The 144,179-nt window shown below is 40.4% G+C and overlaps 1 protein-coding gene across 1 annotated transcript; it reads right to left on the minus strand.

The window, feature by feature from the left end:
• Positions 1-6,750: 6,750 nt before the first annotated feature.
• ZEB1 (zinc finger E-box binding homeobox 1) lies at positions 6,751-116,509 on the minus strand. The gene is made up of 9 exons (XM_088533991.1): positions 116,412-116,509; positions 32,077-32,277; positions 26,468-26,530; positions 24,660-24,821; positions 20,931-21,133; positions 16,597-16,702; positions 13,267-15,074; positions 11,609-11,789; positions 6,751-9,201 (listed from the first exon to the last, which is right to left on the minus strand). Exons 1-9 carry the CDS (start codon positions 116,467-116,469, stop codon positions 8,663-8,665), a joined length of 3,321 nt encoding a protein of 1,106 aa, XP_088390117.1. The 5' UTR covers positions 116,470-116,509; the 3' UTR covers positions 6,751-8,662.
• Positions 116,510-144,179: the final 27,670 nt, after the last annotated feature.

A 144,179-nucleotide genomic window follows, 5' to 3' on the forward strand; every position in this document is an offset into this window, starting at 1 on the left:
CTCACGCTTGCATTTGCTTGGGAAACCAAGGCAGCGAGGGCAGGCAGCGAGGGCCGGGCGGGCAGCGAGGGCCGCGGCGCCCAACGCAGCAAGGCCTGGGCAGAACCGGGGCACTGTGCAGCTCAGAAGCCACACGAGACAGCTAATTCAGTAGAATTCCAAGAAAAATTAGCATGCAGAATATGAAGGTATTAAGTATAAGAAATCCTGTATAAGGTTAAAAGTTGTATTTAGAAGAATTCTCTGAATAGGCTACGGTGAGTTAGATGTGATGGTTTGGCTGACTGCATAGGACAGTTCTGCTGTGATGATTAAGTTGGGGTATTTGCTATTTTGAGGTTTTAAAGTGCTTTCTTTTCAAGCAGCAGCAGTATTTATTAGTGCACAGGAGAACCACATATAGACTTTTATTTTTGTGCAGCAGTGCACACTGTTTGGGTACACTGTGCCTACACCCAAAACTGAGAGGCAGCTGGAGAGAAATCAGGCAGGAGCAGAGCATGGGCTTAAAACGGTGGTTTTAAACACACAGGTCAAAAATCAGAAACATAAATGGTATTTGACCTATGCATGTTCTAGTCATGAAATATTTGCATTTTTTTGGCATCGGATTCTCCAGCTATTTTCAATTATTTCTAGGCACAGCGAGCTGAACAGGTTCCGATTTAAATGAAGCCAAAATATCTCCATTACTACAGAGCAAGTAGTACAGTCTTAAATAGAGCCAGTGGGCCCACAGTAAGGAACTAGATGAAATGCTCCCAGTAAAACAGTAATTATTTGTTTCCCCTAATGTAAAAAGCATCAGACTGCTATAACTGCAAAGGAGAACAGACAGATCCTACAAGGATTTTACTTACATAAGTAACCAATTACTTACACGACTTGAGCTATTTCTGTAAAGGAGGATTATTCATATGTGGAACAAATTGCTGCACTGAGATTTTCCTTCATTCCTCTCCCCTCAGAGTCACTAGGACCCAGAAGATGTCTCTGTGCCTTGTGACTTATATGAAAATAACTGTGAGGAACAAGATGATGATTCGGGCAGTTGGTTCATGCAGAGAATCAGTACAGACTCTCTTCTTTCACCTCTGCAAAAGGTGGAACCCGACGCACCTTCAGCCTGGCAGGACATTTGCTCCCACACCTGTGGCAGCAATCCCTGCATCAGCCCATGCAGGGAGCGCCAAGGACAAGGACTTGGCTCCTGCGGATAGTTCTGGAAGCGAATGGCCAGCAGCACTCGTGATCTGGCCAGACGTCCCACTGTCTCTCCCTGGGCATCTGAGAGACCTGAATGAAGCACTTACTTGTTTACAAAGTCAGAGGCGCCGCTGCCTGAGCTGAAGAGCCGACCTCTTGACTTCAGTGTAACAGGACCAGCTTGTCGAGGGCATCGCTGCTGCGGTGCCAGCGAGAAGTGCAGGAAGGCTCCGTTTGCCGTAGGCCTTCAGAACAAACCGCATGCTGGAGAAGAAGGCAGCTCACCTGGGCACGTTAGAGACCTGGCTCTGTTCCCAACTCAGCCTGCAACAACCTTGTGTGAGGTATACTTGTCATTCCTCAGTTGAATTATTACCCATTTTCCCCTAAACCACAAAAATTGGCCTCATATTCAGGGTTGCAAAAGGTACAGAAATTTAGCAGTCATTGCAAGTGCTAGAATTCCTTGTTGCTTGGTTTGCAGAGTGCTGCTCACTAAGCTTCAGGACATACCACGAGCACTGTACACAATGTATCACTCAGCTTGGAGATCAAAACGACAGTATGAAAGTCGCTGGTTTAAAAGAAAAGGACAAAAGCAACAAGAAAAGACAAGGCTCTGTTCTGAGGAACTTGAGTCACTGTTTCAGGAGGTTGCAGCTGACAAGACTGGGATTTCCAGACCAAGGGGCTGCTGTTCTCCTGCACCAGGTGGTACAAGACGGGCACTCCCACAGAATGTGCTTGCGGGCTCCTGCCGAAGGAATTTCTGGAGCTAAGTGAGGGAATGAGCTGCCTGCAGGTCAGCTCAGCCGGCCTGTCTTGATTGAAACCCCTGTTACCTCTGCAACCTCAGCTGAGCTCGCTTGACCTGGCGGGGCTGTCACCACGGCCACCTCAAACAACCCACAGCCACCAGCAGCTGGAGCCCCAGCTGAGAGCTTCGAACAACCTCCCAGGTTCAACCGTCCTCCCCCTCACTCCGGCGCTCACAGGGACCCACAATGAAACGAGAGGCGCTGGATGGCAGCTCTGCTCCTGCTCGGGGAGAGCTGAGGGCTGGAGCTGTGTGAAAAGAGCCGGGCAGCTGTCCTTGGGCTAATTTGATTGAGGGGGGAAAAAAGAAAACCAAACAATCCCAAGTACCCTTTTTGTGTGGGTGTGCATAGAGACATGACCTTTCAGAGCTGTTTAACTGGTAGCCATTGTTATTTTCAGAATTTTGCACGATTTTCCAGTGAACTATTTCTTGAATGATTTGGTCCAGCTTGAGTAATCTGGTCCAACACACGGATTTTATTCTTAAACACTGAAAGAGCAACCGGTTTCCTGCATCCCTCTGCCACTACTTACGTGCCCCTGAACACGAGGGAAGTGCTTCACCAGCCACGTGCAAAAAGTTTCAATGAATTCAAGAGTTTCACGGATATTCCTCAAAAGGGACACAGGATTTGGCCTAAAGAGGGAGCTCCCAAAGAATACGAGACTGAAACAGCACCCCTGTCATTCCAGCTGCTGCCAGATGTGCTTGGCAGCGGCTCGCGCACACGCGGGTCCTGTCTTTGGGCCCAGGGCTGCTGAAAGAGAAGAGGCTCCTGGGGACAAGAGGCCCGGACACTCGGGAGGAATCAAGCAAAGTTCATGTATGTGTATTTCTTTTTCTTTTTTCTTTTAAGGTTTAACTCATTTACCTTGTTTGTTCCTGAATTAATACATTAATTAATTATTAATTCTAATAATCAATTAATACAAAGCTCATGATTATTACACACATTCTATGTTTACACACAGCTGAACAAAAAAGCAAGGACAGTCCCCATTTTGGAAAGGTTTAAATCCAAAAGCAGAATCAGAGGCGTTGAGGCTCACCGAGAACAACACAGAGAGGACATGCATGGCATTCTCATGTGTTTCCTTATTTAAAGGTTGCTTCCTGTTGTTGTCATCACTTGCAGTCGTCTTTTGAGGGACTTGCAGTGCAGAAATGGTGTCTTGCACAATTTTACATAGCTGCAGGTTAACACTACAGGATGTTCAGATTCAGCACAGCACCAGACCGAACCTGGCCATGAAAAGGCCTCCCGACATCAGCATATCCATGCCCAACTGCAACAATTCCTGTTTTCTTGTTACAGATAAAAGGAAAAATAGATTTTTTTGAAATAACGGAATATATCGTACGATTTTCTGTAGAGATAAAATAGATACAACATGCGTAAGCAGCACAGCAGCACAGTTCAGAAGATTGTGTGATGAATTAGTGACCACAGATTGATAAAAGGCAGAGGTATAAAAGATTTGTAAATATTTGTTCAAATTTGAGACTTCATTCAGTCGCCCATCCTTTTGTATTCATTTTTGTGACAAGCAAACTGTGAGAATAGCATTAGAACAAATGCCCAAGAAAAACATGAAGGATAAATGATCAAATACTCAAAGGTTCTGATTTTGAATTTCCACATGAAATTTGCAGATTATTATAGTGACAATGAAACAAGCTGTTCTTCCAAACAAAGAGGAAAAAGAGCAATTTGTATATTTAAATATCAGAATGTGAACTGCAAAACATACTCATAAAAAAAATCCTTCTGAACAAAGAATTGTACGCAGACACATAAATTGCAAATAAATTAAGAACAACGTATTTTCAAGAGTGCTCAGGTCAGCATGTATTAAATTCTTTCACCTTCCCTACTCTGTGCTCAAAAATCAATTTCCTTCTTCGCTACTGTCTCCATAAGCAAAATGGACTTTCTTCATCTTCAAACTATTATTTTAAACTCAAATGGTCTTCTGGACCCAGGAAGTATTTTCATTACGCATTTCTGCACTACAGACTTCCATGCAGGTTTGGAGCTTGAGGCGCTGATCTTCACTGCTTTGATGGCTAATGGAGCGCTTTGCAGCGGAGAAGCCCGTGCTTTGGGTGGCATCGTGTTCTGCTCCCAAGCTGCAGGCCGGTGTCGTGGCCCCGTCGCAGCGCCCGCGGGCAGCTCCGGTGCCGGCCTCGCTGCCCGGGAACTGGAGCAACTCCTACCCGCTCGCGGGAGATCCCTGCTCTTGGGACAACGTGCTGCCTTCCGGGCAGGGACACCATGGTGTATCCTTCTTGTGCTGAAATCTAAACCAGCTCTTTAAACACACTGCAACTCTGAAATTGGCCAAACTAACAGAACTTCTTGATTCGCTTTTTTGGCATCCCTAATTCATGTGATTACTTGTAATCCAATCCCATTTTCAAAATGTTTTCATGCTCATGGATGCACGATCCATGCAGGAGATACTGCTGAGCATCTCTGTCACCAGTTTCACACAGGGAGTGCTCCAGGTGACTGGCAATCAGGCAGAGACATCACTCTGGAGAATTAGGGATAAAGCCACCACAACCACCCCAGGGTGACAAACACACACGACCAACAGAGGACAAAGTAGCTGCCTCTCTCCAGAGCATTTTCCACTCTTCTCTATCTCTAAGCTTCTTTTCCTACTCCTGTTTTCTCAGGATCTCAGAAGTGTGTTCCCTATCTAGGCCATGAAATTTAGTGTTTTGCTTTTCTGTAACATTTTTTCCTACCATTATCCTATAATATTTTTCCTATTCTCGAACTATGTGATAAAAAGGGACAAATAACGACATCACAATTTTGCAACCGTCATTCTGAAACACAGAAATTAATCACAAACTGGAGCCATAACATGGGGCTGCAGCCGAGCCCAGAGCAGAGCACGAGTCTCAGGTCACTGCTCTAATCCGTATCATATCCAAAGGCCACCTCTCTTTTGTCAGTGTGGACTGGAGACTGTCCCCTGCCTGATGTTTGCAGAAGAGGTCACAGGAGAAGGGAGCTTTATTAAAATCTTTTTCACTTCTTTTTTCCAACTTTTATTTATTTATTTATTTATTTTAGGACAGAATACAATGGACTCACACTTTTACTTCCACACTTTCTCATGTGTGACCCCTTTTCCCCTTGGCAATGCTCTGTCATTAATCTATAGGGAAGGCCCGTGTTGCTGCCCTTAGGCTGCTTCCCATTGCGCAGTGGATGCGGCCTTGGCTGCCTCACACCACGTGGCCTCCTGCACTGATGGAGCTGGGAACAACATCCGGGTCTCCTAAGCACATCTTTGCTGCAATGAATTTACTCACCTAAATAAAGATGCATCAGAGCTTCTGTGCATTTCAAATGGATAATACATGATGTTATGAGGTCACAAACATCAGAGGCATCTGAGTTCAACAGCTGCAAATTGAACACACCAATGCATTTTGAAGACACAAATGTTCATAATGGTTTCAGAGTCTATTCAAGGAATATAAATTTTCTCCACAAAAAAATGACCCTGCCTGAATCAGAACTACTTGGATTTTATTTCCTATCAAAGCATAGTTTTCTGTTGCTTCATTCGAAGTTCTGGCAATGGAAGGTACTGACCTTTCACAGGCAGGTTGCATTTACACGTGCTCAAATCCTTTGCTCTCTTTCTACACACAGCACAGATATTCTTTCCATTCCATTTTCAACAAATGTCTCACTAGGCTTATTACTATAGACAAGTAAGATGCTCCTTAGTCACAAAAAATATCTCCATCTGAAAATAGACTTAAAAGGGGCATTTAATTACACAGAACTGAGACCATTCTACCTGCAACAAATCGTCAACCATCTCGCCAATTTTTGTTAGAAAAATCGTGCAAACCTGTTGATATAATCTAAACAGTTACTTTTTCAAAACATCTGTCTTATTTTACCTGAATGGTACACTACAGAGTTAGAAGCTTACTCCAATTAAAAAGGCAAAATCTGGCGCTGTACTGCAAAATACAGACAAAGTGAAATATTTAATATATAGGGTAAATCTTTTATATGTATTAATGCTGAAAAGAGAATAACATTGAGCAGTATCCAAAACTAACATATTTGAATATAAAAGAACATGTACAGCATTCATGAAAAACAAAACGGCTGTTAACCCCTTTTAGGGATCACTAAAACAGCAGAACTTTGTTTAAAGAACATTTTCTAAACTTGTTTAATCTGCAAAACATTAACAAATCCATTTCTAATACAACCTTAATAACTTTGTATTTACAGAAGTGAAATTATATATATATATATATAGGTAATATCGATGCCATATCTTTAGATATTTCAACAGCAATATATACATCAACTTTTTCAATGGCTTATTGCTAAATAATAGTAACAAAAAACCAAACACTTATAGAGCTACTTCCTTTAAAAGCTGTCTGAAATAGATCACTATAATACATAATAGACAGATGCAAGGGGAAAAAAAAAGCAAGCACAAAACCATGGAGTTTGTTTTGAAAGTTTGGCTGTTCTGCTAATGCTGGTAGAGCTGATAACCCGGAGGGGCAACCCCTTCACCCGCAGCTGGCAAACCTGCATCTCACTCGCTTGCTCCTCACACGTAACTGACAGGGAGGTATCTGCACTGAAGCAAGAACCATGCCCCAATGGCTTCTCACAGAAATGATTTAAAAAATATATTTAAAATCACTAGAATAATGACAGTAAGTCAGACTTGTTGACGCATTTTATTGTGAGATGGGGAGTCTGGTAAAAAACTAGAAAATGACCATGATGTAACAAGGAACTTAAAAATGAAGTTTCGATTTGTAACATACATACATGAATACAGGAACAAATTGGCACAAAAATGTTAAACATTGTTCCCAACACTGTTTATAAGATTATTCTAATTTGGCTTACTAAGGAAATGAGTTTTATGGTTAGGCTAATCTCTTAATAAAACTGCAGAGCATCATGCTATTAGTCACACAGTGAATTTCAAAATTTAAGAGCTTTATATTAAAAACTGGGTAAAGGTAAAATGAATTGATTGCAATTGTAAAATTAATACATTCCCATTTTAATTCTTCTGTTCTACAGTCCAAGGCAAGTATAAATGTTAACATAACACTGTTAAATCAAATCTCAATGCAAGAGAACCAATTGCATCTCTACTTTAAATCTTATCAACTTTCCAAATTTTCATACTAAAATATATTATTGTATTAATACAAACTACAGTATTATACACTACACTGTGTAATAAATAAAGAAATATAAAAATAAGACACATAAATATAAAAGTTTTCTAAAACTAAAAAGGTACATATGTCAGTAAGAAGGGTATTAATACTGCCAGGTTTGAAGACATACAGTACAAAATGTTGCACAGATCTATAAACTAAAAGAAATAAAATAATACTGATAGGTAAAAATCAGCTAACATTGTTAATAAATGGGGTCCATAATAACTAACATTTGAAAATACTTATGAGCCAGATAACATTTCATGTATGTGTCTGAAATTAAAGTAAACCAATAAAGCAATAAAGCAGATTAGAAAATTTCCCTTGTAATTATTGTAGAGAAATTCTGCAAGTCAGGTATTAACCAAAATACCACCAAATAATTAAATAATGAAAAATACCAGTGTTCTTACTTCTCTGATGGCTGAGTGTTTTTTCCCCATGATTAGTTTAGAAGATTGATACAAATCAACAAATGCTAGTTATTGTAGGCCACACATTGGATAAAGGCTGGTCAGAGCCTTTATAATACTGATAAATGGCACTTACAGCACACAGGTCTTGCATAAGGCCAAAGGAGATACAAAGCTTCATATCATATCCTTCATATTGTTACTACATACTCAAAACACAATTACAAACACTGATTTTGACGACTTTGCTGTCCTTTCCAGTATTAACACTGTTAGTCCCTGCAATCAGAACTCAACGACAATCTTTTCAACTACATTTTTAACCACATGAGTAAGAAACTTCAGTTCTTCTATCATCTCTGCTTTCTTAAGGCTAACAATACACTTTAAATGATAATATGCTCTACTACAACATCTAATGTTAGAAACCGCTACCTTCTAGGTTGAATTTACAAAGGTAGCCAAGCACTGTTTGCAACTGCATTCTGGGTTTCTGCGAAAGGGAATTCTGTAGTGCAGAAGTTCTCACATTTTAAAGACATAATAAAATACTGAAGCGGATTTAGGAAATGTTTTACCATTAAAAAAAAATCATATAAATCTCTCCCAATTGTACAGCTTAAAAATTAATCAACTTAAGAATGAAAATTAATACTGATAAAACAAACAATGCCAGATGCTTGTCTCGTAAATCAGGCTTCCTACAACCTGGTAAATCTTTGCTTCCCGAGTCACTGTATTTTTCTAATCTGCTTCATGTTACAAACTTGTTCCTAACTTTGAAAGCTGTGTGAAAAATTACTAAGTTTGAGGTTCAGGCACACCTGGATTTCTTTTTTTTTTCTTTTTTATATATATATTTTTTTACACAGTAGTGAACAGAAATCACAGTATGCAGGCTACTGCGTTTCCATGAATAGCATGTATAATATAGAACGAACTTCATTACCATTTTTTTCCTTATAGAAAAAATTATCATTTAAGCTTTATCTGTTTTTTCTTCTGATACCTGCCCATTATTCTGTATAACTTCCGGTTCTGCATTGCTTCCTTGATTTACAGCTTCATCATTCTTGTTACCTTCAGTTTTCCCTTCTTCTTCCTCGTCCTCTACTTCTTGTAGTTTTCTACATTCTTTTTCTTCCTGAAGTCCTTCCAACTCCTTTTCTTCCTCCTCCTCCTCCTCTTTTTCACTGTCTTCCTCTTCTTCCCTGGTTAGGCTCTCCCTCTCATCCGAGTCGATCTGTGACGGAGAGGCCCTGGCGCCAACGTGCTCGGTGCTGAGGGCCTCCTGCCCCGTCTCCTCCTGCTCGGTGCTGTCGCGCTCCTCTGCCTCTCGCTTGCAATAGGAGTAGCGATGATTCATGTGCTGGGAGTACGACCCCGAGTGCGAGAAACGCTTTCCACATTTGTCACATTGGTAGGGCTTTTCCCCCGAATGCAGTCGCATGTGTTCGATCAAATGGTGTTTGTGTTTAAATGCCTTTTTACAGATTCCGCACTCATGAGGTCTCTTACCTAAAAAATAAACCACAGGCATTTGGAGCTTTTGTATCTTAAGAATTAAAAAGTATCCCTATTTTCCCCACAAAAATTTTACAGGTAAATGTATTGCCAATAACTCATAGTTTTATTTAACAAGATGCTCTACCATTATCAGGCCGAGATTCTCACATGAGACCACAGGACAGCAAGGGTTACTTGTGAGCTTTTTAGGAAAGTTGTGCATCAAAGGATAAACAGATTTTTTGATGCAACCTGTAGCACAAAAAAATAGCTGAATATGTATGAATTAGAAAAGGAGAATTTTTTTCTTGGAATGGGAGTCATTCAAATTCAAAATCATTTTAACTTTTTTTTTTTCTAAATTGATCAAATTTAAATCAAGTAAACTTTTTTTGTCTACAAAGACTTTGTACCATGTTAGAGGTAAAAGGAAAATCATCCCATGATCTAGGTTAATGCAGCTGAGTGCCTCATATGTAAAACTTACTGAGTACACACATATTAAACAGAAAAATCTCTTTGAATTTGCTCAATTCTTTTTCTGCTCTGTTTCTCAGCTTTCTTTTTGCCTTTTTTGTTGCTGTTTTTAGAGTCTCTTGTAAACACAGCAGGAACCCTGCTATGTTATTTTGTTTCCAACACTCAAAGTTGTTAGGCAAAACAATTTTGCACAGCCCAGACATAAAAGATACAGACAATGAGACAGCAGCTTTCTGGTTGCTCTGTAGAGACAGCAATATTTCCACGTCTAACTTTATCAGACAAGCACCACATCTGAACATGATACTTTATCTAAAATAGAATGGAAAAAAGCAACTGTGCTATGAAAATAAGTAATTAAAAGAGTTTCAGAACATGAAAGATACGAAAACACATACTCTTAACAAATACTTGAGAAATATGATCAAAGGTAAAGGGGATCCTGCATCTTTTGACTTCTGTGTTTAAATAAGATGAAACAAAACAACATTAATATGCAGAAATAGTATGTAGACAATGAACCAAGTAAAAGAGAAAATTCCTTGAAGAGATCTCAGAAAAGATTGTTTTTAAAATACATACGGCAGTAATGGCTATTCAAGACAGACTGAAGATGCCAGATTGGAGCCAAAAGGAAAATTTGGGGGAAATTAAAAATAAATATCAAAGCTTAAAGGATGTTCTTCTGGGTTTAGATTCTATGTCTAAAGAATGTGTATTAACTTCAGGTAATTACCAATTTGGCTCAATTTGAAAATCCTTCATGCCAGATACACTGCCTTTCATGGAAAATATCATAGGGATAGATCTTCCTTTTCCCTTAAGTACTGTTTATAGTTCAGCAAAGCAAGTTACTGAATCACAGAGCGGTTGAGGGTTGGAAGGGACCTCTGGAGATCTAGTCCTCCTCTCCAGGATTGTGTCCAGACAGCTTTCAAATACCTCTTAGGATGGAGACTCACAACCTCTATGGGCAACCTGCTGCAGTGCTTGGTAGCCCACACAGTCAAGAAGATTTTCTTCATGTTCAGATAGAACTTCCTGTGTTTCAGTTTGTGCCCATTGCCTCTCAACCTATTGCTGGACACCAATGAAGAGAGTCTGGCCCCATCCTCTCTACCCCTGCTCCTTCAGATGCATATACCCATTGAGAAGATTCCCCCTCACTCTTCTCCAAGCTGAGAAGTCCCATCAGCTCTCAGGCAGACGGTCCAATCCCTTAACCATGTCAGCAGCCCCTCACTGGACTCGCTCCAGTAGCTCCATGTCCCTCTTGTAGTGGGGAGCCGGGGCTGTGCACAACACTCCAGAGGTGGCCTCCCCAGAGCTGAGCAGAGGGGGAGGATGCACCCCAGGCTGCCACAGGCCACCCCGACCACACGGACACACTGTGGTCTCATGGTGAATTCTCTGTCCACTGGGACCCCCAGCGCCTTCTCCGCAGAGCTGCTCTCCAGGCTGCCTGCTGCATGGGGCCATTCCCCAGGGGCAGGACCCTGCACCTGCCGTTGTTGAACCTCAGGAGGTTCCTCTCTGCCCACCTCTCCAGCCCGCGCAGGGCCCTCGGAAGGGCAGCACAGCCCTCTGGGGTATCAGCCACTCCTCCCTCTACTTGGGAAAGTACATCAGAAATAAGAAATCCCTGTTTACAGATACGGTGTGCAGCTCGTTGCCCATGAGCCGGATGGATGAAAACCACCGTTTTTCCATTCAGGATTTAGTTCTTAAAAAAGGAAGAAACAAGAAACAATTTGTTTGTCAAGTAAATAAACAAAACACACTCTTATGAAGAACTTTGAGCCCATGTGATAATAACGAATATTATATTTCCTTCTGCTCTCTCAACACATTCTGAGAATGGGATTCCAGTGAAGATTATTATTCCAGTTACCCACTACCAATACACTAATAATTTGAAACTCCACTTCCTACTACCTACCTGTGTGTTCATACTTATGTCTCAATAGCGAACTGCTCTTCTGGAATATTTTGTCACATAAGTCACATGCATACATCCCATTTTCTGTCTTTCTCATCTTTTTCTTTGGGGGTGTTGAATCAGAATCATTTTGATCTTCTACGTTCGATACTCCTTCTGAGCTAGTGTCTTGCCTTTCATCCTTAAAAAACACAGAAATGGTTGAGCATACTGTTACAGTAGAAAAGGTTTTAAGATGTAACCTGGAGGTGCATTGCTATTTTCATTCAATTCAGTAAATGGACAAACAAGTTTTAGACTTACATAACCAAGAAAAGTCTTTTCTTTATGTCTGTTTTTGTCCCTGCTACCATATGCGCACGAACTCCCAGTGGGACTGATTTTAACCATACTCAAATTTGACTGTTGGCTAGATCTAAACTATAGCGATACATCATGTTTTAAGGCACGGAAAATAAACGTAATGTTCAGGAGGGAAGGAAGACTATAAAGCACCTCAAGTAGTGTTAGGAACTTCAAAGATCAAATAAAATATTTAGATATATTTTTAAAGTAATGTTTGTCACCCACATCTTGCTATTTCACAGATTTTATGAAGGCTTCTTTTGAGAAAGTTTATGAAGGCTTCTTTCGAGAAAGTTTTCACATGAAATTATTTAAATAATCATTCAAATCTGCAAAATTAACCACCTTATTGCTGATAAATCTACCACCAATCTGGAAAAACATCCATAATTGAAAACTGAAAATAGTTTTTAAAAAATCATAACTCTGTAATCTGTTTCTAAGAATTTCAAGGACTGAAATTCACCTGAATAAGAAATATAATAGTATTTTCTATTGATATCAGCAGTATCAAAACAAACCAAATTAATTCTATCACATATAAAATCTTAATACGGGCTTCTCAGTCTCTAGCTATAAAGAAGCCTGTGTAGCATGTTGAACAGGCCATTTCCAAGTTTCAGCTAAAAATGCTGCATCTTTGCATGAATCACTTTCATTTTCTGCTCTGTCAATATGCTCAGTGCACACAGGCAATTCTCAGCAGAACGAACTCCGATCAGACCGCATCTGAAAGCACCCAGGATCAGAACAAGACACAGCAATGGCACGTGTGGAGAATAAATATCTGTCCTATTTCTAACTGAAAATGCATCTGGTTTTTGTTTACAGCGTCATTATTGTACGGCATGCATTCAGTTATACTTCAAACTGAGAAAGCAATATGGGAAAGCATCACAGTAGAGGGCAAACAGAAGAGCAAGAAGTTCCAAATTTTCTGGATGTGTGGAAAAGGAAGAAATACGGAGCCAGCAAGAAGTGCAAACAATGGCTTTACTTTACTTTTTGGATTAGTTTGAATTCACTTTAAAATACTTAGCATTAATGATTCAGGAGACACTTTGGAATGACTGAACATAGTAAAGAAGTGACCTCTGTAGGCACAAAGCTCTAGTCTGTGACAGTCTGAACTCAAGCTGACTAGCTTTGTAGAGGAATTAGCAGGAACATCCACTACTCATGAACTCATGAAGCCAAACAAACATTTCAGTTTATTGTACTTAATTAATCTTGAAAATTTTCCATTACCTTAGCAAGGACACTGAAAGAATATGCCAAATACAACATTCAGGAATACACAGAAACTTAAGTACCTGATTTCCATTGGCTTGGGTCTGTTTTGGTGGTGTTTCTTGAACTGCAGGAGTAACTGTAGTAGAATATGTATAAGCCACCTGTGGAATCAAAATGGTTTGCTTATTGGCAGCAAGGGCTCTTAAGCATGGAACACTGTTCTGGTCAGCAATGGCAACAATTGTAGGTAACTGGGCAGTGACTGTAGGTATAGCAATATTTATGGGATTGGCACTTGGTGGGATTACATTTACAATAGGATCAGAGTCTGTAACACTGTTGTCCTTTTGTGGTTCTTTTTTTGCACAAGTTAAGTTCAAAGGTTCTTCTTGGACAGAATAAACACTGTTCTGGTAAACACTAGTTATGGTAGATCTTTCCAATGATTCTCCATGTTGCTTTGGTAGCGAAAGGTCAAGAGGTTCTATTTGTGGCTCTTCTTGTACACCCTCTGCTGTGTACGTATAACCCTGTGAATTTCTTGAAGAAGAAAGGTTTAGTGGCGATGGGGATGGCGTGCTACCGCGTGAACCATTTTGAGTTGATCCCTCTGATAAAGTCTGAGATTTCGTACTGACAGGATTTTGTGAATTACTTGTGCTGTCCTGGGGTTCGCTCACATTTGTAGGTCCTACTTGATCATCATTATCTGCAGGACTGCTTAATTTAGCTTGTTCAGGAGAAGATGGTCCAGACGACTGCACAGAAATTTGACCAGCTTGCATTTTTTCAAACCACTTTTTTACCACATCTAGCGGTAGGTTTACTGAATCGGCTATTTTTGAAAGCTCTTCTGTGCTTGGTTGTGCATTTAATGCGTAATATGCTTTTAGGAGCGATAAAAGGTTCTTCAAAGGCGGCTGGCCAGGAGATAAGTTGTTCTCCCCAGTGTCTGATGGGACTGGGGATTCGGACTTCTCAGCTTCTGTTCCACTGGACTGAGGAAGCTGAGGAGGGTTTTTTGTTTCATAGTGCTTTAATTCTTGAAGTGCATTGAGATCTCCTGGACAGTCATCACAAAGAAGACAAGTGCTATCATTGGTCTCTCCTTCAAAGTTCTTATCTTTCTCAGACTTCACTGTAAGATCTTCTGGTAATTTTTCATTTTTGCAACTGTTTGTAGGAACAGGGTTTTCCTTTTTTAGATTTTGTGGAACAACCTGAAGTTGACTTGGCTGCTCCAAGCTGTAGTTGATGATAATTTTGGTTGTCCCATCCTGGTCAACCAAAGGAAGACTTATAGCTGAAATGAGGGAATGGCCAGCTTGTTGTATAGATGCATTGCTGATTGTTTCTTGTTCTTTGGATGCGAGATTAGCATGATTGTTTTCCAATACTTGCCTTATTACATTACCATCCACTGCTACTTTAAGTACATTTTGAATGTCACTTAAGTTGATGCTTATGGGAGACACAAGACCTACTGTTGGTAGAACAACAGCTTGCACCACACCCTGAGGAGAACTGGTTGCCTGCAATGGGCTACCACCACTAAAAACCCCATTCTGCAAAGGGGTTGAACAATTAATTCCTGAAGCAACCACTATGGGCTTGAATTCATAATCCACAGGTTCAGTTTTAATTTGGTTAACAGGAAGTTGCTCTTGCAAGGGTTTATTTTCTATCTTTTGTCGTATCTGTGGTCTTGCTGGGCTACCTGGTGATGCAGAAAGGGAAGGGGAGGAGCACTGAGATGTCTTGAGACCTGACCGAGCTCGACCATTCACGGGCATCAAACCAATACACTTCTTACTGCTTATGTGTGAACTGTATGAACCAGAATGAGAAAAACGTTTCTTGCAGTTCGGGCACTCATATGGCTTCTCTCCTAAAAACAACAACAAAAAAAGAGAAATAAAGAAAGGAACGTGCAAATAGTTTACCAGGTTACAGTGTAACTTTATCAAGTAATAGTACCTAGAAAATAATACATTAAATTGACCCCTCAAAGAGCTCTAGCCAAAAAAAAAATCTTCTGCTAAGAATTGAACAGATCAAGTAATGATGTCATCTTTAGTTTTGATCCTAGGATCTTTTCATAATTTTCATCATGATACGATAGTAAATATAAGATGGGACTCAATAATGAGAACAAATTCTTCTATTTTCCAGTACTGTCTACACTATCATCTAAATGAACTATGTATTATACTTGTGTATTTCAATAAACTTCTTTCAAGTAGTAACCCTTTAAAGTAGTAACTTCAGCAGCAGCATGAACTATTGCAGAATGGAAAGAAATTAGTCTATGATTAACCAAATAAAAATACAAATGGCATAAATGCAAACCATAAAACTATCAAATGCTATGCATATTTTATTGCAGGAAACTCAAATACTGTAAATACACTACAATATCTTCCTATACTAACCATCAGCTAAATAAAAAACATGTAAAACATGTAAAGCTTGAGTAAGGGAAATCAGACATGCAGAGACAGATGTATGTTTGTCTTCACAGATATATCTTGGGTTAAACTGTCAGGAAGCTGCATACAGCTCTGCAATTATTTCACCTACAGAATGTGCTCACTTTTCAAAGCATCTGTATTATAGAGGAAAAGAAAAAAGCCAGAACTGGCTTTATTCAAACTGGAAATTACGTTGACTGCAGCTTCTCCACTCACAGATGCAGCTGGTACTGCCCTATGGAAATGAAGATGATGCTTGCTGAAGAAGAACATCCAAATGAAGTTCTCCTAATTGCTACCACCATGTCTGAGCAACAGATGTGAAAGGAAAAGACAGCCTAAAATCTTGTTTTTGGACTTACTGAGAATGGATAAATTCAGGTTAAGGTGTGAAACTGAGAACCTCTTTTAAATGACTGAACTGTTAGATTTTCCTATAAATTGAAACATATGCTGTTATAAGAGTATATCACAATTTCAGATCTGTATCCTGAGAGACACCTTAATGCGATGTAGTCTTGAGTGATGAAAATCACAGCCATGGTTGGAAGTGCAGTTGTTGTACACTTACTATTAATCAATTAAAATTTTCTAACGAGGTTGGTAACAAGCTGAGTGCTCTGCAAACAACTGAGAAAGAACAGACTGGCGAAAAAAGACTGGAAGGATGCCCCCATATCTCCTGCTACAAGTGAATCTTTCTGTTAGTATCAGATCTTAAGCCGCAGCTGTAAATCCTCTTGAGTTATCCTAAGTATTTTCTGCAGTCAGACAAAGACTTCAGTCATAGTTACAGAGTCTCAGAGTTACAGAGTAAGAAAAAGAAAGGCACCAGTATTTTAAACTTAGATTTACAAGAGTAAGTCTTACTCAAGACCAAAGTTATAAAGAGTACAAATCACAGTATTAACTAGAAATTCCAACACTTGGTTTATTTACCACTGTGGATTCGTAGGTGCTCCTTCAGATGATGTTTATATTTAAAAGCTTTTCCACATTCAGTGCATTTGAATTTTCGATTACCACTGGACTGCGTCACATGTCTCTGTAAAAAAAAAAAATCATAATTATTGCACAGAACGACACAGCGTATTTGACGACAAGCTTCTATTTTCACACTGAAGACTTCGCAGAGAAGATACAACTCAAAATTGAATGTATCAGTCATAATTTTATGTGTCTGAAGGCAGTATGTGTTATGCATAAAAAAAGCAACAAATTAGAAGTTAGGTTAAAGTTAAGGCAGGTGTATCATCTGAATAAAAATGGTATTGTAAAAAAACCCATTGTTCTAATTTCACTTACGGTGATGAGGGTTGCACTGACATGTTATGTGAGTGAGAAGTCCCAAAATATATACTAATTTTACTTGTGAAAACAAACAAAAAAGCAAACAAAAAAGCCCTCCTCAACCACCAAATATGCCAAAGCATATGGCATTCAAGATAAAGAAACACTGAAGTGTCTAAAGCTTAATCAGTTAACTTGATTTTTCCATTTGCATGCTTCCAGCTCTTACTGTTGGCCTTGATCCCTTTAAGTAATAGTGGCACGTAATTGCACAAAAGATGGCTCAGTAACAACAAAGGCATTCTCAGCCACTATTAGTTTTCCAAACAAAGGCAAGAAAAAAATTAAATAACAATATTCAGAGATTTCTCACATACATAACATCAAACTTTTTCACTATTTGCATTGAAGCTCTTTAATTTACATTGAAAAGGTTTTTCCTATATTTTACCTTGTGACAGCTTTTATTGCTAAGTTCCAACTTATTTTAGTTTTTAAGTTATAACAGCTTTGAAAACAGAAAAGCTAAAAATGACACATTTAAATGCATTTTATTACAAATTGCATAATTCTATGAATGTATATTGCTAAAGGCAAAAATAACATACTTTTAAAAGTTGGACCCCCTTAATTCCCAGTATGAAGTGGAGGTTCAAACTCCTTTTTTAAGCAGAACCACCTTTGCAAAAGGATGCACCTATCATCATTTGGATGCAGCTGCAGATTTTTGGTAATTGTGGCAAATATTTTCATTAACAGAGCTCTTCATGTCCTCGGGGAAACGGTTTGCATAGAGGCAGTCCCCACAGAGCAGCGGATGCGTGTGAACTTCCTCCTGCGTGGAACTGCGGCCTGCAGCTCCCGGCGCTCGCGCTGTGGCGGGCAGCAGCACGGGCCGCGACGCCGTGCGCCGAGGGAGGGCCGGGCCGCACGGCGCCGAGGGCTGCGTCGCAGGAACGGGGCTGGTAAAAGTCATTTGTGACTTCTGATCTTAAGAACAGTTTGCTGTATCAGGAAGCTTGAGCAATCTGGTATGAGATACACTGACCAAACCATGAAAGCCTCTGCTCTACACTCCGTCCTTCGTTATATGCTACAGATGCCAGCAGATAACACAATGTCGAAAAGAGATGACGTAAACACTGTAGAACAGAGGCTCGCTCTGTGGCTAATGACACCTTTAGCAAACATTCACTTCCCACTGATCTTAAACCTGGGGCAGCAAAGCACACTGCAGGAGAGCAAGTAACTTGGCAAAAGGGGCCCACTGTTTTCCTCCAGTACCCTGCTTCTGCCTCCATCTAGTAACATTCACTTAGCAGAGGGAATTTTGTAAGGGATTATTAAATAGGTGATTGATCTTTGAAAATTCAAGGTTTTGCATAAATATTCAGTATTCAGCAGATATTTTTATTATTTTCATAAAAAAACAAGCTATTTCCTGCACAAACCATATTTAAAGATGTAATAAATGGTCTTTTTTGCCATCACTTGTCTGAATCTTTTTCAGCAAAGGTCAACAGATAGATTTTCATAGCAAATCCAATGCAGATCTACTTAAAATGGTCCATTCCTTCTTGATCTGCATTTGTTTCTTCTCTGTAACAAAGGACTCCAACATTTTTTCTGGAGGCTAGATTATTTTCCACTGGGGATTGTAAGGGAGAGGCGACATTTTGAAAGGAGATGTTAAGTAGCAGCAACTCGTTCTCCTAAGGACAGTAATGTATCTGATTCTTGGTTGAATCAAAGGCATTATACTGATCTAAACACTGACCTTTATATTGGTATTACCCCAACGAAAATGTAGTTATGTCTCCCCAAAACATTAACAACTCCCTGGTAGGAAAAATATATTCTTAAAAGTAATTTTAAAGCTGATGAACTGGAAACTCTATTTTAGTCAGTGTTCCTAATTAGAAACTCTATTGCAGATCATAACCACAGGACAAAAACAGGTAAGACTGTCTGTGACTAAAACTACAGTTTACCATGACTGATATTACTTTTGAGTTCAGTCTTAACTTTGACTTGGTTTTTTTTTTCCTGATAAGTACACCTTTACACATACTGAGCTACACTGAACTCTAATTCTAATTTAACATTTTCTTCACTATATAACATACAAGGCAGGGAAATACTCTGCTACTTCTCACTAGCTATTTCTCCAGGCAGAAGATTCCTTGTGTGTAGTGTCTCAAAGAGCAGCCCTAGCATGAGGCACACATCTCCTCACTTCTAACACCACTCCTCTTCACTCCCAGATACTGCTGATAAAAGTAAAGATTTCCTCTAGTCAAATGAACTAAGTTCCTAAACTGAATAGGCACTTTTGCAGAACTCCTCATGGGCAAAAGCAGGCTACAGCTTGTGGCCTGAGCACTTGTTCAAGCTCGTGTTTTCACCTCCCAGCAGCTCCCATCCCCATCCCTGTGGTCTCCTCCCTCCCAATCTCTGCAGTGAGTCTCCACTCTCACTCTTCCTGACCAGCACTTGATAATTCCTGCCCGCTTTATCAGCTCTTCTGTTATTCTGTCTATCTCCTGAGCTTTGTTTAACTAAGTACCTTGAAGAGGACACACCAGAAGATTGTGCTTGTCTGGGGCTTTCTCCTCTCCTGAGCTAACTTCACCGAGTTCAGAGAACCAGGCCATGATTTACTTAAGCCCCTGTGCAATCAGCTACTACTGTTTGACTTGAGATTACACAGCTAAAGGACCTCAGCATACATACAGCTACCGCAGGGCTAGACAAACAGTAATACTCAATATTATTGTACGCTTTCAGTCTTGTTTTTGTTCCAGTCTCAAAAGTACCATATCTACTTCCAAAGCAGAGAAACTCACATTGCTCTTATCCAATTTTGAATGAAATTTTCCATTTTCCTGGTCACAGCTATAAGCAGTTTGGAGCTTTGGCTGCTATGTCCATAACAACGTGAAATTTTAATAAATTAGCTACGGATTGTTCACTAATCACTGAGAGAAAAAAAAAGCTGTAACAGGTACAAGAACTGTTATTCAGTGCCTTCAAAAGTATAAGGTCATTAATATATCTGAAACATCTGCAGCAATAAAATTTCAGAATTGCTTTATACTAATTTTCCTGAGTTTACTCGCTAGATATTTTTTCTCCTTTCATCCAAACTATTTTTAAAAATAGCAATTCTGTTCCTTCCAATCTCTTTCTTCTTCTGGTTTTAGACTTCTAGCTGAAAAAAAATCCAGATTACTACTTAAAATAAATATTCATAGTTTAAAATGACCAAAATATACAAAGAGCATTTATAGCTTTCACAGATAGAAATATATACGCTATATGTGAGATGATAATACCTTTAAAGTGGAAGCCAAGCCAGTAAGAGAATGAGACAGACATGGATGGGAAACACTTTAAAACAAACAAGAACTGCTTTGCCAGATAATATCCAGTTTGAGGTTATGCCAGACCTTGTGAGACAGTAATATCCTTGCAGGAGGGTGGCTGATACTTCTTATAATATTCTTTCCTATTTAATTTACTTGTGAGTGCGAACACTCAGATATGAAAATGCACTGTTAGAACTGGACTTCATGATAACTTGTAGTACAGAGATTAACACGCAGGATGTAAAAGAGTGTCTCCTGCATTCTACATTATAGCTTTTCTAAGGCTAAATTTACAAGAGGCAAAAATCATGTATTATTAGCCAATGGATAGATAAAAAAAAAAAAAAAACTCTAAGTGCAGTAAAGTACTTACAAAAATAAAAAAATATACACAAGTGTGCAACTAAGATGAAGGAAAGCATAGGTTCAGACTTGCTCTTTTGTTAGCTAGTAAACATGTCTGACTTCAGCAATTTGTTAAGTAAGTGCCACAGGTTTGGGACATCAACATACAGAGAATCTGATCCTAGTCTTACATGCTTGGTACTTTGCTCACATACCAAATTGCAGTGTTGTTACACAGGACGATAAATATTTAATTCAAATGCCACTTACTTGATCTCTTCCTGATTTGTGTGATGTCATGTGGCGGTCAAGCTGTGTTCGATAGGCAAACGTGTAACTGCATATGGAGCAACTAAAGTTATCTTCATTTTTTTCATGGCGATATTTAATGTGTTCCTTCAGAGATGTGAAACGTTTGTACCCTCTATCACAATATGGGCACGTGAGTAGTTGTGAAAATGCATCGGGCGTTCCTACACAGGAGAGACAATATAGCAAGTTTAAACAACCTGTAACCTCCAAGCTTACTAACACCAACAAACTTGCTTTAAATAGATATATTTGACTGTAAGGAAGCTGCTGGAAGCTGCACATATTTTAGGAGGGGAATAATGACTATTTAGAATTTTTTCCACAGGCATCAAGTTATTACTTATGGTACAGTTGCCCAGTGTACATTGGAGACTGCCTGTACATTATTACCCCAAACCACCATAGTTAGTATACTGGACTGCCCTGAATGGTACTAGAGCATTGGCATATACACTGCGGATTAAAAACCAGTCCTGAAAATTGTAAAACAGGGTTTCAGTCTTCTGAGGTCTGGTTAGCCCAGTCACTGGCAATCCTGGAATCATGTCTACAAAGTAATTGTAACTTAATGCCATTTAATGGTCATCCTCCTTTCAGTTCCTAAGGAATAAGTAATATTTGCAACCTGTAGAGAAGAATTTCTTTTCTCTCTTTTTTTTTTACTTAACTTGGAATTATAAGAAATGAAAAAACGAATGGAAATATGGTTTAAAATTCTTATAAATATATATAAACATGTAACTATTAGTAGGATGCACTGTCTATAAGAAAAGGGGAAGAGTGACAGACAGGACGTATCAAATATGCTATAAATAAGATTCTAATAAAATCTATGGAACTTATTCTAGTGGCTTTCATGAAGTTACTTCTTTTTCAGTAGACAATGAAGTGAAATAATTTTGAAGCTTATTATTAGTCTGACAAGAATATTTACTTCACTATTTACAAAATTCTGACTAATTTCTTCCCATCAATATCTATTTATACTTTAATTTTAAAATATGAAAAAAATCTTCCTTTACAGATTATAGGCATATGCTATACAGATAATCTTCTATATAGATAGAGCTGTAGCAGATAACGAGAGCAGGCTTACGTAAATGCAGGCCTTGCTGTATTTGACCAGACTATCAATCTATAAGGTGCGATGCATTCCAATGACCCTTTCCATCTTTCATGCTTCGAGGCAAATGGAAAGCAAATTCTGCAATACTGCCCAGTCCTGCTGTGCTGGTTACGTGTTGGAGAGGGAGGCAGAATGTCTTCCTCGGTTATCACCTCATGCCATGGAGCATAAGGTGCAAGTGTGTACAGACTGTCATTTTAAACCATCAGTATTACTAATGCTAAAAAAAAAATTAACCAGTTCTTTAAAAGTACTTGTGAATTATTTATCTGGATGATCCCTTTCGGCAGTTATTACCATAGATTGATTATATGCTCCATAAAGTCACAATTCCTTTTGTTTGTGTGGAATTTACTGGTTATTTCTATTGAACGTGCCACTGCTCTTGCAACAGCAGATAAGGCAAATGAGGAGTCAGATTAGTTTTCATTATCATTAAAAAACAGCCCCTTCCCTTTCACGTAGGTTCTCTTTAACTCTTCACAGTAGAGGTTAGGCAATACTCCTGTTTCTCGTTTTTTTCTCTCTCTCTCTCTCATTTTACCCCTTTAAGTCTCTGCTTTTCCTGGATTAGCTAGAATGCCCCAAATTAACATGTCCCCAGCTGCATAGCCATTCTTTTCTTTTTTTGCTTAACAATTCATTTTATATGACATGATGAATACTTTGCTTCAGCACAAACACACCTCAGTGGAAATTTCAAAAGCGTGTTGGCTTAAGTTCCGTTTCCACTGAAGCAAATGAGGAAATGGCAGTTTCACTAAGGTCAGTATTAAAGACCTCAGTTCTCTATCATTTCATTTCACCAGTTCCCTGATTTGGAAATATATGACATTAGCAAATACCACTACTTTGTTGGCATTTTCTATTCTAAATGTTTAAAACACTGAACATCTTTGTTTGACATCATGAGTCTCAGAATTCCTCAATGCAAACTGCCTGGGTGAAGTGCAATTTAAATGATTAATACAAATGCGTATCTTTTATGATTACGCGAAGATAATTTTGCAAGTCTGTAAAACTAATCTGACCATCCATGCCACTGTAACCACAGATTCAAATTTTAAATAATTTGAATTATAATTTTAAGAGGCCACTGTTGAGCATATACCTTACTTGAATTTTGGAAAACTTCTAATGGAAAATAAAACATACGATAATTTACTTCTGAACATAAGTAGGCAGGTACACATCTTAAGGCTCACAATTTCATTTACTTTTTTTTTTTGCTAAAATCTCTAACAGCATAAAACCTATGAAATAGCAAAACAATTTTATTAACATTACCCCTTTCACTGTTCTCCCTTAGATTTCACTACAATCATACAGTTACATTGCCATTGTATATTCCTTTAAATAAATGTTTAAAAACACTTAGAACACAAAGTTTCCTCCCCTTTATGTACGAAGTTTGAAAAACTTTTGAAAAACTTCAGTCTATCCCTACACAGCAGTGAACTTCAACCAAGTAACGAAGTCTGGCTCAAACTCTGTAGTTTGTGTTGTGACACTCGGGAAGCAGCAGAATTTGCAAATGCAATCTGAGCAGGTGTGTTTTCATATTTGTGTTTCATGAGAAAGAAATGAGTAAAGTATAACTAGTCTTCTCACTTCAAGAGAAGATTTAAAGCTTGCAATTTCCTTAGAAAGAAATCTCAAGATTTAACTCTAAAACTCTACTACTAAATTTGCATCCTAATTGTTTTAAAATAATCAAATATAGAACAGTGGCTTGTAAAATACAAATACATAACACTATGGAAGAGTTAGCTAAGCAAAAGACAAGACAAGTCATAATAAAGTAAAAACACTCTCATTTCATTCGAAATAACATTTTCAAAGTACACTGGAAAGTCAGTATTGCATAATGAACTACCATTAAGAAAAAAGCAAGTCATTATTCTATTTCACAAAACATTTCTGTATAAACCATGTTCTTTCTTCTTTCTCCTTTGCTGTCATTTCAGGAAAACAAAACAAAACAAAAACAAGCAAACCAACCCAAGGACTGTCACATACTCACTAGCTAATAAAATAACTTTTACCTAATAGATACATGTTGGCTTTTTGCTTAAAAATGTAAACAAACAATCAAAAAAGGCATTATAATACCCTAAATTACTTTTCCAAAACACTACATTCTCTTCATTCAGTCCAATTATATTTAATAAGATTCTGTGTTCTGTTTTTCATGAATGCATTTATGACAGTTTAATTTTACATTCCACATCACTAACATTATCATTTAGGCATTTATATAACTATTTGAGCTACCAAGTCAAACTTTCATTCTGGTTAAATACACCAAGCAATTCTTTGATGACTTCAACACAAATAAAGCAGTGGATTTTAAATCAATGGATAACTAATTTTAGAAAATAAATAATATTTTTGAATGAGGATTCCATCGTCCCACAAATATTGAAGTTAGAAATTCATTTATTTAAAAAACTACATTTGTATGCATTCTATTGCATTCATCATGTCTTTTAAAATAAAGCTTATGGATCAAGTGCTTAGCCCAATTTATCGCTTAAAAGCTGAAGTGGTGACATTTTTACCATTTTCATCCTGACCGCTAGCTTCTGGTGTGCCTTGTCTCTGGTCCTCCTCAGGTGCTTCAGGGTAAATAACAGCTGTGTCTTCTTGTTGAAGGAATTCTTCGACATTAGGGTCATGGTTTTGTTCATTTTCTGCATCAGAGTCACATTCATCTTCTTTTACTAAGAGTACAAAACCAGATAGAAGTGAAACTTTTAAAATGTAATATATACATTATCTACAGGGATCCATGTTTGCAAATGATCCTCTATCAAAATCCCTTACAAATACTAATATGGTATTCTGAAGGTCAAGTATTTTCAGCTGCAAAAATATGACGAGTTTTTAAACAGAGATACTGTGGCGTAATGAGATTAGAGCAAGTCACTGAAATTATCGTTTGCCTCCTCAACTTAGTGGATTTATATCATTTTAGATTTATCTGTTCCCCTCAACTTCCCCACAGATCTCCAACAGAACATTAATCATGATTCAGTCCTTGCATTTTGAAGGACCGCTTACAGTTTCAGCTCCTTTAGCTCCTATTAGCTCCTATGTTTTTAAGAGTGAACCTTTTTCCTTCAAGACACATTTTTTAATGTTATTTAATACTTGCTCATTACTTCAAGCCCAGAGGATACATTTAAATTTTGTCTAACAAGTTTGCGGTTGGAAACGGAGCCAGCCTGAACTTTGAGCAGCTTGCTCTCCATGGCTGGAAATTTATATCGTAAAAGTTGTTTCAGACTGGGTTAACATCCTTCAAAATCTTAAATATTAAAACATTAAAAAAGCCAAAACAGTATTTCAGTAAAAAGTTAAATATTTTTAACATTTCACGTGACAAATAAACACTTGCGCGTATTTGCTGAAATGTATTTTTCATAGAGTTTACTTTTTATTATCGTGAAACGTTCTGAGCGTGCTTGCTCTCTGTCACACTAGCTCATGACAGATTTCCTCCCCTATTAATAATGTGAAGTATATTTTTAATATGAAGGGGGAAGCCTTACCATTCATCTCAGTGTGAAGTCTCATACTCAATTTGCAATCTGACACAATTGGGTGTTGGATTCTTTTCCTGACATGAGGCAGACCTTCCCATACAGACTGCAGTGTCTAACACGCTGTACTTTGTCCTCTTTTCTAGATACCTCCCTTTATGGCAACTAGAAGGAACCTGATAGTCTACAGTCATAAATATATCTACCTACATTTTAAAAAATAGGGTTTACTCATACAATACCTAACTATGTAATGTTAAGGAGATTTTAAAAAGTAATGTATAAAATTATTTTAAAAGAACTGTAGGCAAGTCTTTAAAACATATGATAACAAAATTGTTAATGCTAATGAAAGAAACGTAACAAAATAGCAAAGCATCTTTTTTGGTCTGATTCTGAAACTGAAAATAAACATTTTATTTTACTTTCTGCCTAATATCAGTACAAATAGAGGAGGTGAAAATAAGACACAGGATTAACTGAAGTTTATTTTGGTGCATTCTTGGAGTAGCTTAAGACGCTCTCTATTAACCTGTAGGGGTTTTCTACCCAACTCTGCATGAAAGCAGTGAAGTTGCTGCTTTTGCCGTGTTCCTAAGCTGTTAGCAGACGAGGTGCTGCAGGGCACGGCAGGCAGCCCCTGGGCAGGAGGGCTGCTCCTCTGCCAGCTGTGTGACAGCTAAAACTATTGAAGGCCTCAAGTGTGCAAGAGCAGAGCAGTTGATAAAGAAAAGTGGGAAAACCTCAAAGATTTCACAAGGATACTTGCTTAGCCAAAATTCAATAGCACTTTACGCAGGTGATGCAGATTAACAAGCAAGTACCTGTACATCCAACTTCATCTGTCTGAGCTTCAGGCCCCAGGATTTCCTTTGTTTCTTTCCCAGCTGAAATGTAAAATATCACAAAAATAAGAACAAATGCTAAAAAAGAAAATCCATGCTAATATATCTGAGGCAGTGTCTTTCAAGTACTTGTTTCCTGCTCTGAACTCAAAGGACAGCTTTCTTCCAAAAATACAAATTACTCATTGCTGCAGCAGCAGCTCACCAGCTGCCACACAAGGATGTCCACAGTTAAAGAAATAACATTTTAAGGAAGCAACAGTAAACACTACTATTTGAAGACAGGCAAAAGCCACCTGCCACACTTGCAAATTTTATCGTGTGCTTTCCCAGCAAATACAGTGAGCTACTTAAAAAAATCTATCTGCAAGTGCAGCTACCTGACACTTTGGAATATTATTTCCAGAAGCAAGAGTATCGTTAAGATTAGTACCTTTATTTTTCCAATTAGCAGTTCTGGGAAATGGCTGATAATATGCTGATACTGCCTGCACACGGTGGTTTCTCTAGAAACCACTTACAGACGTGGTGGTTTAAACGAACGCTGACATTAAACACACGCTCCCTGCTCCGGATCACCTGTGTCCTGGCGAGATGTTTCACCAAGAGCACCTAGCGCTGCAGCACCAAGGGGAATTTGCCTGCTTTTCTCAGACTTGCTCAGAACTCCACAGAGCCCAGCACTGAGGCTGGGCTGGCCCCAAGGAGCCCTGGGGAGCTGCACAAGCACAGGGTAGGCAGGGGTTACCTCCCTGCAGGGAACGGGCTCACCTCGACACACGCCTGAAGCTGCCCCTCGCCGGGCAGCCTGTGCCAAGGGCAAATTCCTGCTGGAAACCTCTGCAGACATTTTTGGCAGGAACTGGCTTCTGGCAGAAGAGCACAGGAAAGCTCTGGTGGCAAATTCATCCTCTGCTGGCATTGTAGAGAATGCTGCTTTCTGACTCCCTTACGGCCTGTATACTATGTCAGGGTATGTGCATGCATTAATGGACCACAGCTATGAGTGGATGGAAAGTAAAGCTTTGTTTCACAGTTTCATTTTGAAGACTTCAGAGGCTGCTGGGCAACGCTGCATGAAAAGCCACAGGTGATAAAAGCCCCCGGAATACACTCCTGGGGTGCTGGGAAACGGCAGTCTGTACAGTTTTATATACCTTACTTCACAGTATTTCAGTACACTGTCATAGCCATAAAAGAACAATTGATGGAAAAATCATTTGGCATGGCTATTCCAAAACCCAGTCTGCCAACTTTTTACTTACAGAAGAGAAAAATTTCTCCTCAGTAAGAAAGATGATAAATTTTAGGACTACTGTAAGTTCTCAGTTAAAAATGTCTTCCTCAAAGGAAAAGACTGTTAATTCATCTACCCTGATAAAATCCGGCAGAGCCCAAAAGGTGTGGAAGCTATTTCTGCAGAAGCAATCATAAACAAGACATATGCTTAAAAGGCAATTGTAATATTTAAGTCTTACTTTAATTTTAATTGAAGAGATTTCTTGATCTCAGATGTAGTAACCATAAACTCTCGGTTTGGTACTCTCTCTTTCTACTGTCTACATGTTGGAAGAAACTCCCCTAGAGCAGGGTTATCTTCCCTACTGCTGTATGGATAGAATCCATACATGCATCCGGAACATCTAAGTTGCCTTCTTATGTTGCACATTCAGTAACTATCATGTAAAGCTCCATTTATACAGCCACGTATGTACAGCATAAGAAGGCAACTTTGCATTTGTGTGCTTAGAACCAATGATCATGCTGCAAATACAGCTTCCGTGAAGCAACATAGTGGCAGGGTAATAGATTTAAATATATTTTTACATCAAATAGAGATCAAAGTTCTGAACTCAGAAATACTTGGAGTTTTCTGCTGAATGATTACTTAAATGCAGCTCTCCAGCTAGTAGTTTCCGGGACAAGAACATGAATTTCCAGCTTCACATTTTATCTGGACACGGATTAGCATTCTTGGAGTTGTTGTACTTGCTCTTCTTAATCCCCATAAAGTGACAGAATAGTAGTGGTAATGCTGAAAGAAACTCTCTTGATATTTGGAAATAAGGACAAATAGCCATATTCTAAAAAAAAACCCAAATCTTTATAGCACTTGCTATGTTCACAAACTCAGAACCAACCAGCCATACAGAAACTCTAAAATGGCACAAAACAAGGCCTCACTTCAAGGATGAGCGCCTGAACCTTCACTAACTAATTCTTGAGCTGCACTACGACTAAAATCTGATATTTTCTGTATCTAATCATCATGTATCAGCATGGCTGAGAGATAAGGCAGGACCTAGGGTCAAATGTTAAAAATTTTCAGGTGACAGTGTTTTAAGAGTGAGTATGAGTGATACTACCACTGTGTCATAGGCTGACTGTAAAGATCTATGCATGGATAAGGTATCTGATCAAATTTTAACTACTAGCAAAATGGAACTTATAGTTGAAGGCAGAAAAATAAACTTTACCGACATTTCTGTCACAAAGTTATCTTCAGAGATGGGAAGAAATGCCAAAGCCCATCAAGAGTTTCTAATTCAAACTCTTTAGAGCTGATTTTCCCACACACAACTTGCACATAATGAGTGCTGTTTATTGCCGTGCATGGTTATTCGTTCCATCAGTAAGAACTTGACCAAGAAGCCGCTACACTTCTTACTCTTTCTTGACACCCCCTGCCCCAAGGTAATGAGAGTTAGTCCCGCACAAGAGCACCGGAACCCTCCTCAGCAACCTGGACGCTGAGAGAACACAGTGCAGCTGCAGCACCCAGGCTCAACCTATGATTTTATGAGTTAAAGGAATTCCTGAACTCCAAAAGGAGCATACACCAAAATATAACTTATATTTTAAAGGCTACTACAGTTTTGGACAATTTTTCTAAATTTTCTGCTTTTCAATACTACTTTACCTCAAGGACTAAAAGCTCTCATTTTCCTAAATACTTACAATACATAAATAATAATTTTGCAAGTATATGAACATAAGAAGTCAATAGGGTTTTAGCTTTTGCTTTTTTAAGTGCAGCACAGGCTTTAGTTTAACCTGAAGAGATGAGAGAGCATACTATAGAATCATCACACACATGAATGCTGGCACAGCGCCAGGAGCCTGCGCAGGATACACGTGGTTCGCTTCTTCAGACTTGCATGACTGTTTCAGTTAAACCTCCTGAGATACTCACCTTATATTTTAAACACCTGTTTGGAAGGTCTTTTAGAAATTCAGTTAGAATGACTGGAAACGGAAGGAAACCAATCTGATAAAGAAATTTTACGTATGTTTCTATTCTTGTGCTTTTCTGAGCAGAATAAGCATGTGAAAAGCTCACTGTCGAGTCCAGCTAAAACCAGTAACTTTCAGTACTACTTTCATCATGAAACACAGCTTATTAAAATTATTGCAGTGTATTTTTTCTAAAATTAAACACCCACCTTTGAAGAGGGCAGTAACGCTGCACAGGCATCTGCCCCACTTTCTTCCCCTTTAAAACACACAAACACCCCTTTCGTAAAATTTCTGATGTTAGAACCAGGGCTGATGATATGCTTTTACGCTAACACCTTTGAAACTTTCTGTTCAAAAAACTCAGCAGAACTTTGAAATGGCAAATCAGCATGTCGTGAAGCCTAATGTAGCCTTTATGCAGCCACCGCCAGATATTGAAGTATTTTTTAAAAATCTCTATCAAATGAAAAAAAAAAAACACCTGGACTGCTACAAAAAGAAGTTTCATAATAAACATATTTTTTACATAGGAAATTGTGCTATTTTTAACAAGAATGTATAACAATTGTTTAAATCTTTTGTCTGGCCAAACACTGGCAGAAGCCTGTTAAACAACGATCGAGGCAGAGAAAAGCGTCAAGTAATCCAGGGATTATAATGGGCACGTGACATAAACATCATCACATAATGCCCAGTGCAAATTCAGGACTTCCTATAGGTTTATGTATTTGGTCATATATACAGAGAATAAGCGTAAGAGAAAGGTCATCTGACTTTCTGACAAAACTTTCACAAAGAAAGGCTGACAATCTGCCATTGCTTTCTCAGAACAAGGTTGCCTGATGCTCTCGACATAATTAAAAGTGGAATTTACTTCAAATGTATCACTTTAGCAAACAGATTTTAAAGGGTTAAAAGGATGTATTTGAAATAACAAGTTCAAAACCATGCCACTACATGTCTGGAATTCCAAAAAAACTCTAAAGAGTTGTCTCAGGCAAGATGCTATGGTGTGACTAGCTGTGGGAATGTGTCCATGAAATGTTTAGCCTAGACCTGTACGCAGAGGTCTTGACCCAGCAGCTCTGATGCCCACTGCAGCGTCCAGAGAAGTACTTCAGACTTCCCAAACCCATGTCTGTGCGGTTCAAGAAATAACCTGTGTTCAGCCAATTTTTATGTATCTGTAATTCCTAATATACACTCTGTAGTTGCACAAAGATTTTTTAGGTGAACTAGGAAAATTACCTACCTAATCAGTAATTTAGTTCCAAGGTTCATTTTACTGCACAGTGTAGCTTGGCAGCAGCAATGACATAAAATGTGGCTGACTTGAAGCTATTCTTGAAACTCTCAGCTGCTGTCCCTCAGCGGGACTGTAGTTACTGAGCAGATCCATGCTTTCAGTTCGGTTTGATGTGCAGGCATACGATTTGTCTTAAATCACCAGTTTTAACAAGGTGGATGGTAAAGAACTGTGGTTCAAGTTCAGACCCAAACAGGGACATGCTTGAAAACATTCTGTTTTGTTCATAGCATAAAGACTTTCCGTAAATTTATACATTTTTCCCAATTTAGCTGAAATGTAATCATGCTGTGTGATATTATTAAACTTAGCATCAGAACCCATAGAAAAATGGGCAATTTCCTGATTGTTTTAAATTTGCTGCCTCTACGGCTGCCACGTGAGACGTGCAACATTTGCCTTTCCCCAGTGGTTTCAAAATAGAGATTCATTATGAACAAGATATCCAATTCTAAAACTAATAATCTCAAAATTTAATAAATATGAATGATCCTTTCTACCTCAAATAGTATGTTATGTTCTTTTTTTTTTTTTTTCCATCATCTCTACTCTCTTAATCCTTTTCCTGGCATTATTTCCTTTATTCTGGTTTTGCTTGGCAAGAGAAACAGCAGAAGCAGCCACCAGGCAGAACATTACATCAAAGTGCTATCATTTTTGTTGTTTTGCTTTACTGCTTACTCCTCAGGATATACCTGAACAAATCTTGAGTCTTTATGGAGGGCTGCCACGTAAAGGACATGGAAAAACTGAAAGAAAGCAACTGTTACGTGATCACACTTGAGAATGCTGTATCCATCACTTGATTAACATGAGAAATGGAATGAATGCATCTTGGAAACTGTCTCAAATGTTTAATAAGGAAATTATAATAAATGTATTAGAAAATCTGACTTTTACTGGGTTGTGGCTATTAAATGCTTATTGATATGACTCATTTTAGCAACAAAGTGAGCGTCTATTTAATCTTTCCTTCTCAGGAAAAGATATATAAATAAAATATGCAGGAAAAGCTATGTAACATTATCAGTGAAGATAAACATACCTTCATCTTCCCAGCAACTGTTTGTACTCCCATCTCTTTCACTGTTTTCTGGTAATACTGCATGGTCTGTTGGCAAGTCGTCTTCTGGCACGCTAGCATCACAGTCTGCCGCATCAGTTACACTTTCTTCTTCCACTATATGCAATTTATCTTCATCGTCTGAATCTGAGTTGGCTTCTACCACGTTATTGTAATTGGTAACTGTGGAGAGACAAAAGGCAAAATGTAGATCAATATACTTGCAAGTTCAGAGCGGGCAAGTTCACATGTTTCAGGGCTTTGGCCAGATGCTCTCTCTGAGACATCTCTGGAGCCCCGTGATTATTTCTTCTTCCCAGGAGGGCATGGCCATGGCTCACGAGCCCCCTGGACACATGGTGGCCCACTGGGAGACACGGTGGCACAGGCGGAGATGCCTTCCAGCAGTGGCAGCTTTTTAGTTGCCCCAGAAGCCATTCTGGACCAATTTAGCCATCCAGCTTCCAACTGGATCATTCCCATTTGGATAACAGCATTACTATATGGTTCCTTTAAGAATATTATGGTCTGCATGATAGTCTACGAATACTTGATATAATGCTAGAGATAGTTCTGTCATGTAGGAACAGATTCTTACTAAAACAAGCTTAATTTGTAAGCACAAAAGATCAACTAAAACCATTTCAAACTGTAAGCTCACACTCAACTTAAAAAAAACTATTAAAGATTTACATAAGATCTCTAAGTGTATTATACTTAACTCACATCAAATTTGAACAACTTATTGAAATCCTTCAAAATACAGTTTAAGATAATAAAATAAAAAGACTTGTCTTGGTCGCAGTATTCCTTCAGTAGTCATAAGTGCTTATAAGAATCATATCTGTGACGCACACGACCACATTACTTTATGACATTTTCATACTGTTACTATTAGCACATCAGAAGATAAATTGATTCTTTCATGTAAAATCCTGCCTATTAAGGTAGATAAATAGGCTGTATTTCCGTTCTTCTGAAGTCATCTGCTTCTTTTTTCCTTTTTTTAAGTAGGTATTCGAATCATTTAAAAATGCATTTAAACAGGGAAAGTCAGTAACATTATGAATTGGCAAGTTACTCATTTCCTCCCAATTCAAGAGAAAAATGTCCCATGTAAAATATGCATAAGCATGACAAAAGACCCTTCTGAATTTCAAACGATCCCTCCATGTTTCTGTATTTTAGATACACATGGTGCTATTTGAGAAACGTCGTATGACCCACTATTCATGGCATCAACCTTTTCCAAGACAAGAAAATTTAGGATGCTTGTGTAAGTACGAGTATTTGGTCCATTTCAATCAAAAACATGATACTCACTTAATATTCTGTTACAAATTTGGCTAAGTAAAATGGTTACTGTAAGGGTTGCTGTAACTCTGGGCAAAAAGTAGCATAAAGCCAGGACATGCAGGCTCCCTCACACGAACATGGTGGGAGAAGCAGCTTTTGAATTTATTTGCAAAGAATATGTTTCTTTTAACCTACACTTACATTTTACCACCACAAAATAGGAGGAAATGGACTCACTATTTTAGTCTGTTGTCTTAACCAGGTTTTACTGTGCTCAGTTGTACAGGAATAACTAAGTAAAACACCACCATGCCAACCTCAGCCACAGGCAGGAGCTTGCTATGAGCAGGGAGGGTCAAAATTCAGTCACAATACATAAATGCACTTTAAATATATATATATATTTACAGTTTAGATTTCAGTTGCTTAAAGAATTGATGTCTTTATATATAAACTACTCTCTGTTTAGATTGGGTAATTAAGTGGAATCTCTGATATTAAAGTGTTTCATATGTGAAACACAAAAAAAGCCCTAGAATAAGATCCATAAAGAGCCAGAAAAATGAAAGTCTTTGGGGTTTAACTTCTTCCAACTGAAGATCAGTTGTCAACAAGGCAACCAAATGTGGAAAGAAATTTAGTTATTTTTTTCTTTTTTTTTTGAGAGAGAGAAACAGAGCTGGGGGAAATAAACTGCAAAACTTGCATCAAGAAGGGCTCAGAACATTAAGGATGAGAAGGCAGCAAAAAACACAGCAGAAAGTTAAGCAGTTAAAACTAGAGGAACATTAATCTGCCTCTATACTACCCTAGCTAAATAATTATGCTGTTTTTCCTCTGAAGGGGCCTCGCCTCATTTAGTGCAGTGATAGCTAAAGAGCAGTGAACACACGTTTTATGGAGTGAACAAATGTGTTTGTAGGATCCTGTGCCATTTTTATAGATTACGAAGTTATTAAGCATTCCTTCCAATCCTCATCAGCCAGCAGTGTGCCCGAAGCCTCAACTACAGGGTGTTAGCCAAAAGGAGATTCCTGAATATGTGCTACACACTTCCCTATTTGGTGTTCGACTTGAATACTTTAAAACATTTAATTAACTGTAGCAAGGTGATGGTATTTCCATTTACAGAGATCAAACTGGCTACTTAAAAGATTAAGGATTCTTCTGACAATTTTGGCATGACCGTATCAGTGAAAGGTGGGTAGGGCCTTACTTTTCAGAGGACTTTGCATTTTTATAGCATTTTGTATATTCAAAGCACACTCGTGTTCATTCCAAATGCAGCTGTGCTCAGAGCTCAGGTATCTCAGATTGCAGGCCACAGCAGCTAGCAACATACAGAGAGAAGTGAGTGACCTTCCAGAATCACATAAAAGCTCCGTGGAAAAGACAGAATAAAATCCAGTTTTTCAGTGGTGCTTTCAACATGCCTTACAGTGTGGGCTTTTGATTCCTGCCGTCCTCTGCTTAAATAACTACTTTCCAGAAAGTAAGGCAACGGTTTTGGAGGCATCAGCTTCCCGTAATAAACATTCCTGATTCATTCCCTGGGCAGCATTCAGCCTCTTAAAAACGATGTGATCACATAATTAAAGATCTTATCATTATGTGTACTTACAAGGGACAAATTCAATTTTAGTTCTGACATTTTCCAACTTTGTTTGAGCGCCCAACTTTCCATCTCAAGTGTTTGATTTCAAAGAGTATTCTGAAGTTCCTTAATGGAAATGATGGTTAAAAACAATCAAACCTTGCCATTTATTATACTTTTAGCTAGCTAAGATCCTGCTCCATGGTGCCATGGTTTAGCCGGGCAGTGCACATGTCCTCCTGGGGCAGTAATAGCAGGTCGGCCTCTTTCACTTGCTTCTGCCACGTCCTGGCAACGCGCTCCCCAGCTCGGCACATGGAAGTTACATGGGAAACAGGCATCCTGCATTCACTAGCAGGGCCACCTCTCTATACACGTCCCTCTTTTCCCGTTCAACCTTATCCCCAGATTTAGGCCTCCCCTATCTGCACTCCATTTTGGGTGTCTCTTCCTTTCGTCCTCCACGTTGCACAGATGTCACTAAGAGAAGGGGACAACAACCTCACGTGCCCCATTGTAACGCCGGGCACCCCAGCAGCAGCTGGCACCTGGGAGGGGTACCCGTTAATTAAACCTTCCTGGATGGAGACTGGAGTGTGCTCAGCACAAAAGCAATATTTAGAGACGGCTTACAACCTCTGTAACAAGTTCAACTGAACAGCAATGATGATTTCAAGAGGTTTCTAATTGAGCCAAATGTTCCATACAAAAAATAAAATGCAGACCCCAGAGGAAACCCTTGCTCTGAACAGTAACAGCTTTTCAGTGAAACAACTACAGGCACTTCAGCAGTAAGCACCAGCTAATGATCTATAGAAGTAGTAGCTGCCTAAGTGAAATAATTCAGCCTGAATTATAAAAAAGAAGGAGCAGCCGCGTCGCGCTCTGCCCCGGCGGGCCCGGAGCCACCGCAGGGTGAGCGGCTGCGGAACCTGCTCCGGCCACCGGCCACCGCGGGCACCTCACCCCAAAGGTTCTCACTGCTGTTTTACTCAAACAGGCATCTTCATGGTTAATTTCTGCTCTGCTTTCACACATGAATAGAAAGCAAGCCCCCTTTTCACACACAACATATATTACTCAGGGCACCAAAGACTATAATAAAATCAATTTTAATGTTCTTGTTATATATCTTCTGAAGATGAAATAAAAAAAAAGGATACAAAAATGAGCTGTAATTACATTTTTTTTCTGTTGATCCCTTTCTTGCTACAGTATCTGACACTTTAACAATTAGCATCTGTAGTGGCAGCTTACGTTGTTCTTATAGCAACTGCCAAACAGATCACAGAAAATGCCCTTCGCTTTTTCATTTTTACAGTCCTGAATGCGGAAAAGATGGACGATGTTGCAAAATTCTAATTAAAAAAGAAATATGTTCCAAAGAAATATTGATTAAGGTGCTAGGTAGGAAAATGCATTATTTGCTCGGTTGTAGACTGCTACAAAACCAAAATGCAGTTGTTTAGTCAAATAAAAAGTTAGTTCTCTGGTTGAAAACCAGTGTTTTGGAGAAGTTTCTCAAAAAGGTGGCTGCAGGTCCCTGCTCAGCGCTCGCCCATCTGAATCCTCAGGCAGTCTGTACACTAACAGTCAGCCCACTTGACCATGGCCAACACGCAGAACAACCCCGTCGCACTCAAATTCTGCTACCAAGTCACTCGTCACTGCGCAGAGGAGAACATGCAGCTCTGGCAACAGTCTGAGATCCTGTGCAATGGCACTGACTCCAGCAGAACCATATCCTTAACTTGCTTTTCCCTGGGATCTGGGAGAACATACAAAAAAGGAGCACTCTGAACCTGACCTGTTACATGTTTTTTTTTTTACACACTTCCCTGTGGTCACTGGGTTTTTATGTAGGATCTGATAAAATATTCTTACTATCTGCCTCTTTTCTACCATCCATACTAATCTGAAATCCCACCTCCTTGCACAGTTTTAAGATACGTCTTCTGGAATTTGAGAGCTAACACAAACATCCTAGGATTTTTGAAGAGTTGAATACGCGTAACCACCACATTTGAATTGTTTGGGCTCAGTAACCCAGCACTGAAAAGATCGGAGATTATTAACAAGCCAGAAGAGGGGCACACAATATTGACCTTTTAGAAATACCTACTTCTAAAAGCGCTTTCACATTTTAATAAGGTATTTTCAAGACTTATACAGATGCTGCTGTATCATTGTTTAGATGGGGCCAAGCAAGTGCAAGCTTCGCTTAGTGAAAATATTCACTGTTTCCGAATCCTGCACCAGCAGGGCAGGCAGCAGCACTGCACAGAGGAAGGGAGGCAACAGGCATCATCATAACAGGCAGCTTGTGGAACTCCTAAAAACAGATTTCAGTGTGTTCTAGTTATGCAGAAAGTGTGAAGAAGCTGTATTATTCTGTTAATTACATTAATCAAGAGAAAAAAAATCTACCAGAGATTAGTCTCTGACATAATCCTTGTTAAATCTAATTAAAAAATATCCTTGTGATTTTCAGAAAAAGTCATTCTGCTTTCGTGCAATTAACTGTGTGTAGAAGAAAACTGCATTTTTCAGAGAAATAGAGAAGTATAAAGAAAAGGTTGAGTCAGCTCATATATGTATATACACACATAAAACACATATACCTATAAACACATGTAAACTATGCGAGTAAAAAAAAACTGTTTCTGTTTGAACTTGAGTTTTATTTTTGGGGCTCTTTTGGCTGTGGTCCTGCTACACTAAAATATATTTTCAAAACTGCAGTATGTATTATTAACACAAGCAAATGAGCTAGATGACTGGAGAAGATCCTAAAAAAATATGTAGAAGCCAAAATTTAATAAAGAGAATTTAAAGTTTCTTTCACTACCTTCTCCTCGTGCTGTCTTGTGAACCTGGTAACCTGCAGGAATCCGGGTAGCTGTAGGTCTAAAATCTCTTTCTGCGGGTCCCCAGAAACACCTTTTCTCACCTGTGCAGGATATCAAGCTCACTCTCTACATCTGGCACTCACCCTGGCTAAGGGGACCGGGATTCAGCTCTTTCCCCTGAACAGATCGGACTTGCATCTCCCACGAGGGTTCAGAAAAATATAGGGGTATTTGTAAAAATGAAAGGCTAAATATTGAGTCCGCCTCAGTAATGTTGTTCAGCTAATAAACATCTATTCGAAAATAAGGTTTTCACACCTGCTAGTTAAGCATCAATCAATCCAGTCAAAAGTAGCTTGAAATACATTTTCGGTGAATATTCTGACACAACGAAAACATGAAGAATCCCAATATGCACTAAGATATATGTATGTATGTGTGTATATATGTATATATATAAATCTCCTCTCAGTACATATGTACTGGATTATTTGGTCTTCAGGTCAATTCAAAGAAACTTTAAGAAAAAAAACACTTTGCAGCTAGACTGCATACTAAACTGTGCTCTCAATGCTAGACCAAAAATTGGACTGAATGTCTGGGCTGTGCTTATGCAACACACATTAAAATCGATAGTTTAAACATCTGACAATTTTCTGCTTGTCGATTTTAAATTGCGGTTTTAAAATCAATGAATACTTCACACTAAAAGCAAAGCGACTCGGAGTGTGGAATTTTTCTATCAATATGGCAAAAACTGGACCAAAGCCTGATGATCTAAGTCACAAGCAGCTCCTCTGAGCTGTGCTAATGGCCAGAGCTCTGGCAGGAGACTCTGTGATGACATAAGCTCTACTTTGAGCATATTTGGCAAATATTCCAGCCCCAGTGATTCAATTCCATGCCGTCGCCTTTGTTCAGCTGGTCATTAGTTCAATTTAGGGTTAACTTAGTCCCATATGCATAATTATACTGGAACAGGACAGTTTGGTACTTTACCATTGAGGAACCCAGAAGCAGACACAGCTCTAGGCTTCTCAGACGGACAAAAAGAGGGGAATTTCTGCCACCAAGGTGAATAAAAACCGGTGTCTAGCATGTCACCTACTTTGGCAAGAGCAAACAGAGAGTCTCTGCTTCTTTAGCTGCTCCTGGCACTCATCTGCCTTAGTTAACTACATATTTTGATAACTTGGATAACCATGATGAATTCTGAGCAGAAGAATATACGTATTCCTTCTATTCCTCCCAGATTACTCAAATTACATACCACAGCCACCAAATGTTGGTTTTGCATTATTGCCGGGCTGCAAAAATCTGAAGAGGGATGTCAGAACAAACTGAATCTCACTGCTGGTACAGGATTCATAGGACATCTCTCTGGTCCTGATGCTAAGGACAATGAGGTTGTGTCTATATCTGCAGATGGGAACAGAAACAGAAATATGAGGAAGCTGTTGACACTGAAGACCTAATGTTCACACTCTCGGTGCTTCAGAGGGTCTCTTAATTAGAACTAGCTCTGATCTGGCCTTGTGGACTAAATTTCCATTAGTGGGTGGAACAGTTGGAGGGCTCACAGGGTGTATTTTCTCATTTAAATTAAACAAAGGACATGCTCCCTTATGAATCAAAGAACAGTGAGGACTATCAAGAGATTCACTTCAAAAACTCACTCCTGATCTGAATTAAGATATTAAAGGATGTGTACCTCCAGCCAAACATTCCTGGAGGAGACATACAGTTCTTCAGAGTCTGAAGGACGAGAATTTTCACCATCTATTCCATGCTAAAATCAAATGCAACTGGCACCAGAATCTTTACCTAAAGAGGAGAAGGACCTCTGGGGCCAACTACCCCAGTCCCCCACTATTGCAAGCAACCAGGTCAGGTAGAGCCTTTTGCAACTTACTTCTAAAGGTATCAAGCAAATTATTGACTGACTCCCGAGTATAAGACATTAAAAGGCAACTGAAAGGATTGTATTTACAGACAGATACTAGCTAGTGCTGAAAGCCTGAACTAGTAACCACCATATGTTAGAGACAAAACTGGATACTGAACCCTGTTCTCCTCAAAAGCAGGCTAGATTTATATTGCTAACAAACACCGTTTCGGAAATGCTGCAGCAGCAGCACAGCCGAAGCTCGAGAGGAAGCTTTGGAGCTGGCCAGGATGGTGTCGAATACCCGCACGGCAGCGACCGTCCCAACTGCCCAGCCCTCCAGCGCGACGCTGACTGGGGCGCACGGCCGGGCAGCACCAGCACCGACAGCAGCTTCCGTAACTACTGTGCAGAGCTGAATAAAAGGAAGAGTGATACCACCTCCTCCCTTCACGCTTAATTTTTGAGTGAAAACCTTCTTTCTTACACTCTCTTGAGTAGTGGTCTTAAGACCATATGCATGGTTCTCATGCGCAGCGCTGATGGCATCAACTCTGAATAACACCAAGTACCATCGAGCATTATGGTCTGATGGGGGCAAAGGGACACGTTAAACCAACCTGTGAGGCTGCAGATGAGAAGCTCAGCGCGGGAGAGCGCTGTCACCCGGGGAAGGGATCACCACCACCACCACCAACGCAGACCTCTCAGAAAGGGCCTCTCGGAGCATGTTCAGGGCACCACGTGGGAGCTCCCAGGGTGGTCCACACACTGACCTGGGTCTAAACTGGGTGTCCCTCATCTATGCTGCACAGCCCCAGCAAATGGACACTGCACACAAAACGCCTATCTTCCTATATGTATTTAGGTGGGATACCTAAACTTAGATTGTGAAATGGCTACATATCATTATATTAAATTATATTAATTATAATTATTTATATTTAAAAAAAAAGAGTTGGCCCTTTGTTATGCTTTCAAAGAAGCCCTACTAAGAAATATAATTTTAAACCTGCTGCTTTTAGAATTGTATCTTCATTACTCTGGAGCTCTTTCCAGCTAAAAAATGGGAGTATTTTTAACTTTGCACAATGAAGACTTTCCATCTTTTGGTGAAACAAAGAGTCTTACTATTGCAAGACATGCAAGAGTAATTTCTCTACTGAATTTGTAAATGATGGTCCTTTTCCTAATGAAAAAGCTAACTATTGTCCGAGCATTTTCCCCTTCTAGCGTCTGGATTCATGAAAATGCTACATGCAAATAAGAAAACTCTCACTGGCAGCATAATTTGAAAAAAGGTATTATTATAAGATGCTTTTAGGTTCAAAAATACTAGAAATGATCCCAACAGAAAAAAAAATAACGTACAGAAACAAGACAGCTCAAAGTGTATGAGAAAATTAAATGCATCCTTTGCCAGTTGCCACCGTTGTATAATCTAGGGTTATACAATACTTTCTACAATATGAATTTATAATCTAGGGTTACACAATGCTCTCTACAAATATGAACTTACTTTTCTATGTATAATACCATGCCAACTCCTGCTGTCAACAAGTAGGATACGTAACAACATATTTACAAGAACTTACAGTGAACAGTGTTTCTTCTTGTTTTGCTTTGTTTAATCTTTTTAATGTTTGCTTTGAATAATCTACCATAAAAAACAGTGCCTCAATAATTTCACTGCTGCCTGAAGCATTTGGCAGAAGAGGCCATATCTAGCTTCATTTTTCCGTCTCTTGGCTTCCCCATTTTATATGCTCATGCTCAGGTAGTCTCAGAAAGAGAAGAAGTGTTTGCTTGTTATAGGTGACAACTGTGCAACATGGAAGCTTTTACAAGGATCCATAGTTGTGAATAGATGGGCACAAAATAAATATCAAATATGAGGTGGTGGCACCCAGGTCACTTACGAGGCAGAAGCAGTTGACTAAACCTCCTGTTCTGTGACCATTATGCTCCTCTTAAAGAACATGCATAATTTCTCCATAACAATTTACTAACATAAATACGAAATAGAGAAAATCCTGTTCTTTATGATTTTTTTTTAAATCTGAATTTTCAAAGAATATACTGTGGGGAACAATTCTGAGCAGACAGCAGTGATTAATCATTCTCCACTCCAAGTTAAAGAGGAAGAAAAGTAAAAATCTTTCCCTCATGCCCTATTTTATCCCAGGTAAGTTTGCCTTTTGATCACCAGTATTAGTTTTATAGTCTATCATTTTATTCCAAAGGGAGGAAATCCAATCTTCACATTTGACTATTGTTCTTCGCAGCCAAGTAGAGCCTGAGGCCGGCAATGTTTTACTACCTCGGAGGCAATTTTAGCATGGTGATCATTAAAATTTAGCATGAGATGTATAAATATCTGACGAGGGTTCATTTTTTAAATACCTCCAGTTACTTAAAAATTGCAAGCAATTAACCAGACTGAGGAGAGACTGAGAGGAAGGACTATTTCCATGAGTTATATCCTCCTAGAGCCTATTTTACCTTTAGAAAATCCTCTTTCCAGAGCTAACGGCCCCGCTCTGCAGTCTGCTCAGCAGAGTCCTCTGCATGACGATTGTACTTTACCTACACACTTCTCATGCTTCATTTATTTCCTTTATAAAACTCCTCACCTACAGAAAACAGTTTAATTAAAAAAAAGTAAATTTAAGAGATAAATATTATGAATCATTTTCTCAGAGACTGACTTTTTAAAAAATAGATGATTTATTACTACAGGAAAAAGTAACTCTTCTACAAAGCTAAATGTCACCACATCTAAGACGAGCCACACAAACTGTCTGACCATCAACTGGGTATCTCATCTGGGAGAAAGCGGCCAGTGCCGAGAATTTATTTGACAGCAGAGAGCTGGAAATACTCACTGTATGAGCTATACTGGCATAAAGCACAAACGCTATACATCATTCAATCTTATTTGAGTCGGCCTTCGATTAGTATTCGTTTAGGTAAAATTTATTCAGGTTAATTTTTCAGGGAAGGCATAGGTTACAGGTTCACAGAAAACATACATTTGATATTAATGGTGATTTTATATTATATATTTCACCATTACCTAGGTTTATATGCAATAAATATTTGTGTCATATATAATAAAAAATGCAATATGGGATTATCAGTCTGGCTCCTGAAGTTCTTGCAATTTCAGTATTTTTTTAGGCATAAGGCAGAAGAATGATACTGCACATGCCGTATCTTACGTACATGAACAACCTGTGATGGCAAATCTCCCTTGCTCCAAAGCTATGCAACTGTTGTGAAGTGACATTAGTAAAGTCTACCATGTATACACTTTTGCTAACTTTGGAGAGATAGCACTGCAATGAATCACCCTTATAATGAAGCTCTGACCTTTTACTTCATCCTCTCACTTATTCCTGGATTATCAGAATGCTGAATCATGCACCAACTTCAAATACTTGTTGCATAAATAAATACATAATAATTTTTCTTAACCTCTTGAATGTAGTACTCTCCACACGGAAAGAAAGTCAGTTTGCCATATGCATAATGGCCAGTAATCTAGATATTCAGGTCCACTTATAAACTCAAACATCCAAAGCAGGGCATAGGAGAAGGGATTTTTCTAAGTTGCCTTTCCAGATAACATATTATATTGTGTCTTTCACTCTGAATCCTCACAATAAAAGACGAATATTTTTATTGGTGTTTTAGATTTCAATTTTCAATATACAGATCATGATTGTTCAATTAAAGTAACTACTTTGGACAGACTATGTTGATATCAAGGTAAATTGTTATTATGTCAAACACTTCTAATTTACTTTACTTGAAAATAAATAATACCATGACCAAAATGTATAAAAGTATGGTTTCTGGATGTATTTTGGAAGATCTAGTTTTCTTAATGCAGCTTTGCATCTATGAGCTTATTAAGTACATTCATATATAACATGTCCATTGAAATCAGTGTCTGGGAGTGTTATGACAAGTTACAAGTCTCTCCAATCCTTAATTATTTGCTGCATTTTTACAATACTGATTTTTCAATCACAGATCTTACATACTACTGACTTCCAATTCTTCTAAAATATTAAGTCACAGGTCATTTATATAACTTATTTGTGTGAAGTAGCAAATCACACCCTACTGAAATTCGAAGTGTGGCTTGTTCATTTTGCAACCTAATGAACAGCTATCATTTCCAGAAACCTATTGCAGTGCAGGAGCATGAATAAAAAGACAGCTGAAAAATATGCAAAGGATTTATAGTATTTCACTGGATTCCAAGGGCAGACATTCCCTGGCATTCTATTTAAACAGGTGGATAACTGAGATTATGAAAGGTCTCATTTATCCTGTTTAAACGGAACAGTGCGAAGCTTAAGCAACAGTTTAATTCTCAACAGATGCATTCCATAAGCAAAATATACACTGTGAAAAGGAATACTGAAAATTGTATGTTACTGTAATTTTACATTTTTAAATTAAGCTTTGTATATTTATATAAATCAGATTGAAACACAATGTATAGTTCTCACATTACTCTAAGCACATAAACATATTTTTGCCATGCTTTGCTTCAAAACTTCACAAATCTAACTCCACAACACATTTTATCAAGTTCTTATTTCCTCTTAGCAGACCAGCAAACCAAGTTCTGATGGATATGGCGAACGGCAAGTTCTTTTTTAATGGCTTTTAAAAAACTGCAATCTGAATATATACCGCCGCGTTCCTGTATACAGATTGTTCACATATATCTGCTGAATCTCTGCAAAACCAGTCACATTCACATTTCTGGACTTTGTAGTAAATATGTAAAACAGACAGAACTAGAAAACCTAGCTCTTCAGGCCATTGAAGACTGAGGCACAATCACTCAATTATCTATTAAAAATTTAAATCCTTTAAAATAAGTTAATTTGCCAAAAAGGTAAGAGAACACTTCCAGGATTGCAGAGAGCTGATGCTGTGATAGAACAGCATAGAGCTCCCCATCAGAGAGGTCTGCAGGTCCAGAACAGCACTGGTGAAGTACTGCAAGAGCCAAGAAAATATTCAAGACCCTTCTGTTAGAGGAAAGGTGCACAAATGCACAGCAATACAAAGCAAAAATAAATTTATGCCCAAGCCGTAATGACAAAATTCACATGCACTTTTCAATAGAGTAACCATTTGGACTATCTGCATTGTAGCAAACTATTTCAGACTGTCATTTTCCTCACAGAGTGGGCCAACACTCTGGGAAAGCAGCATTGTTGCCCTTGAGAAATGATAGGCTGTTTCTCAAAAAAAAGTCTTCATAATTACGATAATATCCGGCAAAATCAGAAAATTCAGGGCAGCCATAACATGGTGAGACTGTATTATCTCTGAACTCTGAACATATATACTAGCAAATTCTACACAGTAGAAAATTTACATAGTAAACTTTCATAATGCCCAGCAAATAGCACGCTGGGACTGCACATCAGAGTGGGTTGCTCATGAGCGTGCAAGACCTTTTCTTCAAAAAGCAGCTTGGTCTGCTGGACACCCTGCTCTTCCTCCGTGAAGTATGATTTTCCAAAACCCAGCATATTATCTGCAGCTCAGCTTTTGAGACCTCCTTTGAATTAAAATATCTGTGAATAAAAGATAACTGGGAGATTTTAACTATGATATTGGAATTTATTGCACAGCAAATATGTCTCAAAACTTGCAAAGTGTGATGAATAATGGTATTCAATTCAGTCCAACATCTCTGAATTCTCACAGTCTACACAAGGATGAAGTTTAAATATTTTGAGACTTAAAGGAGCTTATCTGTTCCACTTGGCAATGAAATTCCTATGTAAGGTGAATCAGGAGTGGTAAGAAGAATGTAACAAAGGATCAACAAGGGTATATCGGAAATAAAGAGACCGGATTCCTCCCACCTCCCAGCTCCCTTCCCCTCAAAAAAAAGGGAAATACCCAAACCTACATTTATTCATATAAAGGAGCTCATCTGTATTGCAGTCGGTCTTAAATTTAATTCTGCCACCCTTTTTGTAAATGAATGGAAAAGAAGGTAAAACAGACATGTTTGACTTAGGCGGATGGTAAGAAACATCCATCAGTCACTTACAGACAGACTTTCTGCTTGTTAAAAGGCTACTGCAGAAACTGTTGAACACCAATAAACCAAGAGAGGAGTGTTTGATTTAAAAAAAATCCCAAACTCGGAACTTTATTTAGAAGGCAAATCATGCTCAAACTTACTGCACATGCCTATGACTGTGCTATATTTTCACTGAACCATTTTCTGAGTTTGGAGTCCTATTCTAAGGAAGGATTCCACTACTTAGATCAGACAATGAAATCAAGCAATCTGCCCTCCAAGGAAGCTGAACCTTCTCGCACTTATGCAATGAGGAAAGTCACTCTCTTTTAGGCCATTTTGGGAAGATTTCTCCATTGTACCCTCCTTAGTTGATGGTCACACTCAATAGGAAGCTCAGTCCAAAGACAAGGGCTATTCCACAAACCGCACGGATTTGGATAACATTATGAAGCAACAAATCAGAAAAAAAGAAACATTTACAAATCCCTTGTGAACTGTTTTAGTGCCTAACAGCAGTATTTCAGAAATTCCCAAAGAGCTACCAGGTTAAAAGTACAAGCCAGAGATACTCTAGACAACAGAGGCTGCAGCTATTTTAGCATAGGTAATACTTTAATTTTATATACGCTATTTTCTATAGCAGATATTGATTTTTAAGAATCTCATGTGCTCACTCAAATCAGGCCAACTTCATTTCACTGACTTGCTACAAGACAGAATAAAGGAAGTAACAGCAATGCTAATTAATATAAAAAACGCTGGCCCAATTATTCCAGTTTGAAGCTTAATAACCAACAGTTGCTGCTAGTATGTCAGATATTAAACATCTCTTGGCTTTCAGTCCTTTATCACCAAATGGAAGGAAATGGAGGACTTGCAAGATGCCTTAAGCACTGCACCGCGATTGCACTTTTGGCACTTTGGAAATACAAGAAATGTGCTTTCCCATCCCTGGTAAATTTTCCAATAAGAAATGCACAGTCATTTCTAAGTGTATTTCTGCTTCTCCTATAAATAGTTGAGACAACTTTATGGTTACGAGACTCTTTAAGTAGGACCAGATGACAACATGTCCTAGAGTGACTGTGGTCTTCTAACCGACCAGGACCAGGGAAGGGGCTGGATCATCCAGGGACTCCTTTTGGAGGGCAATTCAGATTACAGAAATCCACAGGGCTGCTTAGAGGAAGAGAAGTGTTCCCAGGATTACTGCATAAGCACAGGGTACTGAAAGAAGCAGGTGAGATAAGAGTCCAGGGAGCCCTGGTGTCAGGGGGCTTCTCCTACACAGGAGAAGTCGCTGAGCGGGAAATCAACAAACTGCCAAAAAAAGGGGAAAAGAGTGAGGTGAGCAAGGCTAAAAACATGTAAAAATGACACTGCTGGGAAAGGCAGAGGCAAAGGGTAAAAGGTCAGTTTGTACCATGCTGAGGATCATATGGGAAAGACTGACACCTTCCAGTCATCCTAGCTCTCCTTCACAGCACACAGTGCAGCTCAGACATATTACAGCCAGTTTAAATTGCTGCCCATTAAAGAAGTCTCAGAAAATAGTAAGAAATATTATGGTAAATATCAGCAATAACCAAACATATCCATATTGCTTCCGGGATCCAAAGACACACAAACTTCTCCTAGCTTCTGGATTTCTAAGGAAAATACTACAATGAACACTTGGGATTAAAGACCCTGCTGAAAAGTTGGAGGTGTCTGTTCCTGACTAGTAAGAATTGAAAGGGACTCCTATGGAAATCTGCTTCCTACATTATTTTTAAAGCCTTCACATACTTCCACAAAAGTACGGATTAGTAAATCTAACCCTGTCTTCAGAACACCCATCTTTTTACAAGCTGTAATAAATGACAAACTGATTCTTTCTGGAAACTAGGAAGATTATGAGCAAAAATGAAGAACAGACCCACAAGGCAATGCCTAACATATATTATAGTTTAAGTACTACATGACTTTGAAAAATCTGCAGTGTAAAAACAAAAAACAACTTGGTTTTACCAGCTAAATTTAGACCAATTAGGTAACCACTGTACTCTAATAGGAAGCGACCAGTTTGGCTGCTGCAGGTAATCACTGTACTCCTGAAAGCAGCGGCGGTAAAAAGGTGCAGCAGCAGCACATCATCTGGCTCACTTATGAGCTCTGTTGATTAACAAACTCAAGGCCACACAAGTATTCAGCAAGGGAAGAAAAAAAAAATAAGAGGGAGTAGAGCAGGCAATTAAACTTTTCCAACCTCAACACCCCTGCACGGTGCAGAGAAACACATGTGAACATTCCTCTCGCTGGCTTGAGTCCAGATTTCTTCTTGGACTTACTAAAAGGTTGTACCACCATTCGTATCAACTTAAAGCCTGTTAAAAACGTATAAGGTTCTGAGCATTCTTAACACAAAACTGATTCTAAATGATCTGTGATTAGGAGTTTTGAACAATAATAAGCTACAAATATAGAAGAAAAAACAGAAAGATTTTCCATGACAGGTGACTTTGAAATATGAAACTCAGGCTGCGTAGGAGCATGAAGAATTTGAAGTACATTTGCTCACTAGCTGGTCAAATTATAATGTGCCTGCTGAACATCATTCAAGGGTGGAGTGAAAGGCGAGCCCACCACATGCAGAAGTAACAGAGAAGTTAAGTGAGGTCAAAAATACAAGAGGAAGTCAGGAAAGAAAGGGACCTTGAAGAAGTGAGGAAAAGACATAAGAGCATACACCAAAACCTATCCTAGGTTGCTCAGTAGAGCACTAAGGGCTTTTTAGATGAAAATGTATAATCTTAAGGAATTACTATGAGAATAAGCCATAGATATAATGTAAATACCGCAATATAAAGCATTATTGCACCTCAAGTAGTTAGAAAAACTTACATTGTTCCAGAATGTTGTTATTTCTAAGATTTTTAATTGAAATTGTGTTTATTTTGTAGAGCTAGATAGACTTTCCTTTCAGTCACATGCTATTCTGATTCCATTCTCCAGAAAAATTCCCAGGCATTTTGACTATTGAAAATGGAACGCCTCAATGCTACAAAATAACCACCTCGAGTGGAATTGTGACATTCAGTTGTGACAAGTGAGTGGAATGTGACTTTCATTTTGGCCAGCTACAGTACAACAGCACTGTGAAAAAGTTGACTGAAGAGCGTCCTAATCAGTTAGAGGAAAGAAGATATTGCTGCAATCTGAATACACATACAAAACAGCACCTCTACCCTGTAAAAGTACAATTAACTTCTTAAGAATAGAGGTAACGTAGCTTAACTTTATAGCAATCTAATTTAATAATTAGATCCTAGAGCAGCCCACTAACTCAGGGCAATCAGAATAGAAATTCTGTAGCCTTTCATTTTAGTGCTACCTGGGGTAAATCCTGTGAAATTATGAGCTAACAGTTGAGGAGAGGTGTCTCATTTGATAGACATCACTTTTGTTAGTAGTTGCTTATTCTATTAAATAATTTCTAAAAATCAAGTAGAAGCTATAAATTCTTTCTATAATGCTACTGTGATTTGTACCATTAAATATGACAGTTCAGTATTATTAGTAACATATTTTTAGTAATAGGCCATTATTAAAATATGGAACGTGATAAAGTTCTGCACCACACATTAAACACCTTAAATAAGCCATTCTGATGTACAATCACAGTAAGATTTTAAATTACGCCTGGCTAACTGATAAAGGAAAGTATAGAAAGTGAATAAAAAATGACCCGTCTGGGTTGCAAGAAGCTCAGGATCCATATGACAGTTCTTTCCAAGATCTCACACGCCCTCCAAAATCTCAGCAAATGTCACAGGTTTTATACTACCCTCTTTGGTGAGTAGAGACCTGCAAGGAACTACTGACTCCCACAAAGCAAGGCACGAGACTTAGTAGGGGCCTTTAATTACTGCTCACCCTTAGGATGGGTTCATTAGGTCAAATGAGATTCTACTAAGAGTAGAGCACCAGGTTTAAGAAGTTATCTGTGCTTATCAGCCCTATGGATAAACACAGTATGATCTGATTATTAAAATCTTATCTATGAGCTTACTGATATCTCTGTATGTTGTTACAAAAACTGAATTACTTAAACAAGATTTGTGACTAAAATAAATCACAGTCCTTTTTCCTTTGAATCTTGCTTTTGAACTGCAGTGAAAGACATAGCTGGTAACCACCCTAGGGTTATTGGAAATCCTATTCTAAGATCAAAAATAACACTATGAAAAATATTACTTTTATCAGAAAACAGATTTCTGACTATGTGATTGAATGTGTTTGGAACAACTATTACTGTTTGGGAAGAACAATGTACGTTTTTGCCAAGTAAAAGGATATTTGTTCACTCTTAATAATATAGAGATCATTAGACACAAACTAAGCAATTCATTAACCTTATGCAGTTAAAGAACTAAAAGTCAAATACTTTCTTTCTTATTTTTAAATAAAAATGTCAGCCACATATACCTGTTCTACGCACTTGTCAAAATGCAGCTTTCCCTTAGAAAAATGAGGTACAACTGAGCAGCATAAATGTTCTAACAGTGGTTTAGCAAACAAGGAGCTGTCAACTTCCAATAAGCTATTATTCACACCTCTTTAATCACTGCCACGGAGTCGATTATAAATAGCCTCATACATTTTTAAATAAGGTCATTCTGAAATGAAACAACAAAGAGGGTAGTAAATATTCCAGTACATAAGCAATTTAAATTCTACAGCATAGCAGCACCGTGCATTCTCAAATATTCAGTTTAAAGAAAGCCAACAAAACCTTTTATTAACTGGTGCAAACAGTGTCAGACATGTAATCTCTGTGAGATCAATAAACCTGCCCAATTATGTGATAGTTTGCAAACAGAGATCTGAAAGAAGTCAGGCTATTAAAACTCACTCATAAAACCCAGCTCCAAAAGCATTATTTACAAATACATAATAATACAAATAAAGTTAATGCAATACATGCATTACTTAGGTAAATCTAACAGCAAAGATTTTATATGAGTTTGAAACAGCTCCTCTGTGCTTGCCTAAAAGCAGAGCCCTGGCTCATTTAAGGCCTTTATGCACACAGAAAGCTAAATCTGGAAAAAACTACACAGATAGGAATTAGTTCTTATTTTTCTCCCCTTCCCCAATTCTTCTTCGGTTCAAAAAAACTTGAAAAAGGGATATACCAAAATAATGATACTATCTAATCATTCCAGATTTGCTTAGAAAAAAAAATAGATTAAAAATATAAATAAACATGTTAGATTTTTGATATAAGCAAATTTTAGTTAATGCAGGTAGTAAGTTCACAGCAATTCAAAGAGGTTAATTGAGCACTAATGGAAAACTAGATGATGAAAAAATTAGAAGAAAAAAATAACCGACTAGTTTCCATCTTAATGATAGCTTCCCCAGCTGTTACTGTGATCCGTACTGGAAAGCTCTTTTCCATTAATTTTTGTTTTTGTAAAGTGATACTCACCTTTGCAGGAATCACAAAATGAACTAGCACTGACGCACTGCAGGATCCTCCTGGTTCTCAACAGCAGGTACTGCTCTGCTGTGCACATGCCATAGAGGTAAGGTGGAGGTATCCCACAAAACCCACAAACCTTTACCAGGCATTTAATCCTGTTACAATCGACACCTCACATTTCTTAGATTTAGCTCAAAGGCATTTTGAGGATGAAGCTTATCCCACTCTTTTACATTTCCTATTAACTAAGTTGGCAGCTTTCCTATTCAGTCTGCAGGCTTTTCCACATCCGATTCTTAGAAAACTAAGTCTTCACATGAACAGCACACACACTTAAGTCTTCCTGACCAGCAACATACCTAACATGTGTCCTAATACCTAAATAGGACAGCTAACAGTGTCAAGCTTAACTTCATATATTTGGATGGATACAGGCAAACATGAGTCCATTTCAACCATACTGAGTTGGCTGCATCTGCTGGGCGCTGTGCCTAATCCAGAAGCTCTGCTGAGTCTCCTAGCCCGTCCACATTGCGGCCACGAAGCTAAGCGACCTTCCAGATAAGCAGCGTTCAGATCAGTAAGAACTTCAGAATTATCAAAACCTTCAGCTGCACCCCAAAACATACTAAAAATAAGTATTAAGGATGTATTTGCCTTGCGTCCTCAGTCTAGTCTCACAGCAGGGCAGTTTTTTACTTCTTTTTCTACACATCTATAGCTTGTAGATGGATTTCCATGTCTTAAATAAAGGATAATGCAGCAGCTTACCTAGAAAATGGATAAAATTGTAAGATCTACATAAAACCATGGCATGACCTTAAGTAGAAAACTTAGCTTTTCGGTTACTTCAGTAACCCAGAGATAGCGAAGGTCCCAGTGTCAGCAAGCGCCTCAGGAAAGTGCCCTTTCCACTAAGGCACACTACTATTTCACCTAGTTCAGTGTGATCCACCTCACAACAGCTCTTCCTGAAAGCCTTAAAACAGGGAACACACCGACAAGACGTCACAGCACATTCAAAGAAACGCTCCTCCTTAACCTTAATGGCACTGAAGTGTCGCTCAGGCCCCAAAGCTGGAAGAGATCCCCTTTCTGAAGCGGATGCCCTCCACCTTTCTGGAGCTCCACAGTGCTCTCCTGATATGAAGGACAGCATTTCTGACAGCTTTCGGTGCAATTAACGCCCTCTTTTTTAACCTCTGTCAGGAAAACCGATGAATGTTTGAATTAGAAATTCCTTTTTTTTCTCCAAAAATGTTCACTGTCTTTTACGCTTTAAGTGTATCATTTTTCATTGTTCTGCTTTCTTTAGAAAACAATTTTTGTTTTCCCCTAATTCAAAAAGAACCCTCTATTTTTTCCATTTTTTTGGCAAAGGAAACTTTTCTGTACTCCTGTCCCAACAACTTCTGCTGTTAATGCCCAAACCACTTACATGTTATTTAAAATATGTTCACAATTAGAGTTTTTTTGAAGAAACACGGAGTTAAAAAATAATGAGTTTTCAACACACTATTTCTTCCTTGTGGGAGCAGTTTGGTAAGTATTTTTCAAGTTCTTCTTAATACTGAGACAAAGAGCATTGTGACCTGTTTGACAGCAGGTTTTGGCAGGGGCAACACAGTATTATGGGGAAGCCTGCAAGGCAGGAGACCCCCTCGCTATGGGGCATCCTGAATGGACCCAAATCATAGATGGAAGCAGAGAGGAAAAGGAAAGACAAAAAATACAATTCAGCTGAGAACCAGAAGATTAAACGAACCCACCCCGCGGCAAGCCAGCTCTCACAGGCTAAGAGAGCGTTAGTCGGCATGAAGACCGCACAGTAAGGAGGCAAGAATGTGATCCACATGCACAGATGAAAGTAGCACAACGGCTACGCCCGTATGAACTGCAAATGAGAATGAAAACCAATACTTACACATTAGAAACTTTAAAAACTAACAGGTGGGCAGCCCACAAGAGATGAAATCTCATCTACCTCGACTTAAGTTCAGAGGTAACATTCCAAGAAAGATCTTGGGGCACAAGAAAATGGGAACCTGCACATGAATAGAGTTCAGGGAAAGAGGAGCACAGCCCCAAAGCAGCACTCTCTTTTTATCACATTAAAATAATGTGGGTTTTTATGTGTATAAAGCTATGGTACTAAATTAATCTGTTTGGAATAAAACATGCCAGCTGCTCTGCAACTTCCTAGGAAAATCCCTGGTTCAATTCTCACTTCTGACTCTTCCAGGTTCCAACTTACCCAGTCATTTTACTTGCCGATAGCTGAGCTAAAACCAAGCTGGGTCTGTATTGTCAGTAACACTTAGCCACGCTTTGCTAAATGCCTAACTGTATTATTGTAACTCCTTTGGAACATTCATTGTACTAGTGCATATTACACGGAATACATTAAAGGTTGGGGACAGGGCTGCATATCCCGGGCAAGCTGCAGAGCCAGGCTGAGGCAGAGCATGTTACGGGTTACACGTGAGCACCCTCGTGCCGCTGGGTGCCACGTCTGAGCTCTTGGTGTTAAATATCTTCTAAAAGAGTTTTTGCTGTTTTATTTGCCTCTTCAGGACCTAGGCACACTAAGCATTTCACCCTGTTATGACAGAATAAACTTGTTCTCTTCTTTAAGATTTTCAGTCCTGAGGAAAATCTGAGGCCTATTTTTTCTCCAGAAATAATAAACAGAATGCATAATACATCAAAAGAGGCAGCCCAAAGGTGAAGACCCAGATCATACCAGGATAGCTGTGGGAACAGAATAGGAAGATTGCGGTTTAGTAGAAATTTGTACAGGACATGATGATAGGGAAGTGATGGTGCATATGAAGATCCACAGTTCACAGAAAAATACGGCTATCAGGAAGTAAGTAAAAAGATAAAGAAATACTAATAAAAATAATCTTAAAAGAATCAAGTCTAGAATGACTGTGAGAAGAATTAAGTTAGGATGACGAGATCACAGCAGACCGCAATAGTAAAACACTCTGTAGAAAGCAGATGAAGAAAAAATAAGTTTTGTGGGATAAGACTGACTGTAAGAAGGAAGATTGGAAGGGAGGGGGAGGACAAAAGGCTTTTTTAGCAAATTCCTCCACATATTTCTTTCAGTCTTTTTCTCAGTCTACAGTAAGAAAGTCACTATCACAGGAGTACAATCTTTTTTCGCACTGAACTCTGGGTATCTGAACCTGAGACAGTCACCAAAGGTCCTCTGACAGCCTCCAGAGCAAAGCAGGGGCCTTGCACGGACCTCTGCCCCCTCACAGACGGCCGCTGAGGGGAGATGGGCTCTGCTCCGAGGGGCCTGTTCTCCTCCGGGACTGGGACGAGCTCAGACTCCGGCATCCACAGGACTGACAACCGACCAGCACGGGTAACTCTTGCCTAGTAGTTAAGCAAGAACATACACAGCGATCACTGGGAAGGAAGCGCATGCACATGTTCAAGCTGCACTTGAACTTGTGCCCAGAAGCCAAAAAGTCAACAACATGCATCAGCAAGCCGAGCTAATCCCCCCGCACTGAATACACACTGCTTCAAATCTACCCTTCATTCCCTGACTTCCAATCCAATCCAACTATTTAGTAAACACAGCTACCTATCTTCTACCGAGGTGATTCTGCACGTGTGTAATTTCCAAGTAAACAGTAACATTCTAATTTCAGTATATTTGGGAAGAGATGTCCGAAGTACCCTTAACTGCGCAGAGACTCCATGTGCAGCCTGGAGAAAGTGTGAGGGGAGCCAGCACGGAGCCAGGCACAGCAGTGCAACCCTGCCTCGTTTAAGGTATCAGGAATGAGGCAAAGCTTCCAGTATTACTGTCATTCACCCAGCCTCTTGGAAAACTTGCTACTCCAGATCCTCTGCAGATAAACCTACAGCCTCAAGGAGATAAAACCAGCATCAGAGGAGCGCTCGGACCCCTGCTCACTCTCCTCTCCCTGAAAAAACCATCACCAGTGTAGGCAGAACCTTTATTTTGCCCACTCTTTGGTCTTCCATCATCCTTCATCAATATATTAACCAGCGTGCAAGGGTTCCTTAACTGTCAAAGGGACTGTTAACAAAAAAAGAAGGTGGAAGAAGCAGTAAAAAGCCTAGAATATGTCTAAATTTGAAGTTTGAGCATCCTAATGTGAATGTAATGCAGAAAAACATTTGTCTCATTTGTCCTTAATGCTGTTGTAGAACTATGAATGCAGATTTTAAAAGTTTTGTTTGGAAATTACATCAGTAAAGAGAAGTGGCGTTCTTCATGAGTTTTCCTCATTTTGACAAATTACATAGATATTTATTTAACCAACCTAGTACACCTGACCAAACTGCAAACGTGCTGCTTTTCCTATTTGGCTAGAATGAAACCCGGGGATAGATGTTCAGAGGTTTAACTTAGGCGAGCCATTGGTCCGAATATGACCTGTGAGCTCACAGCCAGATCTATCACAGACACACGAGGCACAGTACCAGTAACAGTTTCCCCACACATGCAAAAAAGTTTTCTTCATCATCTGTCATTACCACTCACCATTTCTTTTCAGGAAGTCTGCAGTACTTCAATATTGGATTTTGCATCAATGGTTCCAGGAATACTTGTGTATAGTGTCATCTGCCAAAGAGCCACAAGCACAAAAACCCTCTGCAGGACAGCTGAAGAACCAATCAGGGCAGACATCAAGGAATGTGATTCTTTGTAAATCAGAAATACTGCTTTAATCTCATTTTCTTCTTTTCCAAAATTTGTTTGCTTTCCATGTGCCCTACTGCAACTAACTACAAATTGCTCAAATTCACTCTGGATTTGGAGAGCATCAGGTTTCCTTCTCTGATTTCTGCACTGGGGAAGTCAGACACACGTTCGAGGCACACAGGGCAATTGCTGCATCCAATCCGGGAGAACCAAACCAGGCTACCCACATGATAACTTTCAGGCACGTATTTCAGGTTATAGTAACTTGCCACTGGGTAGAGAGACACAAAAATTAGGTGGGACCTAATCTTCGCTTTTGTTCCTCCACAACACGTGCAAGCTAGCGTGGGGTACTCCGAAACCATCATCCCGCAAAGCGGGAAGCCCCGTGAGCAGGCCGGGCCACGTCCATGGCCTCTCCTCTCACATGGAGTAACGGCTCTATTGGGGGGGGCGTTTCCAAGAGGATTTGCAGTTTACCCTGCAGAGCAAATGAACGGGAATGATGAAAAAAGGCTCAGCGACAGAGTGGTTTAATGTGGTTCTTGCCAATCACCTGAGAAGATGAGCCAGTTACCCATGGAAAGGTCCACTTGGCTTCCTAAAGTCATTCTGAATTAGCTCCACACTGGTGCGGCTGGTGCAGCTTCAACTCACAATTTATGCATGCTCAGATACATATTTCAGTCATCTTTGATGCACAATACTAAAACACATCAAAGGGCAATTCCTGCTTTTATTTTATTTTATTTTATTTTATTTTATTTTATTTTATTTTATTTTATTTTATTTTAATTTTATCTTATTTTTTAAATCATTAGGATCTCATGCACAGAAGACAGCTTTAGTAACAAAATGCCAGTGAACTAACACAATACTTCTTAGTTTAATGTATAGCTCATAAAAAATCAGCAATGTAAACAAGTGAGTTTGGATTCACACCTTGCGATGGGACCAGGACAAGAAACATTCCCAATGCGCTACACCTTGCTACAGATAGCAAAATACTGCAAAATACAAGTTTCTTTAGGCAAAGTTCACCCCCCCCCGCTAAAACCTATGCCAGGGCCTCAACTAACTAATCAAAAAAGAAGAAAAAGAATCTCTTTAAATGTAATTTAGCATTTCAGTAAACCCAGAGTACCACCTTTTCAACAACCAACTACGTTTGAAACCACTTGCTGCTGGAGAGGGTGTTGAGGTTCACTGCATTAAACAGCAGCTTCCAGGTTACTGTGGACGCGCTTGGCAGCCTTGTATTCTTTCATCTTTCCCTCAGTTCCCACTCCCTGACCTGTCTTGGTGCTACTTTTTGAGGAAGTACTTGCATAACAGTTCCCTTGCCCCAAGTTACTTAACGGAAATCCGCTTTTAAGTCAAATATATTTAAAAAACTCACTTGAAAGGCTTTGTAACGGCAGCTTTGAAACAGTCACATTTAAGCAAATGGTAAAAGAGAAGGCTAATGGTAGGAAAAAAATCCCTGGACCACAAAGCCAACTTTAAATGATGAGCTAGAAATTAATCTTCAGAAACTGAAAGGGCCAGTGGAAAGGTAAAGGAGAGGTAATTTTTGTATTGGAATATGTGAAATTATAAAGGTGTTATTTCATAAACGCTTACAACTAGTTCTTAAAAATGAATATTTTCCAACTTCAGAAAACTTCTGCAAGTAGATAAGAAATGCCAAAAAACATTATTTCCCCCAGAATGGAAGCGACAAGCAGTTACGAGGTGAGCAGTCAGAAATGTCCCCTTCCGCACGTGGTGCTGAGCACATTATTTCAAGCAAAATACCATCCACTCTCCTGCAAACTTCAGATCTTTTGCTACTCCCCTCAGCTCTGTACAGTAAGGAAAACAAACCCTTCACACTGCAGCTCTGAAGATGTAATAGTAATTTTAAATCAGCAGTAAAAGGGCTATGGCCATAGCTGCAACTGATAAAGCGACAGTCTTTGCTCTGCTTGCTAAGAGTAATGGGGCAGTTTGTATCACAGAAGTTGTTTCAACACTGAGAAAAAACTAAAATCCAGAAATTCTACATTTTTCCAGAAACATCTTTATGCTTCAAGCAGAACAAGAGACTGAGTCTCCAAAACAAACCAACATAGATGTATTTGCTCCCTTCTCTGCCAGGTGCACTTGCAAAAATGATGCATCTTGGACATGTGAGTAGAGTACAGAAGTTGAAAAGCTGGCCTATACATTGGCAAGATTTATGCTATAAAGAAAAATGACTAGGTATTCATATTTGTGCAGTACTTTCAAAAATGCTGTACTTATATGAAAATATTATAATGCTTGCTGTATTTAGCTATTTTAAAAAGCACATGCATGGGCTTCAAAAAAAGTATTCTCTTATGGAATCTTACACGTTTAATCTTACACCTTCTGTCCTGTTATATCATAAGCAATATTTTTTAATGTTAATAGAGCAATTGTGGTTGAATTCAGCTAACAGCACCATAGAAAATATTTTAATGAACGTGAATCCATAGTTCTATGGTCTGCACTCTCCCTGGAAAAGTTTTAGGATCTGTAAATTGAATGCAGAAAGCCACTGGCAGACACAGCCTTAACAGAGTATTATACACACACATTCACAGTGATACTTCACTGCAAACATTATCTAAAATCATTGAGACTTGCAGAAGAGACAAGAGTGGACTCCAAATAATAAAATTACAATGTTGTATAGACTGCATCCAGAAAAAAAATAGAAATAAACCAAAGAAATTGCATAGTCAAGTTAGCTGATGGTAAAATAAAGACTACCTGTGCAGTTTCAGAGCGAGTCCCTGAATTCATTTCACTACCGGGAGATTTCACTTACACGATCACCTGGAATTTTCCCCTGCCTTGCGCCTCATTCAGTGCACCACAGAGGCCAAGCTCATCCATCAGGCAGATACTCAATTTTCTTTTCACTGCAAAATTTCTCACTTTCCCTTCCTGCATCTGCGTACTTCAAGAATAATCTTCCTAACATCCCTTTGATACTACGAAGACTGATCTCGATTAAACAGAGAAACCGAGGCCGTGTTTGAAGAAACTAAGTGCCCACTGATTGGGAAGATCAATGTGAGACACTCGGGGTCTAAGAGCTTATGGGTGGTTGTCTTTTTTGACAGCCAGGTAAACACTCAAACAAAACAGGCCAAGCGTCCCAAGCACGGCGCGTCCCCTCCTCACACGTCCTCACGCAGGCTCTGCTCGCTCGCCTGTGGACCGGGCTGCCTTCTGCAGCTTGGCTGCTCCGCGTCCCGACCAGGGGAACTCGGTCCTCGCACTGGATCTCCGAGTTGCACCTTGTCTTGCTTCTCCACCGCGCTGCTCACGCTGCAATTTTATGTGGCCGCTCAAGAGTTTCCAGTCAGAAACCTGAAGTTCCAGGAACTTTAATACTGAAATACACATAAGATAAGCTCTAGTATGAAAAATGAAGTTTTAGCAAAGTTTTAAGCAACTAAAAAAAAAAAAAAAAAGCCCTATCTTTACTAAGGTAGGGTGTTACACAGGTGCTGCATGTATTTAAGACATTTTAAAATATTATTCAGGTGTTGGCTCTTAGGTTAAACTGTAGCTAGAAATCTCAGAGTTTAGAGTTGAGCTGTTACAAAGAAAAGCCAGTAAGGGATATTTCAGAATTGAAAGCAAAAGAACAGATGAGGGCAGCATAGATTTTTGTCAATTAATGTTTGAAAAGATAAGGAAATATTTACAGCTATTTTTAGGAACAGCTTCCTGCTGTTTTCTGAACTTGTAACGTTTAAATCAAAGTGCCACTTGCAGGCTGCTACTTTTGCAAGTCAAAACCCTTCCAAGATCAAGATGAAACAGGATCCTCACAACCCCTTTTGCCCAAGTAGTCCACGTCACACAAGACCGTACTAGCTGGGAAGGATCTAAAAAGGTTATGTATTATAAAATTAAACATTGAGAAAAAAAAAAAAACAGAGGAAAAGGAATATCAGTTTCTCCAAATTAAATGACAAGCAAAAAGGAAGAAATAAGCAGTGTCCAAAAAACATAAATTAACAAAGTTTCAAGACAACAAAACAGATTCAGCTGACTAGTCACCAAAATAGGCAGTTTAAAATGACCCATCTTTTTTCTGAGTGCACCAAAATCTATTCCATTTCAGCTGTACAGAGATGTCTTATTTAAAACAGCAAGAAACTGGTGAATGGCAAGCTCAAGTCATCAGTCTCCTTAAGACTTTTTGTTACACCAGTTATCACATCCAATCCCAGCCAAAAAGTGTATCACATTATAAAATCCTAAATTACTGCCATCGAGGCATTTTTTTCAGAGCTGGAAAGAGATAAGACATTTTTTGTTGTTGTACAGTTTTAAGAAGAATGCAGAATAGTCCAATAGTCCAAAGGGGAACAATTCCTATACAGCTAATCAAAGTTGGAAAACACCAAGATAAGGTATCTTTTGGGTACAGGTTTCCCTGTTTACCTCAATCATAGGATGACTGTCTTATGCAAATTAGGTGTTTAAAGAGTCACAATTATATCTGTATCAGGATAGATATGGGGAAAAAAACACTGTACATACACATATAAGTGTATGTGTGCGCAGGTAGATAGCCTAAAAAACCAGCATACTCAAATGCTAAACTAGTTCTGGGCATGGTCAAATCTGGGCAAAGTAAGTGAAATTCCAATAAAGGTATACAGAGAAAAGACACATCAAATACCTTTCAAGTATTGATTTGATCTTTCAGTAAAAAGCAAAACTATGTTAAAGAAGTTTCTAAAACAAATGGTTATAAAATCAACTTTGAAAATCTTTGCAAGCATCCACATACTCAGTGCTTAATTATTTGAGGATGTTTTCAGTGCATGTCACAACGGCTGTTTCACATTCACAGAACTGTAGGTGAAAACCACTGTATTATTCTTTCCTCTTAAACAAAACAAATGCGAAGTGTGTGACAGCTCAGGTACACTATCAGCTGCCTACCAGACTATCAGCTGGTATCTGTTACAAACAAAGCAGCTTTGCAGGTAATTTACTACTCTACAAAATAGCTGTTATTACCGTTGTTTTGCTACTATAATCTCCCTCTCTCTTGGCAAAACACAACAATTCAGAAAATCCAAGTGAAAAACAGAGAGAAGACTGGAAGATGCAAATAAAATGGTAAAATCTTTACACAGGGATGACGAGAAAGTGTCACCTAGCGGGAGCGGGACCTAACATAGCACATGAGATCACACAGGTCCATATACTAGAAATATATAAAATTAGGCTAGAAGGATTTACATCCATAGCCATTTGATTCAGGAAATACTGGAGCCAGGCACTGCTGAATTTGAACATTTGAACACTGCTGAATTTTGCTGTTTACATGATTAGGCGTTTCTCCTTTTATTCATGCTATTCTCTCAGCGTTTGCTAGTATTTACTAACTTATTTTTCATCCTTTTATAGTTGATGTAACAAAACCTAACAGCTTGCCCTGGGAACAGGGTGCGAAAGACACACACACACACACACATCTATAGAGAAGGACTTGGGAAAAGAGGGGCAGAGACAGAAAAGAAAAAAAGGGAAAAAGAACACCCTGATATGGGGAACAACAAACAGATCCTAACTGGAGAGAGCTGCCAGGCAGAGCAGCCCTGACAGCAGCTACTCCTTGCTCTGAGTACACCTCTCTGAGGAGCTGGTGATGACGGGGCTCAGCTCGGAGAGGTGACATGACAGCACCAGGCCTGAGGGTGGCCAAAATCAGCATAAAAGCTTCTGCCCCCAGCGTGTGTGAATGGCCGGTCTTGTGTCTCTGGGGGCTTTCAGTGGAAATGCTGTTTGGGCAGGGGACCTTGGTGCCTGCACACAGGAGCAGGGACAGTGCAGCAAGAGGTTCCCTCTACCTTCTTGATGACTACAGGGAACCCAGCTGCTCTTTCAAGTTTCCAGGTTCTGAAAATGGTGTGCTAGAAAAAAAAAAACAGTTCAGAGAGATCTAGAGTAGATCTTTTGCTTTGGTGGTAAAGAGTTGCCATCCATCCTGGAGCTCTTGGAGATGATGGAGGAAGGTCAGGGCCAGAATGGTCCACGCTGAGAAAACCTGCACCACGCAAGAATAGCTGCAGAGCCTGAAGACAGAACAAATGAATGCACATTCAGAGCAGGCCCTGCTCCCACCCCTGTTCCTGAGGAGACCCTACAGAGAGCCGGGGCGAGACACCCACTGGTTAGTCTTAGTCCGACTCAGTACAGCCCTTTTTATGAGATTTGATGATTGAGCTGCAAGGGAGCAACTACGAAAACATCTCAACTTGAGCATATCACCACATCTGCATTTAGCATAGGGAACCTGATATGTTTATCCATGTGCAATTTATACACTAAGAATTTGCTTTTTGCTATCTTTGCCCCCAAATTTGTCCCAGTAATACATCCTGGAAAGAGTATGAGAAGGGGGACTTTGTATTTACCAGTGGCATAAAAACAGTTGCAGTGGCTCAGACCAAAGATCCATCCTGCCCAGGACCCTCTGTGTGATGACTGCCAAGGGCAGATAAGAAAACAAGGCAGCAAGCAGAGTCTGTCTGTCCCGGGTACCAGCTGAGCTTTCAGCTGCCTGTCATTTAGGGATGTTACGTGCTAGAGTTGTCACCTGCATTTAACAGTCCTAAATATTTTTTTCAAGGAATTTGCCTCATTTCATTTTCAGCCCATGTAGACTTCTGAGATCTGCAATATCCCGTAACAAGCCTCTGGAGGATTCTTGGACTGTACCAGCTAAAATCACAAAACCCTGTGAAGCCTCCGCACACTTCAGCAATGATGACACTCCATTTTCCAAGCTAGACTATCCAAACAGCTACAGAGTAGGCACACACTGCTCCAACAACTATGCATCTGTTTTTTTGTAATTACATGACCTGGAAGAGCAATACCATAGTGGTCCTCAACTAAAGAAAGTTTTAGAATTCTATCTTTAAAAAACTTGACTGTAAAGATAAAGCTGGTCCTTTAAAAATATGTTTTCCTCACTTTTTTAGTCCTTTGCTCAGGTTAGCACTGAAAATACAACCCAGGAACCAGCGTCTCCTGTGCTTTCAACTATCCTAGGCAACACAGAAAGGAAAATGTGACTGGAATGTAAAGGGCATGAGCAGAGCAAGGAAAAGGAAAGTAGATTGTAACAGATCTGGTGAGTGGGAAGCTGCAGGAAGTTGGCAGGGGAGGAATTTGAACCTTCTTGGCAAGAGGAGTGGGAACTGCGAACAGGGTCAGCAGAAAGACTTATCTGGGCAAAGAGGATGGAAGAGAGAAGAGGACCGACCAGGAGTCAGTAAGAAAGGGCCTAGCAAGCAGTTGGCTTAAGAGGGAGAAAGAGGACATTGAGAAAGTGGGAAACTGGGATAGAAGGAAAGGAATAAGGAGACTCTGTTTCTGGAACTGAAAAGGTAGCAGGAAGGAGACTGATTTTATGCAGTTTTTGTCCAGTTTTAGTAGACACATGGGAAGAGAAGGAGAAGGAGAAGGTACAGAAAAAGAAAAAAAAAAGGCGAAGAAAAGAAAAAGGAAAGAAAGAAAACAAAAGAAAGAAAAAGAAAGAAAGAAAGAAAGAAAGAAAGAAAGAAAGAAAGAAAGAAAGAAAGAAAGAAAGAAAGAAAGAAAGAAAGAAAGAAAGAAAGAAAGAAAGAAAGAAAGAAAGAAAGAAAGAAAGAAAGAAAGAAGGAAAGAAGGAAAGAAGGAAAGAAGGAAAGAAGGAAAGAAGGAAAGAAGGAAAGAAGGAAAGAAGGAAAGAAAGAGGCAGTTTCCAGGGAAGGGAAAAAAGAACCGTAGTCGGAGAAAGGAGGTATATGAGGGAATCAGGTTAAGTTTCCATTAAGTCAATACTGGCATAAGTTGGGCCAGAAAAGCATGACTGATGCATGAAGTCTGAACGATGCAGTGTGGTAACCACAGACAAGGCCAAGGGATGCATCTAATAAGGAGTGGGAAGGGGAAATCAAAGCAAGATATAAACAGAAGTTTTATGCTCAGAGAGGCAGGAAAACAAGCAGCTCGCTTGCTATAAAGACTTACCCCAAAGCTGCCCGACTCCTAAGCCTTCCTCTTCTTCTTCCTCAGCAAACGTTTACTAGCAAAACGTTTCTCCGCATGCTCTGCAGTGAACAGAGTAACTAGAAGTAATAGTTCAAGATGTACGATTTTTTTGTGGGATTTAATGGTTCCAGATCTGCTAACAAAGTGCACACAGGCTGACAGAATGAAAACGAAAGTGAAAAGACAGTGGCTGGGGTTGTCAAACACCTCTCCCCACTCACATGAAAGTAACATGAAACCATAATTTATCTGCTCTTAGAGCCAAAACTATATTTATTATTCAGGAAAGAGGATGACCTCCACTGGAAAAGGCAGAGGATCTGCATGTGACGTTAGTAGCTCCCTCGTAAAACTCTGAAGTTGTGAATGGCACGAAGGTTGCAGTATAATGGTCTCTTGCTGATGCAGCTGCATCTGATCCCTGTCTTTGCTACAGAGCCTCTCTTAATGCCAAGCAGCCCATACAAATCAGATTTCAAAGATCTTGTTATTTATCCTACTTTCTCCATTTTCCAGACATCCAACTTAATTCTATAGAGCTCCTAAAGCGAACAGATACTAAATAATCTGTTGCAGTTACAGGGAGCTGTTCTTGGTATTATGAGGCATTTTGTGCTTAAGTAATAAGTTAAGGAAGTTTAAGTACAAAAAGGCCCTCTAAAATTGATGGAAAACCTCTTTGCAATCTCATATCCAAGAAGTATCATGAAAACAGACGAGACCTGTGAAGGCTGATAAACATCTATGAAGAAATAAACAACACTTATTTCAAAATAGAGCTGAAGAGCACACTGTGAGGCACAAGACAACACAGTGACCAGAATGGCAGAAAATGGCAGATGTGACTAGCTGCCTGTTAAATACGTCACACATCTGCACTGAGACAGGAGTCTGCTGGAAAAATACAAGTGGCTGGGAAATTTGGCCTTGCTACAAACATACAAACGCACAAACACATGCAAGCAGGACAGCAGGGCTGCCTATAGAGAAGAAACAACGGAGGGGAAAAGAAGTGGGATAAAGATTGCATGTGAACTCTGCCATTTCTTTAGTGCTGAATACTCAAAAAAAAGATGTTTAAGACGCATGACTATATGAGCAAGTATATGAAAAAGGACAGGAATTTAGAAGGGTCTGTTTAAGAGGATCTTTCTTTTTAATAGATCATGCACTTCAGATCCTCAGATACAACCTCCAGGTATTCCATTTGCTGCAATGTTTCTTTCAAAGCAGATTATATATGACAAGATTTGTATAGCAACGATTAGTTAAACTCAAAGTTTGCTCACAGCCCACTCAAAATATTAAACTTTAACAGCAAAAGAAGCTTTTAATAAGTAAAATCTCACAGGAAAAAAAGCCACAGATTTGAAGAGCGATCCTTTTCTGGGTGGATGCAAGTGTTGTGCCTTGATTAGGGCATACAGAGATCTGTCAAGGATGAGAGGAGACCAAAACAACATGGGGAATAGGTCATGTCCTCCACCTCCACACTGTGGATAAAGAACAGGCAAGAGGAACTCACTTTATAGGCCTATCTAAGGCATGAGTAAGTTTGAATCTCCTTGTAAAATGTAGTAAGTAACCGTTTGTCCAAAATAAACTTCAGCACCTGTCAATCATTTGGGGGAGCTAAATATAAATTAACAGAATTGCTGACAGGTTCTCTCCTGTGCCACAGGCATTCTTTTAAACTGCATTAGAGAGACTTGGTCTTACAGGTCGGAACTAGCTTAAAAAAGAAGTCCAGACTGGAATACAACCTGCAGTACTCAAGGAGAACAGGCATGCTTCAGTGCAAACAAAAACTTCTCATTCCTGCAGCTGCCTACAGGAAATGAAAAAAAAAAAAATCTTGTACAAGAGGTAATAAATATGGGAAATTTGAAGAACAAGATAAACATCCTCTTATTGGTCTTGAAAATTTTGTGTGGAAACCAGATGGACTCTAAAGTCAAAGTACACTGGTTTTGGTGAAGAGCTGCTAAAAATCCATTCTTCCCATTTTTAATGTTACATGCAATCTCAAGGGAAAGAAACTGATTCAGTAAGTGAATTAATCTGTTTTTTGGCTCTCCTTGGAAGTCAAATAATTCTGTGGCAGTAGCAAGTGTGTAAAGCAGCTATCTCCCAGTTTCTTTTCCTCTTGCATTCCACTTGCCTCTTAGATTGCATTTTTTTTCCCTTTTATTGTTCCTTCTTGTTCTGCCTTGTTTTTTTATATGTCATGCTCATATTTAATTAGATTATGCTGGCTACAGTCTTCATCAATAGGATGAAATACAGTTGATCCTTTTCCTTTAGGTAATTTGATAAATACGATCATTTGTTATACACTGAACTAGTTTCTGAATGCCGCATTACAGTCTTGGCTTAGTTCATGTACTGACATTGTGGGAGATGGAAAATAATCACAACCATCATAATAAAGAATTATTTGCCCCAAACAGATGCTTAAAACATACACCAAGACACTAGGAGAAGTGTTTACCTATCAGAATTTCTTCTGTATTTCATTCAAGTTCCCTCTGCTTCTCCAGTTTGAACTTCCTGCTCTTGTGGGACTTCTTTTCTTAACAGAAACTTTCAGACTGTCAGCAAATGTGCTGGCAACTGCTGCACAACTTGCATGAGCTGATTTCATGTTTTTGAAAAGAGATTTTGCATACTTGATCTCACCAACAACAGTTGGTGCAGTAATAATTAGTTTCAAGTTGAGAGGAAAAAAAATCAAATAACTTTGCTGAAAGCTCAGTGTTGCTTGGGCCTAAGGCCAACTGTTTTCAGATTCTGCGTTCCCTATGTGCCAATTCCAGTTTTCAGATTGTCATTCTACCTCTTTCAAACAATGATTCCTCTTCTGAGATAGTCCTTGCTTAAAATAGTACTAGCTTGCAATGAGATAAAACATGCTTGGATATAACTACCACACTTAATATTTATTTCTTGATTAATTCCTACAGCATTCAGCTCACTTTTCTTTAGTACAGAAAGGTCTGTTGGAAAATATGTTATCTACCATGTTAGATTTTAGTGTCTCTGAAAGAGGAGACAAATTACCTTTTGTTTTGATGCTTATATCTGAATTCACAAATCAGCTGCTACCCTATATAACAGGACAAGTTATCTGCTTTGGTATCATATTTTTTAAGTATACTGCATTTCAGCTGTCACTTTCGTCTTTCTGGCAAGGAAACTCTCTGCAGCTGTTAGCCCTCCTTGTTTCTGAGACTCTGACTAACTTTGTATCATTACCAGAGGTTAATTGCTGGTTATTCACTCCCTTTTCCAGATCATTTATTACATTAAGTATACACTGAAGAGCAGAGAATCCCAAAGGGGCACTTGCCCAAATGCAGAAAACTATTTATCACCACTTCCTTTCTTCTGGTCCCCTCAACTTTCCATCAGCTTATCTACCCCGAGACTTTCCTTTCTTATCTTAGCGTGGATTAGGTTTTAAGAGCCTTCCCCCAGAGTCTTTGTTTGAAGCTCATGAGCCGCGTGCCCCCCGCGCACCTGCTCCGCGGCCCTTGCACAGGAGGCGGGAGGTCCCTCCGGAGCTTCCCGGCACCGCACGGCGCGCGGTGCTCGCCCGGGCCTGGAGCAGGCCGGGCCCACGCGGTCCACTCTTGTGCTGTGCGAGATGACGACAACATCTAGTCTGGCAGCCTGCTATTCCTATGCTATCCTTCTCCCCTCCTCAAATGGCTCTAATATCTTATTTTAGGACAATTTATTTTTTTGCAAAGGAGGAGAGATGCACATAAATGGTCTTCTCCAACCTCCTTCACAAAAAGTATCGTTTTTCCTTTTCCTTCTTGTGAAACTCATTTTCTTCTTCTATCCATTAATCAGTTTCTGCACACTACAGCAACTTGCTTGGCTCTCATATTTGGAAGATGATAAATTCAAAACAAAGAAAACAAAAAAGTGTCACCAGGTTCCATTCTTTTTGCAAGTTGTTTCTAAAACTTTGGCAGGGCTCATTTCCTGTGTTATTCGATTTGGCCTACCAGAATTTCAGATACTTTGTATTCCCTGTGCTGGGCACCATTTCCACACCGTCTCTGCAGTTCCACTCGCCACACCACATGCACGTGGGTCGCGCACCGCGAGTCCGAAGGACGGCTCAGGGGAAACGCACCCGCTCTCGGCTGCTGACACAAGGCAAATTCCTACAGCTCTCCCACGTGGGCAGCCTCAGCGCTGCTCTACAGGACTCGCTCTGCCGGGTTTCAGCATCCCCGAGGGACGGAGCGCAGCGTGGCCGCCGTCAAAACGGCTCTCGCTGCGTTTTGGGCATCTCCTCAGACGCAGCAGGTTGCTGTTCAGCTGCAGGGCAGAACGTGTCTCCTCACGAGATCCCCAGCTACATCGTCCAGGAGACTTTAGCAGTCTGTTCAGAAAGGAAGTGACTGGGATACTGAAGTTGTATAAACCTGTCACTCTCTCCAGAAAAAAGGGACAAGTGTGTCCATGGTTTCGGTGGAATCCGAGTTTTAGATGGCAATTCAAGTAAGGTAGCTCCCAATCCTTCAAATTACATTTATGAGCAAAAAGGATAGAAAATTACTGTGGGTAATTTTATTGTGACCTTGTGGGCATGAGAAGGTTTGACTGGGGAAGACGTTACTGTGTGCACGTGTATATGTATAGTATCTCACCGTATGGCAGCACCTGAACTGAAAGCTCCATCACCAGCCCCAGCAATCACAGCTTTTAGGTCTGTGCTTTTGCAACTCACTCCCGTGCTACATTCTACTCTGTAAGTAGCAAGTGAAGTACATAAATACATTAAATACAAAAAAATATATATTTAGGGAAAACTATATAAGAAAAAAAAGCTTAGCACTTGCTGTAGTCTTTAAACAAGAATCACTTACATTTGTCTCAGTAGCACTCACAGAGACACCGAACTGTAACTAAAATAGCCTGCTAGCCTTCATCTTACTTATTTAAACTTTATAAAATAATAATAAATCAGCAAAAAGGAATGGGGGGCAGGGAGAAGGAAGAAATCATATTTTAATGCAACTTTAAGGCAATTATCTCTAATATTATTCAGATATGAATCTTGACATTTGTTACACACGAAAGGCATATTATTAAACAAGTAATATACAACCATTTTGACAGGTCAAATAAATAAGGACTTCCTGTTGACAGAAAGTCAGCAGAATGCCTCTTGCTCACAAATAGGCAATAAATGTGTATTTTGCCTAATAATCACATATCTTGTGACCATATTTTTAAGACAATAAGATCATATTTATGACCTTAATTCTTTATATAAGGTATCTTGAAGAGTTTGGCACTGAACCTTTGCCCAGATGTTCCAGACTCTCCTTGAAAACTTTGTTTCCAAGTTCAGAGGAGCAAGCCACCTTCTCTGAAACAAAAGAAAATGAAAAAGAAAACCCACGACGCACCCTTACTGTTGACTTCTGTCACTCTTCTTCCTCCCCATTTATATTTTGTTTTCATCTTTAAATGCCACACAGCTGCGTACAGTCATATCGTTGGAAAAATCATGCAATTTATGTCCCACTTGTACTGCTCACTATTAGTCAATTATAACGCATGTATAGTGAATGTGTGTATATATATATTATATATATGCATTTGGTTTACTCTTCCTACCTACAGTCAAGAACAACTAGTTTCTTTGATAATGGCTTCCCTTAACTCTGTTGATCCCTATGTAAATACTGGGGAGCTCTGCAGAGGTACTTTCCATCTTTAATCTCAAAGCAAGGAGGAAATAAAAATGCTGTGGTTAAAATCAAAGTTGTTATTTCTCAGGACTTACTCTGGATGAAATTGAGGGAAGAGGGGAAAAAAATGATCAGGACTGTTCTACCTTGGTTTCCCTCCCAGCCTTTCAGTTTGCATGGAGTGAACGAAGAGATCTTTTTCAAGTACTTGTAACAGTAACTAAGCATTTTACAAAAGTGTTCTTATTAAGATCCAAAAACCAGTCGATAACAGTTAAGTATTTTACATACACAGAGCTGGAACAAATTCAGAAAGGGCACAGGAGAGAGGAGAAAGGGCATTAAATAAAATCAAAAATGCTTTCAGAAGATATGCTAAGAAAGAATGCTAAGAAATGCTAAGAAATTTGGCTAAGAGGACCAAAACCGACCTGGCTGCTAAGAGGAAATCTGCATTTTCATACAGGTACGAAAGGACCTTTGCCGTTCCAGCATTCTTTGACCGCAAAGTCCCATGCTTGAGGCAACCCTCCTAATTTACTCTAATTTGCCTATTTCACGTTTCTTTAGTCTCTACAAAAACTTGTGTGAGGGGCAGTATGTAGATCATAGAAACACAGTGAAACGTAATGCTGATATTCAAATTTCTAGCTTACCTTGAATAATAAACATAAGACAGTTCATAATTACCATAAAAATTTTTCTTATTCTACCTGTCTAAGTGACAGCTAAAACACAGGTTCAACATATGTACAAACTGTTCCTGTAAGGCCTACAGAAGCAACCCAAAATTAGTTGCTACAGTTGTGCATTTAATGCAGATAAATCATAACGCTACACACAAAAGGACAAGATGCTCCTGTTCTTTAATTCTAGTCTGTAAGAAAAATAAGAGTTTTCCATGTGAAAACAAGACAGCCACCACACAAAACAGCAAGACTTGTGCTGCTGGGTGCACCGTTCCTAGCGGTTAAGCTTTCACACTGCTGCTCACCTGACCAGAAGTGAAGCAGCCTCATCACCAAATTAGTCTCAACGTAAGAAGCATTTGGTATAAGAAAATGCAGACTATTAGTGAGAAATTTGGGGAAAAGAAGTTAAATATTAAAAAATGTATCAAAGGAAGAAATATTTTTCTGAGCATGCAATGAAAATGTCCAGCACGAGAGAGAGAAGTTCCCAAGAGCGACGAACGTCCCAGCACAGACAGAAACCTGCGCCTTGGCTCAGCTGGCAGCACCTGTACAGAGGCTGAGGAGAGAAAGGTATGAAAATATCTATGGACCAGTCTAAGCATGGCAAGAATAGACAAATTTCTCATCAGTTAGTGTTCTTACCAATTAGTGTTAGTGTTCTTATCAATTATTTATGGTTGGAAACAGCTGAACACACAGGAATCAGATTTTTTTTTAAAGAAGATTTTTAAACAGTAAATGCCACCTGCAACCAAACCAAATTAGGGGGAGAAAAAAAAAAGGCCACAAAACATTTAAGATCATTATATTCAAGCTATTGACTAACAAAAAAACAACCCAAAGCTGGCACAAACATGGCAACTTTCCCTTCACTTCTGCAATTCTGTTACTCTAGATCCCAACAGGTAAATCATCTTCCCCTCCTCCCAACAAATTGCTTGTGCTGCATAACCTAAACTTTGTTCGTGATTTATTGTAAGGATAAAGAGTATGTCATTTGAAGCTTTAAAATACTGTTTACCGAAAAGCTATTTGACAAGTGATGTAGGAGATATTTTAGTTTTAATCTAATCTATCACGTCTAGAACAGCTTGTAGAAGCTAAGGTGATGAGCATAAAAATGCCTTGACAATACGTTGCCAAGTTGTTTCTGTGGCTAAGAAATGGCTCTGAAGCTGGTAATGCAAGAACAGAAGCACCTCAGACACATGCTTAGAAAATTATGTTGAGCTACCAGAGCTCTTTTTCACTACAGAGAAATTTTACGAACATATCCCATTGGCAGGTCTTCTTGAAAAGCAGTATTTTTGGAAAAAAATAATCTTTGAATTTATCTTTCTTTGAAGGAACGGAAAAGACTTCACAGTTAGGGATTGCTAATAATTTAATATAATTTATTCTTGCCTTTCCCTTTGCCATACAGGAGTTCCACACTTTGTCAGGTTGCCAGAAAACAGACATACAGAGAGCGGGGCAATTCCGCTCAGCGAGCTCCTGCGGTGCTTCCACACCCACAGCCTTCACCCTTACAGCGAAGGCTCAAGCCCAGAGTTAAAGACTGCGAACGAAGTACTAAATCTCTAACTGTCAGTTAAATTACATTCCAAGATGTTATTCCTTGCTGCAAGTTTATCCCAGTAACCTTCCCAACACAAGAAGTGCAAAGAGCATTGGTTGGAGAGCTCAGCTCTTCACACAGCTCACCAGCTCACCAAAAGTGACCATAGTCACCAAGAAACTCCAGCTCATAGTCACTGAATGCACATGCCAGTTTCTTAGGATACTTTCTGCAGCAACTTAAAAAGTAGATACTTTAGGATACCCTAAAACAAGTGTTTTTTAAAAGTTTATTTTATTTAACTCAAGATTTGACAAGCTTGAAGTCTAAAGTCTCCTAGAGCCACGTGCTCTAGGTGTCCCTGCTTGAGCAGGGGGGTTGGACTAGATGATCTCTAGTGGTCCCTTCCAACCTCAACCACTCTGTGATGTTCTTTATTAATAAAGTGCACTTTCGGCGAAGTGTATGTATGTATATAAATCATGTAAACATGTACCTGTACAACAGCAAATTACAGAACCTGTACCTTCCGAACAACTTCACAATAATCCTATTTTCAATAGTCCATCTTCTTCCCTGTCCTCAACTCCTTTTTTTGCTGCACTTCTTTTGTATGTTTTGCTACACATTCAGTCAGAATCTACTATTCTTAAGGAAAGATGGGTTGCTTATAATTTGAATAGCAGCAAAATGGGAGAAGATCCAGCTTCCCTGGCTAGTGCACTGCTGAGCCTGGCCTGGAGAGATGCATCTGGGGCTGGAAGGCATCGATGGAAGGACATTAAACAGGAGGAAGCACAAGGCAGATTCAGGATGGGCACAGGAGAACAGCAACCCAGTTAGTCACTTTCCTGATTGTTCTCCCTACACAATAACCAAAAATTCTAATCTGAACGGATCTTAGTGCCAAAACTTTTGGCCAATTAAGGCTGATATTTGGGCAAAAAAAGGGGAAGTCATCAAAACAACGTTAATATGAAAATGAGGGAGGAATTACGGTTTTTATATGTAGACTTTTCAGTTTATTATCTGACTTAAAAGGCTCAATATGCAACCCAAGGAGTCCTGGAGATCACCCTGGGTGAACTACACTGAGCAGGTATATGGAGGGCTATGGGCACGTCTATAGCAACTGCAGCTGGTAATTCATGTTGGCGAGGTGAGCATTATTCCTAATATACAGAACTACACTTCAGAACAAAAATGGTTTAGGAACTACTGGACTCCAAACAAAAAAAGAAATTAAGTTTCTTCAGCCATCAACACCTTGAACATACCCATTTTTCTTTTCAATCTTATGAAGGCTGAAAATTTACACGGTAGCCTTTATTTCAGAATTAGAACCATGGATTTTCCAGGCTACCGGACAGAACAGCTCTGTTGCTCACACCTACTAATATTAAGTCATAAAAGTGCTAGCCAAAGAGCTGTGCACATTTTAGCAGCAAGCAACATATGAAAAACTAAAGCTTCTTCTCTTTCTTCATATGCTGCATATTTTCATATTATTCCCCTGGGATAGCATTAAGAGAAATCCTTCCTACACAGGGAGACACACTACAAAAATGTTGGTTCTGTTTTCATTAAAATAAGACAAAACAATTGAAAAGTAAGGTTTCTGCTTAACTAGGTAACTAGGTATCTATGAAACAGGCTCACAATATATAAGTTTAAAAGTGGATGTTAGGCTATGCTGTCAAATAACCAAAAACATGAAAGGTAAGTCACGGCATCAAGTCATATTGTATCTAATGAGGGTAAGGGCTTGCTGAGATTCTTCAGTCTCTTGAGCTGCTTAACCCTACCGCCAGAAGTTTTCCACTATTTTTACTACTGGTGTTTAGTCCTTTACAGGAGAAAAAGTAATGTCAAGAATACAACCACCATCAAGAACAGACATAGCATGTGCTAACAAAAATTTGAAGATTAAAAAACCCTTTAAGTTTTCACTTGTTTTTAAATACAATATATTGCATTAAACTCTCAGCACAGGCAGTAGTACATAAAAGGCCACTTTCTGACCCTCTCCGGTGTGACCTAACATTGCATAACAGCACCAGAGGAATCAAGTAACAAAAGGAATCAATTCCTCTCTTTTCTAGGAATTTTTAACTGTTAGATGGCTCAATAAATATCTGAAACACAGCTGGAAGGATATGCTAAGAGTCTTGCATCTCCCCCTTCCTGTCCCTCCCAATCAGGGTAAATTGACAGGGTTTATTGTTGTCCTGCATAGTAGAGTAACAGGAATTAATGCCATCACTGAGCTGGACCTGGAACAACTTTATTTAAACACACTTTAACCTCAGTATGGCAAGTGCATTACAAGTGTCTAGCATTAATACACAAAATTCAATCAAATATTTTTATTTATTATCATTATCTAAAACTGCGAACCACTTAAGCCACAGATAACACAAACTTCTGCCTCACTACAGACACTGCATCTCGAACTTTACTTCTATAAGCTACTGCATTTCAATAAGCCTGTGGGCCAAATGCGAGTGCAAACCTGTTCCATGGAATGATAAGTAGTTTGTTACAAGTGTTAACAAGTTTAATGGAAAACAAGCATGTTTTAATACGCAAATGGCACTTTCTCCTTAAGTTCATCTAAGATGATGCGTTCAAAGCAGGTATTTGGTCTGCTCCACTAGCAGCAATTCACCAACCTGCTCCTGCTGCAGTCCCAAGCAAGGGCTCATGCACAGGTCAAGACTAAGCAGCACCCTCCCGGGCTAGACACGTAAGAAAGGACAATGCAGCAGCTCCCATCAGCACCAAGGCCTGGACACGTCTTGCCCAGCAGAGCCTCTGTAAATAGTTTACACGGACATTCTGTAACTGGTGAAGCAACCGAGACATCCAACTTTCTTTCCTCCTCCTTCCTCCTGTTGTTCTATACACCGAAGAGGAAGAAGCAAACATACAAAATGGGCTAGAGCAAGAGATGGTAGTTTATGGGATGGTAGTTGAGAAATGTATTTCACAGTCCAAAAGGATTTTTAAATCCCTCACTGAATCAAACTGGTGGTGAACACACCTTATGTACACTTACAACACGCAGTCGTAGCCTTCAACTGTTACATAAAGGACTAAGTTTACTGAAACCCAAAGGAACTCAGTGTTTTAATCTGGCTCACTAGCTTTCCATATTTTGTTTGTACTAGTAATATTGATACAAACTGAGAATAAAAGCACTGAACAGTTCCATCTACAATAGACCTCTGACTTTCAAAAAAGCTGTTAAAAAAATCTAACCATAAAGGTATGTTTACAAGGTGTGGGATAGCATATTGTCCCTTTATAACATGTTCACAGACTTTAAATATCTACTTTATGTTATGCTTAATCACCCATCTTCTGTGCTTCATTGAAAAGAATGCAATCCTTGTAAAAATTAGTCAACTGCACTTGTTCTGTGTGGTGGGAAATAGTCATGTTTTTTGAAAGAGGCTGAGTAATGGAGTTTTGAGTGAACTCACTGTTTTGAATGATTTCAACTTGTTTTCCATGCCAGTGATAGAAGGACAACAGGATTTGCTAGTGCACTCTGGATGCAACTGCTCAGAAAGCACAAAGTTTGTGCTCTATACCGTTTTTTAAAATTTGTGACTAAAGTATAAACACTTTTGGAGTTTATAACCTTCTTTGGGAAGCTGATTCAGTGCTATTTTCGGTGATGAATATGCAGCCCTCCACTCCTCCAACTGCCTTTTAAGAAATTAAATTCATGCATTAGGCTACAAGAGATGCACTGTTCTCACCACGATGCTCTTAGCTTTAAATGGCTTTAAGAAGACACTCAAAAGTACCACTTCGAAGAACACACATGGAAAAGGCTAAATGGTTAGAGGGCATGGGTCTCCCAAACCAAGATGATGCCTGGAGGGATGGGAAAAAGAAATATGCATGACATATACAACTCTGCAATAAAACAAACCTCTTTTTGAACAACTGCCCCAAACGCACCATGTAATTTAGCTCTCTCGACCAAAATTTAACACCAATTGCCAACAAGTACCATTGCATGAAGATCAAAACCCCATATTGAATTAATTAAATGTTGGAATTATCTTTTATCCTGCTAATTCTTGATTTCCCTGTGAGCAACATTACTTAGTTAATATATAGACAAGTATCTCCAAATGCACAAACGGGCATACCAAGTTAAATACAAACTTCCATTTATATCAAAAGAAATATCACAGACAGTGGTTGACGAGCATTAGCTGAGATGAGGGAAGCTCTGTAGAGATTCCAGTGTCATTTTTACAGAAACTCTCACCCTTCCCCCTCCCCTCCTGCCCCTGGCAAAAAAAGAGAGGTCAGATAGCAGCCTGAATTTCAGGATCTAAATTTAAGTACCAACCTTCATTCTACCCTCTCATTCCTGCATATCATCTAAATTAGGAGACATCGGTCATCACTATTTAAAATGGAGCTAGCAAGTCCAAAAACGTTTAATTATTTTGGCCTACAAAACACATGCTCTTCTTCCCTAGCTAAATACCACGCCGGGCTCTCCTCCTGGCACAGACACATAACCTTATCAGTTACCAGACTTGTTGGTACATCGGCCCGGACTCTCCAGCTCGAGAGCTCACGTCATTTCTACGCGTAACCAGGATGGCCCTCCAGTAACACTGCGCTTTCGTAAGTCAAACCGCAACTCCTCACCCTTTCAGCACAACGCAGAATAGTTACCATTTGGCCCACAGGGATCTAGCAGCATCATAAATAGAACATTTTTGGTGAGAGCGGCTGTTATTAGGGTCCTCAAACCAGTGAAGGAGGATAAGCAAGGACAGGGACAGAGGAGCAGTCCTGATGCTGGGAGGCTTCCTCCTCAGTGGGATCGTCCCCCAGAAAGACAGTCTTATCACCAGGTCTTAAAGTCAGACCCTCTCTTTCTCCAAACTCACCTCATGCAGAACCATCACCAGGTCTTCCGAATGCTGTTTTAATTGGATCAGAGGGCCTGTCTTCCCAGAACACAAAACTATGTTCTCATTTCCCCTCAGCGAAGAAGCGTGGACTATCATGCCCCGCTCCACTCCCATCCCAGAAGAACACTGTGCTCTACATGCTTTCCACCTCCTGTATCACAGAAAGGCCCCTTACCCAATGGAAATTATTATTTAGGCTACTCTTCATCCAGAATTTGATTTAGTTATATTAATACTGATAAAAGCCTTTATTATATTGGCAAAAGATGCCTTTCTGAGTCAGATTTACTTTGTTCAGAAACTACTGTAGTCTGCACTAGTGACAAGTATTTTTCATAACATAAACAATTTAAATAAGGAATATCTGTACACAGTTATTCAGAAGTTTCTAGTTAGACCACTAATATACAGTTCTTCAGAAAAACAGCTTTGGGCATACAGTGCTTTGTAGACCTCCTGCAAAACATTCAGAGAAATTCAATCAGTTTCTCTTAACCCAGAGTATCAAATAGTTATTGAAAATTTGTTCAAAAATATGAGTAAATACCAAATTAGTATTTACTCAAACCACGAACATAAGTAGTTCTGTCTTCTGTTCTGATGCTGCACCCAGGGAGTTAGCTGATCTGTGTACTAATAACTTCTCTGTCCTTGATATTATCAGGCATCTCTAGATTGTCACAACTGGATTTAATACCAATAAAAACTATCCTTCAAATTTGTATTTTGTCCTCCATTTGCCAAATACCCCAGCTCAAGTGCTTTTTTAACCTTGATTTTTTAGGTAAACAAAATAAATTAAGAAGAGTCTTGGCAAAAAGCTTAAAATAATTGTAATCAATTTTCAAAATGTCTCTGCTTGAGGAATTGGTCATCAGGGATCTAGTCCATCAAACTCTCAAGTAAACAGCAACTGTACAGTTTAAATACTGCATTTTAAAGTTTATTTTCCCCTTCAGTTTATGACAGTGAGTTGAACCTAACAAGATTCATTTACAGCATACACGATTTTAGCTTGAGAAGATTTTGCTGTTTCTTGCATACGCTTCCTGAAGTGGATCAGCGTTATAACAAGTCCTACGAACTTGCTCAGACCCTCAAGATATGATCAGAAAAACCTAGAAAAAGCAGTTCACCATAAACCAGTTTCCATCTGTGATTCTGTGTTTACCTTAAAGCATTCTCCTAAAAGAGGCCTGAACTGAAATTCTAACAAACTAACAAGGTTTCAGGAGTTATGCGCTGTTTAGAAGTTACTGGCTATTTCTGAGACTCCAGACAGCAGGTTTTTGGGCTGTACTCTGCCTCTTAAAATTGCACTTACAGCATTTGTTACTGCCACACCGCCTAAAGCAGAAAAGCAGCGAGAAAAGTGATATTAGCTAGTTTGAAACTATTAACCCAAATACAAGTTAACATGGAGAATGCTTAGTGTTAAACACCACCTTTGGATCAGGCCATAGAAGAGCTCCCTGTGCACATCTAGGGGAAGTGCCTAAACTTGACCTTAAACAGATCACATACTTTATTCCTAATCATTTATACTAAGGCAAGAAACTGGTGACTATCTTTCTTTAACAAGAGAAGAAACAAATGACCCCACATTAATCTAACTTCTTACTCTTTTTGATTGCCATTTCCATAATTGTTATATTTTTCATGATCTTAACCTCTCTCCAGGCTCTACACTCCTGACAAACAGAGAACACAAAGAATCCGTGTCGTGTAGAATTCACCACAGTACCTCGGTGCCCAGTGCCAACCCGCTGCAAGGCAGTCAGGAGCAGCACGGTACCTAAACAGCTCTTTAGTTACAATAACTTCAAAACCTGTAAACGGGAGACTCCACATAAAAGTAAATGCCAAAACAGAGATAGGCTTTTCATCTGCCAAGCAACTCTAAAGGCAGTGCCTACCATTCTCCTGGAAAGTCCTTCGGAGGAAGGAGATAAGAGACTGGGTTAGGAAAGCTCAAGGGCACCACATACAAAAAGCCAAAACCCCACATACCTTAACGAAATTACTCTATTTGAGTCTGTTGAAACCATACAATCAAAGATACCAAGAAAAAATAAGCAAATTTATTTTCGATCCACAAGCTAGATGCTTCCCATTTCCTCACTGCTGTTCTTAAAGGATAGCAGGACAGCAAGTATTGTAAATTGTGAGTAAATAACTGTTCATAATACAAAACCTTTAACTTCTTCAAAGTAGGCAGTTTCACCAAGGTTAAAAATAGTCACCCCTTACTTTGTCAGCAAATACATCATCCACACTCCCGTTAGCAGGGAAAAAAATGTAGAAAAATGACTATAAGAAACAGTAGTGAGATTCAAAGTAGACATACTGAAGCCGTTCGTAGAAAAAGTTAGACGTCTTTACAGTTAGCTGAGTTCAACTTCCACGTCTTGCAAAATTTCTTGATAAAAATACAGTATCAGACGGCATTCATTTCTTGCACCAGGTAGATCAAAGCTACTCAAAGGTGGATTTGATTAAGACTATCTTAAAAGAACATTCGTCCTTCAATTCCCTGAGGCAGGACTGCTCAAGAAAACAAAACCTACTTTTAAGTTCTCTTCAGGATTTGACTATGCATTACATCTGATGCATACATGAAATTGTGACATTAAAAGCCCAATTTAATCTGTGGATTTGATTTGGCCATGGCATGCTTCACTCTTAAAACTAGAGCAGTTTTTGTTGTTCAGTGGCAGGGTTTGATTTCAATGTTAGAAAGGGCAACTCACAGCTACTTAGTTATGAGTCTTTCAACTTGAGAACAGGTGACTTTACTGAGGATTTTCTGAGAGGCAGCCACTTCCTTCACATCTGCTCGCTCACACTGCAAAGGCTGCTCTGCCCAGCACGAGTCTAAACTCCCACGTGTGCGGAGGTCCAGCTAAGGCGGACACGGGCTCCCGAGCGATGCAGAGGCCAACGACCCACACGTGTGCTCTTCTCCATCCCCAGGAGCCTCCTGAGGAGCAGCAACAGCCTGGCCAGCTGAAAGGACTACAAGAAGCACAGAGGAGCACCCGGCAGCTGAGAGCTGCATCGTCCCTCCCCAAACAAGCATACACAGAGTCCCTCTGCTAGACCCATACGTAAGGACAGATTCATACACAATGCCTGAGGCTACAGGTAGCCCTCATAAAAAATTAAATGCTAATAATAATATTGTTATTAAAAGATGCTCACAATTATTCAGCCTCAGAAAAAAATGGTTGAATTGTAGTAACACATCAGGAACAAAAACAAGAACTACAAGAGAACGTTAAGTCTAGTGTTAGTCCGAGATAGAAGAACAAATTCTTAAGTGCTATTGAAACCACTAAACAACTTTAATAAATATCAGGGTGTTCTACATTGTATGCTTTTTATATCTCACATGATATAAGTAATAAACAGAATGTGTGTGCATATTTCAATTATTTACTAGAAGAAATATGTTGATTTAGTCCAAAAACCTCAGGTAAGTTGTACTGCAAGAACAGTTCACCTGATTAATTAAAATATATTTGAAACTTTCTGCAGTGATGAAAATGCAGACTAGTAGGAACAAGGCACCTGCACCCACTTTAATTCAACATCAAAGCCTATTTAAACACATAAATACACTGTACTGAAACCCCTCTTCTAAATAGTTTTACGTATTTGCACAATATGTTTTTATTGCACTTCTTACTACAAGTTGTACAGAAAACATAAGAGTTTCTCTGTAGCAGTCTCATAACTTCATCCCCAAAGCATGCAGGTCCAGAACTCACGTTTCAAATCTAAGCAAAAGGCAAAACTACTACCGCGTTAACTTTTGCAATAAGAGGTGTCTAGATAAAGGACAGTATTTTCTATTTAAGTACAATTTTTATGCTCAAGTATAAATGAGTTTTTAGATACCAATTTTCTTCTGAAAAGAAATTCAAAACTAAATGGGAAGAAAACCAAACAAACCTCCCAGCTCTGTCTGAAGATGCCGATCTTGGTCTGCCAGGTGAAGGTTTAAGAACTACCCATCATGGCCTTCATTTGGATAGGGTTGGGGAGACAAAGCTGTAGTTAACATGCAAAAGGACAGGCCTTTGTTTCTGGATTTCTTATTCATGAGCTCCTGGGAAACTTCAAAGCAAGTGATCTCTTCAGGAAGCGTGGTACCCTAACAGCCTGGGAAAGTGGCCCTGGATGCATCCCCTGCCCCTCGCAGGAATCACGGCTCTAAAGCAAAGGCTTTCAGCAAGGTGCAGTGACTAGTGGCCCTCATAAGGGTCTCTAACACCATATGGATCCAAGGGCAGCAGCCAAAATGCTCATCTTGCCAAAGAAATAACCTTCCAATGTCTGTTTCATACAGCTCATGGTACTCTGGAACTGCATCGCCTCTCGTTTTTTCCCTTACAGATATCCAAGAACACTGACTTACTTCTTGTAAATCAATTGGCACAATCTGTAGATGTTAAATGATAAGCAAATATATTAAAGACTAAGTTAAAAACCCCAACTTCCTCAAGGCGTGCTGCTATCTTAAGTTTACCTTGTCAGCCTGAAGATACTAGTCTTGAGAGTCTAAAAACACAGCAGAAGCCTCAGATACCCCACATCTTTTAAAAGCTTTTATTTTCTTGGGGTAACCCAAATATGAGACTGTTATCTAAGAGGAATGAGCTCCCTTTTATTATATATGAGTGTTCTCATAAGTAATTTCCTCCACTGACCTTGCTTCTAAATTCTTGAATACTTTGCATGGTTTTGTTCATAGATATTAAAAAGTACATTAATCCCCAGCAGGTATCAGGAAGAAGCATGGTCTTCCAGACCTCCGGGCTTCCAGATCTTATGTTTTCTTATAAGATGCAAGATGAGGCCTTGCAATATTCCCCGGGAGAGAACAAAAGCTTCAACATGAAATCTATCACAAACTGAACAGAAGGATTACATTAGTGAGGAGTCACAAGGGGTACAAATGCCCCATATACTTAATTTTCCTGTCATGATTTGTTTTGCTATACAAGGATCCTTAGTGCAATGGAAAATACAAAAGTCCTTTGTGCAGAGGGCAAGTGTGGCTGAATTAGTGCCAAAAAGACTGACATGCTTTTTGCTCCATCTGCCTGCTAAAGAGCACACGAGCAATAAGCCAGCTGTCTGTCCTGTCCATCTCCAGTATAGAGAAGTTCCTAAAAGACACAAAAGTCCCCAGCCCCCGCTTGAACCAAAGCAAAGCAAATGCAACACTCTGCCCAAGATGAGGGCTGAGAGATAAAAAGAGTAGCAAGAAAATTGTCAGGAACTTCAAGCAAGTAGAGTTTTCGTATGGTCCAGGATTTTGAGGAGGAGGAGTGGGAGCCTCTTCCCGCGCTACCCGGGGAAGCGGGATCAAGCAGTAACCCCCGGTTCCACTGGCAGCGCAGGGGTCTGAGAGGAAAGAGAGGCACGGTGACGCTCGTGTGGCAGCGGGGACACAATGTGTGCCAGCCCCAATTTTAAGAGCCAGAAAACCGGGGGGCTTTGGGTAAGTGCTACCTCTGTTGGCAAAGCTCAGAATGAAGACCACGCCATGGGCAGCGCTGCCGCTGCACCAACGCCGCTGTCACCTTCTTCTACTCTGTTTAATTAATGCTCTGGTGTACTGTAAGGTCCAAACAGAGATGAACTTTAGGAAAATATTTTACATTTATTTAGTCCCACACCTATAAATCAGTAATCCACAGTGTTTTCATCTGCACAAATGAAAGACATACTTAACCACTGGAGGGCTCTTAAATCTTCAGAGATGCAGACATTTGTACTCTACTTCAAGTATCTTTTACATACCATTTAAGATTTGACAAGTGCAATCAGACTGTGACCCTTCATCACATCTTCAAAATAAATGCTTTAAAATGAACTTTATTCAGAAAATAATTCACAGGTAAACGCCATGACATCAGGACTTGGGTGCTTTACATGACATAGGGCCAGAAGAATGATCTAAGGTGCTGCATATTAAGTTAAAATTAAGCCTCAACACCAGGGAAAAATAGCTTTACTTTTTCCAAAGCTCTGTTCATTTCTTGTCAGAACAATATTTAAAAGGGAACACCAAGATATAACTGGAGTCTGTTTTCTTCATTCCCTCAGGTGTCCTGATTTATAGATGGAAAGGCTTGAGACTCCCTTTAGTCGCTTAGCCACTCGGTTATGGGAAACAAGGCTTCTTTGGACAGTATGTGCCATAACTACATGTTCCGGAACATAAAGCAGGCCAGGTTTGCCCCCTAAATACTAGCAATGAGAACTGACTCTTCAATATTTAGTAGAGAAAGAGAGCTCAGGAAAGACCTAAAGCTCTATTCTTAATTACACGTCCTTACCAGGCACTTACACAGGGGAAAGGAGAGTTAAGATGCCCTTTATGTTGATACTATCGCACTCAGGCTTTCAGCAGGCAGAGGACTGCTCAAGAAGAAACGACGACATTTTTAAATAACTGAAGTTTTTTTATCTTTACATTTTAAATACTGCTCCTAAAATGTAATGCACAACTTGTAAAACTGATCAGTATAACAAAAAAGAAGCCAACTCAGAAGTCACAACTACAGGTGATGTAGTTCAATTTTAAATTTGGTAAGAGTATTTCCCATACTTTTTGTTCCAAACTAAGTCTCTTTAGACCCCCACGTAATAAAAGTCTTTGCTTTACTAAAGAACAGTGTGCCCAAACTAGCAGCATAATTCAAATATACACATTATACACATATTAGTATATTATCAAATCTATTTTTTAAATGCTTTCCTTTCTCCTCCACCATTCCGAGCTCTCTACTTAAAGGGAGTAGACTCTGGGAGGAGACTTCGGGGGAGACTCTGTTATCATTTACCTACCAAATTATTTAGAATTTTACAACTTATACAATTAATTTTACAAATTTAACTCTTTCGCAGCAGTTATTCAGCACAAATGGATCATTTTTAATCACAAGTTTTAAGAAATGCAGTGCAATTTTCTCAGGCATATGACTTAGGAACAAATGTGGGTAGTTTATACCATTTTCTTTGTATTTCCTTTTTACTGGAATCACATCTAAGTCAGTTACATAGAAGTGTGGATATAACATCCAGTTTACAATTTCAGCCTTTCGACCTTAGATGAGAAGGACAGCACTGTATAGGCCTGTGCCCCTCCACGTCTGTCCCATGGCTCAATGCAATAGGGTATTTTACTGTGGCTCCCTGCCACTGAGGGAAACAAGGCGAATGAAAGGGCAGAGAAAGTCAAGGGAGTTGGTTTTACACTTCTGACATTTTTTTCTGAAGTGGACTAAAGTTTAATACAGGTCAATTTAGCTCCTTCTGAAGTTGTTGCTGTTGTTCAAAGTCAAAACTCACAACTTGCTTCCAGCAAGCATGCCACGTTAATTAGTTTTAAACAGGTCATAAAAAAGCCATAGTTCACATATAAAGCAATCTAACCATTCACTAAAATCCTATTCAATAGGCAGCGAAGCTTAACAAATGGCTTCCTAAGGAGGTCTAGCAAAGACAAACTCCAAACTCTCCTCAAGGGAAAATGCTTCCACTGACCTTTGCTATCAAAACACTTGGCGAACTACTTCAGCCAAACTGATTCCCCCCCTCCACCCAGCAACTGGAGCATTAAAATCACTTTCAGGGAAACTTAAGTGATTTTTTCCACAAATTGCTCATGCTTGAATTGCATTTGCAGAAGGAGGAAGACCTTGTTAAGAGTTAATACTTATACTTAAATTTGCAGTAACTTTTTGTATTAAGCCAGCCGTGAATATCTAAGTCACATATATTAACAACGACATTATTAAAGATGAAAAGATTAAAGTACAGACACACAGGAAGAGCTTCCCCTGAACATAAAATAGTTTTTAGAGTTTGAATCATACAAGTTCAGCTGCTTAAATAAAGCTGACTATGCTAAGTGTTAGTTGTGCTAAATCTGCAATTTGTAGATGCTTGCTGAAAATGTTACGTTAATAATGTGACTCCGTTATATAACGCTTCATTTGCACAGCGCTGAGTTCCAGAATTTGATAACCATACGTAGAAGAGCGCTTAGAACCCCCGTCCACAACCTGCTGCCTCACTGCCCGGGAGGGTGAGAGCAGTGCACCCCATCCCTCATCTCACGGGTTACAGTTTGACAAGTCTCCTCTCATACTTGGTACCTGGGCACCATTCCCAGCTTCACAGAAGAGGGGCAGATGCTCCAAAACCTAACTTAAGGTAACTCCTGGCTGAATTTACCTCTAGATACTTCAAAATCTTCATGCTGTTCTTCTTTCCCCCCACAGAAAGAGACATGGGCTACAGAAGAACCTAAGTAGTCGATGAGAAGGTCCACAAGGATGAGCCTGCCATGAGTTAAAAATATTATATAATCAGCCCAGGTAAGTATAAAAACCTGTTGCAAAATGCACACAATGAATGTTTCTGAGACCACGGCTCCTTCTTCCCGTGCTCTTTTTGTCACAGGGCTTTTCTGTCACACCCTCATAGTAGTCAGCCACTTGACTGCTCTGTGACTAGGGCAACAGCAAACAAGGTTCCCAGAGGAAAAACTAAGACTTTAATAAAGCCTTCAGGCACTCAGTGTTTCATGATAACTATGTACATCTTTTCCTCTAGGTTTTTATGTTACCAAAGTGCCTGGGATCTTTTCTTCAATGGGTCACATAGGCATGAGATCTTACAGGAGGACACTTAAAAGCATTGATCTGCTTGGCTTGAATGTTGCTACTAGCTGAAAACAAATGACATAATACTCAAATATTTAAGTATGAGGTTTATTGAGGAAAAGAATACAAAAAACAAATTAGACCAAGAACCAGGGTAACAAACATCTCATTTCAACACTTTCAGCTACTTCTCATCCAAAGCATTTTTTCCACATTCAATCTCTAAAGTTTATCTTCACATAACAGTTAAAGTTCCTCAGCTTCTAGTCCCTTAGTAAAAAAAAAAAAAAAAAAATCATGCCAACAACCTCTACTTAGCAAAGTAATTTCTAATATTTTTTCTAGTTTTTCTTAAGCAATTTTTTTGATTTTTTTTTAAACTTAGAATTGATTCTCCCCATTTTGTAGGCCAACAAAATTCCTAAGCCCTACCAGTTCTCTAGTAACTAGGGAGGTTTCCAGAAGCCTAAAGCTTCACATCTGAACACCTTCACACTTCAACTCCACACACCACCTTACACTAGATATGTATGCCAGCTGCTCTTCTCTTTCCAGATATAAAATAGCATCTTTAAGCAGCATATGGCCCTGACTATGTGTGTACGTTGTGGCAGGTTCAGCCTAAAAGGGTTACAGTCCATTTGTCAAGCTATATCACATTTCCTCCACACCCTTCCTCTCCTGAGTAACCCAACGCTGCTCACAGCTCACTAGAGCTACATACACAAGCACAGCCATGACAGAGGCAAGAGGATCTTAATTCAGCAAAATACCCTAGATACACCTCTACTGAAACACAACTACTGAAGTTATAGGCATGACAAGGCAAATGTTAAATTGATAGAAATTAATGTTTAATTAATCATGAGCAGAAAACCTGGTTTTACAGAACATAATCAGCAATCGTTAATTATTATTTTCAGGGAGTCCCTTAGTCAATTAGTAGAACCCAAGCTTGGTTTGGATCCCCCTCGATATGAGCACAGAACCTGAAGTCAAACTATGCCATCCTCAAAGGCATAGACAAGGAACCATGTAATTTAGGCTCCCAAGAATCCTGTTCCACTTTTTGCAATGCAAGATTTATAGACAAAAGGCTTTTTTCAGTGCAACACAGCCAGCAAAGTGATGAGCTGTAGCATTCCCTTAAGTATTAAGAGAATTGTCCTTCCTTTATGAGTTTATCTTAGCACCTCCAAATTGATCACAGTAAAGTCAACGTTTTGTCCATATGAACTCCAAGTTCCTTTAGGGAACTTTTACTGCCATAGCTGTATCAGTGACGAGTCGCACTGCTTCTCCTCTTACCAGCATAGCTGAAATCACTGTAACCAAAAGGTTTTTAGTCCACTAGTATCTTGGCATTGGTGTCCTACTTCCTCTCAAATACAGCAGAGCTTTGGGACGAGAAATCAAGGATGGCTGGAACAGACTTCGCTCCCGCCTCGCAGAGCTCAGAGCTTCGGCATTTCACAGCCCGGGGCATTCACTGATGCAACAGTGAATCCCTTCCCTTCTAAAGGGTGAATTCTTCCCTTCTAAATGGTGCATTTAAAGTGAGTTAATTGCATGTATGTAACAGCAGAAAAAGCTTATTCAAGAACATTCAACATACAAAATAAATTCATATTAACAAAACAGATGCTAAAAAATGAGAGAGAAATGTTGAAACCAAGAGTTTGACCAAAAAGCAGCATTCTGTTTCATGCAGGTCAGTGAACACACATTACACAACAACTACGTCCCTAACAGGTTATGAACTTTTTCGTCTTGAGGTCAGACACTTTAGAGAGACACTTTTCTTGGTATTACAGGATTTCTTAGCAATTGTGATTCAGGAAAGTCTGTAGTTGCATCTATATTGGGGGAAGACCAGTACGTTTCAGAACGTAAGTCTACAGGTGCTGCAGCAGTGCAGGAATATGAAAATTCATTTAGGGATGACCAAATTCAGAGACAAGAAGTGAATACGGGAATACTGGTTGAATTCCAAACTCACCATAATTATTAAGTACAAGACATTGTAAGAATAGGCTGCACATAGATTTACTTAAATGACATGTAAAAATATGTAATATTACTGGTTTTATAAAGCAACTCAGGAACAAGCGGCAATGTTTCAAAGCTTTTGTCTAAATACAATGGAGGGCTAAAGCTTGGAAGACAGAGCTAAATATAATAGAATACAGGTCATAAATATTATAATAAGAAGAATAAATGTAATTCAGAATTCAAATCTACTTGATTTGTATATACTGCATATGGCAATATAATTGCCAAAAAAGAACTACTTCAGGATGCAGCAATAGATTCTGGATTTACAACCTACTTCCCAAACCCCTTTTTTATCTCTTATTCCAAGTGACTGTATAAAACTACCTGCACAATGAGGCTATATTATAGTTTCCCTACTTTGTTGACCTTGCTGACAGTTAGTTCTGTGATGAAGAGATTGCAGAAGAAATGTGTCCTCGCTTGACACAAGAGTTATCCGTAGAAAGGGGCTGCAGAAGTGTCCACTCCAGCAAGCAGCACTATCAAAGATAAAGCTACATAGCATTTTTATATGCCAAGAAGGGAAGAGTTCAACAGTTAAAGCAGAAAGACTTTAGTTTAGCTGTCACTATTCCCCCTGCTTCAAGACTCTTCAAAGAAAAAGGAGGTGTGGAAAAAGCAGAAAAGGTCTTCAGACCTTAAGGCAATCCCTTCAATGTCTCCTGTGCAAGCAGGTAAGGTATCCACACAGAAGCTGGGCCCCAAAACAGACCCCAGCAGCTTTCTCAACATTGCAACGAGCTCTGCAGCGGCTCCCAGCACTGAGGCCCATTGGTGGCACAGGAGCCCACAAGACAGTTCCTGGTTTTACCTGCCCTCAGTGCAGGGGCAGAGGGGAAGGTGGGATGGAGTCAGTGTTCACGTGATAAGGCGATTTCGGAGCATTTCAACAATTCTGGTCATTCTGCATGTGACTCACTAGGATGTTGGGTGTCAGTTCCAATAGACTTGCTAACTCGACAAGGTGACACTGCCAGGTTTGGACCCCGAAAGTTCAGAGGCAACGACCCAAACGTGCATCACCAGGGACAGTGAAGGAAACCTTTACTAGAACTTCTTAAACCTAATAGGAAGTTGCCTGAGGTATTTAGTAAAACAACAAAACCAGGTGGCAACCTGGAGTCAGGAACAGCAAAATTAATATCAGTAACATTTATTTGTAAATGTAAATACCCAGATTCAGAAACCTGAAAATGGAACCTGATTTTTTTTAAACCTCCAGCTAAATACCACACATTTTCAATGGAAATGAGCTGCAAAACAGATTTCAACATCTTTGCATTAGATTTCCTGGTGGTTAGTTTCATCTATCCCAATCGTGTTTCAGGGTGGGGTTTTGTTTTGTGAAGGTCAAAACCATAGAAATACTCTTTACAGCACTTTTTCCAAAGTCCTGTGTACTGCAAGCTCAGGGCAAAAATTAAGTATTTGTTTCATGCTTTTTATACCAGTTATAAAGGGGGTTGTATCTATGATGGTGCCTTATTTTTCTTCCCTTTTTCCTCTCCCCTTAGCACTCTTAACTTTCTGAATGGTGTCTAGCACTTTGCTTGCACGGTTATGGCTCAAGATCTGGAAAACACTGCTAAGAATACGAATAAATAAATACAAGTTATCAAGAATAGTTTGGTAGTATTTCACTTTAACTACTGCTAGAAGCTACTGCAACGAAAACACTCCGAAAACCTGAGTCATTTGTGTCCCTACACTAGAGACAGAGCATCTGTATCTAGAGAAGGAGAGCGCACACTAGCTTAGGAGATCCCTAATTTGAAGATATTTTTGGTTTATACCGTTGAAAGTGATTCACTTTAGCAAAAAAGTTAAACGAACACTCTTCAGAAGCATTCAAATTCAGGACACTTTTCTAAAGAGATGCACACCAGTTTAAAGAGGATACCGCTATAGAAAGCCTATGGCATATATTGTGTAAATCGGACTAGATCTCAAGTAATCCCTCCTTTTCAACAGCTTCTGAAGTTGAGGAAGAACTAGATTTCCTGAACCAAACAAAACAGAAAACTGGTTTCTTGAGGCAAAGTAAAATCCTGGAGGGGCAACCAGCAACAAGACTGCATTGCAGAGTTGACCCCCCTGGTTACCTCCTGGCAGCCAGTTACACTGGTGACAGCCCACGGGGTGCCCTGACGAGGGGAACTGCAACAGAGGATGATTTCACATAATAATCTCTCTGCAATATATTTGGCAATTACAGAGGTGCAGGGATGCAGCCTATTAACATACTCCCTTATACTCTCCTTAATGGATGTGTCTGAAGCAAAGCAACTGCTACTCTTCCCTTTTGAAAGATGCAGAATCTAACCCAGACATTTTGTTGCTGTTTTTAAATAGAAGCACCAGATCTGCACATTGCTATAAAAAGTGAAATTGCAGCCTATCTCAACGGCTGCAATAGTTGCATCAGTTATTGCAACACCAAGAGAAAAATTTAGATAAACAAAACTACCAAACAGCTGCAGAATTAGCATTGCATTCCCCTTATCTCCATCAACAGTATGCCATGCATAAGCCCAGCTTTAGAAAATACTCACAAACATGTTGAAAAGTAACTAAGATGACTATGATTCCATAGAGATACATCCATTAAGAGATTCATTATTGTATGTGCTATATTTATGAAAATAATTACTCATATATATATATATATACATTTGAAGTTTCTTAGAACAACAGTATCAGAAACTTTGAACCTCAAATGCAATAGATTCAGGTATGCGGGCACTGCTGTGTTCCTCCCTCCCCTCCAAGATCAGATGTCCTGATGTTTGTGCAGTCTGATTTCCAGAGCAGCGCAGACCATAGACGTTTCCCCCACTAACTCCAGGAGGCCGCAGGTTCTGATTCATCTGGAACCTACTGTTTAGAAAGGCAATAGAAGCTGATTTAATAGATTCAGTCATGAACATTGCAAGACAACTTTTGAAAAATTAACCAGTTGTAGCTGTCTTTCAAGGTCTGGCATACAGATTCAGCATAGTTTCTGCTTGCAGACGCTAAGCTGCAATATGCAGTGTGTGTATCCCTATATATATATATATATATATTGCTGCCTGCTAGAACTACCACACTTGAACTTTGAGACTGTGCTTTGACAGTTTTCTTAGCTCTTTCCCACAAACAAGCAGTCACTTCTGAGAGTCCTTGAAGCTCATACTCCGTGGGCCACCACGAACCTTAACATTTTCCAGAACCACTCCTTTCTAAGCTATGCACTATTAACCCAAGTGAGCGACTATAATCCAGAGGAGTAGCCAGAGTTTTCTGTAATAATAAACTCTAGCAATTGAAATTAGTAATTCAATACCTGAAATCTATAAGGTCAAAATGAAAAGTAACTTTCAGTGAGAGGAGATTCCTCCTGAACAGATGCTGTCATTTAGTTACGCTACATTTTGCGTAAATTATTTTAAGGCCACCAGCAGCTTTTACAGAGAGTATCTTACATTTAGTAAGTTTAGCTATCAAGAATGTTGATTTATTTTTTTCCAAATGATATTAATACACTTAGAACAACTAAAATGTGCTTTTGAAAGAAAAAAAGAAAACATTTCTTAAAGGCTTCTTCAAATTTACATTTGTACCTCCAAATTGCCACTGAAAATTTAGAAATTCTGATTATAGTTCTGCAAAGTAAGCAAATATTTATCTTCTCAGTGATTTTAACCACCAGAGAATTCTCAAAAATTATGAAATAAGTAAATAACAGAAACTGCTTTTTTGAAGGCTAGCCGACACTACTTTGCTATAGCTGCTCTAGGATGGAAGAGAAGAAGGTAGGCAGATGTGTGCAGAGTGGGTATCTGCTGCATGAAAGCACAAAATTTGAGAGAAAATGGAGTTTTCTCTCTGAGTTCCCTTTCAGGTTCCTCCCTGGGAGTCCACATCTGAAGGAATGGTGCAAACAGTCCAATCCCTTCACCCCAGAATCTGAATTTTACAAGCGACTGTTACAAACTGAATTCCTACTATGTACCTAGTATATATTTAACTGGTCCACTAATTTATTGAGATGGTATAAACCTATTTCCATTCTGCCATAAGTCTCTTCATCTCCATATATAACATCACAAAGGTTATAAAACTCTTTTATGAGCTGAACATTAACGTGGAGGAATTTTCACTGAAGTTTTGCATATTGAGACCATTAACTGAACCCATCTAATCATTTGATATTCATTCTTCAGGGCTGGTGATTTTTTTCTCCCCCAACTTAACTTAGTACAGAATGTATCCTGTGGTTAGCAAACACTTTCAATATTGAGGTCATGGTAAAATCCAAGCTCTCTGCATATCCAGATTGATGCTCACTGCCTACGAAGAAACCTTTAGAAAGGAAGTGTGACTACAATATGAAGAAAGAAAGAGAATATGAAAAGACATACTTGGGTCTAAGTTATTCAGCCGCACAATTAACGCTTTCTTGATCTGAAGCAACCATCAGTTACTGAAAAGACACTGAACTCAAGACCAATGCACCTAAAAAAACCCACTGCTATTTAACAAACTCCTACTTCTTCATAGTGGCATCTCACACTTCAAAGCAACTTTTCTTACTACCTCTCCCCCATAAAAAAACCCAACCACTGAAGTCCTCATGCTTAAGTTTCAGCTGTGACCACCAGGTCAGTAGGAGACGAGCGCATCCCAGTACCTAATCTTAAACAAACAAACAGAAAAGCCAAGTTTTCAGCACAGTTCTTCCGAAAACATTGTCTTCACCTCAGAACCTTATGTGAAGTGAGGCCATCTCTCCGGCGTGCAAGATCATGCACTGTGCTTTCAGGCAACTCTTTCACCCAACACATTCCATCCACTGGCACACACTGTCTATGGAAGCAAACTAATTAGAAATTAACAATTTAAGTTAAAAACTAGTTGCAACAAGTATTGAAAGCACAATCAAATGAAACGAAAAGTTCCAATGCCATTTCTTTACATAGCTTTAAGATAGAATCTTGATAGCAAAAAGACTGTTCATTTTTATTTTCCATTAAGAGAGAGCACAAACCACCTCAGCCAGATGCACCTCCATATGCAGATCAACACCTACATGTTTTGAAGGTAGGTACATGGGTAAGGGAAAAGAAGGATGCCTGCTTTCCAGCTGATAGCAGTCTATGAGGCTCAAAGAATTGAAAGAAGATTAAATTGAACCATTACACAGACACGATCTCGGGCTCTCAGCTCTTTCTCTGAGGTGTAGTTTGTATCATTCAGTAATTTCAACCATCACCTTTTTCAAGAGGAGTAACATAGAAAAAGAGTAAAAAAAGAGTTACAATAGCAGAAAGAACATCAAGCAATTATTCAGAGCCCGACATTTGTTTGTGATTGAAGATAAAAGAGTGCGTGGAATAAAGCACATGAATTACAACATCTAGATTTGCAATATATAAATAAACGATCTGCCCATATTCCTATTATAACCAGTGGTGTCTAAAGAACTACTCTGCTCGTGCTAAAGTAGGTACCTACGTTTAGTCAACTGAACAGCTCTTCAAGTGCACTCAGTCTGACTAGGTCTGCACTGACCGTGCTGGGAGCACAAGTGAAGAGCTCACACGCTGGCATCTAAATTTAGGTGCTGCAGGCTGTGAGCCAGCCTGAGAGTTTATAAAGCCAAAGTACACAGGTATGTTGATAGGCCAAACACACACATGCTGTAAGCAACTGCGGGAGAGCAGTTCTTTAAGATCTCTCTTCCAAACAAGGATTCCTATGTGAAAATAACAAATCTGTAGGAGGAAGTTTGCTAGCAGGGAACTAGCTGAATTCCTAAACTATGCTTCATACAAGTTTCAGTCAGCAAATGGTTTCTAGATACACTTAAGGAGGAAGAGATTATGCCCTATAAAAGTTCTCTTTAAAAATAGCAAAATATCCTAATAATTTCCAGGGCACAACTGGTCAGGAAAATCTCCGTCATTCATGAGCTGTGTGTGCAGGGAAGGGCTGACGAAGATTCCTCTTTTTAAAAAGTTAGAATTAGAACTGGGGCACATTCTCACCAGCTGCTGCACATACATACACAACCCTGAACTTACGCTAGAAAACAGCATTTGGGAGAAGGAAAATTGTTTATTTTTTTAAAGAAGAAAAGAAAACCTGCACCACAGAATCCAGGAGAAATTGAGTTAGGGCATGCTCAGACACTACTGTATTTGACATCTGAAAAAAGGTATCACTCCCCTGAACTACTACAAGTCGACCACATACTCTTAATCTGTCCCAATTGTGCAATAATATAAAAACAGAAACCACATTCTGCCCCTTCCAGAGGGCCCCTTTGGGAGGGGATTCTGCCTCCCAGGAAGCCAAGGATTACTCTGGCTACAGAGTAATGCTGGGACCGCACACTCAAGCCTCAAACAGCTCAACGTCCATCTCTCAGGGCCGTGGGATGACCCCCTTTCAGAACAGGGCCGAAGACCATGAGCCCAGGCTACAGTCTTTTTCCTTGAGGCACCTGTTTAGCTGTTCATCTGTGTTGTAAATAACTCAGGTATGTGACACTGTTCCTGCAATAATCTGTCTTCTTGAAGTCTCCTAAAACTTATCATTTCCCCACTTCTATTAAGATTTCATCCAGATGGCTAATCAGTTTTCCATAAACCTGTGTTTAAATAAATTGTATTTTCTTCATCTAATTCTTTAAATCATTCCCAGTAGAAATATTTCCATTATTTTGCCAGAGCAGATAAATTTGTGATTATCTTGAATACCATGTATCCCCTCTCTTAACTAACTATTGGGACAATACTCGTTCTAAGGAAAAACAAATAACCCCCCAAAATAATTTCACAACAGCAGTGCAGAGCTCAGCTCTTCTAATAGTCTTTAGTAGTAATTGTTTAAATGGGATCAAATTCCATCTTAAATCAACATGTTATCTAACTTCCTAGTTCTACTTTCAGAATGGAAGAGTGTTTTACACTATGAACACATGATAATACTTAGCTTAAACCCTAAGCCAGAACAAAACCTTGGCCTGTCACTAGCCAGGTGCTCAGCTCCATTCCCCAGGCAAAGGGAAACCTGAGGTTGCAACCACAGCGCTGCGTTTTAAGACTAGGCCTTTAACATATTCAAGATCGTTACCTTCTTTAAGAACTAAAAACTACAGCAGGTACATAGATAGCGGCTTACTACAAATGCAGTTTTCACTACAGTTTAAACAAATTACCTATGTCTGTAGATTGCAGGTCGTGGTAGAGAGGCTTTCTAAATTAGTAAAGAAGTTCCTGTAATGCGACAAGTCACGGGGCAGATGAGCTGAAGGACCATGACAGAGCAGGCTCCTGGCCCGCTACTCTGCGAGCAGTGGTGCCTTGAATTCACTTCTGGCCATGCCTTCAAGGTCTGAAGCATTCCGAATCAGACAGCCCTCCAGGCACATTACTGTCCATTTATCGTGCCCCCGGGCACTGGTGCTTGGGATAGCAAAAGGAATGTAAGATCAGGCATGTTAGGTTTACATTCCTGAACTGTCAACTGTTGGCATTACCGAAGTACAGAGCTGCCTCTTTAAATGGTATTTGCGACCAGGAGCACACGGCTAGACTGTTGGTCTGTTTCTGTGGTAGATTTTTAGCAGTGTAGGTTCCAAAAAGGAGAGCTCTTAATCCCTTAGTATTCATAGCCCTTAAGAGGAAATGTTGCTTAATAGCAGGAGTATTTGTCAGACTGTTACCTGCTCTTCCAGTAGTTCGCTTCCTAGCTTCTTCTCTCAATTGCATATTTCCAGACCCGAATCTAACACAGGGGAATTATTTTGACCAGTAAGGTAAATACTAATCCAGCAGATATGTAAGAGCAGGTTTGTTCCCATTAGCATTCCTCCTGCTCCAGCTCAGCCTTTCTCTTTACAGCAATGCCTGCCTTCTCATCACTGGAACCTGGTGACAAGGGGGCACGCGGGCTTTGGCTGCCACGAGAACTAGCCATGGGAGCATCAGCTACTGGAAACCCTCACCAGCATCTCAAAATTGGAACAGTCTGGACAGTGGAAACAAAGAAGAGAGGAACTCTTATACAGAGTGTAGGTTCATGGCTCGACAGAAGAGGCAGAAGAGAAAATCTGCCACTGAATTACAGTCTAAGTGACACGTTAAGAAAGCGACATATATTCAGTAATTTAAAATGCACTTGATACTGCAAAAGAGAACATCTGACCATTGCCTTTTAGTTCTGAGTAACACAAGCAAAGGATTTTCTGTTATTATTTGCAAGTAACAGGTACCCAAGATCAGCAGAGAAGAACTCAGACAGCTCTGACAAGTATGTATCAGTTACATGCAGCTGTGGGGGAATTTTCTGAGATTACCTATAGCGTGGAACAGAGAAAACAAAGAAAAATCTAGAGAATATCCAGATAAAAATACTCTAACTTGCTAGTTTATATCCTGTAAGGGTAATGAGTTTTAATAGGCAAGTTCTTGCTGTAAATATTACAATCAGCAACCCTATACAGCTCAACCCCTGCCTGTCCAAACGTAGAATCCAAAGAAGAGAAGGGCAGGCTGCAATGGTGGGAAGCGGGAAGGTGAACGACTGAGGAGCAGAGGGAAGCTCTCCACAGTGCTACATCTGTCTTGAGTCACTGTTCAAAACGGGTTTGACAGTGTTTAGCAGAGTCATCCCCCCAAAAACCCACCCCACTCATGGGCAAACACTGGTGCCAAAGTGAAAACCGGGTGTTTCAAGTGAAGCATGTTCGTTTTCAAGCACAACAAACAGGTTTTTAAGTACTTGCCTGATAAAAGGAAACTGCTTGTTTTTTTCCCCACCTTCAAACACATTAAACACCCTGATACCATATTCAAATACACGGAAGAAATTGAAGGAAATTGCAGAACGTCAAGTTTTAAAGTATAGTCCAAAAAAACAAAATGCACAGTAATACTTTCAGAATCAACCTTAGATTCTTTAGTTAAGAAAACAAAAGAACAAAAAAGCTTGTTGCTTACTGTATTTTTAAAACTCTAAGAGTAACGAAGGCAGGTTATTTCCTGATTTGAAAGCCCTTAAATATATACATATATAAAAATAACACAACCAAAACTCACCTCTTCCCTAAAATGAACTTTGCAGATTTTGATTAAAAAATAAGCAGAAAAGAAGAAACAAAACAAGCACACACGCGAGGTGCAAAATACCAGTCGAGGTGTTGGGTTAGGAAACGCTCCCCCAAGAGCTTTGGTAGTGGCTTTTTTTTTTTAACGCAGAAGTGCTAAACTGTTTGAGGCAAAGCCTCGGAACATGCAGGGTAAATATCGCCACAAGCTGAAAAGCTGCAAGTGGAGAGATCTCCCTCAGGGCGCCGGTGACAGGCGGCCTCCTTGCGCTCCGCGTTGAGCAGCGCTTTGCTTGGGAAACGCTGCACGCGGAGCCGCGAGCAAACCATGCCGCATCGGGGCCTGGTGCCATCCGGCCTCCCACCCGCTCACCCTCCACACACCACAGCGCGGTCGCCCATTCAGACTGCTCCAGAAACAAGTCTGTATTGGGAAGTGTATCTTGCACAGGAGTGCGAGTTAAAAATACCACAAAAACTCTGTAAGAACTCAGCAGAGCTCTGCTACTCTTTTCTGGGTAACCCTGCAAAAAGCCGGGGACAAAGGCTTTCCCAATTTTAATGGGTAAGAGGAGATTCAGTCACACTCAATTGAGGAGTGACTAACAGCCTGCAAAAGCAAAAAACCTGTAGCTAACGTGCAGTGAATATACAAGTTGTTCATCCCACTAAAAAAATAAAAATGCATTAAAACAAAAGTAGTTGCAGTACAAAAAACGCCGTGAATTCCCCTCCCGCTTCGTAAGCTCAGAACAACGCGGAGCGTCACACACACCCGTTTCTGCGTGTGAGCCAAGACCAGCTCCCCACGTTTGTTTACATCGGCCAAAAGGTGCCGCAGCTGCAGCCCAGAGACGCGCAGAACAAACAGCAAATCACGGGGATCGCCCAGCGCTGCGCCTAGTCAGCCCTGCCACAGCGCAAGGATGTGAGGAGAGGCCAGCCAGGCCGCTGGGAAAGCCTGGAAGAAAAGACGGATGGGCTACCTACACTCTGCTTGCACTTTCACCTCGGGAAGAAAAGCACCTCCATCCCCCAGCGCCGCTCAAGGAGACCAAGATAAACGCGGGGATTACGCCGCGGTGACCCGCGCTTTGTCCTCCCCCTCCAAGCACATGCAGTGAAAAGGGCTAAACACACATCTGATTTGACAAGCATTGAGACTCACAAAGAACGTGCTGAAAGTGAAATCATACTTGGGGCATTCATGGGTCCCTATGTCAGAGGTCATTTCGCAGCAGTTCAGCTGCTGCTTGCTAGGATTTAAACCGGACTGGTTTAACCCTACACACACACACAGAGCACAGGCACCGACGGGTACTGCTGTCAGCCACCAAGAGCTGCATTCAGCTCAGACACCACCGCTTCTGGACAAACATTTAATCCTCATGACTGGCATAATCTCTAAATTACTCTAAAAATAAATATCTATTTATTTTTATTGGAAGTCTTGATGACAGCTAACATTATTCATCTGAAGTATATTATTATTTGATAGAAAGAACTCTGGATAAAGCATTTATTCAGCTTCCCCTTTCAAAAGTACTTATTTGTCAAGTAATTAAAGGTTGACCAGCTGATTTCAGTATTAAAAAACACTACATTTAAATCACTTTGCTTGTCGAAGAGCTCAAAAAAGGTCTTGTTTAATAACTTTTCAATGATTGCTTAGTTTATCAACTATTGCTCGAGCCTCCAAACACCCATTCCTGATGTCTGAAGTTGGAAACGAGAGCGACTCAGAGGCGGGCTGGGCAGCTTCGGGGCTGCAGGAAGCGGGGGAGCGGCAGGACAAACCCGCTGGGAAGCAGGAGTCGCGCGGGACCACGAGCGGTTTCCTCGGAGCCGCAGCTCTGAGCGCACAGGGGCAGGCCCAGTGAGCAGCCCAGCGACCTGCAGGCCTGGCCCTCACAGCAGGTCACGGCGCAGCAAACAAGTTGCTGGTTTTTATTCTATTTACTGGAAAAAAAAAAAAAAAAAAAAAAAGGAGCATTTCTAAGTCAGTGTATTCCTAAGAACAAATACATGCCTGTATACATTTTGCATAATATAGCATAGTGCTGCCACTAGACTGTCGGTAAGCTGAATTCTTCACTAGGAGCAAATCTCAGGCTCACTTCATCACAGAAAGTGATTTTCCATAAGGATGCTGGATTTCTGTAGCTGGCAAACACACATGTCATTGCAGCTTTGCTAGCAACACTGGCTTCACTGGCTTTGCTTCTCAGTCCCAACTTCTGTAAAGCAGAATGATACAGCATCACCTGCCCTACGACCCCATCCCCTGTGCCAGGGCATTTAAGTGCCTCATTTAAGTGCCTCTGCCAAAAGCAGCCTTTATTCCTTGAGGTTCCACTCATGTGTCCAATTTGGTACCCCAGGCGCAGAAGCCACGGCCGGCTGCTCCTCCAGGAAGCAGCAAGACGGCGTGGGCTTCGTGGGATGCGCTCCCTTGGCCGATACAAATGAGCTGCACTGAGTTCTGTCGTCTAACATACTCAGGCATTAATTTAAACAATCTTTAGGCAGAATCCCCAGGCTTTATCCATTTCACAAATAGGCATATATGCCTCAAGGAAGCACAAAACCTGCTCGTTCTTTCTGGCTAGGTCCTCGCGAACATCCAGCTGCCTGTTAGCGATTTTAATCTACACCCTTCCCCCATGAATAAAGAAGAGTCCATTTTAAATAAGAGTCTGATGTCATCTGAAGACTGAATATTTTGTTCCAGAGCCCTCGTGCCTCGATGGCAACCCATACGTGACAGGTTTTCCATGAGTGTCCAACTTGCAGAAAAGGAAAAAAACATCAAATGCAAGGACACACCACTAAAAGGTTTGGGACAGGAGGTGGCAGGGGCAGGCAAAAAAAAACCCCATAACAAACCCTGTTCTTCCTCAGGATATTATGATGTTGAGAAGCAGAAATCAAAAGCCAGGACAGGCCCTGCTTCTCTCCAAATGGGAGTAAACTTCCCTGCTAAACTACCTGATGGCCACCAAAGTGAGCTGCGAAATTGAAAATATTCCAAAACTAGTAGACATTCACACCAACATGATTAATCTTTTCACTTCCATACCATGATTGAATAGGTGGGACTTTTATAATATCCTGAACATTATCTGATGCTCATTAAGAAAGTGATTGGTAGAGTATGCAGGAATAAGACATAATAAAAAGTAACATCACAGGTATTGACAAAAGTTCAGAATAGCAAAAGCAGTAACATCAAGATGCTTTTGGCGGTGGCAACCAGTTTTCCAGCACCCCTATGAATGAGGAGCTAATACAACAGCAAGCACATGCTAGTTCAGAGGACATAAGAACAGATCTGTGCCCACGAGCCTTCCCTGAAACAGAACTCGATACTCCTGGCTCTCACGCACTACAGAGCGGCGCGCTCCCACACTGCCTTCCACTCTGCAAGTTACCGAATTAGAGAGTTCCTCCCTGCAACACGTCCACTGATGCGTGCTGCAAAATTCACACAGGTCTTCAGACTTGTACAAACTGCTCGAAGAAATCTAAACTCTCTATTCTTACAGCAGGGATAATCAAATGGTTTATTTAAATATATATATATACATACATATACCCACACACATTTATTTATTTATTGCTAAAGCAGACTTCCTTGAGAGAAGAGAAGGGAGGGAAGGAAGGGGATGAAAATACACTACAGCTCTGCATATCTTAATTCCTTCCTTCAGTCCACCATGGAGGTGGGGCAGAAAACCCTTAAAATCTCCATCGGCACGAGGTGGGTTAGTCTGCACACAGATTAGTTTACATCACACTATTTTACTATTGTAAAATAGACTTTCTTCATAGCTGTGGTCAGTATTTCACTTCTACAAATGACAATGAGAAGCACAGGAAGTTGCTCGACCTAAGAGTCCAATGTCATCCGAGATGCCCGTGGGTATGAGACAGGGATCTCCATGCCACAGGTACTTGCTGACACAGATATGGAAAAGGGAGCCACGTCCTTTTAAAGCAGCAGCTAGAGGTGATGTGGATCTGGATTCCCTCCACTGCTTAAGAGACATAAACATGAATACTCAGGCAGCTGAATCACAGCTCGTCTCAAGCTCCCAGAGAGCCTGACAGCAGCTACCTCGGCTCCAGAACACTCAGACTCTCGCAAAACCTTGTATGGCTTCATGATTAGGAGGAAGCACCTTCCTGGCAATAGGACACAAAATATGAGTTAAACTAAGTTACTAGTAGCAGTAATACTAGGATAGGGAAATCTGGACACTTGATTCCTTGAAGTCCTCAGCCAGCTGTGTTAACAGCATGACAGAGATAGCTCCTGTACCAAGACAGACAGCAATGTGGCACAGGTGCATTTTAGCTTCTCATAATAACAAACTACTAAAGATAAGGAAACATATGAGGGTTTGCAATGTTTGCCTCTGAAGTGATTCTCTAAATAGAGAATAGAAATCTCACAAGGCTGGGGTCCCCAGGATGCAAGTAGGCCCAGCAACACAGTGAAAATGAAGTTACAGACCAGGTCCTTGCATGGAACATAAGCCCAGAAGTAGCAAAAAAAAAAAAAAAAGCTGTAGCCATTTTCACTTCAATGCCTAGCTTAACAGAAACTAAGGAGGACCTCATTTCCCCAAACTTCTGTAATGCTGCATAGATGCTTTGGAGCCAGAAGTGAAAGGGGACAATGTCAGAGAAGGTGTAAGAGTGGCTCCTGTCTTCAGGAAGCCTTTGCCACATGGATTATGATCCAAGGTGTGGGATGCTCTAGTCAATATTACTTTTTCCTCCAACAACCTTCAGCAAATTCCTGTTTTAAGCTCACAAAGGTGGATGGAACAGCAGCCTCGTGTTCCCTCCTCCTTTAGTAGATATCGAGAAACTGCTTTCCAGATAATACTGGAAATACTGTAGGTCAATTTTAGGACCTTATATTTGTATTGCAGTGGCACCAAAGAAACATTATTAATCTATACATTTCACTGGCATAAGGGCTTCAGTAATTCTACTATGAAGCAATTCAATACATCTGAATAACATAAATATCAATACCAAAACGTGACTATATGTAAACTAGGATTACAGATACTCCTTGTATAGTGGAATTCTTGAGAAAAAAAGAAACAAAACCAAACACATGCACACTATTAAATCAGATACTAATTTATTCTTCAAAGGAAAAAGCAGTTCTCAGGACTCTCATTTCTGCAGAACACTTTGAGGCACAGCAGGGGCGGGGGGGGGGGGGGGGTTGGTTCCAGTTTCACAAAGCAGTACAGAATATTTGGAACTTAAGAAAAGGTGATCCACACCATCCATGACCCACATCCCTAATTCTGAATGACATCCGCCAAGACAAAGACTACAAGTGCCAGCAGGACCTGAACAATTAGCGGTTCTGACAAGACTGCCATTAGACCACAATGACATTTGATCATCTCCTTGACTAAAGTCCTTAAGCACCAGGCTATATCATGAAAAGGTTAAGCCAGTACTTGCAGTTATCAATGCAATTAAGAGAGTAGCAATTCTGCTGGCCGGTCTGCAAACAGTTCCTTGGTTTGGGTAAGCACTGAAACTTTTTTCTTGAGGTGCAGAAAAGTATAACCCCATGTTTCAGATCATAAAGAGTACATCAGTACTTCAGTAAATAAAAACATTGCTCCAGGAGGTGGTAGCTTTATTTATTAAATTTATCTTCTCCCTCCCACCAAAAGAAATCACATAAGAATAAATCTATTTCTCCTAAAGCAGGCACAAATTTGCAACTGCCCTTTTTGCACAGCAGGTCTGGAACTCAGGTGCCCACGAGGAAAGTCCCCAACCTGCCCCCAGTGCAGGCAGAGCCAAACTGCAGCGCACGCACAACACATGTGTTTGACCCACGGAAAGCAGCTGACAAATTAAACTCATCATCGTAGACATACCACAACTCTAGTAGCCATAATTAGGTTGCCCTAACCTTAGGATCCCAACTCTGTTCTATCAATATTTAACTGATGAAAATTGAGAGAGTGATTTTAAATATCAGTGCAAGAGCTGTCCAAATTGAAAGTCCTATATAGGAGGACCAGGAAGACATTTTACTAGTGTTCTTCAGTAGAACTTCAATCGGACTTGCTCTTTAGCTAAGTAGTGTGGACAAAGACCCAGCAAAACTCTCTAACTTTTGGGGTTACAGTAGACCCGTTTGAAAGAGACATTTGTAGGTAGACTACAGTGTGGCCAGATGACACAGACTGACACACTGCAGCACTCCCATCAGACATGAGCAACCATGCAACTTTGGGAAGCAAGAACTTACAGTTCTTTCCCCTCCGTATCATATAATGCTTTATGAATATTTGGAATGATGCCACATATACAAGTTTATTCAATAGGACCTCTCCAACCTGCAGACTTTTCTCAGACACCATATTTTACCCAGCTACTGCACTGTTGGTATCAGCTGTTGGAGCAAGTGGCCCTTCTAGTTCAAGTGCCAGGTTTTTGGGGCTCTAAAAAAGATCACAAGTAAAACTCTGCCAAAGGAAGACAGTTCTTCCTTTTTTTCTTCCTTTATCACCTAAGTACTTTTAAGATAATGAAAACTGTATTTCCTACTTTTCCCCTAGAAAGGTAAACTGAGCTTCCAATTGCTTTACCATTTTTTATGCTTGGAATCCTGTAATCTTCCTGTTTTGAAAACCACCTCCCCTTGAGGCACAACCATCAAATCGGTCTAAGGCCAGGCCTGTCCAGGGCAGCAACCTCCTCCTCTACAAAATTTGCAATTATAAAGATCATATGGAAGACAAGAATAGTTCAAGAATTTCTGCTCACGTCATTAATGCAGCTGAGGGAAGCTGTGTTCATGTGCAATACGCTGTCTTCCATACTGCAATTTAAATTACAGATGTTGGAGAATTTGTAAAACATGTAATTGCCCCCTCCCTCCCCATAACCGAGCTGACTTACATATTTTCACTCAAATGTCCTTGCATTACCTATATTGAAAGCTTCACAATCCCTCAGTGACCACTGCCACTTGTGACTGCAAATGCTGGTTACTTTCCAGTGTAAATCACAGCGATTGCAGAGTGCGGGGGAAGTAGAGAGGGGAAGAGGAAAAAGACCTCAGTGATCCTTGCTATTAATAAACTAGCCTTAGAATGGCCACTTTAAGCCAGTCTTAGAACATGACTTAGATGGAAACAAAAGTTGTTTAGTTGTTTCTATCTACAGACAATCAATCACTCAAGAGGGTGACCAAGCTTTTGTTTTACTACCAGCTTCGCTCAAATGCAGACAGTTTTCAGTGCCATAAGAAGTACAAGCGATCACACAAGTAATTCTAAGCTTCAAAATAAAAATACACACAAAATGAATTAACACTGCTGTCAAGAGACCAGCAACTCCCAAACACTAATAATAATCAATCCCAAATTCCACCTCAGTTAATTCCTTGTTGAGTTTGTGGGTTCTTTTTGGGGAGTAGGAGGTATTTCATCTGGAGACGGAAAGAAAACAGACAACAACGTTTTGAGGAAGGCTGCCCTCAAACAAGGATCCAGAATACTGCAGAAGAACTGTGGAAATACAAGAACAACTAAAAAGAGATCTTCAAGGGACATAACATACCCATGGAAGCACAATTCCAGAACAGACACAAGTAGCCCAGGCAGGAGCAGACAGAATAAGAAAACAAAGAAACTGGTATTTCCATTTTATTTATTATAGTTGTATACTCTACATAAAGTTGTTCAAGTGAAGCGTAGGTGACCAGAGTTATTTTAGGCAAATCATTGTATCCACAGGGATGTACTGAAAAGATGACTACAGCAGGCAAGACGGAATAAAATATGTCAGGCAAGGGTTTTTCGTAAAATTAAACATTTAGGACATATTTTAAAAGTTTTAACAATTCCTCCATCTTCTACATATTAATGTGCTTTTATGCTGACTTGCTTGCTAGTTTGGAAGCCCAGGCAGATTTCAGAAACTGTCCTCATTTCCTGAGCAGATGCTATGCAGGAAGACCCTCCATTTAGAGCAACTAGAACACCCGGTGCGTGTGTGCTGCGGGCAGGGGGGAGCAAAATACTTGCCACAGAATAAAGAAAATGTTTTACCCAAGACATGTAGCTGGAAGCAAAGTGGGTAACTACTCTGAGCATCTGCAAGAGCAGCTACTCATGCATAGAGGAAACTGCAGAAAGCAAAGTCCTTTCAAACAGCAGATTTTTATAGTGGGAATGAAGCAGAGCTGTCAAAACCTTGATAGGAATGCTAGCTATTTTTTCTGCTCCCGTGCTTCTGCACATAGGCTTCTGCCTCTAATCTGCTCAGCTACTACAACTTTTTATTTAATATCCTCCTCTAACATCTGGATTCTTTCTACCTTATTTAGCTATGTTTCTGGTCCAGTTTCCTTCAAATAGGTATTAGCACATCTTCCAAAAGGTTTAATAAACCGAACACACTTCTGCAGAGTAGATTATGTAACCCTGTAACTAATCAAAACATTAGAAATAAAAATTGGAGACACCTGCATGTTGCAAATGCAATTGAACTGTCCTGCTCTGCCCTTCCTTCTCCCACACGCACACACAATGGAGGTAAAGAGAAGTACTTCAGTCACTTGGCTCCCAGGTTATTACCCTGTTAGAAGGAACTTCAGCAGTAGTCTGTGAGGCACACAGCAGCATGACAGCTGGAGAACAAAAAGTAGTTTATTTTACAGCCATTAACATGATCACAAACCAAAGGCTATTCTCTCCAATAGAGATATACTACACAGCAGCCTTGTCATTTTTTGCTTTGTAATGGAATCATTTTATTGTATGCAGGAAGCCTGGGGCATTCTGCTCTGCCTATTACTCTGCTGCCCACATTCAGAGGGCTAATCTGCCATCAGCCAGGAGCCTGACACACAAAAGGGAAAGGCAGGAAAGCGGCACACGCGGCTACACGCGCGCTCTCCCCATGCGTGCTCTCCCCACACGTGCTCAGGCTCCAAAATATTTTCCCAGTGAAAATATTTTATATTCCCAGTGAAAATATTCCCCATTCCCATTATATTCCCAGTGAAAATATTTTTCCCATGAACCAACAAGACACACACAGGCATCTGACTGCAGCCCTACTTACCTCTTCTGTGGTTAAAGGAGGGCATAACCACATTTCAAAGTGACGAGCAAGGCTGGATAAACTTTAAAAAAAGCATGTTAGTGCTTCCAGGCTTTAGGGGAGTGACTGTGAAGTTTACATTAAGGTAAAGTAAAGCCTTCCAGGTTTGTACATCTTATCAGCTTACTTACAAGATAATGTTTATGACTTTATGTTGAGAATTTACTACATAGGGCCTGAAAAGGCTTAAAAAAGTACTGGAGGAAATTAGAAAAATGAACTATAAGGGCTAAACATAAGAAATAGTAAGTAAACTACTAGAACAAGGTATTTGGCAAGTTTTCAGTTTCATCACTTTCTTTTCTTACCTAAAGAAGAATTCAAATATTTTTAAAAAAATGTTTTTTTTTTTCCTGTATCCCAAAGTGATGCAAGAACACACATGCAAACCACTAATCCTGTTTGTTTTTGCATACCCACGCTGCACAAACGGGGACCCTCATTTGTTGGGAGGGGAAAGACAGAAAGCTGCCATTTCATACCAAAATGAGGAAAACGCCCATACGTACTGGAATTCAGACATATTTCACTTCTTTTAAAAGGAAAGCTTCCAAGTCAAAGGTAGAGCACTGGCAAAAGAAATATTTATTTCAGCAGCAGACCTGCGAGTGACAGTTTCCATCAAACACCTTGTAAGACTCCCCACCAGGCTGGCAAGCTTCTGTTAAGCATCGTGATTTTTATTCAAAGCAGTCTATTTGCATCCCTTGCAATTGGAAAGCTAAACTTGTCACTCCTGTGTGAATTGCCTTCACTCACAGAAAATATGCCACTGGTTCTCCCTGCTGCTGGACTCATGCAGTTATTGTGAACCTGGTTTATGTTTGAAGAAGGCCCTTGTGAGCGTGCAACTGCATCAGCTCTGCATGCTGTTCACTTAAGGACTGATCACACACGCTGTCCTACAGAAACTACACCATGTCACACTGTATCATATGTCACTGGAAGTACTCCCTCCTTCCTATGCTATAACTACCAATTCAATTTTGCTTCTTATTTCTGTCCAAGTAATTTTTCTATTTTTGCACAGAAACAACTTCCTGTTATTTTGATTGCAAAATCTATCTGATTCTGTTTTACCCACCTTTTCTTTTTTTTTTTTGTAAGACATTTTAAAGTATTGGAAATATGATATGTTATTCAATTTAAAAATCTGGAAAAGTGGCAAGGAAAGCCTTACCATGAAGAGCTGAAGTTGTCGGAACAGTCTTTTGCATAGAATATAGTCTCCACAGATCTAGTATCATTACTGTTACGAACCACAGAAGTTTACCTTCTGTTACTAGAGCGAATATTTAAGTTAACCTAGCAGATTAAGATACAGACCATAATTTAAAAAAAATAAACACACACACAAGGAATTCCAAAAGTAAACACAAATTCATTCTCAACATTTAAAATAGCTAGTGTCTCAAACATATTATTGCAGCAAGTCTTCCAAAAATCTGCTCAAAGACAGAGTTTGAATTTGGCAAGAACTGTGTTTTCTGGACACCTAGGGGACAACAAAGTTCTGAAATCCCCCATTAGGGCAAGGGTCACAGAAGAGGAGCACTTCTCTACTTTGACAACCATCTGTAGCACCTCCCCAACTGCAACACCATCCCTGGTGGTGCTCTGCAGCCTTATCTTTCTCTCCCACATGTAGAGGTAAAAGAAAAAAATACTATATTTGCATGCATAATTATGATGTAGCTCGTCAGCCAGCAGAAAAAAATTACTGGAAGTCCTGAACAGATATGCCCAATGACCACACCTTAGTTTTTCAAATGAAAATGCTTTGGAAGGAAAGGGAAGGGACAAAAGCAGGGAAAGAAACCAGTCATTAAAACATCAAACATGCCTTAAGTCCTTATTTGCCACCTCACTCTCTTCGCAGGGCCAACTGTTCACAGGTCTGTTAACAGTAAATATAAGAATGAATCTAGCAGCGTGTCACTAGTTCTGCTTTGCTTATATTCCCAGTATGGCTACTTGGTAAATACTAGTAACAGAGGAAAGCCTGTGGAAAGACACCAGTAGAATTGGATGGAAGATTAAACATCTTACAGAGTCTGAATTGTATCCTCCTTTCAAGGCTGAAACTTTACATCACTTACTGTAAATGTCATAAAAGAGCCTCAAAGAAAGGATAAAATGGAACAGGAGGCGGGAAGAAGGGAAATCTGAAATAAACCTGAAAGAAAAGAAATGCTTGACGACATTGAGGACGTGTTCAAACACAAGTATATTTAGGAAGAGGTAAAGATGGACAACTCACCTCCCTATGTCCTTAGAAATTAAATAAAAACACAGTAGATTAAATGGAGAGGAGAGGGGGTGTCGGGATGGTTTATTTATTCATTTATTTAAAACGGCTCCTGACGGGTTAACTCCACCAGTTGAGTGGAAAGCAATCTAGGCTGTGCAATTGAGCTGTTAGTTTTCTTCTTTAGTTTCCACTTTTCTCCCCTCCCTCCACTCTGCCAGATGAAATGGATTTCCCCAGGCCTTTTTCAATCATGCCACATTTGCAATGTTTTGTAATCTCATTTTGCTGTCTCCCATACACACTCTGTGGACTGATCTCTCTACAAAATGGAATAGACAAAACTGCCCTCAGTGTCTGTCAGTTGTCAGGATGAAAAGAGATGTTTGCTGAAATAATAAAATCATTTCCTATCACAATAACTGAAAGTGTTGTCTGGCTTCACTGACCCATTTGGTCCAGTGACAGTATTTGGTCCTAACAAGGAGAATACTTACACCCCTTTCTACCACATCAGTCTTAACCGCTTCATTCAAGGAAAGTCACCTCCAGAACCACAGTGCAAGGCTTTGTTTGAGCTGATTCTCTCCTGTGCTCTCACCTGCTTCTCCAGTGTTCCTGTTCTAAAACTTGACTTGTGATAAGCTAAAAAACAGAACTTGGACAAAGACACAAGATATCTGCTTAAAGTCCAAGAGAAACAACACTTCTTCCTTAACAGTCTCTTCTTTCTGATACTATTCATATGAGTTTGTTCCATGACAATATATGGGTTTCTTCGTGCTCGGAGAATTAATTTTACATGTCCTTCTACTCAAGGACTAGTTACTAATCATACTCAAAATCCTAATTGGAGGAAATGGAATGATACCTACGCACAATATAGAATCATAACCGGATCCCCTAAATTCAGGGAGAATATACTCCACATCAGACATGTCCATTTGCCCTTTGTGAGTCTTTAAAAGAAGGGCAGGTAGAATATATTCAAGGCAGAAGAATGAGGGAGATCATACCAAAAAGAAAGTAAACGTTCGTAAGGAAAGCAACAAAGGACACCAGTTTTCAGGTTTTAAACTTTGGGTGACAGCAGTTGCTAACCGACCGCTCTGCAGCAACAGGGGTAAAGTCCTTACATGACAGAGACTGTGACAGCTGAGAGTGACAGCTGAAAAAGAGAGAACTGAATAAAGCTGCTTTCAAACAGTATTAACATCTCAAAGATGAGAATGCATATTCTATTGAACCGGAAAAAAAAAGAAAAAAAAAAACACATACTAAGAAAAAAAGATGCTACCGTAGCTATGTTACGGTAATGGCATTAAAAGAAAAAAAAAAAAAAAAACCACATAAATGACAATTATAAAGCCTTTCTTCTCTTAGGGGTTCCTTTGGGACCGACCTACAATTCCAACAACTTTGGTTTATATGTTTACCACTAAATTACTATCCAGCTGGCCCATATGTAGAGATTCCAATTTAAGAAGTTTCCTCTTTCAGCTCTACTACCTATCTCCATAACACGTGAAAGTTAAGTTGTTGTGCAAGACACTTAGACAAAGAATCAGATGTATAGACAGTTACCAGAAGATAAGACTCATTACATATACTTCTACCAACTGAAAGGAGCTTAGATACTGTGGTGATGTGGGCAGCATTTTCCTCAGGAGTACTGAAATAGATTTATAAAGTTGTGCTGCATTTCACTGCACTCAGTATATTTATCAGTCAAGTCTCACTCTTCTGGACTGGTCTTTCTGTTTAACCGGGCTGTCAGGCAGGAGTTCTGCTCATCTACACAAGAAGTGCCAAACAGATTATTAAACAAAAACTGAAGTTTAATACAAAAGGAAAACTTAAAATAATTGCAGTCCTTCTTTAAAAGAAGACAGCAAGCAAGGGAAAATGAGCTATGGTATACAACAGCGAAGAGTTTATAAATACTCAAGCTTCTGTTACTCTTTCCAATAAGTTAAAAATACGACACTAGAAAAGCAACCGGCAAAAAACGCAAATAAAGTCTGATGAGATATTTCTACGCATCTGCCCATGAGCTGCAGAAACAAACTCCAAGGAGCCTCAACCCACCAATTCTAGTGTTTCAAGGTATAAACTGGCCAAGTAAGGTCAAAGCTACTTCCCACTGAGACCTTCTTGTTCAGCCAACCAGGGACCAGATTCATCTTTCCTTGACAGATCAACAAGATGAGTCAGAAATAGGATATTGGGTTTTGAATGAGAATCAGGCTACTTCCTATTCCACTCTCCCTTCCTCCCACACATTTCTCTGGGTAACCATTTATACAGACATTCCTTTCCTCTCTGTGTCTGATTTCCTTAATTTCAAAGGGCAATTCTCTAAACAAGAAACAGTCTCTGTCCTAACTATGTATTGCAGTGCCTGGTGACTACAACCACCCGTGAGCTAGACAGCTGTAACCTCCCAACACACGCATTGCCTCACGCTCCCCAGGCCCCTCCAGGCGGGAGTCATCACAGCCTGCACTGGAAGTCCCTCTCCGAGGACCAGCATCAGGGGTAAAACTTGGATGTGGCACGTGTTCATTCCACGCAAGCACACCTTCTAAACCCTGCTCCTCATGGACATGTTTTTAGGGGATTTCTGCTCGAAGGAGGAGTTCTGGTTTTTTGTTTAGCAAGCAGTCAGCTTCAAGCGTCAGGAAGCGCAGCCTTGTGTCAGCGGCTCTCCTTTAGCTGCTGTCGCCCCAGCAAAACCAAGGGCTGCTCAGACCAGCTGTGCCCAGCCCAAGCGGTCTCTGCTAAGCTCTGCGCAGCACAGAGGGATCTGCATGGTAACGATGGAGGTTCCCATGAGGAAGTTCCCTCCTGTTTTATTCTATGTTCACAATTTTCCCCACCTAGGTTTTGGGAATATAAAAAAAATGCCAAAAGAAAAAATTCTACTTCTGTGGTTCATCACTGCTTCACACTTCTTCATCACACTGACTGAAATATTTTTGGTAGAGATGTTTTCCACCTTAAGTTTCTCTTTACTGATTTTTCAATTGGATTTTGATTTTTATTGGATTTTGATACTGTTGCTTGATTGCTCAAAGTACAAGCATTTCAAGACTATAAATACAAACAAGTTAAAAACATTCAAACAGAAAAGAATAACAACTGCTTAAGTGACAAATCTGTTCCTTAAGGCTGTAGATCAAACTAAATAAAAGGACAGTCTTGATGATAAAACATGGACTGATACTCAGCTCCTGCCATGGACTTCCTGCGTGACCTTGGGCAAGTCACTTGAGAAAGCAGTTCTTGAAAATTCCTGGCCTGTTAGAGCTGCCAGGGTGAAGTACCAAAGATTTGAGATCATAGCTGTGAGCCAGGTGCTGTTTTTTTGTCCATAACAGGGAAGATCCTCACTGGTGAGCACGTCTGGAAGCGTAGGTAAGCAGGACCAGAACTTCAGGAATTTGGCTCCCCTCACCGGTCTTAAGCACTTGGGACTTGATAGAGAGCTGTATTGGAAAGTCAGCAGGAAAGTCTGTCAAATCAAGAACTCATCTGTTTCTCAAGCTCTCATTTTACACTTTTGTGTGAAACCTGTCACAGACAGAATCTCTCCAACCTCCAGAGGCATAATATGCACTGTAAAATAGTGGACTTACAGTCACTGTACTAATCTGCTTGTAAAAATCAATTAACTAGTGTCAGCTTTTGAGGTATCTCAAAAACAGCTAATGAGCTGAAAGCAGTGAGCTTGTATCCCTGATAAATAAGAATAATGACTGAATTTAAAAGCAACATCTACCCATGTGGGTAGATCCTGTAGTTCTAGTAGTTTCCCCTGCAATAGAGACCAGTTGCTCAAAATCAGTTAAAAAATGTTTCTATGAGGTTTCAGTTTACTTTTTGACCATAGCAATACAGTCCTGTGCATGTTAAAAACATCTACCATCCCTTTCTGGCATTTTATACCCTATTAAAACCAATGTTTCTACATGAAGAAAGGCAAAGCATAGATATGTATACTTTTGATTACCCAAAATACACACCCACCCACGCACAGGAATAAATCATCAATACCACAACTCCACTCACAACTGGGAAAAGGACAGATAATTGAAATGGAGGCCTTGGAACTAATTTCTCCTTGCATTACCAAGGAAAAGAGCTCAGTTTCAGAAAGGCAAAGACCTGTTAAAATGCCCAGAAGAGTCAACAGGAGGAGTTAAGAGTCCAGCAGACTTTCTGCTGGAAGTTTCCTGTTCAAATACACCTAAGCACCATCTTCCGACTTTCAACTAGTATCACGCTAAGAAATTTCCTCCAATGACTTCTCTGATACAGAAGCCCACATTCTAAGCAAAAGTTTCATCTAGTCACTATTTTTCCATCACCTCTCTCAGTAGCACATTTATCCAAGTCCTGTAAGGCCGTTTCGGGTAGCTAATCATCTTAAAGCAGTCTGCTTCAGATCCATTAGTAACAAGCACGGATTACTGAGAGAAAAATGAAAAGATGGTGACATTTTTAAACATACTCCCATTACGTTTCACTGGTTAAAAATAAAAAGTATTACTGCCTTATATGAGAGAGAAGATTTCCTTGGATTCAAAAAGCTAATTTCATTGCCCATGTAGACCTGTCCACTGTGCCTGGAATTTTAACTTGAGCTACATTCCTTAATTCCCAAATTGCAAATTTAAATTACTGCTGGTGTGAAAACACGATACCTAGCAAAGAAGAAAGGGAAGGGACACAAGAAGAAAGGCATGACATGGAATATTACAATCCTAGTGCCACCAACACCTGACATCCTGCCAGTAGTTAACACCTTGGAGCTAACAGAAAGGCACCGTATGGCTGGGTTCTCAAAGGCACTTCCAGCTTCTTGCAGGCCTTAGCTTTGTAGCAGAAGTATACTTTAAGTGATTATATAATAAAAATTTAAAGGGAGAAAATCCAATTGTAAGCAACTAATCAGCACTCTACCTTGAGCAAGCTAACCTTTCAGTAACGAGCTTCTTAAAGGGTCAGGGAGACACCCAAACCCAAATGTGGCCTCACACGTGTCCGACAGGACGCAGTACTCACTCCTCTTTGCATGTTCATCTTTCCAGCGCCTAAAATGCAGCTGAGGAGCTGAAGGCATATTTAAGATATTTTCAGAATGTGGATATATCAAGCTGATAGTCTCTTCTTGACCTTCTAGTATAGGAACATTCGGCCTGTTCAACTTGAGAGCAATACTCGCTGTATTGCTCAATACCAAGATGTATTATTTTTAGTTTTGCTGTGCTTAATATGAGGTAAGACAACTAAATAATACATATGCAAAACACTAAGTGAATAACCCCAAACCTGAAAGCTGAACCATAATTACAAAAGAAAACAGAAAAGTTTGCTGATAGAGATTGTATTAGATTCACAGGGGCTTTGCACAGTGTGACATCGCACACGACCAGCAAGCCCAGCCCTCCCTTCTCTCTGTCTATCAGCTGAGGGGGGAGAAGGGCAGAGGGGAAGAGCCAGAGTAGCAGGGCTATTTTTCTGCTTCGTCAGAACGTTGCTACTGCCTTAGCATTTCGTTAACTCTATCAATGCACTGAGCACATTTCAATGCACTGGCCAAAATTTAGGAGGATGAACTAGAATAGTTTTCTTCAGACGTGATCTGAAGCGCCAGGTTTTCTCGCAAGGGCAGGTTTGAATGGCAGCACCAATCAGCTCTTCTGCTGCTCTGCTATAGCGGCCAATAAAGAAGACAGAAAAGGAACCAGCTCTGGAGTTAAGATACGACGTTCTTACCAGCTACAATTAATATACCAGGATGGCAGCCGTAAGTTCTGGCTCCCAAATATGCAGGGGTCAGAGGGAAGGGGCTGCACTACAAGAACAGCTGTGTTAAGTTGGTTATCAACACATAAACAACAGCATTAGAGAATACTTGGTGCCACAGCCCAGTACTATTAAAGGGGTTTACTGGATGCTGAGCACAGTGTCTCTTTAATGATCTCCCACTCTGTATAAAGGGAGGGAAAATGGCAATTTGAACAGAATACAATTAGGGTAGATTATGTGTAATATAGCTTATAATGAGCTGAAACATCTACTGTATGCTGAGCCTTGGTTAACAGAAAATACTCATCTATACGAGCAAAGCTGAATTCAGAGATTTGGAAGCAAAATAAGTCTCTTACCTGTTTATTTCAAAGGTTAAATGGTTAACACTTTGCTAGCAATTTTCTTCAGTAAACATTTGCAAGTCAAACATAAACCTACTGCTGAGAAATCCCTATTATCCAGAATCTATTATATAACTGATCCTGATGCTTCAATGCACAATGACTTAAGTTGGTTTAATTCCTGAAGAACCAAACCCACCCTAAAACAAGACATACATCCTGTGTAGCAAAACTAGTTGATAGAGACTCAAAGGCTTTATATATATATATATATATATACACATATATATATATAAAAGGATGCAATGACAAAGTCCAAAAGTGATGAAGATGAAAGATACCTGCAACAACATCACATCTTATTCACCTTTTGTTTTCTGTGAGTGATATGTGCTGCAGACAAAACGTTTTGTGCCAAACACTCTCAAATCCATTTTTCTAATATTAAGCACAAAGGAAAAACACTGACAGCAAGCGCGGTAAATAAATCCCTCCCTTGAGGACGAGGGCAGCAGGCAGGAGGGGGCTGACATGCAGGCAAGAGAAAACTAAACACCATCTTTTTTTTTTTTTTTCTCTACCTGCACAAGTTGCCATTTGCTGCAGCGATCAAGAATCTCTTTTCCCCGTTGATTTCAAAATCTAGCTTTTCAGAGAATTCCTCCCTCTCAAGTCATCTGTTGATACGGGTTAAGAGTATGATATTCGTATCAGTGGGTCTTTAAGAGAAAAATCCGTTTTCTTTCCTGTTCAGGTAAACATGTTTACAGCTCCTGCACAGGCGCTGGGTGGTTCAGACTCACATGTCACACACATGTCGTCAGCAACAAGAAAAGCCCCTTTCTCTGATCATCAACATTTCAAATTAGGTAAAGAGAAAAGCACTTTCCAAACTTACCTTTAACAGAGCCAAATCACCAGCTAAATATGTGTTTACATGAGAATGAGATATTAATAATGTGAGCACATAAACCAAAATAATTGCTATAAAATACACAAGGCGAAAAAGAAAAGGAGAGAAAAAAAAAAAGAACACAAAACAAACAAGGAAGCCCTCCTAAGTTGCAAGGAACGGACTCAACTCGCCCGCCGCTGGGAGGGCCGTTATTTATAACCGCCTCACGCCCGAGCCGTTAGGATTAGCGGGCAGGGACATTAATGGCCACGCAAACGCACTTCCGCGCCCGCGCGCGGCGGCGGAGCCCCTCGGCGGCGGCAGGGACCCCGCGGCGCTGCGCCGCGCCACGCCGCCCCGCGCAGGACACGCGCGCGGAGCCGCAGGCCGCCGGGGGAGGCTGCGCGGCCGCCCCGCGCGGGGAGGCGCCGCGAGCCCCGCCGTTCCGCGGAGCGCGGGTCCCCCCGCCTCGGCCGCGCACCTTCCCGCGCCCCTGGAAGCGGCCGCGGGCACCCAATGCCTTGTGCAGGCTGCGCGGCCGCCGCTGCCCGCGAGCAGGTAGCGCGGCGGAGGCAGAAACTTCGGCGCCCGCAGCGCCGCGCAGCGCCGCGCGGCCGGGGGCTCCGGGCGGCCGCAGGAGGGCGGCGAGCGGGCGGCCCTGCCCGGGGCGGCCGCGGGGCCCGTCCCCCCGCCGGCCGGATCGATACCCGCCGCCGCGCTCCCCTTGCCGTCCCCGCGCCGTCCCCCGCACTAGTTGCGCGGCCGGGACGCGCGGCGGGGAGCGCGCGGCGAGGTCCCCGCCGCGCAGGTAACAAGTTTGGGGGAGTTGGGGCGGCGGGCGCCGCGCTCCGCGTCCCCCCCCGCGCGGGGCGGCGGCCCGAGCCCGCGGCGCCGCGCGCGGCAGAGGCAGCGAGTAACGGTCCCGGGCGCAGAGCGCAGGCACCGCTAGGCGGAGGAGGGAGGCGGGCGGGCGGGCGCCAGGTAGCGGATATAACGGTGCGGAGCGCGCCGCGCCGCCGGCGAGCGGCGGCAGCGAAATTACTTTCTACTTGTGCCCGCGTCCCCCCCGCGCCCCCGTCCCCCCGCGCCGCGCCGCGCTCCGGACGGCGCTGCCCGCGCGGGCGGCGCGGGCGGCGCGGCGCGGGCCCGGCGGCCGCACTGACCGTTGTTGCGCCTCGGGTTCGCCTGCTTCCTGCGCTTACACCTGGGGCCATCCGCCATGATCCTCGCGCTGGTGTCTGAGCGCGCCCGTCACCTCCTCCCCCGCCCGCCCCCCTCCCCTCCCGCCGCCCGCCCGCCCTCCCCCCCGGACCTGGTTTACGACACTGGGTGGTTTTACTTTTACATCACCTTCCTACACCTAGTGCCGGGCCGGAACCTTGTTGCCAGGGGAGACGCGCGCTTTACGGCAGCGCGTTTGAACGCGCGCGAGGGAAAAGTTGCGGCCGCAGGTGGTGGAGCGGGACCGGCACCGGCACCGGGGCCAGGGCCGGGGCCGGGGCCGGGGCCGGGGCCGGGGCCGGGGCCAGGGCCGGGGCCAGGGCCGGGGCCAGGGCGGGGAGGCGCCCGGTGCCGCCAGCGCCGCGGGGCGGGAGGCCGCGCGGCTCCTGCGCTCTGCCTCGCTGCGATCACTTTCCGTCTGTCCCTTGTCCTTCTTAGGTTTGTCCCTGCCTTGGGTTGATTCCGTAGCGTTTCCCGTTGCTTGCTTCAGGGGAATGCTTTTATCCAGATAAATTAAATCTTGGTTTAAAAAAAAAAAGTGAGAATTATCCTCTTTATGTGGTATTATTAATAAGTGTTTAACGATCGCTACTAAATTTGAGGCCTTTAGCTATCCTACCTTGTCTCTGTGTGTGCTGTGTGCTTGGAGAGTAACACAGCTCTTCTGTCACAGACACCGCGCACGTCTAGAAAGTCAACCATTAATAAATGATTTTAAAAATATCAGCAGTTTGCACAAGTGCCCTATATCTGGAGCGTCTCTGGAAACAAAATCAGAAATGCTTAATGCAAATAACTGAGCTCAAAGGATACAATGACTGATGCCAGAAAGGAGAGGCATAGGGCCTAAAATAGGATATAGTGTTAAAATGAGTATGGAATTAGGTAAAGATCTAGGAGAGTGAGGGATTTCTATTTTTTTTTCAAAATTAATTGCATTCTCAATACCATGCGTATGTCGTGGATTTGGGTATTCATACGAATGTGATCGCTGTTACCTGTCTTTTCCAGGTGTACATGTCACCTGTGTGACGGTTCTAAAAACACGCAATATTTAGGCTTAATGATCAGATTATGTATAAATTGGCTTCTGGCTTCCCCAATGTGATTAAGATCTGCCTGATACTTTTTTAAAAAGCGTAACAAATCAAACAGGGGAAGTGTTCTCGTGGGCTGCGAGTGCTCTTGGACAAGTGTTTGATTTGGCATCAGCTGGGAGCTCTGAGCTCCAAACGCGGGGTAGCTTAGTGTGAAACACGTGGAACCAGCGATAAGATAAAAACGTGACTGGCTAGTAACATCCTCTTTAGGTAGTTAATTGCAGAGTGAAAAGCAGCAAAAATGGTCACATCATACTTTTGTTTTAATAGCAGGATCCTGGTTTGTCAATTTTTTATGTTACAGATAGCCCTGCCTATGAAACTGCTGCAAATGAGGGTTTGAGGTGCTTCACAATTCTGTGCATGAATTTAACCAACATGCCATGCACAGATTCTCATGCTTAATTTTCAGTTCTTTAAAACACCTTTTAGAACATAGTCACAAAAATGTGGTTGATGGGTAAATATATTAGCAGATTTGCAACAATTGTCCTTTGCACGCACACATACACACAATTTTGAGACTCCCCTCTAAGCAGCTTTCGGAGCGCCTGTTTTTATTCTGTTTTGTCACTTTTCACCTCCGGACAGTAATTCTTGTCTCTTCACTTTGAGCAGGTGAGCTTTCCTAGCACAATGAGGAGAGAAAGGGTCTCTTGGCGTTATTGTTCCCTTCCAAATAGCTGTGCTGCCTGTTTGAACATTAGTCTCCTGAGATTCCCAGGCAGCTGGAAGAAACCGGTGACAACTCCTGCTGCCCACTGGCTTCTGAAGAGAAGAAATGAAACTGTCAGGAGAATCCTAGCACTGTGCTCCTACGGTGGTGATAAATGAGAAGAGAAAACGAAAGCGCTCTCTGTATATGTTATATTTGATACCAAGAAAGGCTAGAAACCAAAAAAAAGCAGAGGATGGTGGTTTGCATCAGTTGTTGCTTACCCCCGACGCTGCACCCATGCAAAGCTGCTCAGTCACCACTTGTAAATAGATAAGTGGATTTTTTTGCACTGGTGTATTTAGTCTATGCAGCTGGACACCTTACATCTTTGTGAAAAAGTTCCTTTTATTTACTGTACTAAAAAGTATTGTAATAAAGGATTCAGCCACTGTCAAATACAGTGTTGGCCTAGTAAATTCTTCTAATCCAGATGCAAGCCAACTAATTAGAATTATAACTAATTAGAATTAAAATATGTCTTTGTAGTGTCTTGCAGTAAATGCATGCAACATAATGTGATTTGAAATGGTTTTTGCTAAAAATAAGAATCGAATATTCTATATTCTGTATGGGCAGAGCTTTCGATCTGACTTTTCAGGCAAGGTCATAGAAATTACTTTCTGCAGTAATATGTGAAATGTAGGCAAAGCAGTATATTTTGGATGTCCTCCTGAATGTGGCAGTCTCAGAAATACATTTCTTTAAAAGAAGAGCTCTAAGGCAGTGATTATCCATGAGAATTAGCTTGTGTCTGGTGACATAATTTCTATGCGCGTATAAGCTATTTAAATAGGGGTAATGTAGCTGAAATCTTAGATTGCATCTCTGTTATACTTTACCTTTTCAAAAGTTATTTACCCTGTTTGAAGACAGCGATTAAAATAGTTTTATAGTCACACTGGAGTGTGGATGCTAGAAAACCACATCATCCTGGAATATTTTCTGCTAATGATTATTGCAGATGGTTTTTGCCATTTTAAAAAGTCATGTAAGTTGTACTATGGTTTATAGTCTCTTTAAACTATAAACAAACAGCTCTCTCTTTGTATGCTTATTCCTCATGCATGTTTATGAAATGAACATTCATTCTTGAGTATTCTAGATGTAATGGTTTCTCCATGTTGAATCCCTTTAGTATTGCAGTGGAAAATGACTCAGTAAATTTTCTTCTTGTTAGTGGAGATTTTCTGTTTGTTTTGGGTTTTTTTTGGTCTTTTTTTTTCCTAATTACCTTTAGTGAAACTATTTTCACTTCTATTCATTTTCTTAGAATTTGAATTCTCTACAAAATTTTTATTTTGGAAATGTTTTTGCTTCTCTATAGAAATGGCCGTTAGAAGAATTGCGAGGTGAACAACAACCCAGAAATATGCTGCTTGATTGCACCTATCTGATGAACTAAGCTTGAAAAGTGGTATTTCAGAGCTATGAACATACAGTCTTTCCAAATTGTCTTTTGATTTCTATTTTTGCTTTCAAATGAGTCTGGTAAGTTTGAAAGATGCACCCTGTAATGTTATGCATCATTATACAATGCTCCTTGAAATTTGCACATTTACTTAGAGTTTGTAGATATTTATTGAGAGAAGTAAACATTCTTCTAAACTTTTAGCTTACAGTATTTTTTCTCTACTGGGAATTCATCTGTTTATTTAAATATTGAAGCTTTGTTTCCTGATGATAAATTGTCATGTATCTTCTATAACCTGAAAAAGCTGTATCTCTTGAAAGATACCAAGTATAGGGATGTTAACTGCCATCAAGTGTCAATGAGTACATACCTATATATAGCTATAATGACTTGCATATATGTATTTGCCTTTCAGAAATCTTCCTTGTTAAGAAAAAGTGTTTTTGAAGATCACAAAGGTTTTCAAAACCGTTTTGTTTCTCTCGTTCTCCTTTTGCCTTACATGTCACATAGTGTTTTTCTCTTGAGAGCTCTGCTAACCTGTGCTAATACTCTATGTCTCTTTAGTAGGCTTTAAGTAAATATATGAAAACATAAGCAGGACCTACAAATTGAATTTCTTTTGCTAGTTTTAGTCTTGGATGTGTTTTGTGGGATATAGAGCAAATCTGGAAACAGCCTTTGCACACATACACACACACACAAATGTTTTGGAAGAGAAAAAAATATGAAAAGCCCATTCCACATTCTTCTTCCCAAAGGCCTCTTTTTGGTGTTCAAAATGAAATTGGAATGTAAATTGGGGTACAAGCACTGGACTGCAAACAGTTGTGGTGTTTCAGTGCTTGTTTTCAAGGCACCTGGAATTTCATCTGGGAGCATCTACTGTAATGGTTTCTTTCCTATTACTAAATACAGTAGCAAAATACTGTATCAAAATATTTTTTTTGTTTTAAATTACATCTAAGTTTGTGGTGATCAAATTACAGTTGTAGTTGAGACAGATTACCCGGTTTTATTAATAGCACATTTTTATTCATCTTTGTTTATGATGACTTTATATAAGTGTCCTTATCCATTATATTATCTAATTAAACGCTAATGTGTTGTGAATATTTTTCCATATGGTTTATGTCTGTTTCCTTCTGTAACTTACATTCTGTTTCTGATTTAGTTCTCCATCCCTCCTTGCTTTTTGCTGTCTCACAGCATTGTACTATTGCTCATTTGGCTCTCATTTGCAGTTATTCTCTTCGTTATGATATCTCTACAGCTGGCTCTTTAAATCCCAACTTCTAATTCATCTCTTAATTGTTTTATTGCTTAGTCTTTTCATTTATGTTTGATTTTTTTATTGCTAGAACATATTTTGATGTTAGATGTTATTCATTTGTTATCTCTTGTTTGTCATTTGTTTTTTTTTTTTTTTTTTTTTTTGCTTTAAGGTACATAATACTTGTGCACAAAATGTTTGTTAACATTGCATTTGCAATGCACATTCTGCACAAAATGTTTGTTAACGCATAAAGGAAAGCTGTTGTTTCTGAGCTGTAATTGATTTGGAGTTTGCAGACTCTATTCTGAATGTACAGAATTAATTAATATAAGGAGAACCTAATATTGCATATAAGCCTCTACCAAACCAATAAGTACAATTAGAAACTTAATTTTACTTAAGAAATCTCAGTAAATCATGATCAATACTATAAGGAGAAACACAGACAATAATTGTTGTTTTCTGAGATGTAAGGTGAAGTGCTGATGTACTAAACATAGTTGGTCTGATTCTCATAGGTGGCAATACAAGGATCTGTCTCTAGGTAAAAGCAAACATTATTAAACAGGCAATATTATAATTGCAAGGCAGGTGCACAGACTGAATATGTTGACATTATAGAACTGTTTAAAATCTAATGCAAAGCATCTGTGAGTTTACCAGGTCAGGGAACAGTATTTCAGTCCAAGAATTGATCATGTGTGGAAGGGATTTTTTCACTCCGTGTAGATCCTGGTGCTGCCATAGGATTGGAAAGGACCACATGAGACCAGAACAAGGTGCTCTCCTGACACGAGGTTGTCAGAGTTTATGCAGTTGACTTTCTTTATCTGTGTTATGAAACTAGCTGTAACTTTTACTCACAGTTTTGCAGGGTAAAAATTCTAGAATTTGTTGCCTGGCTTGCAACCACTGTCATTTTTACTGAGTGCTTTTGAACACTATTTCCTATTAAGTTAATACCAGCTCTCTAGATTTTCCTGTAATATGCCATAAAACACACAACATCTTATGAAAAAAAAAAAACTTTTGTTGTGCTATGAAAAAATTTGCTGATTTGTTTTATGTTCCTATTTCAGCCAAATGTTGATAAATGTACAGATGTTCCAGCATAGAGAGGATAACTGAAAAAAACTGTTCTGCAAAGATGCATTATTCAAAAGTTTGAGGTTTGCTCCTGTAAGAGATGTGCTTATCTTTGGATTCATCATTGCAGCATCTTGAAGGAAAGGACAGAAGAAATAGCTTACTCATTATTAATAATACAATTTTGTGGCAATGGCATCTATTCTAAATAATGTTAAGAATTTCATGGTTTTCAGTGCTAATTTTGGGAGTAAGATTAATCTGCAAAGTGAAAAAGCTCTTCACTACAATAGCAAATTCAGCAAGCAGGCCATTTTTCATACACAGAAGAATACACTTGACATGATCCGCCAACGAGGAATCACCAAATAGGCCACAGCAAAGCACATAACTAAGCTGAAGTGGAAATATTTTATGTATATGCAGCTGTGTGTTCTTCTTGCTGTTTGATGCTGCCTCTTGTGCTAAGCTTGGTACCTTTCAGTAATTTTTCTCACATTTCAGAATATTACAAAATATGCAAAGCAATTTGATATAACATTTATAATGTAGATCTGTTCTTACATAGCACATGTTTGTGGATACACCCACATGCACGTGCATAAAGCCACTTTTAAGGATTACGAAGGTTCACAAAGTCGTGGATTTGGCTGAAATCCACAATCGGTTGGTTATACCTACATCCACCTGCCCTATCCCTCCCCAGGAGGACACTACCACCACCACAGAGACTGCAGTTCAAGTCTCAGTGTATCAGTAATCAGAAAATAGAAGTAGTTGAAATTAAAGTACTGGGCTGGACCAGGAACTGAGGACTCTGTCTTTTTTTCCTATGTATTTGAAGTGGCTGAAGAAATTACCATTTCCAGTTGAACAATCAATGGTGTCTTCAGCAGCTACACTTAGATCCAGCAGGAATGGAAACATTATGAAATGGAAACATCAGTCCACTCCCTTTCAGGGAAGCTTATCGTTCTGTCTACCTCACCTTTGTGTCTTTCTGTGCCTTTAGCAGCTGTGTAGTCAGTCATTTATTAATGTATGTTTTCCTTCCTAGCCAAATACTTCCCAATTACGCAAGTTATGTGAACTCTACTTTGAAGACAATCTTACCTTTTCTGCAAAAGAAAGTTCTAGGCAGATACTTTTGAATTTGATTTATTTGACATCCAATATATGGGAGGTCATGCATTGTGCTGAAGACTTCTGATTCATCAGTTAACTTCTTAAATGCTTTGAGAAACTAGCCAAAATCACAACATGACAAATTCAAGAAGAGCTTTTGTGGATTCATTTGGACATTTCTATTCAAGCAGCAACTGCTGTAATAATAATTACCACCTAGAGATATCAATTTTTGAATCTCTGGGGTGGAGTAATACAGGGGAGTGGGTACCTAGAAAACCTTTTAATACTTTTCTTCCACTTTACTATTGGGAAAAGGATTTAGATTTCTCAAAATCTTTCATTCCTCCCTCTTCATCAGAATCTCAGCAAACTCATCAGGAAACCACATCTCCTCAGCTTCCTCAGTCAAAAGCATTCCAAAGACAGCGATTTCCCTTCAGCAGACCTACTTGCATCTAAATCTGCATTTGACATTTCATGCTACACCCAGTTCCAACAGATGTAGGGTCTGTCGCAATTGGGTACCAATTTTAGGAGATGCCTCCTTGAGCCATATGGCTTTTCCTGTATTTTCCTAGGTAGTTTAGAGAAGGTAAATGTGCTGATCCACGACTTCTCGGAAGACATCAGAAGGCTTATGCTTCCTGGCGAGCATCCTCCTTGGACTGCAAAGTATTAGCAGAAATAGTTATAAATATATTGTATATTACATATATAAATGTATTTTCAAAAAGCAAACACAGAGATTAGTAAAGGAATATTGATATGAAGCCTAAGCACATAAGTTTCAGATGAGCATGGAGCAGTGACTTTTGCATCTATTAGTTTAGAAGATGCCATTTCATTTCAGAAAGTATTTACCTCACATTTTTGAATTTCTATTCATTTCAGTGCAAGAAGCCTTTCTTCTGATGTTTGGCCATCTGGGATCCTTTTATAAGAAAAACATAATTCCAGTGTTAAAGGAATATATCAACTTGCCATATTGAATCAGGATATATTGAAGCTAGATGCAAAGTGACATAAGATGAAAGCCAAATTCCTGTGTTAAACACTAAGTGAATATAACCTTCCTGTCTAAAAAGAGTCAGAGACTAAGAAATTACTGGGTTAGTGTTATGCACAACGTAACGAAGATAATTTGCTCACAAAGATGAGATGTGTTAAGGTATGTGTTGAAAAGAGCTTCAGGTTTGTCCCTGACTCATTAAAATTTAAATCACGCTGCACAAATACAGAGGCAAAGTCCTTGCCATCATTTTCCATTATGAATTTCTCGGGGCTGCTCCAGCCACATCCTTCCTCAGCAGAGCCCAGCTGCCCACTCGTCAGCCGCTGTGACGGTGCCACCGCTGTCACCGCAAGAACAGCCCCCCTCGCCTGCCCGTGCTGCTCTGCGGACTGGCCCTGGGAGCGAATGTGCTGCAGGCACTTAGGGAGCACAGGACGCTGCTGTGTCCTGAGATCCTCAGAGCAGGGCTCTTTGCAGCGGCTCGGAGGAGATGTTTGGCAGGTACCTACCACACTGTGCTGAGTCAGGTCGGCAGTAAGTGGATACAGATTCTCCCTTGAGAGTCCTAATTACAGCTGGGGATCTGAGGAAGCCGTGGAAGGAAATAAGAGGGCAGGAGAGCTTTCATAGCCTCTTCCTTTGAATATGCAGGAAAACAAAAGGGGAACCATGACCCGTGGTACCTGAAAGCTGGAACTTCAGGCAAAATCCAGCTTCCCTCCTATTGCTTATAGAGCGGGATTTCTAGTGGAGAAAGTTTCAGAGTGACTGAGCTGTCTACAGTGGACTTTACAATAAAACTGACAGGTATCTGTGCCACATCCCTCATACACCCGATTACTGGTGACTAACTTCAATTTCTCCTTGCTTAAATTGCCATGCATAGCATCTGATTACTTTCTGAGTGCATATTTTGTAGCAATTTATACCATCATGAGACTGATTCAGTGAAACTTGCTGAAAGGCTGTATTTGCATTTCATTCATTGAAGGGCAGTAAAAGTGAAAAGCAGGTCAGTTCCTTTCTTGGAGTGACACAGCTGAAACAAATTGATCCCCAAAAACTTAACCATAGGCAGTTCTGCTGGGAGTGAGCTGGGTGGATGAGAGAGATGTGGGAGTGTGTGCAGCTGACAGAAAGCCTGGGAAGCATCTTTGCCTCTAAAAAGGCAAAGAAAAGCAACCCGAGAGCCCAAAAGCCAACCAGACAAGAATTAAAACGTTACTGGGGGAGAAAGTCCAGAGCTTTTTGGCAAAATGCTGCCTAAAACCAGTCTTGAAATTGCAAGTAAAGCAACTACCTCCCAGTGTGTAATTCCTACTTCGTTAAAGCACCCACAAACCAGAAGTTTCTGAAAACTGCTCTCATTTGCATGTGAGAGCCAAGAGCTTCCAGAACTGATTAGCGCATCAAGGCTTTGGGTTAGGAACCGTGCGTGGCTCCATCCCGCTGGAGGGTTTTCCCACATCGCTGCTTCCAGGGCCTCGGGCACCTCTCCTACCCCTCTACCCCCCATAACATCACCCGTCGTCCCGCTAGTGAGCAGAGCAGGGCAGCAAGAGACGGTGGAAGAGCTGCTAAAGCATCGGGGATAACTGAGCATCTTCCATAGTTAGGAAGAGTCTTCAAGCAGGAAGACGGCCTACGACTAGGAAGCAAAGGCTGCACTTTGAAACACTTTTAGTAGCTTGAGAACTCCTTTCCTCCCCCCCCCTCCCTTCTTTTTTGGAGGAGGGTGTTTGGAATTCTGAATGTCCTTACTTTATATTTCTTAGTGTTTTGGAATGAAGAGTTCCAGAATAATGAAGCACAGAAAAAAGAACTAGAGAAGTTCAACATGTTTTAACTAGATTTGAATCAGAATTGTTATTAAGAATTTTTATGATAGTTTTACGAAAATAACACTAAGCGGAGTGTGACATCAGGGAGAGTTCCCCTGAAATTCCCTAAAACTGAGCATTGTTTTGAATTGATGAAAGTTAAGGTCCAGTAGAATATAATCCTCATTTTTCTGTCACATACTGGCTGGATTTCAGCCGTTTTTTTACACTTTGTCTCTCCACTTTCCGATATAACTGATCTTCCCTGGGTAGGGGTTCCAGCATTGCTGCAGAAACCATCACATTGCACATTCTGTAAAAAAAGTACAACACAACAGGTTATATTTAACAAGGGAAAGAGGAATAGAAAGTGGTACATCTGCACAATGAATATAATATAGCTCTGACTTGGAATTTCCTGACTTCAGCAGTCCCTCCAAAATCATAATGCATTAATAGAATTACACCTAATTTTCTGCTTTCTAAAGGAAAATACGTGAAAGTAGAAGTCTTTTCATCTTCCAAGTTCTTCTGGCACTGTATGTGAGATAGTGGAAATAACACAGGCCTGGGTAACCACAGCAAACAAGTGGGGTGGGAATTCTGTAGCTGTGGGGCTGGCACAAAGATAGAGCAGTAGTGAAGGAACAGTCTGGATTTTGGATTTAATAGGTGGATTTTTTTCCCTTAAACTCCATTCATCTCTATGGGTGAAAATAAAATCACTTTAGGCAGAACTGGTGGTGACCTATAATTAAGAATGTCTGATATTTCCATTATTAGAGGCAATTTTTGGTTGACTATTACTGCAGCTCTTGGTTTAAATTTTAACTATATAGACAGAAGTTTCTTTCTCTTTTTTTTTTTTTTTTCCTGGATATCTCTTGCCATCTCACTTTTTAGGAAGGCATACATTAGAGAAAGACAGAGAAGTTGTTCATCCATTTCCATACTGCCAATTGGAAAGGAAGCCTCCCTCTTTTCAGGATATTTTTTTTTCTGATTTCTTCAAAAAGTCTCAGTTGATGCACAGTAGAAATCTGTTAAAATTTACCTCAAGAACATATAAAAAAAATCATTTACTTCGAACATGTTCTAAAGCCCAGTATCTCCCAGGCAGGGACAGATTTAGCAGCCTTTTGTTTACTACTTTTAATTACTACTATTTTACCAGAATTTTACTGGTGGATTGATTCACCAGTAAAAATGCCAAAAGGCAGCAGAAATAAGTATATATTTAACTTCCCAGGAATTTTAACTTCAGTAGGGCTTAGCTGGTGGAATATTTAAAGTTATATTGCCTTCCAGTTTTATCAGTAAGATTCCCTAATATAGAAAAGATTTCAGTAGTGTAGGTTTTTATTCCTCTTACAAGTGAATTTTGCCTTTAGCGTCACTGTAGAAACAAAAATATGAGTCTGACTCCCTGACTTCTTCCTAGGTGAGTTTCTAGTAGGCCTTACCGAATGCTCGTCAGGTCCTGACATTTTTAATCATATCAATAAAAATACATATGATGTGTAAACATGGAAGAAATTTGGGATTTTGATCATTGGAGATCAATCAACATTACAATGTTTCAGATACCCACCTTATGGTCATTTTTCTGTCATCAGTAAACTCTTTTGGGCAAAAAAAAAGCTGGAATCTGCTTTACTACTATTAAAAAAGAATCCTCCATGCCATTATTTATAGAAACACTGACAGTCTTTTGTTTTCATGGTAGGAATAGCGATCTGTTTGTTTTCCTTCGCAGGATACTCTGTATGTCAATCACTAAGGTGCTGGGTTATGACACGTCAGTGTTTTCCCGGGGGAGCATTGGAAGCTAAGTTCACAAATCAACAGGTTTTAAAGGAGACATACTACTGTTCTGGAAGTAGCATTTAGATCTCAGTATATGATGCATTGAAGATCGAGGTGCCTGACTGACAGCCAAAATAAATCCCTACAGAGACTCGCGGAGATCTGGGGGCTATTGGATCAGGCCCTGGATGTATCTGTCTCCCTTTTACCTGCAGGCTTCAAGCAGCGCTGTGAGCTCTCCTGTGGCGAGCTGCAGCGTGGGATCAGTGTGCAGAGACATGTTCGTGTGGCTCCACGGGACTTCTTGGAAAATACAATGGGAATATGCACACAACTCGCTTGCAACTGCTGGAAGCTGTGAGCACGACCAGGGATATTGCAGAGCTTCAAAACCTGTTTGAAGACTGTGCTAAGGTTAATGCTGATGGATATTCAGATGATTTACAGTGTGCTGAAAGCCTCCCTCATGTAAAAGACACAGTAGAATTAACAGCGAGAACAGGGACATTGGTGATGTGCAGGTTTAATCACATTTCTTCATATTGAATTGATCTGAAAGTTAGCCAAAAGGTTCTCTTTGCAGACTAGGGGTATAATACTGATTTTCAGTGATTATAAATGACAACATATATAGTACTTACAAGTTATAGAAGCTTTTGAAGGTTTTGTTTACCTCTTATTTGATAGCTGCTGCCTACTGCATATCCTAATACTTAGCTTAAGGGAAAAAAAAATAAAAAGCTGTGCTGGCATTATTTTTTCCATCTGCTCCATAACCTCTGATATTAGATTTTAAAAAGCTTCAAGCAGTCTAAACAGGTCAGAGTCAAAACAATAAGGTTGCTTTTGCTTTTCATGCTTTCTTAAAATTAGATGCTTTAATTCTATATTTTTAGTTTGTTCTCTAATTAGAAAACAGGTTCACAATGTGGTATCTATCTTCTTCCATCTGAATCAATAAACAGAGAAGTCATGAGAAAGGGACCTCTTCCCTCAGGGAGTCTTTTCTTGTGAATGTTGACTCAGGTTGTGAGTGCTTATTCTTGTCTGCTTTCCTCTCTGCCTGCTGCATGTCTTTGCTCTTTCAGTTCCCCCTCTTGTTTCCCAAGGTAACGTACATTGCCTTGCATATACCATATATGCATTTTGCCTTCATATTTACCTGCTGCGTCATGAATGCATTATATTTTGCATTCTGCCTTGTAAAAGCAAACTTTATAACCAGGCAGAACAATGCTTTTTAAGTCTATAAAAATTGCAACCATCAGTTCCAAAGAAAGTGCAACAAGAAAAAGACCTCAGTTCTAAATAATGTATGCTGCACTTCTAAATATCTAAATACCCTGTGAAACCTACCTGTAATGGTCTTGAAGGCTTGCCTTCCATGCAGAAATCATGGTCCTGCCTGAGAAATTTAATACTTGAAGCTCTTAAAATTTGATAAAAAACTAGATTACTGAATAGTCTCTCTCTCTCTCTTTTTTTTTTTATTTTGCTCTGTGATTTAGACACTAAAGTCCATTTTTATAACTTCTCTTTTATAGTTTGCAATGTATATGTATATGACATGTATACTTGACTGTATTTTGGTTAACTGGTATGTAAAGACGTTTTAGATTTGAGGCCTGGATTAGTTTCTTCCCTACTGCAAACACTGCTGTAAATTTGAATAGGGAAACAGAAAAGTCCCTTACAATTTTTAGGGAAGCTTTTAAAACAATAATTTGAGGATGTAGCATTTATAGCAAATTGCATCAGAGACCAGATTATTTTGAAATCAAAAATGCCAAAATATCTGTAATGTACTTTCTGCGTGTTCAAGCTTGCTACTGTGCACTAGCAGATTCGGAAGCTACTTGTAAGGGGGCACATCTCTCGCAGTGTAACCCAGTCCTGTGTGGTCCCCAGAGCTGCAATTCTTGCCCATTTAATCAGGAGTGCAGTATATAGTGCGTCCTCACAGATGCCAGAGAGCAGATCTGGCCTATACTCCCCATTGCTCCTATGTGTGAGCTCAGAACAGTTTCTACTGTGATCTAGAAATAGCTGTTTGTAAAAATAAACACCATAAAAGGATGCAATGGAGGTTTTCAAATTTTAGAGACATTATCTAGCTTCAAATCCCCTCACAAGGCCTACATTAAAATAATGATCACAGACCAAATATAGAACACTTGACCTGTCCTTTTCAAGGTCAGATGTGGTATGTTATGTAATGCCATTTTAGGGTGATTGCTGGAGCTTGGACTAAGAGGAAAATGAGTGTATTGTAGATATTGTTCCAAAGAGCAAACATCATAGAAAATTGTTATAAAACTCAAGGCCTTGAGCAAAAATTTCTAGCAAACAGAAATTCTGCACAGGCTTCCCTACACTCAAACTGAAATCTCACGCTAGGTACAATCCAGCCAGAGGCCCCAGAGATTACAATAAAACAAGAGCCTAAATATATGCCCCTACATGAAGACACTCTATAGAGATACACAAGTTTTAATCTCCTAAAAGCTTATTCCTCCAGGCACAACACATTTCTAAGTTAAAGGTACCCTAGTAGAAATTTTCTCCATATGCCTTTCCAACCCCTATTAAATAAAAACCATCCAACCAAGTTGTTGGTACTGTTGTTGGTGCAACAGGCTTCCCAGGAATTCTTTGTAAATAGAACATCTGAGTATTCCAGTGTTTGCAGAGAGGAAATGTGCTGAGTTCAGAATGCTGTAATCAAATCCACATTGCCAAGTCACAAATAAAGAATCAAAGAACAATCACCATCCATTTCTTGTGCTGCAGACACATTAATCAGACCACATTTTCTTCCCTGCTTTGGATCCGTTTTTGGTGTGACAGGCACGCTTGGTGGCCCAGTGGGTCTGGAATCTCATCACCCTACTTCACTGCCACCAAAGCTGGGATAATCACGCTCGCTAAGCATTTTGTGGCAGTGTGATTCTATGCAGAAGGGTTAAAGAGACACAGTTCTGTACAGGGCAATGGGGAGGCTGATATTTTGGGAGGAAGACCTGGAGCATCTACATAAGCACCTAAAAATGTCCCCTGTGTGTACCACTATAGTCACCATGCTCAGTAGACTCTGGGAGTATTTCTTGTCTTTGGAATTTGTTTTCACTCTGAAGAAATTGTTCTTCCTTTTCTGGCACACTTTAGCAAAAGCAAAAATAGGGACCAGATTATCTCTGGCCTCTTTGCAGAGAAGTAAGAGCAGGTGAGGACACAAGGCGCTCTGCTGAACTGCCTAGGGCACAACCTGCACAGGAACACACGGTGCCCTGTGAGAAACATGACCTTTAGCAACTTTTTTTTTTTTTTTTTTTTTTTTTTTTTTACAGACAGGCTGACAGGCTCCTGCAAACAAAAATTTGCAGGAGCAGCAGGAAAGCAGTATTTGGGTTTCCTCTGTCTCCCGAAGGACTAGGGCTTGGGATGGCTATGTTTGATACACCCCTTACCTCTGCCTTTTGAAACCATGGTGCAAGTCAGGATAAAGAGTCCGTGGCAGGGCTATTTAAGCGAATCCCCACTCTCCCCTGGGAGAGGGTCTCAGTAGCACCTGGGTCCCATCAGTAAACTAAGAAGGAGCCTGTGACTTGAGACTCTGTAAGACTGGAAGACTGAAGGGGAGGGGGGAACAGAAAGGGGTGGTGGGTCGCTCGCTCACAGCAGACACTGGGTATCTACCAGCTGTTTTTTCCATACCTTCTGCGTCTGGACCCAGCTAATGGGGCCTATCTGCATCCTGCAGCAGAGTGAACTAGGTGGCCTCAAAGATTTCTGACTTGGCATTAGAGGGTTGGTGTGTCCATATAAACTGAAAAGCTTGTTCAGAAAAACTGGTGTGGGTTTTCAAACCCTATTAGTTCTGCAAATGTGTTTCATTTCTAGACTTGTGACTATTTCTTTGTTTAGCATTAATAGCTTTTCTCTTTTTTCAACATTTATCCTCTGATTTAAAGAAAGCAACCATATCTCCTCTGGCTTTATTTAGCTAGTTGGATTTTAGTCTTGTAAGAGAGTCTACTCATAATATACATTTCTTAACCTCATAGTCTTCAGCTACACCTGTTCCAGTATGACATTTTCTCTCCTGAACTTGAGTTATTCAAAGAATTTCAAGTGAGATTTCAGCAACGCTCTGTAAAATGGCCTTAATCCTTCCTGCATTCAGCTGCCACTTCGCTTACTGGATCGTATGACCATGTTTGCCTTTCCTCAGGGCCACATTGCCTGATAGGCCATGGTAATTCTGTGATAACCTAGCACAGTCATGTTTTTTTTCCCCTCCTCTTCTGTTTCCATTTCATTCCCATTAGCTGCAGCTCTTGATCTTGCTCTTTAAAGTTCCAGCTCTTTGCTGACTGGTCCACTTCTTCTTCCTTCTGGTTCTTTCTGACAAAAAAAAAAAAAAAAAAAAAAAAAAGCTCTATTGACGATGCAACCTTACCCTAAGTATTGTCTATTCATTTAGTTTTAGGGCATTTTATTACAGAATCACAGAATGGCTGAGGTTGGAGGGCACCTCCGGAGATCATCACCACTCCCTTGCTCAAGCATGGTCACCTACAGCAGGCGACCCAGTGTCATGTCCAGATGGTTTTTAAATGCCTCCAAGAGTGGAAACTCTAAAACTTCTCAGGCAGCCTCTTCTAGTGCTTGGTCCCCCTCACAGTAAGAATTTTTTATTATTATTTATTTTATGTCAAGTAATAATAGAAAAATCTAAACAGGAGTGTCTGATTGCCATGCTTTTCTCTTGAGCTGTGTCAATTCTGATCATGTTATATGTGCTTGCATGTTCCAGAAGTGCTCATAGGCTCTGGGAAGTGAGCACTTAGGAAGTCTACAATGTTTACCAGAGTCTGAGTTTTGAGTCCACAACTTGCAGGGAATCACTGTAGTTTTTTCATGCAAATTATCTCATGATCCAGTGCACAGTGATCAAAAGTACTGTTTCATAATACTTGTAATTATGTGCCTTGCTATAACCTTTGCTTGCTTAATATCAGCAGAACATTAGTTCTTATATCAAGTAAATGTAAATGCATAGACCTCTGAGCCTAAGTTATCAGATTTTGCAACTGACGGAAGTAAGCTGAGAGAATATAAATTCGCCAACCTGTTCCCAAGAGAATATAAAAAATAAAATCACAGGTGGAGGATTAGCTATTTGGCTCTGCTTATGGGGCCATTACAAACAAGTCTTCGTGTGGCCAAGCAGCAGGAACAAGTGATACTTGTGTCCCCACAGAAGTGGTCTGGAGGTAGCAGCAGATTTCCTAGTAGCTGAAATACAAATAAAGAAGAAAGGCAAATGTCTGAGGATGAGTCAGCCAAGAGGTGAATGCATTTTCTCATAAGTGGGCTGTTTTGTAGATCACACGGAGACGTAGAAACCAAGATAAGGCTGCAGATTCTATACTTGAACTTTTTAGAAATCTTTGACTAATTGCTAGGAGATGACATGTAAAATGTCCCTGTTCTCCTCCCCATCAGCTCCTGTTTCTTTAGCTTTATTTCCATCGCCTTTTCCTTTTTCTCTTTATTTTTTTCTCTAATTAAATATAAATAAAAAAGACTGCATGTTCTGTGCTGTCACTTACAATGTATAACTTCTCACCAGCCTTTCCAGATTTAGTAATGATTTTAATTGACAGTTTATAATTAAACAAAGATAGAAGGTTTATGGCTTTCAGCTGTGTATCTTCATTTCTTGTCTTCTTGTCTTATGAGTGTTTTTGCAAGCTTATTAGTGGAGTTTTTTACATGCATACACGTATAAATATTTCTGCTTTTTATCTGATCAGATTAGTATTATTTAGGTCACATATTGTGCAGAGGCTGTGCTGGTAAAGCAGTATCAGCTAGAGGAGGGATTGTTTTTATTGTGATTTTTTCCTCTCTTTCTCACTGGGGAAAATGTGCAGTTAAATGTGCAGTTAAACTGAAAAGATGCCTGCCAGAACATAAACAGCAGAAATGCGTGCTTTTTGCTGGAAGAGCTATTTTTCTTCAGGCAAAGCTCTACAGGTAAAAATCACTTCTTTTTTTTTTTTTTTTTTAATCTGCTGTGCGCCACTTCTAAATTAGGCAAGGCTGTGAGCGGCGGCAGCAGCACCGCGCAGCGCTAGCAGCAAACTTCCTGCGCGAGCCGAGCCAGGCCGGGCCGTGCTCCGCCGCGCTCCGGGGAGCCGCGCTGGCCCTGCGGCGGGAGCGAGCTCGCTGCCGCGTTCCGGCCCTGGGCACGGCGATCCCGGACAGGCATCGCGCCACAGGGCCCGGCACGGAGCTCCGGGCCCGGCCATGGTGCTCCCAGGCCGGGTACCTCACTCCCTGCATGGCCGCAGCGCCCCAGGGTTGGGTGGCCTCCAGCAGCGCCTCAGACTCCCTGGCAGGAGCTGCGGCCTTGGCGGCTGCCAAGCAGATGTGTCTCCCTCATCCTGTCACGGCAGCGAGAGCAGCTGTGGAGCAGGAAGAGAACGCAGCAAGAGCTGAGGGCTCCTCCGCAGCAGCGTCCAGGACGGCTCCTCTCGTGGGCAGCACAACAGGGAGAAGTCGTGTTCCCCACTGTGAATACAGCCCGTGGGCGCAGCTGGATTCGAGGCTTTCCTGGGCCTTGCGACAGGCTCACGGCAGAACAGTGTGTGCAGCGTGATGGCATCTGTCCAGGAACACCTCTGTGGGGAATGGCAAGAACCAAGGATTAATGTAGTCTCCTGTAGCAAATAGGTGAGAAACTCTGGGCACCTCATACCACATTTCTAAAGATAGTGCTATTATTTTTACAAAACATTTAAAAATTCAGTGATAACTAGAATTCATGTGAAACTATCTCTTTTCATTGCCTCTGTCACGAAGTGAGTTGGCCACCTGCGGAGAGGCCTCTTCTCTTATTAGTGTCTTCCAGCAACATAGGTGGCATTTCCATAACAAGCTGACCCGAGTTCCTCCCCAGAGGGGCCAAAACTTCCTTCACTATTCTTCTTTTTGGAAAGTCATACCAAAAAAACACTCTGAACTCCCAAAGTAATTTCTATAGAAGATGATGCAGTGAAACAAGATTAACTCCATCTTGAGTTCTAGTCATACCCAGCTTGGCAACCCTGATTGATGTTAGTGTTACTAAAGAGTGGAGAAATTTTAATTTACACTGTTCTTACATCGATATCCCTGCAACCTACCTATTTTGTTTGTATTTATTCACTTCTAGCATAAGGATTGCTTCTTAGGAATTTGTTCTGAAGTAAAAGCCTAAATGAAAACTACTTCCCAGACTGCTAAGAAATATTTAAACACTTCAGGCATTCAGTCTGTGATTCAGAGATTTATTTATAAAACTGTTGATTTTGGGACACTAAAGCATTGCATTTAAACTGCAGAAGTGAGTCATATTTGTGGGAGGTAATTACTACCAGAAAGTACAACCAACTTTTGTAGGTTTCTCTGTAAAATGTCCACTTGTAATCTGCAACTACTAAAAATAACAAGCTTTGTTAAACTCCAGCATAAGTTATCTTTACAGAGTTATGTGGCTTTATACATATATTCTGTGTTCCTGACATGCGATAAAATAAATGACTCATGTGCCTGAGAATGCGTCCGGGTGTTTTATGTGGACAGTCCTGACCAGGTAATTTATTCAGCTTGTATGCACTTCATGGAGAACCAAAGACTCTATGGTAGCTACTAGAGAAAAGCCATTTAAGTTGTGAAGAAAGATTATAGCTTGAATTTACATACTTGGTGTTTATTAGTCATGAAGTTCTATGGATTTCTCATATCACACAAATTCTGTCTTTGCTAAAAGACTATAATCTCCTCAATCATTTTTCTTCCCTGTAGTTAATAGGTCTTGGGAGCCAAGGGAATTCCAGATGTCCAACACCTGCAGCAGCTGCTTGCAGGGCTAGAAACCCTGCAACTTTTCTCATTATCCCTCAGTCATGATTGAGGAATGCAAGTTTGTTTAAGCAGTGGTCACATAGCAGCACTTCCTACCAACAGATGAGTCAGATGCAATGCCACCTATCCCAAGTGTGTATGCTGCAACTGGGTTCAGAAAAACAATGTCATCCATCCTGGCATACCAGGCTTGGAAGAGTTTTTCCCATGTCAATCAGAGGGAACTTAAGGTGCACCATAGACCTAAGTGACCTTTTATTGCTAGCCAACCAGGAATCATTGGTAGCAGACCAAAAATGGAACTGCTGTTCAGAAGTTAAGCCACTGGCCTCTGAAGATCTCCTTCCCTTCCAAAATTTGACGTTATGGAAGAGGCCTTCCTTGAAAAACAGCAATTATCTCTATCAGTGGATTTGTCTGGAATCAGACTGTTGTCTGCAATCAGAATCTCTGCCACAGTTCCTTGGGAACTTTGTAACCTCTCTTGTTTCTCTGCTCCTCTGAAGTGGATCTGGCTCCCACAGGCTGCAGAGCCTCCATGAGGGGAGAGGGACAATCAGAGCTAGGCAGGAAGGGGCTCGCGGTTGCCTTTCCATAACTGTCTAAGGTATCTTTAACTTTGCCTCTGAGAAACTCTGCTATATTCTACCAAAAGTTTTCTGAAAAACAAGAACTTAGTCCATTTTTCCTGGCTTTTATTTCTTTTTCCTAGGATCCGGTTTTAATTACTAGCTGGCTTTGGGTAAATCTGCTGCTCTTGGCCATACCTTTTAGTTCTCTTCCTCTTGCGGGCTGTTGCCTCTCAGCAGAGGGTTTGTCCTCAGCATGGGAGCTCCCGCTGCTGATGAGATGCTCTTCTCGCTTGCCCACTCAGGAAGAGGATTTGGCCAGCGCCAACCCATAGCTGGAGTTAAGCAGAGTTTAGCCAGTTGTCAGGACTGTCTCTCACTAGCACTGAAGTGGATGTGGGTTTACTTTGTGTTCAATTACAGAGGGAAGGGCAGCTTTGAATTGTAGTGTCAGTTTTACATACTACTGAAGACTACACTTGGAAAGTTGAATTGTGTTTTCCCTAGAATTCATTGTACAGGAAAGGAGGGATTATGATTTCAATCTGACTAATGGCTCACTCATTCTAGTGCCTTCAGCCAACAATCCAAAGGTTCAGAGAAGGCGTTCAGAGGATAAAACCTGGTAATATTTATGTAATAACATACATTTAGCCAAATTTCTTCCTAATATCAACTTATTTTGACATGAAAGGTAAAGGAAAGATGAGCAGAAGTCATGTTTTTTTTTTTTTTATGGCCTCTTTGGTGGCTTCATAAAAAGGAAACAGTTGCATTTCTCTGAAGAAAATGCTGTGATGACCTTGACATTAGAAAAAAAGAATCACAAGATAGTCATATGTTATGACTATTACTTCACAGTATAGCCACTACCAAAATAGGCTAAGGACAGCTGAAGGAGCTAAGCATAGGTTTTTCTACTTAAACAGTCGTTTTAAGAGTTTTCAGTGCTAGTTGGAGGCTCGAGTCTAATGGTGCTGACCATACAATTGACAAAGCAGATTGATCTGTCATCCTTAGAAATCAGTGTATTAAGGATTCAGTAGTTATGTGCAATTAAATTACAAACACTTTCACCAAGATTAAACACTTCTTAAATTTCTTTTGACATAATAATAACAAATCAGATTATCTTTGTCAATTATTTTTAAACTTCTTGATTTTCCATGTGTAGTTTGACTGTGCACGTTGCATACTTCAAGCCTGGCGGGTAGAAGGAGCTTGGTTAATTCCTCAACAAATCAAGTCATTCAGAGACTCTCAGAATGGTTGTGGGCTTTTTGTAAAGATGATGCTCACCACCAAATTTTAGTCTACATGAGCTAAGTGATTTCAGGTGGGCTACATCTTTGTGACTCACAACTTTTCCTGCAGGAGTGAAAAAGTAGTATATTCTGCTTCATTTACACATTTACAACTGCCCAACAACCGCTGCGAGCTCAGCTTGCCAGAGGGTGAAGTACTCCCTGTATCCCACAGGAAGGGTGTTCCCCTGGAGGAACCATCTCCAGGCATCTTTCCTTGAAGGCTCCTCCTCCATGTGGTCAGCGTTTGCTTTTAGTTCACAGGGGAGAGACTGCTGGGGAAGGGAATCATGTTCAGATAATTTCTAGTTCCTAAACTTGAGACAGACTCCTTTAAAATACATTTCTGTATTACAGTTACCTAGTTTTGGGGGATTTTTTTTTTGGTGATATTGTTATTTCAAGTTAAAAGGCTGAAATTTTTCTCAGCTGTTGTTTCTCTGCTGGGCCTTGGTCACTAGCAGTGAGGCCAAGTGCAGTTTCTTGGAGGTGTTTGCCAAAATACAAGGTTCAACTCCCATCTTGAGTAGGGGGATGCCAAGCCAGAGTGGCCGAGCACCCAGTGCCTCTATTTCTTGGACATAAGGATAACCAAAATACAAAGCATAATCCTTCTGTCAGGAGTGGGCTAGAAGCAGCGAGGACTCAGCTCTCATTTAAAGAGGTTGCCAACAAAATGCTGGAGCGGACACTGCCCCGTGGCATGAGCAAACTCAGGGTTCTGGCACGTGGGGTGGTGGCAGTGGGATGCTGGCCCTGGGGAGCAGCGTAGTGGCAGAGTAGGGGGTTTCTTGCACAGCCTCTCCCTATCCCATCGCTCTGCTCAGACCATGTTGCCAGCCAGCCCATCAGGCCTCCTCGCTGCTCTCATCCCCAGAGCACCAGCCTTGTGTAGCTGCCAGACCTCCCGTCTTGGAGGGGGAAAAGGGATGTTCAGCCTCTAACAGTGACGTTACAGTGACCTTATTAGAGGGTGGGAGAAAAAGATGAAAAAGGGAAGCAAAATAACGTATAAATTCTTGTTTTCCCAAGGTAAACAGCGAATGCCAGCAACAGATTGCCCAGGAGCCGGCTGCTGGCCTTGCACAGCCACAGGCCGTGTGGTGGCTGGCGGATGGCGTCCCTGGAGCAGAGCTCTCTGATGCCTCCTCAGCTCCGGCTGTCACCGCGTCCTGCACAATGACCACTGGCTCCGCCTGTGCAACACCCTGACATGATGGCAGAGTCACTACCTGCCTGCCTGCTTCTCTGCCACCCCTGCTTTGTGGAGGACTCTTTGCGTTTTAGCTTTTCTGGGAGAATTTCCTCTGATGTGGGCAAACATAAGTCAGGCTTATCTGCAGATGGGTTGATAGACGGCCAGAAATGTAACTGCGTTTTAGCACAGTTCAGGCTCTGCAATCACTTGATTTAAGTATTTGTAAGTGGAGTCAGCAGCAGTTTCATGGCCATTGCTTCCAGTGAGTCACCTTCGGGAGACCCAGAAGTGTAGTCAGAATTGCAGATATAAAAAACAGTTATAGATTATTTGTAAAAAGCAAGAAATTTTAGTAAAACAATTTAAACGTTAGCTAACAATTTGCTTGCCAAGTCTGAGACCAGGAGAGTTGAAATGGCCAAGATTTTAATGCCAACAACTGAGGTTTGTAAAGGAAATACCAAACCAACCTTGGCGGAAAAAGAGGCAGACATTAAATTACAGAGCAGAGAATGCTTTTGCTTTGTAGGTGGAGAAATAAACAAGTTACAAAAAAGAAAATAAGTTTGGCTTTTTCAGTTTTATTCCTGTGCATAAATAAACTGGGACTGCAGCAGAAATGTGCAAGATTATCTGTAACTGTTGAGCTCAAGGAAACACGCAGTAAGCTGCACAAAAGTACTGCCGAGGGAAGCAGGGAAGGTGACTGAGCCTGGGAAGCACTACAGAAATGCTCAGAAGCTGTTGCTCTCTCTCATCATACTGAGATTTTTAAAAGCTGAGACCACAGACCCTTGACTCTTCTTATTTCAGCAAGTGCCAAACAGACACATTCTTTAATGCATACAATAGTTTTTCTTGGATATATTGTAGAGAATATACACTTGTTATTGGACATATTTTTGTAATTTTTCCTTTATAAAGTGTAACAGCATGCTCCTGAATTCCTGCAGCAGAGCTAAATGCACCACAAACAGTGTCTTCCATCCAAGAGGCATTCCACTAAACTTGGAGAAACTATTCACAAAGCGGGGACTGCCAAGGCACACTGGAGCACGGATATCAAAATCTTGTCTTGAAATATTATTTCAAAGTCCTTCCAGTTTTATAAAAGACACCAAAAATTACACATTACATGGACAGACTTACTTGTCTACTCTACAAGACTGAACATGTTTCATCCAGCAGTCACAGCTATGCCTGAAAAAACACTTCTCAGAATTAATAGGTATAATGCAACTGCGTAAGCTCAGGTTTGTCATGAACTATTAGAGTGGTCACAGTTTTGAAATGCCAAAATATCGGTGCTGGTGCTGCTACAGACCAACCAACCAAGAACCGGATCAAGCAAATTCTGCACCATTCACTCCCATAACACACATGGGTTGTATGTGCAGTGGTTCCCAGGTTGCTCTCTTCAGATTACCTAGGAGTGAGTGTCTTAGAGGTTTTCCCTTGCAAAGCCTCAGTGCAATGCTCTCCTGCTCAGTTCTGCACGCACCGTGCCACAGCAAGGCATTTCTGGGGTTGGTGCCGTAAATCACTCAAACACGAAAAAGCAGCAGCACCTCTGTGTCCCCTCCGTGTTGGTTATAGTCACTTATAATAAGCTGCTGCAGCTCTTTCTTTTTCTGTGCTGTGGCTTTCTGTTCTTTTTGGATTGTCCTTTTCTATAAAATACTGTTTACTAGGCTTTTATTTTTAAATAACTGCAGTGAGCTTTATCACCTACAAATTTATAAATCTTATGATGCATGGAACCGTACAGACTATTGCTACTCTTCCCCAATCAATGCACGAACTTAACAGTTTTAACCTACCAAATAAAATCAGAGATAAGTTGAAGTGATCTGTAAAAGCCTGAATACATTATTCAGCTTTCCTTCTATGCTGCCCTTGCTAGCGGTAAACAAGATATCATAGCAATACCATTCACTCTGTTATAGTTCTGGCTGTGTCAGCATTTATGTTATAAACCTCTTCTTTCAGGGGTTTATAACTCAGCCACAAAATGCACTCTAGTCTGAAACTTGGCACACAAGGTCTCAGTCTGGCAATGAACTTATTTTACAAAATGTGAGAACAATGCAATATCTGTTTGACTATATTGAAGTTAAATTTGTTTAGGTTCTTGGTGAAGGAACAAGCCTACATGGATAGGCCTGCAACGTATCTATGTGCCTGATACATTTCTTGAGCCTCTCACTTCTAAGGTTACCGGTGAATAAAAACCAAGTATGTCAAAGCCTAGGATATTTCACAGAGGTCAGAGCTGGGATGGGGGCTGCCATGGGCTCAACCCCATCATGTTCCCATTAACTGCAGTGGAGGCAGAACTCAATTAAGCCTTGAAGCAACTTTGGATCATATTATAAGCAAAGCGTTAGGATTAGCGCAGAAGGTTAGGAATGATGTATGGTTTATTTATAGGTATGCCTTCACAGAATCACAGAATCACAGAACAGTTGAGGTTGGAAGGTTGGAAGGGGCCTCTAGAGATCATCTCGTCCAACCCCCTGCTCTAGCAGGAACACCTAGAGCACGGGGTACAGGGTGGCATCCAGGTGCATTTGGAAGATGTCCAGAGAAGGAGATTCCACAGCCTCTCTGGGCAGCCTGTTCCAGGGCTCTGTCATCCTCACAGTAAAGAAGTTCTTCCTCACATGGAGATGGAACTTCCTGTGTTTTAATTTATACCCATTACCCCTCCCTTCATTTTTCCCAAGCACAAGCCTGGCCCACAATGGCTTTTTTGGGGGTTGATTCCCTCATTGCTACTTGCACCAAAGGGGTGCTGCCTCCAGGTGCTGGGTGCCATTGGGAACATGGCTGGGAACACGGCCACCCTTCACGCTATGACAGTGGCAGCAACGGGGCCCTCACATGCAGCACCTGCCTTGGATTTGCCAGCGGTCGCGGGAAAAAGGGCTCCGTAAACAGCAGAGCTGTCAAGTCATCAGGTTTCACGTTTAGGAACTAAGTTTGCCATGTGCTCCCTGTGGGCTTGTTGAAAATTTGCAACTCCAGAGCGCCGCAGCCCAGGCGGGCGCGCTCAGAGCGGCGCCCTGGCGGCAGCCACAGACCTTCCCCTGCGCGGCCGTCACCCGCTCTGGTTCCCGCTCGGCGTTTCCGAGGTGCCACCTACTGCTATCACCGGCCTCTCCTCATTGCACTGATCCACACAATGCACAAATGCACCAAATTGTGCTCAACACAACTCAGAGAAACTTATTTATTTAGATTTGCTACAAAAACAATTGTTTCCAAAGTCATTACTGTGAGGTACTACTGGAAAAGCAAGCGTGGCACCTTTTCTTTAAGTACATCTACTGCCTGCTCCTACGTAGCGGCGTGGCTGAGTCTTCCCACTCTAGCTTCAAGAGCGTGTTTTGGCTCTCTTGTAATCCCCAGTCCAGTGGAGGAACTGACTTAGCACTAGCCGAGTTTGCCAGACCTGATACCAGAATCACCAGGAGGCGATTATTAGAGTTTAGAGCATATAGTACATAACAATAGTAATGCATAGACTCTGAGAGATACTCTTATTAACCATTAAAGAACAGGCTTCCTTTAAATCAAAATAGAATAATGAGATTTTGTCTAGAATCCTCCTGCTATTTACCATCTCTAGGGCAAAGATACTGGATGTAAAGTTTCCGAAGTTTAATTTGCACTCATCTTATGACATTTCCTTTTGGAATTAAAAAGCCTCAGCTCTCCAGGTTCTCTCATGTTTCTGCAGTGCAGATGGTTGAAGAGCATGATATTGATTCCGTGTGTTTAAAAATGAACTGTTTGCTCCCGTATCTTTAATCCAAATAATATGAAAATACGCATAGGAAACAAATCATAAGTGTGGTTTTAAGGATATGCAAGCAATGTAAAAATGTTAATAATCCCATCATCTTAATATTTAACTTGAATAGACACCTAGTATTCTATAAAGTTCAATTTAAAGAAAAACAGACATGGTGTGCTGAGTTGTTTAAGCCAAAGGCTGCATTTGGAAGTACATTCAGGGCATATTTTGCCTGTGTTGTTCAGTTACTTATGTTACTTGGAAAAGATTATTCCCAGTCTCCAGGATTATAACTGATCTTCCAAATTCACTGGCAATCTGTATCACAGCAATAAACCTCCCAGCAGTTAGGTGACTAAAAGTCACTGACATAACTAATTCAATTAAATATTTGGACTCGTTTTAAAATTATTGTTAGCAGAAAGTCAAGCCATTTTGCGAATGACTTGGCGAACACTAAGAAATGGGAATGAAATCAGGCTTATACCTTTGCAATATGCAAATTGTCACAACAAAAATTTGGGGAGAAAAGTGGGCAAAGAATAAAAAAATGTTTTTTCTTTTCTTAAAGGAAGCAAAACATGGAGCCAAAACCGTACATCGCACACTTAGAGAACTCAAGAGAATTACAATAGTGTACAACCTCCTGAGCGCAGGGTTACACTTTATTATTATTATTTTTTCTGAGCAGTGTCGGTATATACATCTTGTGAGCACAATCCACGCAAATGTTAAGCGAGTGTGTTTAGATTTGAAAAACAGGACCACTTCTCCTGAAATGGTACACTTTTGAAAAGCGTATGTAGCTACAGTAACAATAGTCACTAAGTTTCATTCCTGAAGGAAAAAGAAGACAGAAACATCCACATAGCAGATCCTGACTGAAAGGTAATGTTAACAGAAATGTAGAACTGGTGAATATAAGTAAAAAATGTTTTCATGCAGCAAAGGCTAAAAACAAATCACTCAGAAATCTTACTAAAAGTGCTGATAAATTGTTAGACTGAGTCCAAAACTGGAAGAGATATCTGCTTTGTTGTTATGTTATTTGCTTGTGGTTATGGAGACGAGATGTTTTTCTCCTTGCTGAGGCCCTGGAAATGATTGGTAAAATTCAAAGAAGAAGAATACAGGTCTCAAGTGGCAAACCATCTAAGAAATTCTCATCCGCCTTCTTGGATTTATTTTTTTCTTTAAATACACGAGCTAAGGAGCTGCCTTGCCCTTCCGAAGGAGACGGACTGACCGGGCAGGGTTTCGCTGTGTACCTGGGGCTCTCCCCGCCGAGCGCTGCAGCTGCGGCCCGGCCTGTCCCCCGAATGACGCATCCGACCCAGCGCTGCCGCCGTGGAGCCTTCCTGCCTCCCGTGTCCTGGCGGATCTTGGGTTTTATCCACAAGGATACCCACAGAGGACACGGCCTGGGCTCTGCTGGCTGCCATCTGCATGCTTGTGTTTGCGGGTGCTGCCAGATAAAGCACCCAAGAGCCCTGCGATGAGAGCAGCACGTGTAAGTGCGCAGCGGCCTCCTGCCCGGCGCTCCCCTGAGCCAGGCAGCTCTTCCACTTC

The sequence above is a fragment of the Tinamus guttatus genome, unplaced genomic scaffold, assembly GCF_059628265.1.
Source record: "Tinamus guttatus ecotype Peru unplaced genomic scaffold, ASM5962826v1 Tinamus_guttatus_pri_ptg000530l, whole genome shotgun sequence".
NCBI lineage: Eukaryota > Metazoa > Chordata > Aves > Tinamiformes > Tinamidae > Tinamus > Tinamus guttatus.

Bases quoted from the DNA above. Each gene is read 5' to 3' on its own strand.
- ZEB1 (XM_088533991.1), bottom strand. From the start codon at position 116,469: ATGGCGGATGGCCCCAGGTGTAAGCGCAGGAAGCAGGCGAACCCGAGG. The intron at 21,134-24,659 runs GTAAAAATGTCA...TCTCCTGTGTAG, and splicing joins TAGCGGTCAGGATGAAAATG to GAACGCCCGATGCATTTTCA. The intron at 11,790-13,266 runs GTACTTAAGTTT...GTGTTTTTTAAG, and splicing joins CCCAAGCCAATGGAAATCAG to GATGAAAGGCAAGACACTAG.